Source organism: Bufo gargarizans, chromosome 2 (assembly GCF_014858855.1).
Source record: "Bufo gargarizans isolate SCDJY-AF-19 chromosome 2, ASM1485885v1, whole genome shotgun sequence".
In the NCBI taxonomy this organism is placed as follows: domain Eukaryota; kingdom Metazoa; phylum Chordata; class Amphibia; order Anura; family Bufonidae; genus Bufo; species Bufo gargarizans.
Genome location: NC_058081.1, coordinates 318,194,106 through 318,338,284, shown reverse-complemented (window position 1 = coordinate 318,338,284; position 144,179 = coordinate 318,194,106).

The window sequence follows — 144,179 nt, the reverse complement described above, 5'->3', positions numbered from 1 at the left end:
ATGTGATATTTTTATAGAGCCGGTCGATACGGACGTGGCGATACCTAATATGTATACTTTTTTTTTATTTATGTAAGTTTTACACAATGATTTCATTTTTGAAACCAAAAAAATGATGTTTTAGTGTTTCCATAGTCTAAGAGCCATAGTTTTTTCAGTTTTTGGGCGATTATCTTAAGTAGGGTCTCATTTTTTGCGGGATGAGATGACGGTTTGATTGTTACAATTTTGGCGTACATGCGACTTTTTTGATCACTTTTATTACCTTTTTTTGGGAAGTAAGGTGGACAAAATTTCAATTTCATCATAGTTTTTTATTTTTTATTTTTATGGCGTTCACCGTTCAGGTAAAGTAACATGACCGTTTTATAGATCAGGTCGTTACGGACGCGGCGATACCAAACATGTGTAGGGAATTTTATTTTTTTAATTTTTAATCAGTGATAAATGTGTTTTTTGATTTTTACCTTTTTTTCACTTTTTTTTTGACCCAGACCCACTTGGTTCTTGAAGATCCAGTGGGTCTGATGTCTGCATAATACAGTACAGTACAATATATATTGCACTGTACTATATTTTACTTACACTGAACAGATCTATGCTTTCAGCACAGATCTGTTCAGCACCATGGACAGCAGGACGCCTGAGAGGCGTCCTGTTGCCATGGGAACCTTCCCCGTCTGCTCAGTTATGGTCAGAACTGCGCAGACGGGGAAGGGTAAGGACGGGGCTCTGGGGGGGCTGTCTGGGGGCTCTCTCCCTCTCCATCGGGGGGCTGCAAAGGCACTGCAGCCCCCCGATCGGAGAGGGAGGGAGCTCCCTCTTACGGTTAACTTTTTCCATACAGCGGTCCGTACGGACCGCTGTATGGAAAGGGTTAAACGGCTGACATCGCATCACAGATGTCAGCCGTTTATACCAGGGTGCCAGCAATGTGCTGGCACCCTGGTATACCCACTGTACACCAACGATTACGCAATAGGAGGCAGGCGGGGGATCGCGATCCCGCCTGCCGCACCGCCCGCCTCCCGCACCGCCCCCACCGCCCGCAACACCCCCCCTGCACCTCCCACCGGGCTAAAATCATTCAGAGGTGCAGGGGGGGTGATAAATATATATTTTCGCCACACTAAAGTTTCTGATCGCCGCGGTCAGGGACCGCGGCGATCAGAAACTGCAGAAAGCGCAACAAACCGCAGGTCTGAATTGACCTGCGGTTTGTTGCGATCGCGGACATGGGGGCGTCACGGGACCCCCCCGCGCATTTAGCCGAGGTGCCTGCTCAATGATTTGAGCAGGCACCTTGTTCCGATCACAGCCGGCCGCACGGCAGTGATCGGAACAACACATGACGTACCGGTACGTCATGTGTCCTTAAGGACTCGGGAAACATGCCGTACCGATACGTCATGTGTCCTTAAGGGGTTAATTGAATTTGCATAATAAAAATATATTGTAATACTAGAAAAGCTACCATTTCTGGGGAAATTATGTGAAGTGTTCTTGCCTCCACCAGTAGTCTACAACTGGAGTGGGCGGAGCAACTGGGTAGAGTGGCTTGAGTAACTGTTGTGTGGTTGGAGTAACTGTGGAAAGCTTGGACTGGGCAGAGTAACTTTATGGAGTGGGCAGAGTGACTATGAGGAGTGTTTGGAGGGAGTAAAGATAGTAAATATTACACTAACCAACTCACTCTGGCAACTCACTCTACAGCAAGGGCAGAGAAGAGCGGTTAAAAACAAACTGCTCCAACTTGCTCACTTCACTGGCAGTTGCCATCTTCAAACGGTTGTAGTTTAAAAATATAAATCCTACAGCCAAGAGCTTTATATTGTGAGAATCGCAAGACCCAATAAAAATAAAGGCACAGTCCCAGTTTAGAGATTGCCCTTCAAATTTAGGTGGCTAGACTGGAGTTTCAATGAATGTCAATGGGAAGCGTGAGTTGCAAAAAAAAATTCATATTGTGAAAACTATTAGGACTATGGCTTAGCCGTGGATAGCTGAACGTTTTGATATAAGATTTCTGTAGGTGGGATTGAAAATGAGGAAGTGGTGGCAGTTTAGAAATTATGTCCTGATTTTTCAGCTCACACTCTAGCTTTTGTCAGCTCCTACTCTAGTTTTGAACATTCCACCATTCATTTCTATGGGACCAATTTCACCACAAAAACGCTGATATTTCGCGAACCATTCAGTGAAACGTTCCGCAAAGTAATAGCACACCAATCGGGAACAATCAGCACTTTTCGGTATATTACTGTCTATGTAGTGTAAAAACTGTGGAAGGAGTTAAGGTGGTAAATTTGGCTATGATAATAAGAATATATATGTCAGAAAACAGCAAGTGGCCTTGCCATGCAAGTTTTGAAAAATTCGATTTGGCAGCTTCATCAAGAAATTTGATTCATTACGAATTACTTTGTCACAAATAGCTTTTTATTGTATGGAGTGGGCTCAATGACGGGAAACGGTGCAGCATTCAACACTGATCGCGGCATCTGAGACTAGCATTTATGTGCTCAGGGGGTTAATTTGGGATTATATATACATATGTGTATATATAGTGATGAAAGACGGACAGCACTCCAGGTAAAAAGCAATGGTGTTTATTCACCCATGTGGATGGCAACGTTTCAGCTCATACAAGAACCCTATATAATTATCGATACCCAATCGATACTTTTGTACTAGTATCGATTTGATATCAGGATTTTATATTTACAGATACTAGTATAGAACATGCCGCACGCTGCTCTGCGCGCACCATTCTCCCTCAGCAGTACAGGAGAAAAGCAGTCTCTCCCCCCCCCCCCCCCCCCCCCCCGTGCCGCTGCTGCCAATAAGAAGAGAGAGGGGCTGTGGCCACTGAGCCACCAATGATGATAACTCACTCATTAATGCAAATATAGCCAGCGCGTGCCGGCGGCAGAATCACATAGCCGGCACCTGACCTCTATGACAGGGTGCGGCACCTGAGGAGTTAACTGTCATAGAGGTCAGGTGCCGGCTATGTGATTCTGCCGCCGGCAGGTGCCGGCTATTTTTGCAGGCAATGGTTAACTATAGATATGTTTGATCCAGCACTGAGCAGCCTGTACTTATGATCATAGCAGGCTGGAGGCTGGAGGCAGGAGGCAGGGCGGGCGTAACTTTCTACGTCATGTGCCTGCTCCGCCCACTTTATGAATGAAGCAGGCGGCGCAGGTATGTGACGTAGGAAGTTACGCTGTCAGTGCCCGCCCGCCCAGCCTCCTGCCTCCAGCCTGCTATGATCATAAGTACAGGCTGCTTAGTGCTGGATCGAACATATCTATAGTTAACCATTGCCTGCCTGCAGTTACAGTAGACACCATTAGTACAGTGAGCGGGGCCCAGTGCAATGGAATACAATGACTGCACTGGGCCCCTGCTGCCATTTAAAAACTAGTGTAGATGCCAGCCCCCACCTCCTGTATTGGGGGTCATTCACAGTGGCTGACACTGTTATGGGGGGATCTATGGATGTTAAATAGCATAAGATGCTATTTATCTGTCTTCCACAGATCCCCCCCATAGCAGTGTCATGCCATCCACAGATGCCCCCATAACAGTGCCATCCACAGATGCCCCCATAACAGTGTCTGCCACAGACCCCCATAACAGTGTCCACCAGAGACCCCATAACAGTGTCAGCCACAGACCCCCATAACAGTGCTATCCACAGACCCCCATAACAGTGCTATCCACAGACCCCCATAACAGTGCCATCCACAGACCCCCATAATAATGTCATTCACAGGCTACCATTAGTTCAAAGCCCACCAAAAGCCCACCTTTTGGTTTCCCACATTTTTTTTCTTATTTTCCTCCTCAAAAATCTAGGTGCGTCTTATGGGTCGGTGCGTCTTTTAGGGCGAAAAATACGGTACATATTGCCACACCTAAAAAAGTGAGAACTATTAAAATATTAAAATATATCTCGTTGATGTACTCAAATGTTGTTTACATTTCTTGTTTGAATGAGGACAATATCAATATGTAAAGATAGAATTTATTTGAAAATGGAAAAAAACAGTGATGGCTGTCAGTATAAAGACAGCCCAGTGGACATCTAAGCTCCTGAGCTGTTTTCCTCCCCCATCCCTAAATATTTTGCTCACTATGACATATTATTCTTAGATCTATAGTTAATAATACCTTATATGACTAAGTTAAAAAGTCATACTGTGATTGAATATGAGTAAAACACAGAGGGAATAAAAACATCATAAAATGATTGAATAATGTCATACAGTGAGTGAATAATATCCTCACCCAGTGATTGAATAAAGGTGCACAATACTAATCAAGCAAATTTAGACTAGAAATTATTTGGACTGATTCCAATAATTTGCCTTCCCTTTGTTCTCCATATGGCCCAGATCATCATAAAATATTTTTTCAACTACAAAAAAAAATATATATATATCTCCTATGCGGTGAACGCCGTAACAGGAAAAAAAATACAATAAAAACCGCGCGATTCGCCATTTTTTTGCCACCTTGTCCCCCCCAAAAAAGGATCGTACTATTCGATTATGGGCCGGACGTTCCATAAAATGCAGAATGCACACTGCTTTTTTGGTGTTTTATCTTTTTCGCATGGTATCGATAGGTATCAAGTATCGCAATACTTTTTTATGGTATCGAAATCGAATCAAAATTTTAGTATCACAACAACTTACACACACATATACATACATACACATATATATATACTCACCTCATCCACTTGCTCGCAGAGATCTGCTCCCATCTTGATTAAAGAAAACCCACCAAAGGTGTTGATGTCACCACGTGATTTCGCTGGCCACGTGCGGAGACGTGATCATGCTCGCCGCAGTTCCTTTGGCAGGTTTTCTTTAATCAAGATGGAGCAGATGGTCACTTAATGATCAAGTGGATAAACTGAGTATAATTTTTTATTTATTTTCAGCCACCATTTTAGGAAAAATCGTTTCGTACCACGAAGTGCAAGGAAATTCAGCTTCGAGGCGAATCGACTTTTTCCAAAACTTCAGATCGAATTCTGCTCCGTATGTTTCAATTCGCTCAACGAATCATCATATACATCAAAGCTGCTGAAGAACATAATTATTTACCAACCATATAATTTTGGAGATCTTAGGAACATCATAAACTTCTGATAGGAGACCATAGCTACAATTCTTGTCCCTTTCAAAATGTGGTAAGTAACACTTTTAGCCCAAATTTGTCCCACATTACTACCTGCAACTATTTATGCCTAGTTACCGTAAAGATTTGAATAAGTTGCTTTGAAAATGTGCTTTGGGGCCTTGTGTGGCAATATTACACGTGGCTTCTATTTCTTATACTGGTGTGGAACAATGAAAGCATGCTGTCCCTGCCCTTCTGTGACTCAAGGCCATGAGTGGCAGGTTTCTTTCCTGTCATTCAAAGGAAAGCAACCTGCCTGTCATCGTCAGGAGGTGAGAGAGGGCGAGAACAGTGAGACTCATTGGATTTATCATCTCCCTCGCAACACTGGCACACGCTGCAGGGTTAAAAGTACTGTAAAAGTACTGAATGCCATCACAGAAGTTAAAGCAAACACTCTGCAAACATAGAATATATGAACAAATTATTTATTCTCTATATAAAATGAATATGAGGTACTTAGCAAATACATTTTGATTAAAAAAAATCCCCATACACCTCGGCAAGGTGACCACCTTATGTATGGGAACCTACTCTAATTAATACCTGTCTCTGTGCCAACTGGCCTCATTTTCATTCAGTAAAAGCAGGCTCATATATATACTGAATCTGCTATATATGACTCCTCTCTTTGTGCCAGCAGTCCTCTGAATTCAAGGAGAGCAGACTACAGCTATATATTACACTACTGTACTTAAAAACAGCACATGGAAAGGATGGGTTAGTTTGGAGATCATGACGAAAATGGAGACAGCCTCACCTCCAAATGCATACTACAAAAATATAAGACAAAGTAAGTCAGCGCATCCTGTAAAATGAAGTGAATGAGAAGGTGCCCATTGCAATGGCTGAAACTGCCAGCAAAGACAATGCAATACAAAACACTGAATACAAACCGGATTCCCAAAAAGTTGGGACACTAAACAAATTGTGAATAAAAACTGAATGCAATGATGTGGAGATGGCAAATGTCAATATTTTATTTGTAATAGAACGTAGATGACAGATCAAACGTTTAATCTGAGTAAATGTATAATTTTAAAGGAAAAATACGTTGATTCAAATTTTCACGGTGTCAACAAATCCCAAAAAAGTTGGGACAAGTAGCAATAAGAGGCTGGAAAAAGTAAATTTGAGCATAACGAAGAGCTGGAAGACCAATTAACACTAATTAGGTCAATTGGCAACATGATTGGGTATAAAAAGAGCTTCTCAGAGTGGCAGTGTCTCTCAGAAGCCAAGATGGGTAGAGGATCACCAATACCCACAATGTTGCGCAGAAAGATAGTGGAGTAATAACAAAAAGGTGTTACCCAGTGAAAAATTTCATCTATCATCATCAACTGTGCATAACATCATCCGAAGATTCAGAGAATCTGAAACAATTTCTGTGCGTATGGGTCAAGGCCGTAAAACCATACTGGATGCCCACGATCTCTGAGCCCTTAAACGACACTGCACCACAAACAGGAATGCTACTGTAAAGGAAATCACAGAATGGGCTCAGGAATACTTCCAGAAACCATTGTCAGTGAACACAATCCACTGTGCCATCCGCCGTTGCCAGTTGAAACTCTACAGTGCAAAGAAGAAGCCATTTCTAAGCAAGATCCACAAGCTCAGGCGTTTTCACTGGGCCAGGGATCATTTAAAATAGAGTGTGGCAAAATGGAAGACTGTTCTGTGGTCAGACGAGTCACGATTCAAAGTTCTTTTTGGAAATCTGGGACGCCATGTCATCCGGACCAAAGAGGACAAGGACAACCCAAGTTGTTATCAACGCTCAGTTCAGAAGCCTGCATCTCTGATGGTATGGGGTTGCATCAGTGCGTGTGGCATGGGCAGCTTGCATGTCTGGAAAGGCACCATCAATGCAGAAAAATATATTCAGGTTCTAGAACAACATATGCTCCCATCCAGATGTCATCTCTTTCAGGGAAGACCCTGCATTTTTCAACAAGATAATGCCAGACCACATTTTGCATCAATCACAACATCATGGCTGCGTAGGAGAAGGATCCGGGTACTGAAATGGCCAGTCTGCAGTCCAGATCTTTCACCTATAGAGAACATTTGGCGCATCATAAAGAGGAAGGTGCAACAAAGAAGGCCCAAGACGATTGAACAGTTAGAGGCCTGTATTAGACAAGAATGGGAGAGCATTCCTATTTCTAAACTTGAGAAACTGGTCTCCTCGGTCCCCAGATGTCTGTTGAGTGTTGTAAGAAGAAGGGGAGATGCCACACAGTGGTGAAAATGGCCTTGTCCCAACTTTTTGCGGATTTGTTGATACCATGAAATTCTGATTCAACATATTTTTCCCTTAAAATGGTACATTTTCTCAGTTTAAACTTTTGTTCCGTGATTTATATTCTATTCTGAATAAAATATTAGAAGTTGGCACCTCCACATCATTGCATTCAGTTTTTATTCACGATTTGTATAGTGTCCCAACTTTTTGGAATCCGGTTTGTATATAAACTAATGTTATATTCATTATAAAAAATATATTAGGTTCCTATCCAGAAGGAGTCCACCTTGCCTTGGTGAATGAACATAATTAATTTTGATAAGTACCTCAGATTCATGCTATGAATATAGCAATAGTTCATATATTCTGTGTTTATTATTTTGTAGTTTCAGCCAAGGCGATGCAAACCTGCATATTCAATTCATTTTATAGGTTGTGCTGACTTTATCCTTTGTTTTTGCCATCCCAGAGGTGACAAGTTCTAAATCTTCAGTGTTATGGTCTTCTTCTGTAGGCATTACTATGACATCTAGCGATGACTCAGTAGTGTCTGCTGACCTCAATATGCCAGAACTGTCTTCCAAGTTTCCAATGCAGTGCCAGATGATGATAATGATTAGAGATCGAGCGAATTTCCCAAAATTCGTTTTGGGTCTGATTCACAGTATGGACCATGATGACATAGATTACCTCAAATTAACTGTAAAGGAGAAGGAGCAGAGGAATGCACTGAACCCTGGCTCAAAAAAGAATGGTTGTGATTGGCACTCTGACTTGAGGTGTTGTCTGTTGCTCTACGGTAGGGAAAATAATTCCATAGACAACAAGTCACCACAGCAGAAAAATTTGCAATTCAGTATATTTTTTTTGATCCATCCAGCAAGTTAATAGAAATTGTGGCCAACATTTCGGTCCAGTCCCAGGACCTCGTTCACGGCCTGTATGAGAACTGATATACGTATGCATGATATATGCAAATAAATGTCGTGCAGGACATAATAATGAAAAAATAATAATGTGAAAAATAAACAAAAACTTTATGAAAAATAAATTCTGAAATAAAGAATAAAAATTTTGATGGATTGATGTGGTTTTTGTCATATAGTAAGATATAAGAAAGTCACCAGATGAAATAATTTATGTCACATCATAGAGGAAGAGATTGCTCTCAAGAATATTGCTCAAAACCAACATGTAGAGTTTAATGTATATATAAGTCTAAGTGAGATATAAGGCACAAAATAGATAATATTGGAGCGTAGAATTTGATCAGTACAGTACAGGTGAGAATGTTATAATAAAAAGTATAGAGCGAGGCAGAGTGGGTCATAACTCAAGTTGAAAGAGAACCCTGGTGTAAAGTGGAACTGACTTAGTTGCCCTTCAATAAGATTCCACCGTTCATTTTCCAATGGAGCTCTGAAAAATTAAAAGTGGTTGCTATGAGCAACTAAGTCAGTTCTACTTTACACCAGTTTGATAAATCTCCCCCAAAGTGTCAGACTCAGTGGTAATAGAGGTATCAACATCATCCTAGTGTTACTCAGATGATGGGTAAGACAGTGGCATAGCGTGGGTTGCCAGAAACCAGGGCAATTGCATCACCCCGTTAACCCCAACCTGTGGACATGCCCCTTTTACAGATAATGTAGTAGATGTCACCTGCAGTCCTATGTAAGACCATCGATAAGAATACAGATAATGTAGGAGATGGGTGGGGGGCCCTAGAATTCAGAATACGCACAGTGTGACTTGATGTCTGGTGCTGGCCTGCAGCAGCGTGGGCCACATTTTCTATTCAACCCCCCGCCCCAACCCTACCGTGAAATAGATATTTGGGTGCACTTTACATACATCGCTACAATATATACAGGAGAATACAGTACCACATACCTCTTACATCCAGTGATATTTCCTCTGAGGTACACTCTTTCCTCAATGTCTTTATTTGGACATAAAACCACCATAAAACTGCCATGTTTAGTCATGTTTCATCCCTGCAGAGTTTATAAAAAATTTTTTTTTGTAGATTCCTCCCTATCATCCTCTCCCTCCTGGTGCCTCAACATTGTCATCCTGCCACTATCTCCAATACTTTGCTAGTGACATACAGATAGTCCCCCATGATAATATGCTTCTAAACTGCCCTCAATGGTAACAGTGTTACCTACAGTACCTCCACTAGCAACCCCATTAGTAGTAATGCCCTCCATATTGTGCTCAATAATAATGCCCACTGTGGGGATTCGCTCTGGTAGTTAGAATTAGCGGGTGCAGCACAGAGGCAAAGTACAAGTTCTTGGTTCAAAACATCAGTGTTTATTCACATGTGAAAGCAAAAGAAAAACGCAAGTTGCTTGGTGATCGTTCACACACATGAAAAAGTCTGTGAAGGTTCTCATTTATCCAGGTCATGGTATATGTGTGAAGTAACACCCAGGAGAAAAGGTGACTGTTTTGTATATGAACTTTTCATGTGTGTATCTGTAAAAAATAAATCAAGGCAACTGGACTTACTGTAGATTTCTTGAAAACGTTTCAATCGCTCTTCCTTAGAATTGAGAAAGGTACCCCTATACAGTCCATAGTAGTAATAAAGTCCCCTACTATATTATTAGTATATATAATGGCCTCATGTCTCTCTATATATAATAGCCCCCTCCGTATTATTAAAATATATAATGCCCTCCTCCATATTATTAGACCATATAATGGCTACACCTCTGTATTATTGGACTATATCATTCCCCCCCCCCCCCCCCCCCCCTGTACAGGTCCTTCTAAAAAAATTAGCATATTGTGATAAAGTTCATTATTTTCTGTAATGTACTGATAAACATTAGACTTTCATATACTTTAGATTCATTACACACCAACTGAAGTAGTTCAAGCCTTTTATTGTTTTAATATTGATGATTTTGGCATACAGCTCATGAAAACCCAAAATTCCTATCTAAAAAAATTAGCATATCATGAAAAGGTTCTCTAAACTAGCTATTAACCTAATCATCTGAATCAACTAATTAACTCTAAACACCTGCAAAAGATTCCTGAGGCTTTTAAAAACTCCCAGCCTGGTTCATTACTCAAAACCGCAATCATGGGTAAGACTGCCGACCTGACCGCTGTCCAGAAGGCCATCATTGACACCCTCAAGCAAGAGGGTAAGACACAGAAAGAAATTTCTGAACGAATAGGCTGTTCCCAGAGTGCTGTATCAAGGCACCTCAGTGGGAAGTCTGTGGGAAGGAAAAAGTGTGGCAGAAAACGCTGCACAACGAGAAGAGGTGACCGGACCCTGAGGAAGATTGTGGAGAAGGACCGATTCCAGACCTTGGGGGACCTGCGGAAGCAGTGGACTGAGTCTGAAGTAGAAACATCCAGAGCCACCGTGTACAGGCGTGTGCAGGAAATGGGCTACAGGTGCCGCATTCCCCAGGTCAAGCCACTTTTGAACCAGAAACAGCGGCAGAAGCGCCTGACCTGGGCTACAGAGAAGCAGCACTGGACTGTTGCATGTCATTCGGAAATCAAGGTGCCAGAGTCTGGAGGAAGACTGGGGAGAGGGAAATGCCAAAATGCCTGAAGTCCAGTGTCAAGTACCCACAGTCAGTGATGGTCTGGGGTGCCATGTCAGCTGCTGGTGTTGGTCCACTGTGTTTTATCAAGGGCAGGGTCAATGCAGCTAGCTATCAGGAGATTTTGGAGCACTTCATGCTTCCATCTGCTGAAAAGCTTTATGGAGATGAAGATTTCATTTTTCAGCATGACCTGGCACCTGCTCACAGTGCCAAAACCACTGGTAAATGGTTTACTGACCATGGTATTACTGTGCTCAATTGGCCTGCCAACTCTCCTGACCTAAACCCCATAGAGAATCTGTGGGATATTGGGAAGAGAAAGTTGAGAGACGCAAGACCCAACACTCTGGATGAGCTTAAGGCCGCTATCGAAGCATCCTGGGCCTCCATAACACCTCAGCAGTGCCACAGGCTGATTGCCTCCATGCCACGCCGCATTGAAGCAGTCATTTCTGCAAAAGGATTCCCAACCAAGTATTGAGTGCATAACTGAACATAATTATTTGAAGGTTGACATTTTTTGTATTAAAAACACTTTTCTTTTATTGGTCGGATGAAATATGCTAATTTTTTGAGATAGGAAATTTGGGTTTTCATGAGCTGTATGCCAAAATCATCAATATTAAAACAATAAAAGGCTTGAACTACTTCAGTTGGTGTGTAATGAATCTAAAATATATGAAAGTCTAATGTTTATCAGTACATTACAGAAAATAATGAACTTTATCACAATATGCTAATTTTTTTAGAAGGACCTGTATTATTAGAAAATATAATAGCCCCTATGTATTATCAGAATATACAGTATAATGACCTTCTCCTTATTATTAAAACGTATAATGGCCCCCTCTGTATTATTGGATTATATAATGCCCCCCTCTGTATTATTAAAATATAAAATGCCCCCTCATATTATTAGAATATATAATGGATTCTATGTATTATTAGGTGATATAATGCCCCCCTCTGTATTATTAGAATATACAGTATAATGGACCCTCTGTATTATTAGAATATATGATGGCCTCTTCTGTATTAGTAGTTTATATGATGGCCTCCTCTGTATTATTACAATACATAATGGTCCCCTCTGTATTATTAAAATAAATAATGGCTCCCTCTATATATGCAGTGCTGCCCATAATTATTCATACCCCTGGCAAATTTTGACTTAAAGTTACTTTTATTGAACCAGCAAGTAATTTTTTGATGGGAAATGACATACCGGTAGGTGTCTCCCAAAAGATAATAAGACGATGTACAAGAGGCATTATTGTGGGGAAAAAAAAAACATTTCTCAGCGTTTATTTACATTTGAGCAAAAAGTGTCTAGTCCAAAATTATTCATACCCTTCACAAACTGTCACAGTCTGTGGGAAAATCTAAAGTTCTATACCATTCCAAATAGTCCAAGCTGTTCTAAATCATCCTAATTACCCTGATTAATTGGGAACAGCTGTTTTAATCAACTCAACAGGTGAAAAACAGCAGCTCTCTGCAGTTGGATTGTGGACAGTCATGGCTAAGACAAAGGAGCTCAGTGAGGACCTGCGGCTGCGCATTGTGGCTGCTCACAAGTCAGGAAAGGGCTACAAGGCCATTTCTAAATGTTTTCAAGTTCCAGTGGCTACAGTGCAAAGTATTATAAAAAAATACAAGATGTTCCGCACTGTGGACGTGGTCGGAAGCCAAAAGTGACACCTGTGCTGGCCAGGAGAATAGTTAGACAGGTGAAAAAGAATCCAAGGATCACCACCAAGGCCATCCTGGTGAATCTGGGCTCTGCTGGCGGCAATGTCTCAAGGCAGACAATCCAACGGACACTGCACACTTCTGGGTTCCACGGATGCCGACCAAGGAGGACGCCAGTTCTCCAGATAAGGTACACAAAAGCTCGCTTGGCCTTTGCAAAAGCTGATCTGGACAAAGAAGAAGACTTCTGGTCTTCTGTGTTATGGTCAGATGAAACAAAAATGGAATTGTTTGGTCACAATGATGTTTCCTTCCTTTGGCATAAAAAAGGAGAAGCCTTCAACCCAAAGAACACCATCCACACTGTCAAACATGGTGGTGGGAACCTAATGCTTTGGGGGTGTTTTTCAGCCAATGGACCAGGAAATCTAATCACAGTAAACGCCACCATGAAAAAAGAGCAATACATGAGGATTCTCAATGACAACATCAGGCAGTCTGCAGAGAAACTTGGCCTTCGGCACCAGTGGACATTTTAGCATGACAATGACCCAAAACACACAGCAAAAGTGGTGAAGAAATGGTTAGCAGACAACAACATTAACATTTTGGAGTGGCCCAGCCAGAGTCCAGACTTGAATCCAATTGAAAATCTGTGGAGGGAGCTAAAGATCAGGGTGATGGCAAGAAGACCCTCCAACCTGAAAGATTTGGCGCTCATTGCTAAAGATGAATGGTAAAAAATACCTGTGGAGACATGCAAAAAGGTGGTCTGCAATTATAGGAAGCGTTTGATTGCTGTAATAGCCAATTAAGGCTTTTCTATTGATTATTGAGAAGGGTATAAATAATTTTGGACTGGATACTTTTTGCTCAAATGTAAATAAAAGCTAAGAAATGATTTTTTTTTTCTACAATAATGCCTCTTGTACATAGTCTTATTATATTTTGGGAGACACCTATGTCATTTCCCGTCAAAAAATTACTTGCTGGCTGAATAAAAGTAACTTTAAGTCAAAATTTGCCAGGGGTATGAATAATTATGGGCAGCACTGTATAATGGCCCCCTCTGTATTATTAGTATATATACTGGCCCTATCTCTATGTATAATGGCCCCCTTTGCATTAGTGTATGTATTTGAACTATTATTTATAGTGCCCTCAGCACTGTCTGCATTAGGGTACATACATTAAGAAAATAAATAAATACTCACCTCTCTTCTGCTCTCCATCGCCGCTTGTTGCGTGAGTGTGGCACCCCATGGGCATAAAGACATCACTGTGCCATCCTGTGCTGCATCATCACGTCATCTCGTGAGAACCACCACAGGAGGTTGCGGTGATGTCATCACGATCTCCTGTGCCATTCTACTGCCTCATAGGCTTCAGGCCTAGTGGTCTGAGGCCTATGAGGCAGAACAGAGGGGACGGGAGCCATAGACTCCCATGGCCCTCCTTCAACTGCCTGCTGCCTGCTGGTAAACAATCTAATTTACAATGTTATTTGCTTCCTCCACAAAAATATGTTGTCACCTACTAAGCTGTATACCATGCAGGGAGCATATGCAATATTCCCCCTGTCCATTGGTACTCTGTCTTTTTCAATATTCTATTCCAGAGGGCTACTGAGCAGAGTATATACAGTATATAGTTCATTCCTACACCGCTTCTAACATTGTAGTCTTAGGTTAGGTCCAGGAGAGGCAGTTCTGTTAGTGTTAAATACCCATCTGCAGAAGCCACCAACATTAGTAGATGGGCCCGACAGATGTTTGATCAAAAATGTGGGTAAAGAGCTTCCATTTTTCATGTATAGTAGCAATAGAATCACTGTAATCCAAAATAATCTCAAATCCCTAGTTCTTCTATTTGCATGTTTAGGTATTTTACTTGCTGTCTGCATGTTAGCTTTGTGGATGAGCACCTGTGACTTTGGATGTTCTAGTCTAAATTTTCTTGCAGTTTTTCCAGATCCTGCATGCTGTGTGCTTGCCCTCATGTAACCACTGTTCCCAATACTTTCTAACAGCTATGTCAGAACAGCCTAGATGGCAGGCAATTCATTGAAACGACCATCCTGCTTCTTTCAGTCCTGTGCCTCCTCTCAAAGTCTGACAACTGGACAAAATGTCTTGTACACTACCCAAAAGGAGCCTCTGAAAGCCTTTTTATAGGGAAGTGGGGATTGCTCTGGCCTGCCTTCTGGTCAGATGGTGGGTGACGACTTTGTCGCTGCTGCTGCTACTTGAGCTACAGCTACCCACATTTTCACTGGTGGATGACATGGCATCTAAAATTACCCTGTCTATTGCCATTGTCTTTTTCCAGACATTTTATATTTAAGCCTATAGATAGAAAGAAAACCAAGCCTACAGTTATAAAGAAAACCAATCAGAAGTCACTTAGTGTATCTACAAAAAGTTCAATGCATTCTTTGTTGCTGTCATTGTTAGAGTCTGACACAGAACAATATGCCAGTTCGGGTAGCACTATACACTATAAGATAGCATGCAAATAACTGACTTGAAAAAAGTGTGCCACTTGGACAGAATCAAGTATAATATCACTGTATAGATGCTTGACAGAAAAGTATACCAATTTTTGGTGGCTCTATGCACTATTATATATCATTGCAAGACAATGAGTGATGTCACGTCCCTCATGCATGCATCGGAACACAGTGGCACACTACCAGCACCCGGATTCATATACACTCATTGACAAAAATAAATAAATAAATAACACACCAAGAAGGAGTTGTTGGACTTGAAAGAAAATTTCTATATGTGAATGTTATGATGTATGTAAGTAATTACAATATTAGAGGAAAGGATACGTTTATTGGGGAAAACTGTACAATTGAAAGGAGGCTCAAGTACTTTGTTGGGCCGCCTCTAGCCTGGATACAAGATAGTTTCCATATCATATCCTGCGGCACATTTGCCCACAGATATTGCAGCTGACCCTGTATATCCTGCAGACTCATAGGTTCCTGAAGTTGCGTCCCAGTTGATCCCATAAATGCTTGATTGGTGATAAATCTGGAGACTGGGCAGCTAAGGAAGTGCTGCAATCTTGTGGAGACATTCCTGAGAATGAATGTGGGGGTGACTGACGTATATGATGGCCTTCCAACAGTTGGGGCACCACAGCAAAGGCACGATTGAAGCGCTCACCATGAGGCCTCCATACTATAACTTGACCATCACTAAAGACAATAGGGTTCCAGTCCATAGTAATCCAGGTTTCTCATTCACAACACCACTACAAGCAAAAGCAACAGTAACAGTGACTGGCTGTCAATAACATAAAATGGGAACAGTGACACCAAATTTCCATCTGCTAAGCACCTGGAAATGGTTCGGACAGAGACAGGGGTGTGTAATGAAGGTGCTACCTCTGGATGTTTAACCCCCAAACTGTGGGAGCTGCTTGTAATTGTTGGCAGATCAAACAATCCTCTTTACTGGTGGTCTGTCTGGGCTGTCCGGATCCTGTTTGCTGTGTGAGTGCCCTCATGTAACCACTGCTCCCAACATTGTTCCTAACAGCTGTGTTAGAACTCCCCAGATGGCGGCAATTTATCAAAATGACCATCCTGTTTCTCTCAATCCAGTGACGTGCCCCCTCTCACAGTCTGTCAACTTGGCAAAATGTCTTCAAGAGTGTCATAGAAGCAGGTCTAGCAGTCAATAATCTCCCAAGAAATACACAAAAGAAAAGTAGCCTCTGAGAGCTTTTTTATAGGGCATTGGGAGGGAAGCCCTTTTATACCCTCTTGTGGCAAGACCCAATGTCTAATCAGATCGCTCCTGTAATCACTTACACATCTGCCTGAGACATAACAGCAAGGCAGGTTTTGCTGCAATCAGACATATTTATTTGGTTGCATTATTTATTTATTTTTGTCAATTAGTGTATTATTTTGCAACAAATTACTTCCACGATTGTGACTTCTTACTTATTACGCTATTGCGCCACTCCCTGGTATTGTACCCTCAAATGCCACATTCATACATTATCGCAGCAACTGATATAAATAATAGAGAGTAAAATTTTTAAAATATATAAAAATACTTACCTAATCCATTTGCTCGTGACGGGCCAGCCACCGCCATCTTGCCTGATGAATCTCACGCGGTCCGAGATGACGTCATCTTCAAGCAAGATGGCGGCTGGCCCGTCACCAGCAAATGGATCAGGTAAGTATGATTTTTTTTGTTTTTTACATTATTTCAAGTGAAATTGATTCGCTACCATGAAGCACAAGAAAATTCGCCTTCACGGCGAATCGAATTTATCCTGAAGTTTGGATTGAAGTCCACTTTGTGGACTTCGATTCGCTCAACACTGGTATGAATGATGTGATATAGTTTGAGGTCACTCACGTTAATAAGAAATTGAGTTACATAGCATTAGCTGCAGTGGCACACGCTCAGAGAAATGGCTGTCAGCCTGCCCTTGCGTGGCTAAGTAAGGCTATAGCCTTACAAGCCTCCGGCAGTGCCGGAATGCTGACCGGCCAGATCGCCACCACTAGTGTGAAACAGGCCTTACAATGACATTGACTAACTGAGTCTGACTTCTTTCTTTCTCCAAAATCTCTCTATTAATGAATTGTAAACTATCTATTGTCTTCTCATCACTGTCAAACACACGATGAAGATTGAGGTGATTGAATTGTATAGCAGAAGCTGCACAGCACTTAGGCACAGAAATAGCTGTCAGGCTGCCTCTGCCAACCTACTGTAAGTAACACTATGACACTGACTAATTCTGACGCCTCTCTCTAAAATCTATTTCTCTACCAAATAATTGTAGATCACACTACCTATTGTCTCACTGTAAAATCACACTCACTAGCAATAAACTAATTGTGTTCTCTGCTTTACTATCTTTCTTTGTCAGACGTCCTATCTATTCTGTGTATTAAGCACACAAAACACCAGCATTTCTTGGTTGGGATGTTATATAATGTCTATGTCGATAGTGACAGACATCTAGAGTTCCTCATTATTAGGCTAGGCTGCCTGCATGGCATTTTGGACAAGTCCACCGTCTGAGGTTCTTCTTCATATTCTCTGTCTTCTGATCTGTAAAATGGTGATTCATGCATGATGAAGCCTACAACTTTCAGATTATTTGAAAACTGAATTTTTTTGGAAAATTTGTAGCAAAGTCAGTTTGTATAGAATTGTTTCCATCATGATAATAAGGATGATGATAAAGCCCTAATTGTTACATGGTAATCCAAGATGCTGAAGCCCAAATTTTTACATCATCATGTCCTAATACATATACGTCCTAATATTGATGTTTCATCAAATTTAAAGTAATGAACCAGCCATTGTCATAGAAAAGCACAGTTCTGCCACTGTGGCACACCACGTATATTCTTTTCACCAGCGCATGTAATTAATAATATCTGCACAATTACATACTGGGGTTTTCTTTTATTTTGATAGTTTAAACAACAATTGTATCTAGTACAATGTCTATAAAGGTATCTTCCATCTAGTACAGTTCACAAAAAATGTAAAAAGTCATGTCAACTTGGGTACTGCACAGCTTGCTCATCCAGATCTGTCATCATGTGTTTATAAAAACTGAATCTATAATGGCTTATATATGAAATGAACCATATAGTTACCTAAGTTGACATGACTTTAGATACTACTGATTGTAAAAACATGCAGATTATCATTTTTTCTATTTTTCCATGAACTAGGACAGTGAAGGGCATTATTATTATATATCCGGTTGTGTAATATCCTTGGTGCGCTAGGGTAGTGAAGGGGTTAATAAAAGCCCTGGTAGTTTAGTCATTGATGGGGTTTATAATAACATCCCTGGTGGTCTAGAGCAGTGATGGGTTAAATTCCTGTGAAGAGGTTAAAGGGAACCTGTCACCAGTTTTATGGTGTCCTAACTAAGGGCAACATAAATGAGTGACTGATTCTCTTAGCAAAATGCTGGGTCACTTTCTTTAATTGACCCAGTCAATCTGCCAACATCTTGTATTGAAAAGCTCCAGCTGATAATGATGCGTCATGAATATTCATGAGCTCCTGACTTTCCCCGCCCACCTGCTGCTGAATGACAGTTTTTTTCCATATGAATCAGCAGCAGGTGGGCAGAGGAGTGGCTATAGCTCTGAATTAAATATACGCTGGACTCAATGACATCACGCCGGACTCAAATCAGCTCATTAGCATGCGGCATCTTTATATTAGGAGGTAACCATCTGTCACACCAGTAAGTGAATACATCTAAGGTACTTTTTAGTAGTTAATGATTGTATATAATTAGTTAGATTATAATCAAATATCCACATGACAGGTTCCCTTTAATAACCTGTAGTGAAGGCTGCAGGACTCCCTCCTTTTACTGCTACTTCTATAGCTGTCTATTGCTCAGACAGAAACTGCATCATCATAGGCTGCACAGGCTATATGTCTGCCATACCTATAAGGCTTAAAGGGAACCTGTCAGGCTAAACATGGTGTTTGAGATGCAGAGAGCATGTTATAGAGCAGGAGAAGCTGAGCAGATTGATGTGTAGTTTTATAGGAAAACATTCAGTAAAACTTGCATTTTATTCATTTAAAGCAGCTCTGTCACCAGGATCAGCTCTATTAAGCCAGACTGGCCTGAATAGGGCTCATCGTGTTGATTAAAACAAAACTTTTTTTTTGCCTGTATGTTAAATAGCTGCTGAGATATCTTATGCAAATGAGCAAATTCAAGCACCAAGAGGTAGGGCTGAATGATGTGAGCACTGCTTTGTAATACCCCCTGTGCTCTGCACACTTCCCCCTCCCCTTGACATCAGCATGCTGAGGGCAGAGCTGTGTCCTAGCATCTACATATCATATACTCTATGTACTATAGCTTCACCACACTGAGATCTGCTCAGAAAGCTAATCTACATATTACTGCTTTATTCACAGGTACCTAGTTTCTAAGCATAGAAAAAACTACTTTCTCCATGTGGTAATCCTATAATTTAGTGCTGAGTGTTTGGCTTTACATGTAAAGATCCCAGGTTGGAATCCTGGGGGTGATGTCCAGGTTTTTTTCTTCAGATATTTTTTTTCTTCCATACTTAACCCATAATAAAAATCTATATTCTTAATTTTCCATATCCTATCATTTTTAAAATTATGTTTTTAGGCTTAAAAAGCTAATAAATATTGCTGTTTTTTTATAATCATAATTTATGCTGTGAAAAAAAACAGTAAAAGGTTTTATGTTTCTGAGCACAGAAAACAGTATTCTCAATATAGGCCTTTTATTGTTATTATATAATTATATATTATTTATTATAATATAGCCTTTTATTATGAGTTAAATTACAGAGATTAAAAATAACAGAAAAAAGGATTATGTAAGTCTCTCCTGGGACTTGAGTTTAGGATTTCTGCATGCATGGTAGACCACTTACTACAAAGCTATAGGATTACCACATATAGGATAACGTTTTTTCTATGCTTAGAAGCTAACACATATTACTGGTGTCTTTATAATCATATAGTGTGCTGGTAAATAAAGAAGTAAATATGTAGATTAGCTTTCTGATCAGATGTGGTAAAACTATATGTGTATAGAGTATATGGTAGGTAGATGCTGAGACACACCTCTGCCCTCAGCATGTTTAGCCCTGTCAATCAAGGGTATGAGGCGTGTGTAGGGAACAGGGGGTGTTACAAAGTAGTTCTCCAAGTATTCAGCCCCACCTCCTGGTGCTCAAATGTGCTCATTTTCATATACATAAAAAAGGAGATATCTCTGTAGCTGATTAGCATGTCAGAGAGCTCCTTGCTATATTGTCAAATTTGGTACATATTTTGCTGTTCTAGTGAGAATTGAATTTCTTCATTTGCTATAATGTTTCTATGCTGGCTTCATTTCTGATATCTCTCCGATATGTACAGCATTTGTAAATTTACATGAGATGCTTTGTAGGCAGTGATCTTCTAGTCCTTGATGTTTTCTTAGATAGCATGCACTAATTGACCATAACTATGCCTCTTGTCAATAAAAGTGAGACATGGCTATCTAAGAGTAAGGTAACTGAGGAATCGGCTTGTGTCCCAAGACATGAAAGGTGCTAATTATTTGGATATATTTAACCTCTATCCATTTTCGCGATGCGTACAATTCAGGCTTTCATTATAACACCATATGATCTTGAGTTATTAAATATTGGGTTTTGTTTTCTCGTTTAGAAGATGTTTGAGGGAGGTAAGACCTATAAATGGGTAGGTTAATCGGCTTGTTATATAACTGTCCCAAGAGTACATGTGTCTGAACAAAACAAGTTACATTGTGAGCTCTGCTACAAGCAGGGACTATGGATGAAAAATTCAACTTTTATTTTCAGGATTTCTTTCTGTTACTAAATTTTTTGTTTAGCTTACCGTATCTGATCTCAGGATTAACTTGCATTCAGAATGTTTGGATGTTTTATTAATGTTACAGCCTCAGATTGGGTCATAGTCACCAGTGGGGTGCCACAGGGGTCAATATTTGCAGATGGCACTGTACTAAGCTCTATAAAGTAATCAGCACAAAAGAGGATAATAGAATATTACAGAGGGTTTTGGTGAAGCTGGACGCTTAACCAATACGCCTTTTTACTGACGTAAACAAAGGGGGGTTTAAGCTTGACAGCTGGCTTTAATCAATGATTACATATACCCAAAATGGTGCATTAAAAACTATAACTTGTCCTGCAGAAAATAACCCCTTAAACAGGTACATTGATGAAAAAACAAAAAAGATATAGCTCTTGGGATGCGATTATGGAAAAAATGTGAGTGGTCCCTGGCTGTGACGCTCTGCACTGCGATTGGACAGCGTTACAGCCACAGGAGAATGAGACGCCTACAGAGAAAGACTGCGTCTCTCCCTCCATTGCTCTGATGCTCAGTATTAGCATACTGAGCAGGGAAAATACTGGGAGGCACAGCGCGACGTAGGAGCGTTATTTTAACAAAACAGGCAGGGTGGCAGCATCAGGTACCCCGCAAGTACAGGTACTTATCTCAATTAATAAAATCCGGTGACAGGTCCTCTTTAAATGGAGAAATGGCTAGTGGAGTCTAATGTAGATGAATGTAAGGTCATGCACCTGGGCAGAGGAAACAGAATGAGCAATTACGTAATAAATGGTAAAACACCACATAAAACTACTAATGAAAAAGACCTGGGGATAATGGTGAACAATAAATTTAACTTCAGCAATCGGTGTTTTGCATGGATGCGGACCTATTCACTTCAATGGGGCCGCAAAAGATGCGGACAGCACTCCGTGTGATGTCTGCATCCGTTGCTCCGTTCCGTGGTACGCAAAAAAATATAACCTGTCCTATCAGACAGTTATATCAATGGCTGTCCGTGCCGTTCCGCAAATTGCGGAACGCACACGGACACCATCCGTGTTTTGCGGATCCGCAATTTGTGGACCGCAAAACACACAATGATCGTGTGCATGAGGCTTAAGGCAGAGTTGCCAAGGCAAATAAAACCATAGGATGCATCAAAAGAGTAATAGATGTTCAGGACATTAACATAAGAGAAGATTTATCAAGTGGGCACTTTTCAAAGTCAGCTTTGAAAGAGTCTGCTTTGGGGTAATTGGTGCCAGATTTATCAAATGAGGCACGTTGATAAATTTGGTGCATCTTTAAACTTGACACTTTCACATGACACCCCTGCTGGAGTTTGCCTTTTTTATGACTTTTCTAAAAGTTGCATTGGCAAATCTGGTATGAAACATTAACATTGCTGTGTTTTGTGTGTACAAATGCACAATGTTGCAGAATATTTGCTTGAGTGATCACAAAAAGTTGCAAAGCCCTATATTGTGACTTTATGAAGCCAGCCCTTCACATATACGCACACATACACAGTATAAAAATCACTTGTCAGACCTTACATTATTATTAGGCCTCCTGCACACAAACGTGTGCTGCCCGTTGCTGTATTGCGGACCGCATTTGCAGATCCACATAACACGGGCGCCGGAGATACGGAATGGAGCGGAGTGGAAGCACAGAACGGAACCCTATGGAAACACTATGGAGTACTTCAGTGAGGTTTCGTCCCGTACTTCCGTTCTGCAAAAAGATAGAACATGTCCTATCTTTTTGCAGAACGGCCGGATCGCGAACCCATTGAAGTGAAGTGATCCGCTGCAACTGCCCCGCGGTCGGTGTTCGTGCATTGCAGCACGGCCATGGAGCTCACACTTTCCGGTGCAGGAGGCCTTGCAGTTGCATTCAGTTTTGTTCTTTGTGATGTATAAACTCTTTATTTTTTTATCCTCACTTTCTAAGGCCTCTTTCACACTTTTACCTCTTTCACGCCGGAATTACACGCCGGATCCGGAAAAACGCAAGTGTACTGAAAGCATTTAAAGACGGATCCGTCTTCAAAATGCGTTCAGTGTTACTATGGCAGCCAGGACGCTACTAAAGTCCTGGTTGCCATAGTAGGAGCGAGGAGCGGGGGAGCGGTATACTTACAGTCCGTGCGGCTCCCGGGGCGCTCCAGAATGACGTCAGAGCGCCCCATGCGCATGGATGACGTGCCATGCGATCACGTCATCATGCGCTTGGGGTGCCCTGACGTCACTCTGGAGCGCCCCGGGAGCCGCACGGATGGTAAGTATGCTGCTCCCCCGCTCCCCACTACACTTTACCATGGCTGCCAGGACTTTAGCGTCCCGGCAGCCATGGTAACCATTGAGAAAAAGCTAAACGTCGGATCCGGCAATGCGCCGAAACGACGTTTAGCTTAAGGTCGGATCCGGATTAATGCCTTTCAATGGGCATTCATTCCGGATCCGGCCTTGCGACAAGTCTTCAGGATTTTTGGCTGGAGCAAAAAGTGCAGCATGCTGCGGTATTTTCTCCGGCCAAAAAACTTTCCGTTCCTGAACTGAAGACATCCTGATGCATCCTGAACGGATTTCTCTCCATTCAGAATGCATTAGGGTAAAACTGATCAGGATTCTTCCCGCATAGAGCCCCGACGACGGAACTCTATGCCGGAAGAAAAGAACGCAGGTGTGAAAGAGCCCTTAGCGAAGTAACTTTTGAAATGTTTCTGTTTTACCATATGAGGGCTTGTTTTTTAATGCAATAATTTGGGAGTACATAGAACTTTTATTAATTCTTTCTGGAAGAATTTAAAAAAATGGAAATAATTTTTCCATTTGTATGATTTAGTACAATTATGGCGATATCAGATACGGCAATACAGAAGATTGTATTGAGCTCTCCTGTCACTGTGATATATCCATTTCTATGTGCACCAACTGTTTTTCTGTTTTCTGTGTGATAATTATTTATCTTATTGCACTTATATAGCGCTGCAATATTCTGCAGCAATTTACAGACATTAGCATAAAGCTGACCCCAATGGAGCTCACAAACTATGTTTCCTGTCAGGATATCTTTGGAGTGTGGGAGGAAACCTACGCAAACAGGGGGAGAACATACAAACTCATGCAGATGTTGTCCTTGGACCCGAACACTGCAAGGCACCAGTGCTAACCACTGACCCACCGGGCTCCCCATATCAGTTCCCTTTTATGTTCTACTACTTTTGCATAATAAAAGGCACATTTCATGTGGAAAACATTGTATGTCACTGCATTCCAAGTGCCAAAATGTATTTCTTTTCCATAAATATAGCCATATGAGGGACCGTTTCTTGAGGCACAGATTATATTATTTTAAGGGTTACAGAAAGAAAATTGATTAACATAAGTTCATCTATCACTTTTGCTAAATGAAACCACATATTATTGTGAAAAATGCCTTTTATAATGCAAAAAAATGCAAATGTATATGTACAGCCAAATGTGCAAAGTCCTTCACTACAAGCCATACTATTAATGTTTTATGGAGATTGCACAGTTGCGTGCTTCATATACTGTATCTCTCTGCAATGGGCGTACCTGAATATTTTCTGTACTCAATAACTTGGGTTTATATACATAAACACTCAGATATGTATGGAAATATGTAGTCTACCCTAACATGTTTTACCCTAGATGACACTGACATATTATTATGCATCATCGAAGACATTCTAGTCATACCACCTGCATGGAAAATGAGAAAAAATGACAATGTGCATTTTTTACAACCCGTAGTGTCCAAAATCATGTTATCCTGGGTAAAGATATGGGTCATTCAGTCTGCAATCTATTATAGATTCCGTTTCCAGGGACACATGGTGACAGCTCTGGGTGAGCATGGTCTGCAGTACTTTTTATTGCTAGAATAAAACTTGATATCCTATATTTTATAGTATAGGATATAAATGTGACATTTTTGTTGTACTAGATAGAAGATATTATATAAACACTGTACCAGATACAACATGTTTAATTTATCAATATAAAAAGGACCTTCCAGGGTCCATGCACAAATTCATTTAGAGGAAAATCAGTGATCAAGTAGATGCTAGCTTTATTTTCTAACATGAAGAAGAAAATTGCAGCTAAATGTACTGTATCTTCTGACATTTCAGTTCATTACACCTGTGAACTGGGTGCTACATGATCTGTCCTGGTCATGTCATGGCAGGTGCTTTTCTCATTATATGTGAGAAATCAGATAACTGTATATTAACTGTAAGGACCATGCACTTATCCGTGTTCTGGAAAATAAACATGGATGTTTTTTAAATGGACCACACATGCATGGCTTTCTCTTTTTAAGACAAACCAATTCCCTTCAGGAGCAGGATGGTACATGTTGGGATTTCCTTATGCAGAAAATCACTGACCCACTGACATTAAAGGGAACCTGTCACTAGTTTTATGCTGCCAGGTTCTAACAGACACATTAAACTGTCAGCCAAACCCACCCTTCTCGGCAAGTTCAGCCAACTATACATTATTGTGTATAGGGGCCTATATAGAAAAAAAACCCACTAGTTTTAGATTAAAAAACGAATTTTAAAATGGTGAATGTTTTCTTAACCTCTCTAATTGGACCAAAGACAATAATGAGTATTTCTACTTATGCAATAACATTCAAAAACATTTGTATAGATAGATCTACACCTAGGAAACGCCGGGTATGTACGCTAGTTTATCTCATAAGTGAAATTGGTACGAAAGTTTGCAAGGTTTTGGTTCTGTCCCCAGACCTTATCTGCAAATTGTAAGGAATAGGTTCTGGGGGAAAAATGTAGCATGTCAAAGAAGAGAACAATGACCTAAGAGAAAAAATTATTCAGAATTTACAAACAGATAAAAAAAAAGGGCATATAACCACACTAACAACCCAGACCGCCCTCTAACAGGTCATAAAACAATTAATACTAGTATTAAGGTCTGGACGTATTTCTGGAGTGTAATAATATTACAGGCTATAGCTACTAGAGAGGTGTCGTTGATCCAGGGAGTTATTCTGATTGCCTGATTAGGAGTCGGGAAGGAATATTTTATTCCCCTAAAGTGGAGAAAATTGGCTTCTACCTCACAGTTTTTTTTTTTTGCCTTCCTCTGGATCAACTTGCAGGATGACAGGCCAAACTGGATGGACAAATGTCTTTTTTCGGCCTTATGTACTATGTTACTGTTGAGGAAGGGTTGAGACGTATGCATATATATCCATGCATGCCTGCAAACACGTGCGGGCATGTATGATATATATGTGCATACATTAACCACAGCATCATGGGACGATGTGCGCAGATGTGCCCAGCATCTGCGCACGTCTGCCCATGGTGATCCCCAGGGGCTCATGGTGGCCCCTGTGGGAAATATGTGGTCCCTGGAAGCTGTGCCCCCTTATAATCCCCCTTATATTAGTATATATGTGTCCCCTTATAGTTAGTATATATTTCCTGTATGACCGTGTATATATTGGCCCTGTAAGGCAAGTGGGGACATATGCATGTCCCCTGTATGTGATGCCCCAGATATATGCGAGGGTGTGTGTATATATAGATATGTGTGTATGTATTTGCACACGTGTCTATGTATATACACTTATGTCAGTATGACAGTATGTATGTGGGCTTATTGCTGCCCATTCATACCCCCGGTTCAATTCCAACTGTTATCAACAGAGTTGTTTATAGCCTGTAGGATAACAGCTGATTAGCATCTAGTCCCCTTTTGTTCAGGCCTAAAGCAATCACCATTTGTGAGGGGACCTTCTAACCAGAGACATCAAAAACCACACTATGATGTCACATGCCTGAGGAAGGAGGAGGGGGCTGTTTTGGGGCTATAATAACCCAAACCGAACAGAGGCTCGGCCCTTGCAACCAGACTGGATTCAGAAACACATGAGGACTGCTGCCTGAAGGAAGAGAGGCCCATTTTGGCCCTGGAGATGGCTGAGTATACTCTGGCATGGCATTGTACCTCCCTTGCAGTGCCAACCATATTCACCCCTTCCCTGCCTATCCCTTTAACCCTGTTCCCCTGATTTACCCTGTGCATTCTGTTACCCTGTTATTAACCCCTGCTACGCCAGTCCCCTCTTAACCGCCTTCTCCTACTCTGCACACCTTCTCCTACTCTGCCCTGCTGTGTCCCTGGACCCTTGAACCCCGTAGGGACAGTATAGAGCTAGGCGGGTGGGTTGTTTATGTGTGTATTGTATAGTTAGTTTAAGGGTGGAATTGGGAACTTGTAGCGTAGTTTGAGTATTGTATATGTGTAGTGCTGTGTATTGTTAGTGTATTGCGTGCTTAGTGTGTTAAATAAATACCGTTATATTTGTACCCTTTGTGTAGCGTGTACTTGTTAGCGGTAGCGAGTTAGTAAGGCGCATGCAGCTAGCATTAGTGATTAGTGTAAGGCATAGCGAAAGTATTGTGTTGTTATTATATAAAGGTATAAATAGGCGGAGTCATCACTAGACGGCTCCTCCTATTTAGGAATATTAATTATCGATATTCGCATAATATTGGTGATTAATATTCCCCCTTTACATTGGTGAGTCAGGCCCACTGCTTAGATTTTGAAATCTGTGTTTGGTTTTGAGGTTAGAGGTCGGCCATCCTGTGAATTGTCAGGCAAGAGAGACGTGGTCAGCGGTCTGAGCGTCTAGGAGAGACGTGGTCAGCAGTCTGAGCGTCTAGGACCTGATAATTCGGACAGGTAACGCGACTCTTCCTCACAACACCAAACGCAGATCAAAATCTTTAGCAGAGAATCTATGTTCTATCTGTGAATTAATATTTTGCTATTTGCTTTGCACGGTCACTACACCGCTCGAGTGATTGCGAGGGAGAAGAGGATACGTCACTGGAAGAGATCCATCTTCGTGGGAGCAGCGTACAAAGTCAGGCTGGTCGGGAAGAGGCGTTCCGGGAAAATGGACTTCTTCCAAGCAGCTGCGAGGAGGTACGGCCCCAAGGAGAAGATGGATGCTCAAACGGTGAGTATGGACTTCCCCACACTGCAACACTTGAGCAAACACAGTACATTCAATCCCATCCTCCCCACCACATACAAGTCAGCAGAGATGCTGTGGTCCGATTTGTTGGCACAGGCTTGTAGTTATGACAAGCTTTGTGTCAACAAACGGACGGTGTTGAATAAGGCCACTAAACGGCTTCGGATGCTGGCCAAACTCGTTCATACGTTTGAGGCTAGCATCTGTAAGCCAAAGGAAGTGGCGCTGGTGTCTCAGTCAACAGAGACAATTCCTCCGGCTGTTCACTGCCAGTGCTGTGCCAATAGTTCCGACCAGGTTTCGGCATTGCGGGCACAGCTGGCGGAGAATGTGCAGTCTACTGTTGACCGAGATGCGCAGGTGGCTCGAATACAGTCACAATTAGTGGAAATGCAGAAGCAGAAGGAGGAAATTGAGGCTCAGTTGACTCAGTCTTATACTGAGGTCAAGGCCTTCAAGGAACGCACTGCCTCTACTAGTGTGACGGTAGCCAAATTGAAGGCTCACGTTGTTGTAAGCTCCCAGATAATTTCGGGCATGCAACAGGTCATCACCAAGTTGGTGCCGGCCCTTTCTTTTCCCATAAAGTCAGGGTCGGAATATCCCAAAACTTTGCCCTATACAGGGCAAATAGGGGGGAGAGTAGTCTGTGACAGGCCAAATCACCAGACCAAGCCTGTCCAGACTAACAGAGATTTCTCCCTGACTTTGGGGAAAAGAAACATCGTGAAAAGTGCCTCCCTGAAGATGGAACAATTCAGGGAGCGCGGTTGCAGTGTGGACGGACCTAGGCCACACCAGGCAAACATAAAATGCTTTTCTTGTGGTGGCTTGGGTCATATAGCGAAGCACTGCAAAGCACACAGGACAGAAAGCCCAATCAGGTGCTTCAGGTGTGGGAACAAAGGACACATTGCAAGGAATTGCCCTTGTGCAAGTAATTGCAATGTGTCCAGTGATGGGATTCAGGTAGCAAATCGTGCAGCGGGGTCTAGTCAGCTTGGCCATAAAGGGGTAACCTCTTGGCAGCATCATCAGCTGCTGAGGAGCCAGAGTGGCCAAGCTAGGCTAGGCAACATTTGACACCCCTGTACTATTTGTTACACCGTTTGTTCCCTGTACATGTCCATGTTGTGGGTTTTTGTTGTCTGTTGTAACGTTCTCTTTGATGTTGATGGTGGTCCTTGTCTATGAGTGTGTTCCACCAGGCTGATTTATGTAGTGTTGTAATGTCCCGTCTGCTGTCTTGTTTCATTCTGTGTCCCCTTGGAGTGGAGCAGTGTTATACTGTGGATCGAGAACGTATAGGGTCGCGAGCAGATAATATCACACGGGAAATCCTGCTGGTCGGGAGAAGGCATAAGGACCTTCTTCATGCAGCACACAAAGGATGATGTGATATTATTCTGGGCAACCAGGGTCTCGGATCGATACGGATAACACTGTTGTGCTCAAGGTTTTCGGTAGGGCTGTGTTGCGCTGGGGACTGGGGCGGACAGACAACATTGGTGTAATGTTGTGCTGCGCACTTAATTCTAGTCCGAGCAGGTAGCACAGCTCTGACAGGGATTGGACGCAGAGTGTTTGGCAGCAGAGTGTGGACTGTGTTCTTGTGTTGTGGGGTCCTGAGGAGCCGGGGCATGCCTATGCCGTTGGTTCTGCGGGCCTCCACAAGATGGGATCACAGGGGGAAGTCAGCCTGGGTACACATGAGTGGACAGGGATGCGGTGCCATCAAGATGGTGCTTTGTCCACAGAACTCCAGTTATCCTAACCTAGTAGGGAGGCCATCCTTATCTGTTGGTGCAGAGGGATGTGTAGCAAAGGACATGCTCCTCTGAAGGTAGGGTGTTCAGACACCAGTGTTGGGATAATGAGGAGTCCTGTGAGACAAAGGGCAGCCCAATACCTTTCTCTACCCATGGGTCAAAGGTATTGGTGCTGGGAATTTTTGTACATTTAACTGCACCGTTAGGGGAGAAATTCCCCTGGGAGCACCTGGTATTTTCTTCTGCCATAGGTTTTATATGGAGCGGAAGAAAAACCCAGGAGAGGCCACGGAAGAGGCCAGCTATTCCCCCTGACGCTCTTGGGAGACTCCAGAGGATCCCACTGGATTTTGGCAACCAAGCGACCTCTGCCTAGAGGTGTTTTAGAGATGGAGGACTGTGCCACAATCCAGCGGGAGCATTATTTAAGGCTCTGGAGGAAGATTTGGAGACGTTCGGGTGGAAGAGCATATCACTTGTTTCACCCAGTGAAACTTCTTCTGGTTCTGGTGATCGTCATCTACAGTCGGAGGGTCAAGGGACTTATTGACCAAAATACACCAGAACCAGACAGAACTGTACAGAACTATCCGGAGGAGGAGGCTCAGGACATAACCAAACATGGTTCCTGTAGCCAAATATTATTGTATGGACACGTTTTGTTTTCAATGGGGGTTCGGGACGTATAACTTGTACTACCCTGAAACCCCATACCACATTGTATTGTACATATACTGATTATGTTTGTCGGTCGATGGTGTACCCATAGACACTCTAGGTACAAATGTGTGACAGCCCAAAACTCGCCCAACGCACAGCGGTGAGCTATCATTTGACTGTACACATTTGTATCCTATAGTCGTTTCCCATTGACACAGGGGTCTACGACCTACCTGTGTCTTTGGAGGTAGAGAGGAATGCCAGGTTGCATGAGTCTCTATGGGTACACACATGTAATGGAATTTGGTGGTGTTGGGAGGGATGTAACATGTATTTTGTGTGAATGGGGATAAGGTTAGGTCACGATAGGGACAGGATCATTCATTTGCCACCTTGAACCCTGGAACGGTGAAGTTCTTAAGGGAAGGGCTGGATGTGTAGTGTGGCGGAGGTGTTCTCCGCAGTAGAATTTAGGTACTGTGACATCGCCGCTTAAGAGTCTGACCTGCCTTGTAAAGACCTATTAATCTGTCCACGGGAGAACCGCACCCATCAAGATGGAAACAGACGTTGGGACTGAGACTGTGAGGGTGAACCCGCTCCAGATGCCTTGGAGGCGGGCCATACCTGAAGATCGGCAGAACGACCGAGAGACTGTGGGGGTGTGGTCACTCCAAAGTGGGGGTGGCCGACACCAAGAGACTGTTAAAGAAAGGCCAGTTAAAGACTGTAAGGGTGAACCCGCTCCAGAATTGGGGGGGACGAATTACCGAGAGACTGTGGGGGTGTGGTCACTCCATAGTGGGGGTGGCCGACACTAAAAGACTGTTAAAGAGATTGTGGGTGTGTGGTATCCTAAAGATGTCAAGAAGAAGACTGTGTATCCTGTGGACGGAGTGGTAGGTTACGGTGAAGGGCAGGTCGGAGGAAAATGGATTAGGGATGTCTAAGTACCTAAAGAACAGTGTACACTACAGTTCTTCCTGAACTTCCACCTAGGATGGGGTTGAGGGGGGGGGCAAATATATCTCAACCCGTTCCCCCAATATATTGTCGTATTATATAGTCCGACAACAGGGGGATTGTTGAGGAAGGGTTGAGACGTATGCATATATATCCATGCATGCCTGCAAACACGTGCGGGCATGTATGATATATATGTGCATACATTAACCACAGCATCATGGGACGATGTGCGCAGATGTGCCCAGCATCTGCGCACGTCTGCCCATGGTGATCCCCAGGGGCTCATGGTGGCCCCTGTGGGAAATATGTGGTCCCTGGAAGCTGTGCCCCCTTATAATCCCCCTTATATTAGTATATATGTGTCCCCTTATAGTTAGTATATATTTCCTGTATGACCGTGTATATATTGGCCCTGTAAGGCAAGTGGGGACATATGCATGTCCCCTGTATGTGATGCCCCAGATATATGCGAGGGTGTGTGTATATATAGATATGTGTGTATGTATTTGCACACGTGTCTATGTATATACACTTATGTAAAAAAGAAATATGGATGGGCACTCGTATGTGGAATTAAAGGACAGGATTTATTGAAACATACAAAAAAAGACAGCAATAAAACAATAATAAAAGTTATATAAAATATAGAAATTATTCTCTAAGCAGAGGCTATCCAATCCAGTTGATCTCACTGGAATATGTTCCAGTACTAGGTATATAAGAGGTCACACTGGATAGGCGGCCTCTACCAGAAAAAACAGCTTATTCAATCTTCTATACCCTTAAAAATGCATTAAACATTGTAATCCTATGTCCAAATAAAATACATTTGAGTATTCTACATTGATGTATTAACCTAAGTGAATAGACTATTATGAAAGCACAGATATATCAACTATGTTTCCTATTATGAATACACAATAACACTGTGTGTGTCAATTTGTATCCTGTTAAATAAGCGCAGGTATCGCTAATGTCCCGGTAACTTCTCCTGTGAGACTGGCAATCTTTGTAAAGAGTGTGAGTCTCTATATATTTCCAATGCAGTTCCAGCGGAGGGTTTAAGATGAAATGGCCAAATATAGATCGTCAGTTTCTTCGGTCTTATTAACCTACTGCCTCTTGATTCTTTACCCACTATGTGGGCTTACCTTTTGCCTGATTTTCTACTTTCCTGGGAGTAAAAAGACGGTCTCTGCTCCGTGCTGTAAGCCGGCGTCCCGGCTATAGAGTCCGTCACGTCCCACGTGTGTTGCGCAGCTACTTCCAACAGCTGACTTGGTATAGGAGCTGCGTGCTTGTGATCTCAGGCGCAGGTTAGATGACGTATTGGAGATCTTTTCCAAAATAGTGGCAGTTATTCCTCTTTAAAGTGCACTTTTCTTTCATGAAGAGCGGGGTATTCTTCTAATTAATCACCAAGGTGGTGATTAATTAGAAGAATACCCCGCTCTTCATGAAAGAAAAGTGCACTTTAAAGAGGAATAACTGCCACTATTTTGGAAAAGATCTCCAATACGTCATCTAACCTGCGCCTGAGATCACAAGCACGCAGCTCCTATACCAAGTCAGCTGTTGGAAGTAGCTGCGCAACACACGTGGGACGTGACGGACTCTATAGCCGGGACGCCGGCTTACAGCACGGAGCAGAGACCGTCTTTTTACTCCCAGGAAAGTAGAAAATCAGGCAAAAGGTAAGCCCACATAGTGGGTAAAGAATCAAGAGGCAGTAGGTTAATAAGACCGAAGAAACTGACGATCTATATTTGGCCATTTCATCTTAAACCCTCCGCTGGAACTGCATTGGAAATATATAGAGACTCACACTCTTTACAAAGATTGCCAGTCTCACAGGAGAAGTTACCGGGACATTAGCGATACCTGCGCTTATTTAACAGGATACAAATTGACACACACAGTGTTATTGTGTATTCATAATAGGAAACATAGTTGATATATCTGTGCTTTCATAATAGTCTATTCACTTAGGTTAATACATCAATGTAGAATACTCAAATGTATTTTATTTGGACATAGGATTACAATGTTTAATGCATTTTTAAGGGTATAGAAGATTGAATAAGCTGTTTTTTCTGGTAGAGGCCGCCTATCCAGTGTGACCTCTTATATACCTAGTACTGGAACATATTCCAGTGAGATCAACTGGATTGGATAGCCTCTGCTTAGAGAATAATTTCTATATTTTATATAACTTTTATTATTGTTTTATTGCTGTCTTTTTTTGTATGTTTCAATAAATCCTGTCCTTTAATTCCACATACGAGTGCCCATCCATATTTCTTTTTTACATTTAATCCAATTTTGAGGGGTGTCTCAAATTTGGTTGGTGCACCTACCTTGAGAGAGCAGGGGTGAGCGGATCTCTTTAATAATATATATACACTTATGTCAGTATGACAGTATGTATGTGGGCTTATTGCTGCCCATTCATACCCCCGGTTCAATTCCAACTGTTATCAACAGAGTTGTTTATAGCCTGTAGGATAACAGCTGATTAGCATCTAGTCCCCTTTTGTTCAGGCCTAAAGCAATCACCATTTGTGAGGGGACCTTCTAACCAGAGACATCAAAAACCACACTATGATGTCACATGCCTGAGGAAGGAGGAGGGGGCTGTTTTGGGGCTATAATAACCCAAACCGAACAGAGGCTCGGCCCTTGCAACCAGACTGGATTCAGAAACACATGAGGACTGCTGCCTGAAGGAAGAGAGGCCCATTTTGGCCCTGGAGATGGCTGAGTATACTCTGGCATGGCATTGTACCTCCCTTGCAGTGCCAACCATATTCACCCCTTCCCTGCCTATCCCTTTAACCCTGTTCCCCTGATTTACCCTGTGCATTCTGTTACCCTGTTATTAACCCCTGCTACGCCAGTCCCCTCTTAACCGCCTTCTCCTACTCTGCACACCTTCTCCTACTCTGCCCTGCTGTGTCCCTGGACCCTTGAACCCCGTAGGGACAGTATAGAGCTAGGCGGGTGGGTTGTTTATGTGTGTATTGTATAGTTAGTTTAAGGGTGGAATTGGGAACTTGTAGCGTAGTTTGAGTATTGTATATGTGTAGTGCTGTGTATTGTTAGTGTATTGCGTGCTTAGTGTGTTAAATAAATACCGTTATATTTGTACCCTTTGTGTAGCGTGTACTTGTTAGCGGTAGCGAGTTAGTAAGGCGCATGCAGCTAGCATTAGTGATTAGTGTAAGGCATAGCGAAAGTATTGTGTTGTTATTATATAAAGGTATAAATAGGCGGAGTCATCACTAGACGGCTCCTCCTATTTAGGAATATTAATTATCGATATTCGCATAATATTGGTGATTAATATTCCCCCTTTACATTTGGCGACCACGAAGGGACACTATAGAGCTAGGCGGGTGGGTTGTTATACTTGTATGTGTGTATTGTATAGTTAGTTTGTGGGTGGAATTTGGGAACGTGTAGTGTAGTGGAGTACTGTGTATTTAGTGTTGTGTAATTACTGTATTGCGTGCTTGGTGTATTAAATACCGTTATATTTGTACCCTTTGTGTAGCGTGTACTTGTTAGCGGTAGCGAGTTAGTAAGGCGCATGCAGCTAGCATTAGTGATTAGTGTAAAGCATAGCGAAAGTATTGTGTATTTATTATATAAAGGCATAAATAGGCGGAGTCATCACCAGGTGGTTCCTCCTATTTAGGAATATTAATTATCGATATTCGCATAATATTGGTCATTAATATTCCCCCTTTACAGTTACTATGTTACTAGTATATACCTATACGGTATACAGTGAACAAAAATATATACGCAACACTTTCGGTTTTGCTCCCATTTTGCATGAGCTGAACTCAAAGCTCTTAATCATTTTCTGCATACACAAAAGACCCATTACTCTCAAATATTATTCACAAATCTTGGTTAGTGAGCACTTCTCCTTTGCCAAGATAATCCATCTCACCTCACAGGTGTGGCATATCAAGGTGCTGATTAGATAGCTTGAATATTGCATAGGTGTGCCTTAGACTGCCCACAATAACTCTGAAATGTGCCCAGTTTTGCCTTACTGGGGAGGGTCATAAAAACAGTCAGTATCTGGTGTAGCCTCCATTTGCCTCACCCAGTGCAAGACATCTCCATCGCATAGAGTTGATCACGTTGTTGATTTTGGCCTGTGGAATGTTGGTCCACTGCTCTTCAATAGCTGTGCGAAGTTACAGAATATTGGCAGGAACTGGAACACACTGTCGTATACGCCGAACCAGAACATCCCAAACATGCTCAATGGGCGACATGTTCAGTGAGTATGCTGGCCATGCAAGAAATGGGATGTTTTCAGCTTCCAGGAATTGTGTACAGATCCTTGCAATATGGGGCCGTGCATTATCATGCTGCAACATGAGGTGATGGTCGTGGATGAATGGCACAACAATGGGCCTCAGGATCTCGTCACGGTATCTCTGTGCATTTAAAATGCCATCAATAAAATGCACCTGTGTTCGTTGTCCATAGCATACTTCTGCTCTTACCATAAACCCATCACCACCATGGGCCACTCGATCCACAACGTTGACGTCAGCAAACCACTTACCCACACGACGCCACACACGCTGTCTGCCATCTGCCCTGAACAGTGAAAACCAGGACTCATCCATGAACAGAACACCTCTCCAACGTCCCAGACGCCATCGAATGTGAGCACTTGCCCACTCAAGTCGGTTACAACGACAAACTGCAGTCAGGTCCAGACCCCGATGCGGATGACGAGCATGCAGATGAGCTTCCCTGAGACGGTTTCTGACGGTTTGTGCAGAAATTATTTGGTTGTGCAAACCGATTGTTGCTGCAGCTGTCTGGGTGGCTGGTCTCAGACGATCATGGAGGTGAACATGCTGGATGTGGAGGTCCTGGGCTGTTGCGGTTACACGTGGTCTGCGGTTGTGAAGCCGGTTGGATGTACTTCCAAATTCTCTGAAACGCCTTTGGAGACGGCTTATGGTAGAGAAATGAACATTCATTGCACGGACAACAGCTCTGGTAGACATTCCTGCAGTCAGCATGCAAATTGCACGCTCCCTCACTGTGGCATTATGCTGTGTAATCAAACTGCACATTACAGAGTGGCCTTTTATTGTGGGCAGTCTAAGGCACACCTGTGCAATATTCATGCTGTCTAATCAGCACCTTGATATGCCACACCTGTGCGGTTGGATGGATTGTCTCAGCAAAGGAGAAGTGCTCACTAACACAGATTTAGACAGATTTGTGAACAATATTTGAGCGTAATGGGTCTTTTGTGTATGTAGAAAATGTTTCAGATCTTTGAGTTCAGCTCATGCAAAATGGGAGCAAAACCAAAAGTGTTGTGTTTATATTTTTGTTCAGTGTGTATATATATATATATATATATATATATATATAGTAAGGAATTGCTCTTTCTCATGGGGTCGCAATCATAGACTTCTCCTCTGACAACGGGGTTAAAGTTCAAATGGTGCTTTATTGTGGCACTTCAGCACCATCATAAACATAAAACAAAAATAAACACCTGCCCATCTGGGCTCTACCTAATACTCGTGTTGTCTCTACCTTACCTATAGAGCACCATTCACACACAGGATTAGATCCGGCTTACTCAGCCATATACGGTCCAACAGGCTCCAGGCTGTGACCACAGCTGCACCCTTGGGGGATTATGGTCCAGAAGTCCTCCAGACTCTGACAGTGCGACCCTCTTTCCGCAGGCGTCACTGGACCCCCAAAATTCAGGCTTTCACACAGCCTCGTGGCCCCTCAGCCCTCCTGGCTGAGACCACACCAGGCCTCTGCAGACTTCTTTTCCAAAATCTCTCTCTCAGTCATACACAGAGGGTTGTTTTATCCATCCTTGATTAAAGCAGCAGGCCTCACCTGCGATCTCCTCAGCTAAAGGCAACACATGTACTGGAAGGGTGTGGACTGGCAGATCTCACTACCAAACCTATCCAATAGTCTAAATCAGGCATGTCCAAACTGCGGCCCTCCAGCTGTTGCAAAACTACAACTCCCAGCATGCCCTAAAAGCTGTAAGCTATCCAGGCATGCTGGGAGTTGTAGTTTTGCAACAGCTGGAGGGCCGCAGTTTGGACATGCCTGGTCTAAATAAACTCCAGCCCAGAACAAATTGTAGACAAAATTGTCTCAGTAAACTACACTTTGCTGAAACCACAGCAGATTTCTGGATTCTATTTATCTCACCCAGCTGAGGAATTTTGGTGGGATATACATGCCTACAAGCACTGTACACATTACCACTATATATATATATATATATATATATATATATATATATATATAGTGAGACAGTGACAGGTCTCAGGCAGGTTGGAGGCAAGGAAGGGGTGGATAGTGTGGTCCACACCCCTGTTTCACCACAGGTGAGACAAGCTGGAGGTAATCAGCCTGGCATAAGGCACCCCCCCAGAGTGTCAGAAAGGGGGAGTGTGTTGCCTGTAGACAGAGGCCTGGAGGCTCTGTCTTTGTGGCCTCAGCTGGGCTAGGCTGAGGGACCACGAGGCTAAGTGACAGCCTGGAATTTGGGGGACACAGTGACGCCTGCGGTACAAGGGCCACGACATTGGAGTCGGGAGGACTGCTGGACCACAATCCCCCAAAGGGACTTGCATTTGCTACAGCCTGGAAGCTGCTGGGCTAGCTGAGAAAGCTGCATGTTATAACCGTGTCTGAACAACAATTTATAGGTGAGTCAGGGATTCTGCACTATGTTTAGTTAGAGTCCAGCCGGGCAGGTATGCAGGTATTTGTTTTGTATTATGTTTGGTTTGCTGAGGTGCCAAATAAAGCGATGTTTGGACCTGAAACTTGGTGTCTGGCGACGATACTTGTGTGAATGACCCCCGTAGAAGAGCTAACCCCCCACAATATATATATATATGTATATATATATATATATATATATATATAACATTAACATCTAAGTGAATAGGTCAAACTGAAGTGCAAAAAAAGTTTACTTGGGGCCTAATACTAATCACTGTGTTATTATTACTGTATAATGACTGTTTTTCTGACCCTGAGGAGGGGCTGGATCATTAGTGAGTATATGCACCCTTTCAGTATCTATTTGCAAATTGCTTATAAAGGGTGTATTAGGCACCACGATCTTATACACTTATATAGCAATGCTATATTTTGCAGCAATTTACAGACATTAGCATAAACTTGTCCACAATGGAGCTCACAATCTATGTTTCCTGTCAGGATATCTTTGGAGTGTGGGAGGAAACCTACGCAAACAGGGGGAGAACATACAAACTCATGCAGATGTTGTCCTTGGACCCGAACACTGCAAGGCACCAGTGCTAACCACTGACCCACCGGGCTCCCCATATCAGTTCCTTTTTATGTTCTACCACTTTTGCATAATAAAAGGCACATTTCATGTGGAAAACATTGTATGTCACTGCATTCCAAGTGCCAAAATGTATTTCTTTTCCATAAATATAGCCATATTAGGGACCGTTTCTTGAGGCACAGATAATATTATTTTATAGTGTTCATCTTTCACTTATCACGTTTGCAAAATGAAACCACATATTATTGTGAAAAATGCCTTTTATAATGCAAAATTGTATATGTACATTGTATATGTACAGCCAAATGTGGAAAGGGATTAAAGTCCTTCACTACAAGCCATACTATTAATGTTTTATGGAGATTGCACAGTTGCGTGCTTCATATACTGTATCTCTCTGCAATGGGTGTACCTGAATATTTTCTGAACTCAATAAGGCTACTTTCACACTAGCGTTCGGGCGGATCCGTTCTGAACGGATCCGTTCTGAACGGATCCGCTCATAATAATGCAGACGGAGGCTCCGTTCAGAACGGATCCGTCTGCATTAAAATGGCAAAAAAAAACATTGTGGCATCTTCAAACGGATCCGTCCCCATTGACTTACATTGTAAGTCTGGACGGATCCGCACGGATCCGCACGCCTCCGCACGGCCAGGCGGACACCCGAACGCTGCAAGCAGCGTTCAGCTGTCCGCCTGTCCGTGCGGAGGCGAGCGGAGCGGAGGCTGAACGCCGCCAGACTGATGCAGTCTGAGCGGATCCGCTCCATTCAGACTGCATCAGGGCTGGACGGCTGCGTTCGGGTCCGCTCGTGAGCCCCTTCAAACGGAGCTCACGAGCGGACACCCGAACGCTAGTGTGAAAGTAGCCTAACTTGGGTTTATATACATAAACATTCAGATATGTATGGAAATATGTAGTCTACCCTAACATTTGTTACTCTAGATGACACTGACATATCATTATGCATCATTGAAGACATTCTAGTTCACACCACCTGCATGGAAAAAGAGATGACAATGTGCATTTTTTACAACCCGTAGTGTTATCCTGGGTAAAGATATGGTTCATTCAGTCTGCAATCCATTACATGGTGACTAGAGATAAGCAAATTTTTTTTAAATTAGATTCGGCCATTTTGCAGAATTTTGATCTGTATTTATTTTTGGCAAATCGTGTTACAAAACGGCTATTTATTGGCTGCAGAGAGCCTTTATAGTGGTGTAGAACACTGTGCCTTGCAGTAACACGGATAGGAAGTCTGCTATGGTAGTGTAAAAATACTGTGAGTCCGTATGACATGCAGATGAATCACTGCCCACTTCGCTTATTTGGGCAGTCACAGGGCAAAAACTGACCAAATAACTCAAGTATGAACTCCACATAGATGCCTACAGAACCTGTTCTATTAAACTCTTATACAAGTAGAGCCCCCCCCAACAGAGTGGAGAGGTTGTCAGCAGTAAGTTTGTGTCAACGTCACAGATTATTTTGCCCTTCCTATAATCCATCAGAACAATAACCCCAAAAAAACGGATCCTGTCTGTTTAGCATCCGCCTTCACTTGGTCAGCATTTGGTCAGTAATCCATCAGTATTGCTAATGCCAAAAAAACAGGAGTGGATCCAAAACAGAGATGACACGTGAATGGAATATTTGCATGTCTTCTGTGTTTTGTACCCACTCCTGCTCTTGGCTACCAAATCATAAGCCAATTGTGATGGGACGATACAGGCCTTAAGGCTGCTATACAGGAAGGCTGAAAAGCAAAATAGTGGCCCAGTCATGAAGTAGGGAGGGTATGAACAGCATGAGAAGTCCACAGAGTGGCCCTATGACATAGTAGTCAGGTGAAAGCAGCATGAGGAGGCCACAGAGTGGCACAATGACAGAGTGGAGGTGGCGGCAGCATCATCAGGAGGCCACAGAGTGGTAAGATGACATAATTTGGAGGTGGCAGCAGAATCAGGAGGCCACAGAGTGGCACAATGACAGTGTGGAGGTGGCAGCAGCATGAGGAGATCACAGATTGGCAAGGTGACATAGTGTGGAGATGGTGGCAGCATCAGAAGGCCACAGAGTGGCAAGGTGACATATTATGGAGGTGGCAGCAGCATCGTGGCAAGGTGACTTAGTATGGAGGTGGCAGCAGCATGAGGAGACCACAGAGTGGCAAAGTGACATAGTGTGGAGGTGACAGCAACATCAAGAGACCACAGAGTGGCAAGGTGACAGTGTGGAGGTAGCAGCAGCATGAGGAGACCACAGTGACAAGGTTACATTGTGTGGAGGTGGGTAGCAATACCAGTACCAGCTGACGATGGTGGGTGAAAGAAGGAGCTTTTGGCATCAGATGTGTGGCATCAGTCGGGTGGCAGCATCAGAATAGTAACTGAGGCAGGTAGCCAGAAGAAACTGGTCTCTTTTGTCAAAATGTTGGTGTGGCACCATGGACGATCTAGTCTGATGCATCAGGCATTGGTGAGAAATCATGGTGGATCTATGCTCGATTCATCTTGACAAAGGTCAGTCTCTCCACATTTTGAGTGGACAGGCGAGTTCTTCTTCGGGTAACTATAGCCCCCGACGCACTGAACACCCGCTTTGATGCCACACTACTGGCCAGGCAGGACAGCTTTTCCCGGGCAGACTCTGTCAGTTGCGGCCACAAATCCAGTTTGGCTGCCCAGTAGTCTAGCGGATCTTCAATGTGGGGTGGCAGGGTGCTGTCCAAGTATGCCACCACCTGCAGGTCCTGCTCTATGTCTAGCTGCTGGTGAGTAGTTTCTTCACTATGCAGGTGAAAAAAGCTGCTCATCAGCGACTCTAGACTCAGGCTGCTGCTAATGGAGCTGGTACTGCTCCTGCCATACCACCCCTCCCCAGCAGCAATGGCAGTGGAACGTGAGCGCAGAGGGACACCCCAGTCAGACCTGCGAGAGGGTGGACGATGGCGCTCTCTATAGTAGTGCAGTTTCTCCTCCCTCTCAGCGGGTGTAAAAAAGGCCCCATTTTGGACTGGTAGCGCGGTTCCAACAAGGTGGAGAGCCAGAAGTCATCCCTCTGCCGAATGGTGAAAATTTGGCTGTCACTAAGCAAGCAAGTGAGCATTCAGTGGGCCATTTGTGCAAGTAACTCGGAGAGACTCCCTGCCTCCATCTCCACTGCATACTGCCATGGTATGTCTGGGTCCTCCTCTTCCTCATTGCCCTGTAGCTCTGGCTGCTCCTGCTACTCCTCCCCTGTCACCTGTGTATGAAAAACACCCATTTCGCTACACATTGCTTGTGCTCCAATGTTCTCCAGTTCATCCCCCACAGGGCTCATCTGGCCGTGAGATCTAGGCGCCACGTCTCCACTCCCCTGACCAGCCAGATTTACCAGCATCTGTTCCAGGACATAAAGCAGTGGAATGATATTGTTCATTCCATAGTCCTGACAAATAACGTGGCCTTCTCAAAGGGCCTGAGCAAATGCCACTGGCTGACATCAAAGTTACGCACTGTGAATTGTCCCTGCAGTGGAAGCTGAGGACACGGTGGAGGATGAGGAGGCAGAGGCGAACATTGTCACAGGAACAACAGCGTCAAAACGTGGAGGCGGCAGCGGCGTCACCTGGCCAAGTTGCTGGTGTGGCTGGGCAGGAACCACATTTACCCTGTGGGACGTAAAGGAGACATATTGTTCTTGACCACAGTTATAGCTACAGACCAATTTTTCCAAAAAAAAGGCTGTTTCACAAAAAAATGGCACCACTGAATGGCTAATCGACGTAATTTGGTCCATACAGCAAAAGGAAGTTTAAAATCACCCATCAATTTTCCCACAAAAGGCTGTTTCACAAATAAATTTCACCACTGAATGGCTAATACATGTGGTATGCTGGAGGGACATTGTGAATTGTCCCTGCATTGAGGACAAGGTGGAGGATGAGGAGGCAGAGGCAGACATTGTCAGATATGCTGGTGTGGCTAGGCAGGAACCACATTTACCCTGTGGGCCGTAAAGGAGACATATTGTCCATGACCACAGTTATAGCTACAGACCAATTTTTCCCAAAAAGACTCTTTCACAAAAAAATGTCACCACTAAATGGCTAATTGACGTAATTCGGTCCTTACAGCAAAAGGAAGTTTACAATCACTCATCAATTTTTCTAATAAAGGCTGTATCACAAACAAATTTCACCACTGAATGTCAATGTAAATTCACCGCAGAACAGCTAATAACACATACTTATTTTTGCTATTAATACACCTCAACAATGGCAGTATAACAATGTAGGTTCACTGCAGACCGGCTAATAAGATTTTTTTTTCTCCTATTAATACACACCAAAAATATAAATATAACAATTACAATTCCCCGCAGAACGGCAACTAACTCAAAAGTATCTATCCTAATATTACACCCTTTTTAATGGCTGTAGTACAATGGAACTTCACCGCTAAACGGCAAATATGTTATTTTTTGCCACTAATACTCACTTCACCACACGATGGCTAATAAGCCCTTTTTCTTTTTCCCCACTAATACACGCCAAAAAGGGCTTTAAAACATATAACTGCACCACTGAGCGGCAAATACTTTTTTGTACCACTAATACATGCAAGAAAGGGCTTTACAACATATAACTGCACCGCTGAATGACAAATATATTTTTTCTTTTTCCACTATTACATTCCACAAAAGGCTTTAGAACATATAACTGCAAAGAGGAATGGAAAAAATATTTTTATTTTGCCACTATTAAACGACAAAAAGGGCTTTAGAATATATAACTGCACTGCTGAACAGCAAATATATATATATATTTTCCACTAATACACGCCACAAAAGACTTTGAACATATAACTGCACCTCTGAACGACAAATATATTTTATCTTTTTCCACTAATACATGCCACAAAAGGCTTTAGAACATATAACTGCATCGCTGAAAGGCAAATATATATATTTTTACCACTAATGCATGCCATAAAAGGCTTTAGAACATATAACTGCATTGCTGAACGTGAAATATATTTTTCTTTTGCCACTAATACACGCCACAGAACGCTTTAGAACATATAACTACACAGCTAAACGGCAAATATATTTTTATTTTGCCACTAATACACGCCAATAAGGGCTTTAGAACATATAACTACACCGCTGAAAGGCAATTTTTTTTTAATTTTGCCACTATTACACAACAAAAAGAGCTTTAGAACATATAACTGCACTGCTGAAAGGCAAATATATTTTTATTTTGCCACTATTACACGACAAAAAGGGCTTTAGAAAATATAACCGCACCGCTGAAAGGCAAATATATTTTTATTTTGACACTATTACACGTCACAAATGGCTTTAGAACATATAACTGCACCACTGAACGGCAAATATAGTTTTTCTTTTTCCACTAATACATGCCACAAAAGTCTGTAGAACATATAACTGCATAGCTGAATGGCAAATATATTTTATTTTTCCACTAATACACGCCACAAAAGGCTTTAGAACATATAAGTGCACCGCTAAACGGCAAATATATTTTTATTTTGCCACTATTACCCAACAAAAAGGGCTTTAGAACATATAACTGCACCGCTGAACGGCAAATATATTTTTTCTTTTTCCACTAATACACGACAGAAAATGCTTTAGAACATATAACTGCACTGCTGAACGGCAAATATATTTTTCTTTAGCCACTAATACACGCCACAAAAGGCTTTAGAACATATAACTGCACCACTGAATGGCAAATCTATTTGTGCCAGATTTATCAAATGAGGCACATTGTTTGATAAATTTGGTGCATCTTTAAACTTGACACTTACACATGACACCCCCTGCTGGAGTTTGCCTTTTTTATGACTTTTCTAAAAGTTACATTTGCAAATCTGGTATGAAACATTAACATTGCTGTGTTTTGTGTGTAAAAATGCACAATGTTGCAGAATATTTGCTCGAGTGATCACAGAAAGTTGCAATGCCCTATATTGTGAGTGAGTTTGTGACTTTATGAAGCCAGCCCTTCACATATACGCACACATACACAGTATAAAAATCACTTGTCAGACCTTACATTATTATTAGGCCTCCTGCACACAAATGTGTGCTGCCCATTGCCGTATTGCGGACCGCATTTGTGGAACCGCAATACACGGGCGCCGTTCCGTGGGCATCCATTCACTTGAATGGGTCCGCAAATCCAGAGATGCGGAATAGAGCGGAGCGGAAGCACGGAACGGAATCCTACGGAGCACTATGGAGTACTTCCGTGAGATTTCGTCCCGTACTTCCGTTCCGCAAAAAGATAGAACATGTCCTATATTTTTGCGGAACGGCCAGATCGCAGACCTATTGAAGTGAAGTGATCCGCTGCAACTGCCCCGCGGTCGCTGTTCGTGCATTGCAGCACGGCCATGGAGCTCACACTTTCCGGTGCAGGAGGCCTTACAGTTGCATTCAGTTTTGTTCTTTGTGATGTATAAACTCTTTTTTTATTATCCTCACTTTCCAAGCGAAGTAATAGAAATGTTTCTGTTTTACCATATGAGGGCTTGTTTTTTAATGCAATAATTTGGGGGGTACATAGAACTTTTATTAATTCTTTCTGGAGGAATTTTAAAAAATACAGCAATTTTGCCATTTGTATGATTTAGTACAATTATGGCGATATCAGATACGGGCAATACAGAAGATTGTATTGACCTCTCCTGTCATTGTGATATATCCATTTTTATGTGCACCTTTTACAGTATGCAGCACCAACAGTTTTTCTGTTTTCTGTGTGATAATTATTTATCTTATTGCACTTATATAGCGCTGCAATATTCTGCAGCAATTTACAGACATTAGCATAAAGCTGACCCCAATGGATATAGCTATATGAGGAACCGTTTCTTGAGGCACAGATAATATTATTTTATAGTGTTCATCTTTCACTTATCACGTTTGCAAAATGAAACCACATATTATTGTGAAAAATGCCTTTCATAATGCAAAATTGTATATGTACATTGTATATGTACAGCCAAATGTGGAAAGGGATTAAAGTCCTTCACTACAAGCCATACTATTAATGTTGCGTGCTTCATATACTGTATCTCTCTGCAATGGGTGTACCTGAATATTTTCTGAACTTAATAACTTGGGTTTATATACATAAACATTCAGATATGTATGCAAATATGTAGTCTACCCTAACCGTAAGTTCCCACCTGAGCGTTTTACAGCGCGTTCGAACGCGCTGTAAAACACATAACCGATGCAAACCAATGCTTCCCTATGGGACTGGTTCACATTTTCGCGTTTTACAGCAGGTTCGAATGAGCTGAAAAACGCCCGACGCATAAACAAGTTCTTGAACTTTTTTGGGGGCGTTTGTCGTGCGTTTTGGCCCATAGACTTCAATGGGAACGCGCAACGCTTGAATTTAGCGCGTTTTTGACACAGAAAACGCGCGTTCGAACACGCGTTTTGGATTTTGCAACATGCTGGAAAAGGCCCAACACCAGGTGCAAAGCACAGTTTTGGAGAGAATCCAGCATGGAGGAGTCTGTGTGTGACACCGAGACCCTGATCAGGCTGGTGCAAGGCAAACGCTGCCTGTATGATACGCAGGATGCCAAGTACAAAAATAGGAGGAGCAGGCAGCAGGCCTGGGAGGATATTGGCAAAAGCATCTGGCCAGATTGGACAACTTTCAGCAAGACAGTGAAACAGGGAAAAGGTATTTCCATGTGTGTTCTAATGTGAAAAGTAAACTCCTTGTGTGCAGTGGTGTACCAACTATATGTAATAGCCCTGGCCAGCTCTACCTGCAGCCCTCCAGCTGTTGTCAAACCCCACCTCCACAAATGCTGGGCTGTATTTTACTTGCTGGAGCCTGTGCAGGCATGCATGGACTTGGAATTTAGCAACAGCTAGAGGGACGCAGCATCACCATCCCTGTTCTTGTATATGGGCACTCAGTGGCCTTAGTTTACAAAGAATGATGTGCACATTACATGTTGTATAGTGTCCCCTCACCCCTTTAGTTTTTAGTACTGTCCTGGTTCACCCTCCCCCACATTCTGGTACAATGCATTGGCCCAGTATGTTCAATTTGCAGTGTTTCCACTGTCTTGTGCCAGACTGTGCTCTTTCAATCCGCAAATGTAGTGGCATTTTGAAATGTAGGCCTAATTTTGGGTTGAGGGATTTGAATCCTAAGTTGTTATTGATATTGTGTACTTTTTCATATTAGACTGTTTGTGGGCTATGGGTGGCCAGGCATATGTTAGGTGCTTCTCTTTCTAACGTGCCAATATTGGGCACCTTGATGGTATCCATTATTTCACCCTCCTTGGCTTTTATTCTACTGGCCGAGTATTGGGTACTTAAATGGGACACATGATTTCGCCCACATTTTTAACCATTGTTAATGGGCGACTATTGATGGTCACTATAGGGGCATCCTCAAGGGGCACTATATAGGTGAAAAAACCGAAATGCACAAAAGATCATTTAAAATTTTGTAATTTAGCCCTAGTAATAAACAACCAAATTAGAAAATAAAATAATATTGAAACACTCTTTTCAGAAGAAAAATATAAATTATAATAAACTTAGATGGCTTCCAATTGCCAGGGTAACACTCCATGTGGTGACAAAAAATATGCGGTGAAGTGGTCCCGGACAGCCGCACCGTGTCTGGTCCCACGCACACCGCTCGGATTAGGACTCTCCAAGGAATGGCTGAGGGAATCTTCAAAATTAAAGCCATCCCGTACACGGACAAAATTATGCAGAGCACACGGCCAAGATGGCGGTCTCCAATTTTAAATGAATGGGAGAATGGAGAAAGCGCCATTTGTTAGCTAAAATGCCAAAGGCGCACTCCACCACCCTGCGTGCCCTTGTCAGCCGGTAATTAAATACCCGCCTGGCAATGGAGAGTCCCCGGCTGGAGTACGCCTCATGAGATGCTCCCCCAGCGCAAAGGCCTCATCCCCCACAAAAACAAAGGGCATAGGCGGAAAAGTGGTCCCAGGCAGTGTGGTGTTCCCCGGGAGGTCCAGCTCATTATTATTGAGCATTTGCCCAAAGGCAGAATGCCCCAAAACAGCTGAGTCTGAGCTGCTGCCGTAGGACCCCACGTCAATGTACCTGAAGCAATAGTTTGCATCACACACTGTAAAAAGAACAAACAAAAAATATTTCTTATAATTAAAAAATTGACTCCCGATTCTTAACGCGGATATGCTTGCCGTCTATTGCGCCGACACAGTTTGGGAAATTGCAGGATTGTAAAAAATGATCTGCAATTTGCAGCCAGTCCTCCTTCTGTGGTTGGGCCATCACAGCAGGACGTCCCAAATTGCCACACAGGTTTCCCCGATGATCATACTGGCTGTGGACTTCCCGATGAGAAAGGCTAAGTGTAGACTGGCCAATGACTGTCCGGTAGCTAAATACCTGAAACAAATGTAAGAAAATAAAGAGACATTAACGGATGTTTTTTATTTCTTTTTTCATAGTCAACACTATCAAAGGCAAATGGAAAAGACTGAAAGACGCCTTTATCCGCCATAGGCGCAAAGAAAGGGAGCAGAGGAGCGGATCGTCCCCAGGCGCACGCTCCAGTTATGTGCATGCCCAACAGATGGCATTTTTGATACCGTGCACGGAAATGCGGAGGTGAGTCAAGGGCATACACATTGAGGAGAGGATGTGGTATGACATAACATACATTCAATTTCATATGGGGAACATACTTACCTATATTTTCCACTTCACAGCACCGATAGTAGCTGGGAACGCAGCCAGGCGCAAGATGACGAGGAAGAGGACGAGGGTACAACCATGGACAGTGAGGCCGGACCATCTATGGGACCAATGAGTCCTCCAGGCCCCCCACCCACTCCGAGTTTCGTGAGCCCCATGCAGACTGTCCAAGCCGTCCCAGAGGCAAGTCGGCAGCCCCGACATAAAAGGAGGAGAACAGAGAGGCATGAGGACAGGCTAATAGGCTGCCTGGATGCCCTGGCACATCCTGTGCCAAAACTTTCCAGTGATGCCCATTTTCTCCTCAGTCTAGAGGAGAAAATGCTACATGTGCCCAGAAATCTGGTCACAAAAGTAAGGGATGAGGTGTCTAAGACCATTGATAAGTATTGCATCCATTATGAGATCCCAACGTCTATCAGTGCCCCACAGCAGGCCCACAGCAGGCCCCACAGCAGCCAGCACAATATGGGCAACAATATTTCCCCCAATATGGGCCACAATATGGCCCACAATATGGGCCACTACATCCCCAACATGCACAACAACACCCTCACACATACCCAGCACACACATACACACAAAGTAACATACAACACCCTCTTGACACATGGCAGACACAACACACATCATACCCATATCCCTCTACAAGCACGGGCCCAAGCACCTCCACCACCACCACCACTGAAATGCCACCCACCAATCAGTCTTGCGATGCCAGAGAGACACGACGGGATCCCGAGGCAGAGTTTTCAGTGCCGCAATATGAAACCCTTTGAAAATTATAAGAGGGAAATTCTCAGGCTCAAGGGTTTTGGAGCCAAAAAGGTCACATATATAGGAAAAGGTTTCTAATATTTTTATGTTATTTTAAAAAAATGGCTCCTATGTTTGTTAAACAGAGTTAACACATTTTACTTGGAAATGTATGATGTTAATACATTCACCAAAGATAAAAAATTTGAAGCAAATGTTTGGACTATTTTTGGAAAGTGAGGGGTAAAACATGGCCAAATGTGGATACATGATGCATGTATGGGATATCTATGCCACACGTTGACAACATACACATCACATACCCCCCGCACAAACACTCATACGTCACAAACAACAAGAGAAACACGGCGAAACTCAGATCCTGGCACAACACACTGCAAATGGTTTAAATGTCCACAATAATAGGCTACTTACCGCAAAGTAATGACCAGTCTTTCCACTGGTGGGATGCAGTCCCGCATGAAGGTGTCCTGACGCTGCAAATGAGGGGACAACAGCACCAGGAGCTCGTCAAAGCTGGGAAACAATAAAATGTTCATGGTTAACAATACAAAAAGCACAAAACACTTAGCTTAACCATTGAAAAAACATTGCAACCACGTATACGTACTAACCTGTGGATGGACATCCTGGTGTAGTCAAAAAACTTGTCCTCATGGGCACGGAGGTTCGCATACAGTGCCCAGAACTGGCCCCTCTCCTGTCTATTGGCAATCACAGGATGGACCCAGAAACGTCGCCCACTGTCCCGCTTTCTCCTCAAGCATTCCAGGTCGATAGCTGCAACAAGTGCCGCAACACGTCGCCGTCTATAGCATTCCATGATGACTCCAAACCACACACTCTACCAACACACATGGAATTTCACACCTACAATGCCCTATGATTGGCCAAACTTCAAATAGACAGGGATATTTGCTAATTGGACAACACTGCAGTCAATCACACAAACGCGCGTCAAACGCGTGTTTACTATTGCAAAAAACGCGCATAAAAATGTGCGTAAAAAGCGCGACAAATACCCGCGCTAAACGCGCGTCTCAGAAATGCTCAGGTCTGAACCAAGGGTAACAGTTTTTACTCTAGATGACATTGACATATTATTATGCATCATTGAAGACATTCTAGTTCACACCACCTGCATGGAAAAAAGATAAAGAATGACAATGTGCATTTTTTACAACCCGTAGTGTTATCCTGGGTAAAGATATGGTTCATTCAGTCTGCAATCCATTATAAATTCAGTTTCCAGGCACACATGGTGACTAGAGATGAGCGAATCTTTCAAAAATTTGATTTGGCCGGTTTGCCGAATTTTCTGAAAAAATTTGGTTTGATCCGTATTTATTTTCAGCAAATCGTGTTACAAAACAGCTATTTCTTGGCTGCAGAGAGCCTTTATAGTGGTGTAGAACACTGTGCCTTGCAGTAACATGGATAGGAAGTCTGCTATGGTAGTGAAAAAATACTCCGCATGACATGCAGATGAATCACTGCCCACTTCGCATATTTGGGCAGTCACAGGGCAAAAACTGACCAAATAACTCAAGTATGAACTTCACATAGATGCCTACAGAACCTGTAATATTATACAAGTAGAGCCCCCTGACAGAGTGGAGAGGTTGTCAGCAGTAAGTTTGTGTCAACGTCACTGATTATTTTGCCTTTCCTCTAATCCGTCAGAACAATAACCCCAAAAAAACGGATCCTGTCTGTTTAGCATCCGCCTTCACTTGGTCAGCATTTGGTCAGTAATCCATCTGTATTGCTAATGCCAGAAAAAAAACAGGAGTGGATCCAAAACAGAGATGACATGTGAATGGAATATTTGCTTGTCTTCTAAGTTTTGTATCCACACCTGCTCTTGGCTACCAAATCACAAGCCAATTCTGATGGGACCATACAGGCCTTACAGCTGCTATACAGCCAGGACGAAAGGCAAAATAGTGGCCCAGTCATGAACAGTGGCATACACACAATTCATGGGGCCCCGGTGCGAAACTGATCTATGGGGCCCCCTCCCCGTCGCTCCCCCCAACCTGCCTCCAAGCCCCCCCCCCCCACTACCTCCCCTACCAACAGATTTTCTTACTAAGGGCTCTTTCCGTGCGGGTAATCCGCTGCGTGATTCAAGCCCCATTCTGGACAGCAGAGACACGGAGCAGTAACATGATTGACTGTGATCTTTTTACTACAAAATCACGGTGACAACTTTATGTCTCTGTGATTTTGTAGTAAAGAGATCACAGAGAGGCACAGAGCATTGCCAATTATATTAATGCTCCGTGTCTCTGCTGTCCAGTACAGGGCTTGGCTCTCTTTCACGCAGTGGATTACCCGCACGGGATCCGCTCGTGTTAAAGAGCCCTAAGCCCAATGCATGGCTACACTCACCCAGTCCTAATAAAATCTGGTCTTACCTCATCCAGGGTGTCTCTGGTATCGGCGTGATGTCCGCTGGATCCAGAACAAGGTCCCTGTGGTGAGAAAAAAAGAATAATCACATAAGGAAGGGATGGTGACTGCCCCTGTGAAATCACCAGCTGGCCTGTAAGACTGAGCCATGCCAATGTATAGCAGGGTAATCTAGGACATTTCCCCTAAGTGCAACCACACAGTACTAATGCCCACCTTGTGGCCCCTCACAGTAGTTATGCCCACCTTTGTTCCTGTCACAGTAATTATGCCCAGATATGTGCCCCCTCATAGTAGTTATGCCAAATATGTGTCCCCTTACAGTAGTTATGCCCAGATATGTGTCCCCTCATAGTAGTAATGCCAGATTATGTGCCCCCTCACAGTAGTAATGCCAGACTATGTGCCCCTCACCTAGTAATGCCAGATTATATGCCCCTCACAGTAGTAATGCCAGATTATGTGCCCCTCACAGTATTTATGCCCAGTTATGTGCCCTCTCAAAGTAGATATGCCCAGATATGTGCCCCCTCAGAGTGGTTATGCCAGATTATGTGTCCCCTCACAGTAGTAATTCCAGATTATGTGCCCCTTCACAGTATTTATGCCCGGTTATGTGCCCCCTCAAAGTAAATATGCCCACATATGTGCCCCCTCGGAGTGGTTATGCCAGATTATGTGTCCTCTCACAGTAATAATGCCAGATTATGTGCCCCTTCACAGTATTTATGCCTGGTTATGTGACCCCCCAAAATAAATATGCCCAGATATGTGTCCCCTCAGAGCTGTTATGCCAGATTATGTGCCCCTCACATTAGATATGCCCACATATGTGCCCCTCACATTGGTTATGCCAGATTACATCCCCCGTCACAGTAGTTATGCCTTCATATGTGCCCCCCTCATAGTTTTGCCTTTATATGTGCCCCCCTCACAGTAGTTATGCCACATTAGGTGCCCCCTCAAATTAGTTATGGCAGATTAGGTGCCTCCCTCAAATTAGTTATGGCAGATTAGGTTCCCCTCAGTAGAGATGCCAACTTTTGTGCACCCTCACTCTAGTTGTTCCCATCAAACCCCCCTGCCCCCTCTGCCCCCTCTGCCCCCAGTCTGCAGCGTTAGAAAAAAAAATACACATACTTACCTTCTTCCCTGATGAAAGGAGGCAGATTGCCGGGCATTCAGGTCTCCTCCCACAGCCAGCAGCGTGATCTGGGGACAGCAGGGGGAGCTCCTGAGCTCTGAAGATCAGTGAAGCAGGGAGCAGACAGGTTTCCCTGCTTCACTATAGAAACGGAACTCCTGGCCGTGTGTGTGTGAGTGCGCGCTCCACCCCGCCCCCCTCTTACTTGACCCTCCACCCCCCCTCCCCCATATTATACATGTAATGGTGGCATGGAGCGCTCTGATGGGGCCCGAAATTGCCACTGTACTTCATACCGGGCCCCATCAGAGCGCTCCATTACATGTGAGTACAGCGGGGGCCCTGCCAGCGGCCTGGGGGGGTCCACAGGCGGCCGGGCCCCCTGGAGTGCCGGGCCCGGTCACAACTGCGACCCCTGCGACCCTGGTATGTACGCCACTGGTCATGAAGTAGGGAGGGTATGAACAGCATGAGAAGTCCACAGAGTGGCCCTATGACATAGTAGTGAGGTGGAAGCAGCATCAGGAGGCCACAGAGTGGCACAATGAGTGTGGAGGTGGTGGAAGCATCAGGAGGCCACAGAGTGGCAATGTGACATAATTTGGAGGTGGCAGCAGAATCAGGAGGCCACAGAGTGGCGCATTGACAGTGTGGAGGTGGCAGCAGGATGAGGAGACCACAGATTGGCAAGGTGACATAGTGTGGAGATGGTGGCAGCATCAGAAGGCCACAGAGTGGCAAGGTGACATATTATGGAGGTGGCAGCAGCATCAGAAGGCCACAGAGTGGCAAGGTGACACAGTATGGAGGTGGCAGCAGCATCAGGAGACCACAGATTGTCAAGGTGACATAGTGTGGAGGTGACAGCAACATCAAGAGACCACAGAGTGGCAAGGTGACATAGTGTGGAGGTAGCAGCAACATGAGGAGACCACAGAGTGACAAGGTGACATTGTGTGGAGGTGGGTAGCAATACCAGTACCAGCTGAAGATGGTGCGTGAAAGAAGGAGATTTTGGCATCAGATGTGTGGCATCAGGTGGATGGCAGCATCAGAATAGTAACTGAGGCAGGTAGCCAGAAGAAACTGGTCTCTTTTGTCAAAGTGTTGGTGTGGCACCATGGACGATCTAGTCTGATGCATCAGGCATTGGTGAGTGGAAATCATGGCGGATCCATGCTCTATTCATCTTGACAAAGGTCAGTCTCTCCACATTTTGGGTGGACAGGCGAGTTCTTCTTCTGGCAACTATGGCCCCCGCCACACTAAACACCCGTTTTGATGCCAAACTACTGGCCAGACAGGACAGCTTTTCCAGGGCAGACTCTGTCAGTTGCGGCCACAAATCCAGTTTGGCTGCCCAGTAGTCTAGCGGATCTTCAATGTGGGGTGGCAGGGTGCTGTCCAAGTATGCCACCACCTGCTGGTTCAGGTCCTACACTATGTATAGCTGAAAAAAGCTGCTCATCAGCGACTCTAGACTCAGGCTGCTGCTGATGGAGCTGGTACTGCTTCTGACACTCCATCCCTCCCCAGAAGCAATGGCAGTGGAACGTGAGCACAGACCTGCAAGAGGGTGGACAATGGCGCAGATAGGCAGAGGCCAACTGACTACAAAGGATGTCTCTATAGTAGTTCCGTTTCTCCTCCCTCTCAGCGGGTGTAAAAAAGGCCCCATTTTGGACTGATAGCGAGGTTCCAACAAGGTGGAGAGCCAGAAGTCATCCCTCTGCCGAATGGTGACAATTTGGCTGTCACTACGCAAGCAAGTGAGCATTCAGTGGGCCATTTGTGGAAGTAACTCGGAGAGACTCCCTGCCTCCATCCCCACTGCATACTGCTGCGGTGTGTCTGGGTTCTCTGCCTCCTCTTCCTCATCGCCCTGTAGCTTTGGCTGCTCCTGCTACTCCTCTCCTATCACTTGTGTATAAAAACCACCCATTTCGCTACACATTGCTTGTGCTCCAATGTCCTCCTTCTCCATTTCATCCCCCACAGGGCTCATCTGTCCATGAGATCTGAGCGCCACGTCTCCACTCCACTGACCAAACAGATTTACCAGCGTCTGTTCCAGGACATGAAGCAGTGGAATGACATTGTTCATCCCAAAGTCCTGACAAATAAGGTGGCCTCCTCAAAGGGCCTGAGCAAATGGCTGGTCTTATGCATGAGCTGCCACTGGCTGACATCAAAGTTACACAGTGGAGTACTCCTGTCTGCTTGGATCATCAAGAAATCATTTATGGCCTTTCTCTGTTCGTATAGTCGGTCCAACATTTGGAGGGTGGAAACGTCCCATATCAGCCTATGTTGGGGGATGCCATCCTGCCACTGCAACTCAAGGAGGGTGCGCTTTGCAGTGTACGAGTGGCTGAAATGCATGCAAAGTTTCCTGGCCATTTTTAGGATGTCTTGCAGATGGGTGGAAGATTTCAGGAACCTCTTCATAACCAGATTGAACACGTGTGCCATGCAGGGCGCATGGCTCAGCCCTCCTTGACGCAGCACAGACACATGTCCTTCCCATTGTCGGTCACTATGGTTCCGATTTTCAGTTGTCGTGGATAAAGCCAGGATTCGATTTCTAATCGGCAAATATATTACTGGAGACTGAAGGAAGAGCGAGCATCGGACGTCACTGGGCTCGGCGCATGCCCAGTGACGACGATGAAGCTCCTGCCCTCAGTCTCCAGCAAATCGCACTGGCGCAGTCATTGGGTAATGCGTCTGCGCAAGACTTTGCTAGGCCATCAGGGAGGGGGAGGAGAGGGATGAGACGCTGTGGGCGGTTAGGGATTCAGGAGGAAGGCGTTTTGGGCACTGCAGGGGGGCGTTACTGGGCACACAAAATGGAACATAACGCCCCTCTGAGCACCTTCAGGATTAATTAGCATAATTATAAAAGTCGTTTTTCAGCAAAACTACTGGACGGATTACAGTATAGAACAGCAAAGCCGATTCAAGGTAATCTGTGGAGCATGACTGGTTTAAAATCTGAATTTGTGTTATGAGAGGTGACAGAATCCCTTTAAGGCCATCTGTCCACCAGCTGAAGCTCAACAGAAGATGGGGGTTGCAACAGAACAACGACCCAAAGCATAGAAGTAAATCAACAACAGAATGGCTTAAACAGAAGAAAATATGCCTTCTGGAGTGGCCCAGTCAGAGTCCTGTCCTCAACCCGATTGAGATGCTGTGGCATGACCTCAAGAAAGCGATTTACACCAGACATCCCAAAAATATTGCTGAACTGAAACAGTTCTGTAAAGAGGAATGGTCAAGAATTACTCCTGACCATTGTGCACGTCTGATCTGCAACTACAGGAAATGTTTGGTTGAAGTTATTGCTGCCAAAGGAGGTTCAACCAGTTATTAAATCCTAAGGTTCACATACTTTTTCCACATGCACTGTGAATGTTTACATGGTGTGTTCAATAAAAACATGGAGACATTTAATTATTTGTGCGTTATTAGTTTAAGCAGACTGTGATTGTCTATTGTTGTGACTTAGATGAAGACCAGATCACATTTTATGACCAATTTCTGCAGAAATCCATATAATTCCAAAGGGTTCACATACTTTTTCTTACAACTGTAACTGCACTGCCGGATGGCAAATATATATATATATTTTTTTTTCACTAATACACGCCGCAAAAGGCTTTAGAACATATAACTGCACCGCTAAATGGCAAATATATTTTTTCTTTTTCCACTAATACTCACCACAAAAGGCTTCAGAACATATAACTGCACTGCTGAACAACAAATATATTTTTATTTTGCCACCAATACATGACAAAAAGGGCTGTAATTTTAGCACTTAACCAAACAATGGCTAATAAGCCATTTTTTTCCCACTAATACAAGCCAAAAAATGATATGGAACATATAACTGCACCACAAATAAGACGTATAAATATTTCCTTGTAATAAACCCTCTTAATGGCTGTATCAAACAGCACTTGCACCCTAATAAGAACGGTTTGCTGGAATTACAGAGCTGTATAATGGCAATTTGGATCCCCTGTCAGTGCAGCAAGGTGTAATAGGATTGTCCTATTGACCAGGCTGTAACTTCCCTTACTGAACCCTGTTCAATATATGCTGTGGAATGATTCCTCCCTATTCTTTCCCTACACCTTGAATAATATTTCCCTGCATTTATAAATCGTTTTTTTTTAGCACAATGAAGTTTTTTTTAGCACTGTCCCTAGCACCTGCTGACATCCCTCCCTGCACTAAGTACACTGGAAAAGGGCAGAATCCAAGATGGCTGAGGCTATTTATAGGGCTGTGACATCACAGGGCTTGCTGGCTGCTGATTAGCTGCATGCATGGCATTATGGGTTATTCCGCCTTCCCAGAGTTCCTTGCTCCATGTCCTCACATGTGCAGCAGCCATTTTAGAAAAAAATGCGATTCGTTACCACTAATCACGAGGAAATTCTGAATCGGTGCAAATCGAATAAAACCTGAAATTCGGATCGAAATCCACTTTGTCAGTTTCGATTCGCTCATCTCTAATGGTGACAGTTCTGGGTGAGCATGGTCTGCAGTACTTTTAACTTTTTATTTTCAGAATAAAACTTTATATCCTATATTTTAAATTATAGGATATCAATTTCACATTTTTGTTGTACTAGATAGAAGAAATTATATAGACACTGTACTAGATACAACATGTTTAATTTATCAATATAAAACATGTAGCATGTCAAAGAAGAGAACAATGACCTAGGAGGAAAAATGATTCAGAATATACAAACAGATAAAAAAAAAAGGGCATATAACCACACTAACAACCCAGCCCCCCTCTAACAGGGTATAAAACAATGAATTGTAGTATATACATTTACAGGTCCTTCTAAAAAAATTAGCATATTGTGATAAAGTTCATTATTTTCTGTAATGTACTGATAAACATTAGACTTTCATATATTTTAGATTCATTACACACCAACTGAAGTAGTTCAAGCCTTTTATTGTTTTAATATTGATGATTTTGGCATACAGCTCATGAAAACCCAAAATTCCTATCTAAAAAAATTAGCATATAATGAAAAGGTTCTCTAAACGAGCTATTAACCTAATCATCTGAATCAACTAATTAACTCTAAACACCTGCAAAAGATTCCTGAGGCTTTTAAAAACTCCCAGCCTGGTTCATTACTCAAAACCGCAATCATGGGTAAGACTGCCGACCTGACTGCTGTCCAGAAGGCCATCATTGACACCCTCAAGCAAGAGGGTAAGACACAGAAAGAAATTTCTGAATGAATAGGCTGTTCCCAGAGTGCTGTATCAAGGCACCTCAGTGGGAAGTCTGTGAGAAGGAAAAAGTGTGGCAGAAAACGCTGCACAACGAGAAGAGGTGACCGGACCCTGAGGAATATTGTGGAGAAGGACCGATTCCAGACCTTGGGGGACCTGCGGAAGCAGTGGACTGAGTCTGGAGTAGAAACATCCAGAGCCACCGTGTACAGGCGTGTGCAGGAAATGGGCTACAGGTGCCGCATTCCCCAGGTCAAGCCACTTTTGAACCAGAAACAGCGGCAGAAGCGCCTGACCTGGGCTACAGAGAAGCAGCACTGGACTGTTGCATGTCATTCGGAAATCAAGGTGCCAGAGTCTGGAGGAAGACTGGGGAGAGGGAAATGCCAAAATGCCTGAAGTCCAGTGTCAAGTACCCACAGTCAGTGATGGTCTGGGGTGCCATGTCAGCTGCTGGTGTTGGTCCACTGTGTTTTATCAAGGGCAGGGTCAATGCAGCTAGCTATCAGGAGATTTTGGAGCACTTCATGCTTCCATCTGCTGAAAAGCTTTATGGAGATGAAGATTTCATTTTTCAGCACGACCTGGCACCTGCTCACAGTGCCAAAACCACTGGTAAATGGTTTACTGACCATGGTATTACTATGCTCAATTGGCCTGCCAACTCTCCTGACCTGAACCCCATAGAGAATCTGTGGGATATTGGGAAGAGAAAGTTGAGAGACGCAAGACCCAACACTCTGGATGAGCTTAAGGCTGCTATCGAAGCATCCTGGGCCTCCATAACACCTCAGCAGTGCCACAGGCTGAATGCCTCCATGCCACGCCGTATTGAAGCAGTCATTTCTGCAAAAGGATTCCCGACCAAGTATTGAGTGCACAACTGAACATAATTATTTGAAGGTTGACTTTTTTGTATTAAAAACACTTTTCTTTTATTGGTTGGATGAAATATGCTAATTTTTTTAGATAGGAAATTTGGGTTTTCATGAGCTGTATGCCAAAATCATCAATATTAAAACAATAAAAGGCTTGAACTACTTCAGTTGGTGTGTAATGAATTTAAAATATATGAAAGTCTAATGTTTATCAGTACATTACAGAAAATAATGAACTTTATCACAATATGCTACTTTTTTTAGAAGGACCTGAATATATATATATATATATATATATATATATATATATATATATATACATATATATATACAGTACAGACCAAAAGTTTGGACACACCTTCTCATTCAAAGAGTTTTCTTTATTTTCATGACTATGAAAATTGTAGATTCACACTGAAGGCATCAAAACTATGAATTAACACATGTGGAATTATATACATAACAAAAAAGTGTGAAACAACTGAAAATATGTCATATTCTAGGTTCTTCAAAGTAGCCACCTTTGATTACTGCTTTGCACACTCTTGGCATTCTCTTGATGAGCTTCAAGAGGTAGTCACCTGAAATGGTTTTCACTTCACAGGTGTGCCCTGTCAGGTTTAATAAGTGGGATTTCTTGCCTTATAAATGGGGTTGGGACCATCAGTTGCGTTGTGGTGTAGTCAGGTGGATACACAGCTGATAGTCCTACTGAATAGACTGTTAGAATTTGTATTATGGCAAGAAAAAAGCAGCTAAGTAAAGAAAAACTAGTCGCCATCATTACTTTAACCACCTCAGCCCCCCTAGCTTAAACCCCCTTAATGACCAGACCACTTTTTACAATTCTGCACTACACTACTTTCACGGTTTATTGCTCGGTCATACAACTTACCACCCAAATGAATTTTACATCCTTTTCTTCTCACTAATAGAGCTTTCATTTGGTGGTATGTCATTGCTGCTGACATTTTGACATTTTTTTATATTAATCAAAATTTACCGAAATTTTAGCAAAAAAATGACATTTTTCACTTTCGGTTGTAAATTTTTTCAAATAAAACTACATTTCTATATAATTTTTTCTCTAGATTTATTGTTCTACATGTCTTTGATAAAAAAAATGCAATAAGTGTATATTTATTGGTTTGGGTAAAAGTTATAGCGTTTACAAACTATGGTACAAAACACGGTAGAAACACCCCACAAATGACCCCATTTCGGAAAGTAGACACCCTAAGGTATTCGCTGATGGGCATAGTGAGTTCATTGAAGTTTTTATTTTTTGTCACAAGTTAGCGGAAAATGATTTATTTATTTTTTAATTTTTTTTTCTTACATTCTTTTTCATTCCTTACAAAGTCTCATATTCCACTAACTTGTGACAAAAAATAAAATTTTACATGAACTCACCATACCCCTCACGGAATACCTTGGGTTGTCTTCTTTCCAAAATGGGGTCACTTGTGGGGTAGTTATACTGCCCTGGCATTTTAGGGGACCTAAAGCTTGAGAAGTAGTTTGGAATCCAAATGCGTAAAAAATGCCCTGTGAAATCCTAAAGATACTCTTTAGAATTTAGGCCCCTTTGCCCACCTAGGCTGCAAAAAAGTGTCACACATGTGGTATCGTCGTACTCAGAAGAAGTAGGACAATGTGTTTTGGGGTATATTTTTACATATACCCAGGCTCGGACTGGCCCACAGGGGTACAGGGGAATCCCCCGGTGGGCCCTTGAGCAATGTGGGCCCCTAGTCTCCCACTCTCTACACAAGTGGCACATAACACAGTAGACTTACTGCACTACATACATATATTCAATGTTCAACACCTCAACCGGTCTATGTTCATATAAAAAACTTGTTAAATTATTTATTATATTTGAATTTATAATATGGTTGGCCCCCCAAATTAATTTTACTGGTGGGCCCTAGGTACCCCAGTCCGACACTGCATATACCCATGCTGGGTGAGAGAAATATCTCTCTAAAAGACAACTTTTCCCATTTTTTTAATACAAAGTTGTCATTTGACAGAGATATTTCTCACACAAAGTTTGGGTATATGTAAAAATACACCCCAATAGCAATTTTGCACTGCTATTGGCAGGGGCAAAGGATAATCATAGCGTTTATATACATTCCGCCCCCCTTTACTACTACTCTACTATGTAAATTGATGGAATACATTGCAGCACGAGAGGAGTGCCCGGTGCTGGTGATGGGCGATTTCAACTCGGTCATGGACACTAAAAAAGATAGGATTTCCACCATAACTAACTACGAATCAAATCTGGGATCAAGTACAGTGCTATCCAGAATCTGTACGGAGATGGCACTGGTCGATATCTGGCGATCTCTTTACGGAAATAAGCAGGTATTTTCTTGCTTTAGTAACACATATAGGTCCATGTCTCGAGTTGATCTGGCTCTCGCCAGCCCCGGGCTCATTAATAGGGTTAAAAAAATGAATTACGAATGTCATGGCATCTCTGACCATAGCCCGGTCATGGTAATACTGGACAGCCCTAAGAAACCAAACCAAAATAGAATTTTTAAACTCAACCCCCATTGGATGACATTGATAAGGGATCTAGATAAGATTAATGAAGAAATAAAACTCTTTTGGAGGGATAATGTTAATTCAACACATATCCATATGGTTTGGGACTCGCTTAAGGCATACCTCCGGGGTATATATTCTCATGAAATCAGGAAACAGAAAAATCTTTTCGCCCAAACCCAAAAAGAAATAGAAGGGAGGCTCAACCAGATAACGAATGAGATTATCTCTGTAAATACCATAGAAAAACAACTCCAACTTAAAAAGGCACAGGAGGAATATAAACAAAATTTATACAAAAAAGCACAAAACAAAATGTTTTTTTCAGGGTTGAGGAGTTTTAGCGAGTCCGGCAAGCCAAGCAGATTATTATCTATGATAGTAAAAAATCAAAGGGGAGGTTCCAATATTACTGGAATTAGGACAGAGGCAGGGAACATCTTACGAGACCCTGATGTCATCCTAAAGGAATTCACTAGGTATTTTTCTATATTATATCAAGCCGGGTCCCAAAATCAGGGAGGAAAAATAGATCAATATCTGGATAACATCGATATCCCTGAATTTGACCAACAAGACATTGACTGGTTAAATAGACCTATACAACTGACCGAGCTACAGACCACGTTGCACTCCATCAAGGGCAATACATCCCCAGGGGCGGACGGTTTCCCATTCGAAGTATATCGGCAACATGAGGGAACGATCCTTCCCCCAATGTTGGAGGTACTAAATCAATCTTGGACAATGGGTTCCCTACCCCCCTCATGGATGGAAGCCACCATCACATTGATCCCCAAAAAGGGGAAGGATCCGCTGTTAGCTGCTTCCTACCGCCCTATCTCTCTGTTGAATACAGATTATAAAATTCTTGCCAAATTGTTAGCCAACAGATTAAAAACTGTCATACATAAAGTTGTCCATGTAGATCAAACCGGGTTTATTCCCAAAATAAATATACAGGACAATATAAGGCGGGCGCTCTTGAACATCCAGACGGGGGACGGGGGGGACTGCTCCATCCTGTCCCTTGATGCCGCTAAGGCCTTTGACAGGGTGGAGTGGCTCTTCCTTTGGAAAGTATTATCACGGGTGAGGATGGGCGAGTATTTCTCCAGATGGGTTCGCATTCTGTACCAAAACCCGGTATCGAGGGTCCGAATTAATGGTGAGTACTCTGCCCCCTTTCCCCTGACCCGAGGAACACGCCAGGGCTGCCCCCTTTCCCCTTTGCTCTTCTCGCTATTCCTGGAGCCAATTGCATGCAAAATCAGAACAGATGAGGAAATATCTGGCTTCGGGTGCGAGGGGGAAGCTGACAAAATCAGTTTATATGCGGACGATATGCTGCTATTTCTGGGAAAGGGGTATATAAACTTGCCCAGGGTTATGGATAGTCTGGATGAGTTTGGATCACTATCTGGATACGACATAAATTGGGAAAAATCTAAATTTCTTCCATTGAGACGCCCGGTTCCACGGGGCCACAATTTTCGGGTTAGTATATTGACCCCAGCAGACTCCCTACTGTACCTGGGTATTCAGATAGGGACCAAATTGGAACACTATTTGAAACTGAATATAATCCCAATAATAGATAAAGTTAGGGAAAAAATTAGAACATGGCTAAAGCTCCCTCTGTCACAAATTAACCGAATAGCGCTTATTAAAATGACATTATTACCAATGTTAATATGTTCTCAACGCCAGTCCAATCACGATAGAAGACAAGTTTTTCAACAAGCTAGAGACCCTCTTTAATGAACTGATTTGGGGCCGCAAACGAGTCAGAATTAAGATTCAGTATCTGTATAAAGAAGAGGGTGGAATGTCCATCCCTTTTTTAAAAGGATATTATTTAGCTGCCCAACTGAGATGGTGTGTTAGGAATCGGAGGAATAAATGCATCTGTCTTCTTTTTGGGGAGCATTGTAGACCATGGTCGGATCTTTTTCATATTCTTGAAACCGGTATTTTTAAGAAGAAAACAATAACAAATCCGTTTTGCAGAATGCTCGGGTATATCTGGCAACAAATTAGAGATATGGCAGGCGTATCTGAAGCAGTTCAGTACACCCCACTGTGGGGGAACGCACACTTACCACAAGTTATGCAACTAGGTCACGTTGAATATTGGGAAAAAAATGGGATATATTTCATTGCACAATTTTTTCATCAGGGACTGATTAAGCCCTTAAATGAAATATTACCAGACATTACATTAGGATTTACTGATAAATTTCGATATGAACAATTACGTCACGCTATACAATACACGGAGAATAAGAATTATTTGAAGATAGTAAGGAATACTTTTTTAGATTTTTGTCTAGATATGACATTTAACACTTCTATATCACATATATACGCTAAGTTAAAATATGAACACACAAAAACGATCACATTTAGGGGTGAAGCTAAATGGGAAAGAGACTTACATAAAGGGGAACCTATTATCTGGAATACCGTGTACAGAAACATTAAAAGATCGACCGTCTCACCCGCTCATGCATGGATTCTCTTGAAAATCATACACCGTCTCTATTATACACCAGCATTATTGCATACCATTTATAAAGATAGGAAACAGAACTGCTATAAATGTAACAAAGACAGAGGAGATTATAAACATCTGCTGTGGGAATGCCCAGGGATAAATGAATATTGGATAAAAATATTTCGGAAACTGCAGGACCACTCCCCAATGAAATACCAGGCATGCATTGATTATGTCATCCTGGGTACACTCCCAGAGACAGACGAAAATAAAACAGAGCAGATACTGTGGTTTCGGGGCATTGCACTAGCCAAAATAATAATTGTGAAACATTGGGGCACCATGAAATACCCCAGTTTTCAGGAGTGGTTGGAGTGGATGAACAGAGTTAGGCAGTATGAACACACCCTAGCCCAAACAGCACGGAAAAAGGCAACCTGGCTGCGGATCTGGGGTAACTGGAAATAATGACAGTCTATGTGGGCACGGCGGTTTTGTGGAGGAGAAGGGGGGGTCACTGGCAACTGGAAACAATAACAATGTTAAAGATGCAGACACGGCAGCCCCGCGGAAAGAAAAAGGGGGGGGGGTGGAGGGAGGGATAGGGGGGGTTTATAAATAATTAAAATGGAAACTTAGTACAGGTTTAGATGAAACCATTACTGCACTCTCACTTTATCGCTTTTATATTGAAATAGAAGACTGTTGTACATTAATTTTTGGAAAATAAAATATATAATTAAAAAAATAAAATAAAAATACACCCCAAAACACATTGCCCTACTTCTCCCGAGTACGGCGATACCACATGTGTGACACTTTTTTGCAGCCAAGATGTGCAAAGGGGCCCAAATTCCAATGAGTACCTTTTAGGAGGGCATTTTTAGGCATTTGGATTCCAGACTTCTTCTCACGCTTTAGGGCCCCTAAAATGCCAGGGCAGTATAAATACCCCACATGTGACCCCATTTTGGAAAGAAGACACCACAAGGTATTCCGTGAGGGGCATGGCGCGTTCCTAAAATATATTTTTTTTTGGGCACAGGTTAGCGGAAAATGATTTTTTAAGAGAAAAAAATAATAATATTCTAGGAACTCGCCATGCCCCTCACGGAATACCTTGGGGTGACTGTGTGAATCAGGCCTTCATGGTAGAATATTTGCTAGGAAACCACTGCTAAGGACAGGCAACAAGCAGAAGTGACTTGTTTGGGCTAAAGAACACAAGGAATTGACATTAGACCAGTGGAAATCTTTGCTTTGGTCTGATGAGTCCAAACTTGAGATCTTTGGTTCCAACCACCGTGTCTTTGTGCGACGCAGAAAAGGTGAACGGATGGACTCTACATGCCTGGTTCCCACCGTGAAGCATGGAGGAGGAGGTGTGATGGTGTGGGGGTGCTTTGCTGGTGACACTGTTGGGGATTTATTCAAAATTGAAGGCATACTGAACCAGCATGGCTACCACAGCTTCTTGCAGTGACATGCTATTCCATCCGGTTTGCGTTTAGTTGGACCATCATTTATATTTCAACAGGACAATGACCCCAAACACACCTCCAGGCTGTGTAAGGGCTATTTGACCATAAAGAAGAGTGATGGGGTGCTGTGCCAGATGACCTGGCTTCCACAGTCACCGGACCTGAACCCAATCGAGATGGTTTGGGGTGAGCTGGACCGCAGAGTGAAGGCAAAAGGGCCAACAAGTGCTAAGCATCTCTGGGAACTCCTTCAAGACTGTTGGGAGACCATTTCAGGTGACTACCTCTTGAAGCTCATCAAAAAAATGCCAAGAGTGTGCAAAGCAGTAATCGAAGAAAAAGGTGGCTATTTTGAAGAACCTAGAATATGACATATTTTCAGTTGTTTCACACTTTTTTGTTATGTATATAATTCCACATGTGTTAATTCATAGTTTTGATGCCTTCAGTGTGAATCTATAATTTTAATAGTCATAAAAATAAAGAAAACTCTTTGAATGAGAAGGTGTGTCCAAACTTTTGGTCTGTACTGTATATAGTAAGAGATCGCTCCCTCTCAAGGGGTCACAATCACAGACTTCTCCTCTGACAATGGGGTTAAAGTCCAAATGGTGCTTTATTATGGCACTTCAGCACCATCACAAACATAAACATAAAACAAAAATAAACTGCCGTCTGGGCTCTACCTAATACTCTTGTTGTCTCTACGTCACCTATAGAGCGCCATTCACACATGAGATTGGATCCGGCTTCCTCAGCCATAGACGGTCCAGCAGCCTCCAGGCTGTGACCACACCAGCACCCTTGGGGGATTATGGTCCAGAAGTCCTCCCGACTCTGACCATGTGACCCTCTTTCCGCAGGCCTCGATTTGCCCCCAACTTCAGGCTTTCACACAGCCTCGTGGCCCTTCAGCCCTCTGGCTGAGACCACACAGAGCCTTTGCAGGCTTCTTTTCCAAAATCTCTCTCTTTCAGTCATACACAGAGGGTTATTTTATCTCTCTGTGATTATATCACTGTTATTATTTCTGTATAATGACTGTTTTCATGACCCTGAGGAGGGGCTGGATCATTAGTGAGTATATGCACCCTTTCAGGATCTATTTGGAAATTGCTTATAAATTGGGTATTAGACACCACGATGCCACAGATATCTAGCAGAGGACACAACTGCTATTACAGGCAGCAATGTCCTCCATGGCATTGAGAGGGGCGAATGCTATGTCATCACTCGTCCTCATGCAGGGCAGCAGTATGCCAGTGGCAGATAACTATTAAACAGTGCAATCTGCCGCCAGCACCATTGTGATTTTTAAGCATGCTTACAAACCACAATTGCCAGATGAACGAGCATTTACTTGTTCATCGGGCATTTGGATGCAGTATTAGACTGCCAGATGACCACTAACGGACGTTCATAGCAAAGCTCATTAGCGATCATCTGCCAGAAAATCTGGAAATCTAATATACCCTTTAGAGACAATTTGCAGTGCAAGTTTTGTTTCCTAATGATCTGCAAATGATTAGTTACCGTATTCACATACTCCAACTTGACAGTGGAACATCTCTTGGCTTCCCAACATATCCGTCCCTTCTAAGCTACAGCCAAATAAAACAAACTTAAAAGGGATGTTAGCTTTATGACCATTCAAGAGTACCATGCTATTTTTTGCTATAGATCATTAGGAAGGAGAGAGAGGGGTTACAGAAAAAGGACTGATGTGTATAAAAGTATTATAGGAGTGATACCTTTATTGGCTAACTGCAATATACAAAGTTGAGTCACATTATTGTTACCACCAGCTGTAACTGCTGTGTGCTGCAAGGACAGCAGCTAGACGAGCTGTGAGTCGCTCAATAAATTCCTAGTAGGTTTTCACAGGTATCTGGAGCCATGCGGACTGCAATGCATCCGGACTGCAATGCATCCCACAGCTGCTGGAGGGTGCATGGCAAAGGATCCATTGAGCAAACGCATCAATCAAGGTGGTACATTAGGTTAAAGTCAGGGAATTAGATGGCCAGGGTAGTACTTGAAAGTCTTGGTCATGCTCTTCCTACCAATGATGGACATTTCAAGCCGTGTGACATATAGCATGGTCCTGCTGGAAGATCCCATCCGGCCCAAGGAAGACAATAAGGCCCCTTTCACATGAGCGAGTATTCTGCGCGGGTGCAATGCATGGTGCGAACGCATTGCTCCGGCACAGAATCCGGACCCATTCATTTCAATGGGTCTGTGTACATCGCACATTTTTCACTGAACGCATTCGCAACGCATCCGGACCTAATCCAGACATGCTCGTCTGCAAGGGGCCTAAGCATGTATGGGTGTATGTGATATGAAAGGATGGATTCATACCCATATCAGTTGAGAGTGCCTTTCACATGGATGAGTGAATTCAGAGGATGCTACATTTATCAAAACATAATGCTGCCACCGCTAGTTTGTGTTCTTCCAGCAATGGTTGCAGGGAATTTGTTCTCTGATGTTTCTCGCCTCACTTGTCAACATCCATCCATTCAGTGAAGCAGAAAACACGACTCATCGGAGAAGGCAACCTTTTAACAAACCGCAGAGGTCCAATTCCTATACTGCCTTGAACATTGAAGCTTTTTTTTGCCGATGCAACTTAATTTGCTAAGGTGCAGTGGCCATCGTCTGCTTCACAGCGCCATACACAGTAGGGTTCATTGAGTTGTTGTTTTAGACACACCTCTTGTAGCCCCTTGGTTCCTTTTGTTGGTGAGCTGCTCCACTGTAGCGAGTTGGTCCACCCTTGCGCACTTTCATAGCCGACATTTACCAACACATTAATGGTATGTGGTGCTCTGCAGTTTCCATGTTGCTTATTCGCAATGGTGCCATTAGTCCACTCATGATACACTTTCGCCCCAGCAGCATGCGAATAGTTCACAAACTGCACAGTTTCAGAAATACTGCAATCCTTGGCCCAAAAGCCAATAATCATTATTTTCTGTAACTCTGATAAATCATCCCTTTTACCCATGACAGCAATGAGGGACATGTGTGCAGGCAACCTATCACACACCTTATATACCCACCAAGCCAGCTCATGATATGTGCTGCCAACGTTGCAAGTAGTAAATGGCCATAATAATGTGACTCAACTACTGAAATGATTCATCTATTTTAGAAAATATCTCAATGTGTTCCAAGCCTTTAGGTTACCAATTTAAAATAAAAATGCACTGTATTAAAAAACACACAAAAAATTTAAAATCTGCACTATATTTTACTTGCTCAACACTCTACAGTTCCCCTTTCAGCCTTCTTCTCCACAAAAGTACACAAACTCTTCTGGCACAGATGAGCAACTTGCTCAGGTTAGAAGGATGTAGGACCAAACATAAAAATCGAACTGATAAGAATTTAGCTTGAATACGTGTTTATGAGCTGTCAGGAGACTAGGGATAAGAGCTACATATCTGTCAGAGCATCTTTCTGACGGATTTCAATGAAAAGCAGAAAGAACATTCTGCAGAGTCACAGAAACGTTAAGGCTGTAGAAGACAAGGGGGGGGGGGTGAGAATTTATTTGTTTAAAATTCTTAATAAAGACCAATTGGAGAAAAAAAAATCAGCCCAAGATAAGTAGAAAATAGATACATTCCCTCCACTGAGTCTTACAGAATGCTATTCCCAAAGAAATCAGTACATCATTTGATCCAGCCATCATTAGTACCAGCCTGCTTATATCACCAAACACTATTGTTTTCTATTGATGTTTACATCAGAGTTTGAAAGAGGACTGCCATCTTAGTGCTGAGATACACAGGACCAACATTACGTGGGGCGGCGTTAGCTACCATGGCCGTTTTCATCGGCTGTTCATAGAGGAAACATTGACCAGCCTTCAGTATGTCCAAGACATCATGGATCAAGCCTTAATACATTTTTTTTGACTCAGGGGACAAGGCGGTGCAACAAAATAATGCCCACACTACAGAATGTGTTCTTCAGGATATCCAGCAACACCTTTACCCAGTTTGATTATTAGATCTCTCCCCCATCGGGAATGTCTGAGACTGGATAGGGCGATAGATCTCCCATGCACAGCAGCCAACAATCACCTTGGCTGAACTACAGGTCCAAGTTGAAACAGCTTGGAATGATATACCACAGGAGGACATCCAGCATCAGTATAACCGTTACCATGCCAGAGTGGCAGACTGTATCACAGCAAGAGCAGATGCCATACAGTATTAATGCAACCCTCAACATTTGCCCTGCTGCAAAACCCAAAGAAAAGAGTTCAGCGCCTTGGTTGTGTGATAATTGACCGAATCTTCTCAGCTCAATCAGATTAGGTTTTCCCAGTGTTCTTTTTTTCTAATGGAATCACAACAATTGTCCTATATCGAGACATTAATCCACCTACACTTTGCCATGAGACAGCATAGCTGGAGAGGACTCCTAATGCAGTTTTTAGTTATACATAATGCATGTCTTTTTCTCTCCTCTGTGGTAAATGGATTGTATCACAGTAAAGTGTGTTATTTCTATACTAAATTCATTGTCGGTAGCTTGCATCCTTAAGACGTCACTCTGCTCTCGCTTGCTTTCTGCAGTGTGGGATGCATCTCAATGACACAGTCAGGAGTCACAAAGTCAAGGCTGGCACACTCAGTAAGCCTAAATGTGAGTCAGTGACTACAGTATGATTTGCATTTGCAGAGTTGCACATAAGCACAAAAATAACATCGTTACATCATGGAATCGTTTTAGAATAATTATCTTGTGTATTCTAGCCCTGCTCTGGGAAAACCTCACATGGTCTGCTTTTGATATTTTAAGCATTAATCTTTCAAATGTTTCTGTACTAGTGGAGCTGATGCTGCGTATTACTGAACCAATGATAAATGCACACTATTAGAATATAAATATGTTTAACGACAACTTTCTGGCACAAGGTTATTATGCTGATCTCAAGGACTCACAGATCATTAACTGTGCATTCTTAAATGTGTATGGAGAAGGACATTTCTGAATATAATTGATATCTATCCATTTTAGGTGACTGACAACAATTAAACATGTTAAATAATGTGCCTTTAATGGTCTTGGCTGGGGAGGAAACAGAAATTGAAATGGAAACCATGGCTGCCAGGTGATTGACTATCTGGCAAGCTAAGAGCAGTGAACCATGACACTGATGGATCAAGTACATACTCCTTATGAAACATAGCAATTCAGCCTATAAGGTGCCGCTCCCAGAAAGTCGGCAGGTGGACGCGCTAAAACCTCCTTCCATTGTTCTCAATGGGAGACTGCACTGCCTGTTATGGCATGCAGCTGAAGTTTATAGCATGTCCTTTCTGGGTGCAGTTGTGACTGGACACCATGCCCTCGACTTGAAAACATGGGGAGCCAAACTCGACAAATGGCATGGAATCCAGGCCAAACTGTCAAAAAAACGCTGAACATTCCCTACTATTAGAGTAATGTTCTAAACAAAAGGCAAAGCAACCCCTATAAAGCAGTAGCCAAATTTCTCATTAGGGTAAATTCCTAAGTTGAGTCATATCCTTTAATCTAATACATAATATATAATTTAATTTCAAGGAATATATCCAGGCTTCTTTTAAACCTTTTGAATGAATGCACCTTCCTCTGGCAGAGAGTTTAATAGTCTCACTGCTCTTACAGTAAAGAACCCTTTCTATCTTGGTGTAGAAAGCTTCTATCCTCTAGAAATGGAGAATACCCCCTTATTACTATTACAGTCCTGGGCATAAATACATCATGGGTGAGATTGCTGTTTTGACCTTTGTTATATTTAAATATAGGCACTAGGCCTCTGTCTATGCAAAGGTTCTCCCAAATCGAATCACCTAAGATTCTGATTCTATAGAATCAGATTTTTTGCAAAAATCCAGACCAATTCACTTATCTCTAATCACTTGCTGTTTTCTTAAGGCTGCATTAGTCAGGCAGATTGTCAGGCAGATGATCGTTAATGAGCGTTCATAGTAACTCTTGTTAGCGATGATCTGGCAGTGTAATACTTCCGGCGATTACCCGATCATCAGGCAATCCAAATCTTTTAACAGGTTTAAAAATCATAATTTCTAGAAAACAATGATTCAGTATAGGGAAGAGCAATGACATAACAATCGCTCCTCGCTATACTGGGTAGGAGATCATTGCATGTAATAGCAGCGGTCTCCTCTGCTGATGAGCAGGTGATTGTTGTGAAAGAACGCTTCCCTTCCGACAATCGACTGCCTGGTCTGGCTGTCTAATACAGCCTTAAGGTTGCACCAATTTCAATTTTGGTATCGGGATTGACTTCTGTTATGTTCATTTCAAAATTATAATGGCTTTTAAGACACCTGAAATAAATTCTGATAATTTCACCACTGGTGAGGCCATGATCTGGTTGGTAAGAGCCAGTGTGCAAAAAATAATGTGTTTGTTTTACAGTATAGGTTATTTTAAAAAAAAATGATTCGCCGATTCACCGAATTTTGGGGGAAAAATTTGGTTTGATCCAAATTTATTCGAGGCAAATTACGTTTAAAAACTGCTATTTCCTGGCTGCTTAAAGCCTTTATCGTGGTGTAGAACACTGTGCCTTGCAGTAACACGCATAGGGAGTATGCTTTGGTAGTGAAATAATACTGTGAGTCCGTATGACATGCAGATGACAGGCATCGCTCTTAGAGTCACTACACACTTCACTTATTTGGGCAGTCACAGGGCCAAAACTGACCAAATAACTCAAGTGTGAACTCGGCCTTACAGGTCAATGTTAGCGTCAAGAAGGAGCACACTCCTTTTACACCGTCGGCAGCTGATTCCACATAGATGTCTACGGAACCTGTTCTATTAAAGGCTTATACAAGTAGAGTCCCCCAACAGAGTGGAGAGGGTGTCAGCAGTAAGTTTGTGTTGACAACTCTTATTATTTTGCCCTTCCTCTGATACATCAGAACAATAACCCCCCAAAAAACTGATCCTGTCTGTGAAGAAAAGAGGTGCAGGACAGCTTGACACCGCCATGCCCTGCACATGTGGTATGCTGGAGGGGCACTGTGAATTGTCCCTGCAGTGGAGGCTGAGGACAAGGTGGAGGATGAGGAGGCAGAGGCGGACATTGTCGAAGGACCAACGGCATGAGAACATTGAGGCAGAAGCGGCGTCATCTGGCTAAGTTGCTGGTGTGGCTTTGCAGGAACCACATTCACCCTGTGGGCCATAAAGGACATGTATTGTCCCTGACCGTAGTTACAGCTCCACACGTCGGCGCTGCCGTGCACTTTGGCAGACACTGACAGGCTCAAGGACTAGCCCACATTCTGTTCTACATACGTGTGCAGGGCTGGTACTGCCTTTTTGGCAAAGAAATGACGGCTTGGGACTCTCCACCTCGGCTCGGCACAAGCCATCAGTTCTCTGAAAGGTGCAGAGTCCACCACTTGGAAAGGGAGGGACTGCAGCACCAGCCACTTGGCCAGGAGCACGTTCAGCTTCGAATCCGTTGGAAGAGTGCATGCATACTGTTGTCTCTTGGCAATCGCTTCTGTGATCGATTGCTGATGGAATGAGTGACGAGGAGTAGGAGAAAGAGGAGCAGGAGCATCAGGACCGTAAGATGATGGGAAGGACAGACAGCTCCCTTCGGCTGAGGTGGTGGAGCCTTGACTGCCTGAAATCGGCTGCGTGACACTGGGTGATGCAGCGGTGACTGTGGCAGACTGGACCACTACATCGGAGCCACGGTTCTCCCAGGCCACTTTATGGTGACGCTGCATATGTTGACACAGGGCCATGGTGCCAACATTGGCACCCTGGCCACGCTTCACCTTCTGCCCACAGATTCAACATATGGCCATGTTCACCTCCTCCGGCGGCTTAACAAAAAACTGCCACACCGCCGAGTAGGTGATTTTAACCCCAACACTATGCACTGATTGACTGCTACCGCTGCTGCCTCCGTGAACCTGTGCACTGCTACTTCCCATGACTACTTCCCATGAAGAGGGTGGTCTACCCCAGGCACATTTGGCTACCAACCTTGCACTGCTGCCGCCCTGCTGACTCCCAGCCACACTAACGACTTGCTGGCTCCACCACTGCCTCCTTTGCAAGCTGCCAGCCTCTTCTCTCAATGATGAAGCCCCTTCATCAGAGGGGGTGAAGACATGATGACATAGGTTTGCTACATCGCTCCTCCCTCCAACTGTTCTATCCCGCCACACTATGCAATACACGAGCCTCTCTATCCGAACCGCGGGACACCCCCACCTCTGGGCCCTCTCAGCGGAACGCCTGCATTTGTCCGCCTTGTCTGACGGTGTCTGCTTGCTGCCTTGCTCGCAGACGGGGCCGTCGCCGTCCTTCTGATGTTTCGGTCTCTGCTGCTTACTGTCGCGCCCATCCTTGGATCTTCGGTGTCAACTGGGACCTGGTTACAGGTTTGGTTTGTGTAATCATTTTCTTGATCTCCCCGCTTTGTCTATTCATTTAATGGGAATATGGGACAGAAGGTTAAAATTTCTCAACTTTATAAAGTATTGCTTAAAACATGATTTAATAATACACGTTCTCCAGGACAAATGGCTTAGAAAATTTATTGTCCGGGAATTTCCCTAGAAGATTGGGATAATATATGGGTGAATAAACCCAATAGACAGGTAGGTGGCTGTTTTGGGAATAAACCAGCCATGTTTTTCTGATCATGGACAACCTCTTTAAGTGTCTAATGTAAGGAGCAAACAATTGTATTTGCCCCTAGATCTGTAGGAATTAAATGCAAACAATAATGTTTCACCTACTGACTGCAAACATCTTGAAAATTTGGCTTTTTCTTTATGCGTAGAAATGTCATGTAGATTATCGAGAAGTATAAAAGCCCAACAGGTCTTCGCCAGGGTGTATTTTATAGTAAACGGAATGGATTTGACCATGCAATCCATAAATAGCATACCTAAGGTTACGGTGTTCCTTACTCTTGACTACTGAAATAAGCGATAAGCAAATACTACTAGTAGAGACCAGGGATGGGCTGTTAACTTAAAGTGGTCCTGGAAAAAAAACTTAAAGTGGCCCCAAACTTACATTAGGCTGGGCAACACAAGTAGGGAGGGATATCACATGTAGGCAGGGACAACAGAAATTGGTGGGGCCAGCAATACCATAGTGCAAACAAAATGCCTCCTCAACAGCAGTGCAGAACAAAATACTACCGCCCACCCCACAGTTTGAAACAGTTTTATTCTCCTGAGGCCAGCAATACAGTTGAACTCAGGAGGGCACCTGTGGCTGCTGGCCAAGTACAGATGTACCTGGCTCTCCTGCATTAATTAATGCCAAGAACATCATTTCTGTATGTACCTGGCTGGTGGCCAAAAGGAGGCCTTTGGTGACCCCCTGGGCATCAGCCTACTGGGAAATTTCCCTGTAGAGTCTGTGGCCAGTCCGCCCTTGGTAGAGACACAAAATGGAAGATGTACTACTACTGTCTAAAAGTAAGACATAGTGGCCGATTGTAGATCTGTCGTACCCTTAGAGTGTCTAGTCTAAGTTTACAGCACCTACTGTATAAGTTGGCTTAGCTTTCTCCCAAACTTTTGCTGCTTTTTTTGGCACAAGGAGGCACATTTAAGCCTCAGCCCTCCCCAGTGAAGCCATGCCCCTTTTCCTAAGACTTACCTTTTGTCAACAAAAAGAAAAAAGGTTAGAAAAGTGTCTAAAACACTTGATAAATGCAGCGCATAGAATAATATCTGACTTTCATTCCTTGTTCAGTTGGGTTCTCTTGGGTTCATCTAACTTAATTTTGCCTCAAAATGAGATTATTGAGGCAGATTTACTATTGAAAGTGTACCAGTGTTTTGGCACAAGTTACGCCCAAAAACTGTCGTGCATGTTTTGCAATGTATTTATTAAGTATTTTAGATACTTTTCTAACCCTTTAACTCATTTTCAACAAGGGGTGTGGCCTTATTATGTGGCATTATTGTATGAATTATCTTTTAGCTTAACACCTTAAGGACCTTGCCATTTTTTACCTTAAGGACCGGGCGTTTTTTTTTGGAAACTTAACATGTGTCATTTTATGTGGTAATGCTTTTGCTTATCCAAGCCATTCTGAGACATTCTGTTTTTCTAGTAATACATTCTATTTCATGACAGTGAAAAATTTTAGTCAATATAATTCACCTTTAATTAGAAAAATAATCCCACACTTACAGAAAATTGGGAAAAATTAGCAATTTTAAAAATTAGAATTTATCTGCTTTTAACTCCTTAAGGACAGGGATCATTTTCACCTTAAGGACCAGGCGATTTTTTGCAAATCTGACCAATGTCACTTTATGCAGTGATAACTTTAAAACGCTTTGACTTATCCAGGCCATTATGAGATAGTTTTTTCGTCACATATTGTATTTCATGACACTGGTAAAATGGAGTAAAAAAAAAATCATTTTTATTTATAAAAAAAATACCAAATTTGCCCAAAAATTTGAAAAATTAGTTTCAATTTCTCTACTTCTATAATACATAGTAATACCTACAAAAATAGTTATTACTTTACATTCTTCATATGTCTACTTCATGTTTGGATCATTTTGGGAATGACATTTTATTTTTTGGGGATGTTACAAGGCTTAGAAGTTTAGAAGCAAATCATGCAATTTTTCAGAAATTTTCAAAAACCCACTTTTCAAGGACCAGTTCAGATCTGAACTCACTTTGTGAGGCTTACATAATATAAACCACCCAAAAATTACCCCATTCTAGAAACTACATCCCTCATGGTATTCAAAATTGATTTTACAGACTTTGTTAACCCTTTAGGTGTTCCACAATAATTAATGGAAAATAGAGATACAATTTCAAAATTTCACTTTTTTGGGCAGATTTTCCATTTTAATCATTTTTTTCCAGTTACAAAGCAAGGGTTAACAGCCAAACAAAACTCAATATTTATGGCTCTGATTCTGTAGTTTACATAAACACCCCATATGTGGTCGTAAACCGCTGTATGAGCACACGGCAGGGCGCAGAAGGAAAGGAATGCCATACGTTTTTTGGAAGGCAGATTTTGCTGGACTGTTTTTTTTACACCATGTCCCATTTGAAGCCCCCCTGATGCACCCCTAGAGTAGAATCTCCAAAAAAGTGACCCCATTATAGAAAAGGCACCTCTCAAGGTATTCAAAACTAATTTTACAAACTTTGTTAAACCTTTAGGTGTTCCACAAGAATTAATGGAAAATAGAGATACAATTTCAAAATTTTACTTTTTTAGCAGATTTTCCATTTTAATAATTTTTTCAAGTTACAAAGCAAGGGTTAACAGCCAAACAAAACTCAATATTTATGGCTCTGATTCTGTAGTTTACGTATGTGGTCGTAAACCGCTGTACGGGCACAAGGCAGGGCACAGAAGGAAAGGAATGCCATGCGGTTTTTGGAAGGCGGATTTTGCTGGACTGGTTTTTTGACACTATGTCCCATTTGAAGCCCACCTGATGCACCCCTAGAGTAGAAACTCCAAAAAAGTGACCCCATTTTGGAAACTACGGGATAGGGTGGCAGTTTTGTTGGTAATATTTTAGGGTACATATGATTTTTGTTTGCTCTATATTACACTTTTTGTGGTAACAAGAAATAGTGTTTTGGCACCGTTTTTATTTTTTGTTATTTACAACATTCATCTGACTGGTTAGATCATGTGGTATTTTTATACCTAATATGTACACTTTTTTTATTTATATAAGTTTTACACAATAATATCATTTTTGAAACAAACAAAAAAAATCATGTTTTAGTGTCTCCATATTCTGAGAGCCATAGTTTTTTCAGTTTTTTTTTCGCTTTCTATTACACTTTTTGTGATGTAAGGTGACAAAAAATAGTTTATTTAGCACAGTTTTTATTTTTTACGGTGTTCACCTGAGGGGTTAGTTCATGTGATATTTTTATAGAGTCGGTCGATACGGACGCAGCGATATCTAATATGTTTTCATTTATGTAAGTTTTACACAATAACAGCTTTTTAAAAAAAAAAGATGTTTTAGTGTCTCCATATTCTGAGCCATATATTTTTTTTTGCGTGATTGTCTAAGGTAGGCGCTCATTTTTTGCGGGATAAGGTAACCGTTATATTGGTACTATTTTGGTGGGCATATGCCTTTTTGATCGCTTGCTGTTGTACTTTTTGTGATGTAAGGTGACAATTTTTTTTTATTTAGCACAGTTTTTATATTTTATTTTTTACAGTGTTTATCTGAGGGGTTAGGTCATGTGATATGTTTATAGAGCAAAAGAAATAGTGCATGTCCTATTTTTTTCTAGTTTGTGGACAAGGATAGGCATTATTACAATGGATCCGCAAAAAAAACGTCATCCGTTTTTTTTTGCGGATCTGCAATTTGCAGACCGCAAAACACATACGGTCGTGTGCATGAGGCCTGATTCTGTAGTTTACAGAAACACCCCATATGTTGTCGTAAACTGTTGTATGGGCACACACAGGGTGCAGAAGGAAAGAAGAGCCATATGGATTTTGGAGGGCAGATTTTACTGGGAAAAGTTGCCATATGACAAATAAGACTCCTTTATGCACCCCTATAGTAGAAACTCCAAAAAAGTGGCCCCATTTTGGAAATTATAAGATAAGGTGACATTTTTATTGGTACTACTTTGTGGTATATACAGTCCTGATCAAAAGTTTAAGACCACTTGAAAAATGGCAAAAAAACATATTTAGCATGGCTGGATCTTAACAAGGTTCTAAGTAGAGCTTCAACATGCAACGTGAGAAAAAACTTTTTTTGAGCATTCAATTAATTGAAAATAACGATTAAACTGAAACATTCTGTTTTTCCGCTGATCCAAATTTTAGGATTTAATGCCTTTAAAATGCCAAATCTGTGCAAAGATTTGGATTGTAATGGCAAAGGCAAAAAAAACTCTCCCTTTTTGAACGTGGTCGGGTTGTTGAGTAGCTCCGCCCTTACAACACTATTTATTATGTAAAACTGAAACAAAAGAAAAATAAAAGTAGACATTTGATATTATCACCTCCATAACAACATTCTCTATAAAAATAGCACATGATCTAACCTGTCAGCTACGTTTTGGTTACCTTGCTCACTCAATAAATAGTGTTGAGTGAGCATGCTCGGCCGAACACCACGTGTGCTCGAGCGCGATGCTCGAGTCAGTGTATTTAAATCTAATTTAACCTCTATTTCAATGCAGAAGATCACTGTACAGTGAGGGAATCCCTCAGTGTGAGTCTGCGGCTTAACAGTCCCTGCTCTGACTCCATATATAGTTATGTCCATATATGGAGTCAGTGCTTGGGGATACCCCAGTATATTTAAATCTAATTTAGCCTATATTTCAGAAAAGTTTCTGCTGGGATTTGAACTCACAACTTTTTGCATTATTTGCATTAGAGGTAAGGTACTCAACCACTCAGCTATAATAGCTGCATAGCCAGTTACAGTAAAAAAAAAAAAAAAAAAAAAAAGACTTCTACTGTACTCTACTTCTACTGAGTAAAAATACAGTAGAAGTCTCATATTTTTTACATGACTGGTTATGCAGCTATATAGTGCAGTGGTTAAAGTTCTGGGCTATGAAGCCCAAGTTCTGGGCTATGAAGCCCAGAACTTATATGATGAATATTCTACAAAATATTAGCAAAATTCTAATTCAAATATTGCCCCTGTGGCTCATCACTAATAATATATTTTTTAATTCAAAAATGCTTTATTGTTTAAAGCTACATACACACATATATGTTTAAATTAAGTTTAGCATCTATTTATGAAAAAGTTTGGGACAGGATTTGAATTCACAGCTTCTGCACCACAGGCCAGAACTTTAACCTCTACTTTATATAGCTGCATAGCCAGTCACAATTAAAAAAAAAAGAGATTTCTATTATATAGGTCTCAGTAGAAGTACAGTACAGTAGAAGTCAATATTTTTTTTTATTATTATATATATATATTATTATTTTTTTGTAACTGGCTATGCAGCTATTATAGCTCGTGAGTTTGAATCCTGGCAGAAACATTTCTGAAATATAGGCTAAATTAGATTTAAATACACTGGGGTGTCCCCAAGCACTGACTCCGTATATGGATATAACTATATATAGAGTCAGAGCAGGGACTCCTAAGCCAAACTACAGTCCCGACACCCCTGCCTGGGGTTCTCCCATTGACTTCCATTGTGCTCGGGTGCTCGCTAGAACATCCGTGCATCGCAAAGTGTTCTACAGAAGCATTTTGGTGCTCGCTCAACACTAATAATAAAGCATTTTTGAAAAAAAAATCATGTTTATGTGTCTCCTTTTTCTGAAAGCCATATTGTTTTTATTTTTCAGGCGATTATCCTATGTACGAGCTCAGCTTTCGTGGTTTGATTGACATAATGTGTCTATTTTTTATATTTAGTTTTGTTTTACACAATAGAAGCATTTTTGAAAGAAAAACAATCATGTTTTTATATCTCCATTTTCTGAAAGCCATAGCTTTTTTATTTTTTGGGAGATTGTCTTAGGGTCTCAGTTTTTGCGGGATGAGATGACGGTTTGATTGGTACTATTTTAGGGTACATGCTACTTTTTGATCGTTTGGTATTACACTTTTTGTGATGTATGGTGACAAAAAAATATATATTTTTTACACAGTTTTTATTTTATTTTTTTATGGTGTTCATCAGACGGTCATGTGATATTTTTATATAGCAGATTGTTACGTATGCACAAAACCTAAAATGTCAGTTTTTTTTATATATTTTGGTTTTAAACAATAAAAGCATTTTTTTTAATTATGTTTTTATGTCTCCATTTTCTGAAAGCTATATCTTTTTTATTTTTTGGATGATTGTCTTATGTAGAATAAAAATTTTTGCGAGATGCGGTTTGATTGGTATCATTTTTGGGTACATATAGCTTTTTTATCGCTTGCTATTACACAATTTGTGATGTAAGGTGATACAAAATTGATTTTTTTGGCACAGTAAAAAAAAAAAAAGATAAGTTAACTGTCATACAAAGCACAGAGCACAGCAATGACACTGCTTTCTCTTTCATAACTGCAATAAACTATAGAATATAGCTGCTGGGGAGGTTCTTATATACTAAGGGGTAGGCAACTTTTCTATTTGTTGCTAGGGATGTTGCTAAGCTGTGACAAAGCCTTCTCATTGGTCCACAAGCTAGAAGACGGGAGGGATGATCACCTGATGTGTACTGTATTAAAAAACAAAATAGCCACATCTTTTTTATTTTTTGGCCGATTCTCTTATGTAGGGTCTCATCTTTTGAAGAATGAGATGACGGTTTGATTGGTATGTAATTTGTGGTACATATGACTTTTTTATCGCTTGGTATTACACTTTTTGTGATGTAAGTTGATAAAAAATTGCTTTTTTTAACAGTTTTTCCTATTTTTTTTATGGTGTTCACCAGACACGGTTTTTATGTAAAAAAATTTTTATGGTGTTCACCAGACGGGTTAGTTCATGTGATATTTTTATTGATCAGATTGTTATGGATGTGGCGACACCTAATATTTTTGTTTTAAACAATAAAAGCATTTTTGAATTTATCTCCATTCTGTCTCCATTTTATGAAAGCCATATATTTTTTATTTTTTGGGTGATTGTCTTGGTTAGGGTCTTATTTTTTTTCAGAATGAGATTACGGTTTTTATTGATATTAATTTTGGGTATGACTATTTGATCACTTGGTATTACACTTTATGCGATGAAAGGTGATTAAAAAATTGCTTTTTTAACAGTTTTTATTTTAAAAAAATTACGGTGTTGACCAGTCGGGGTGGATCATGTGATAGTTTTATAGAGAAGGTTGTTATGCATGCGGTGATACCTAATATTTCAGTTTTTTTGTTTTTTTTTTACAATTTTATATGTCTTTTTTCATGGGAAAAAATATTTAATGGGGCTTATATTAATTGAAACTATATATTTTTTATTGTTAACCACTTCCCGACCACCCACTGACCATAAACGTCCTTGGGCGGTCGGTTAATCTCTGAATGGACGTTCTGGAACGTCCATTCAGCGAACGCAGCTGCACGCTAATCGTGCAGCTGCAGATCGGGTTGCCCGAAAAAACAGTTCAGCAAAATCTGCCTTCCAAAAATCATGCAGCGCTCCTTTTCTTCTGTTCCCTGCCGTGCGCCCTTACATCAGTTTACGACCACATGTGGGCTGTTTCTGTAAACCGCAGAAACAGGGTAATAAATATTGAGTTTTGTTTGGCTGTTAACCCTCAATGTGTTAAAGAAAAAAATGGATTAAAATTGAAAATCTGCCAAAAAAGTGAAATTTTAAAATTTGATCTCCATTTTCCTTTAATTCTTGTGGAACGCCTAAAGGGTTAACAAAGTTTGTAAAATCAGCTTTAAGTAATTTGAGGGTGTAGTTTCTGCAATGGGATCATTTATGGGGGTATCCACTATGTAAGCCCCACAAAGTGACTTTAGACCTGAACTGATCCTTAAAAAGTGGGTTTTGGCAATTTTCTTAAAAATTTCAAGAATTGCTTCTAAAATTCTAAGCCTTCTTACGTCCCCAAAAAATAAAATGACATTTCCAAAATGATGCCAACATAAAGTAGACATATGGGGAATGTTAAGTAATAAATATTTTATGAGGTATCACTTTCTGTTTTAAGAGCAGAGAAATTAAAATTTAGAAAATTGCAAATTTTTAAAAATTTTGGGCAAATTTGGGATTTTTTCATAAATAAAGGTGAAATTTGAAGTCATGAAGTACAATGTGTCACGAGAAAACAATCTCTGAATGCCTTGGATAAGTAAAAGCGTTCCAAAATTATTACCACATAAAGTGAGATATGTCAGATTTACAAAATTAGGCATGTGAAGTGGTTAAAAACTTGCTTTTTTTATTTTTATTTTTTGTCCCACTAGGGGACTTCGCCATTACAGAATCTGATCCCTTTTTCAAAGCAGCAAAATACATCTGTATTGTACTGCATTGACTATCAGTCTATTACACAGTTTAATACACTGCTAGTTTGCCTATGAGGCCCAGCCTCGGGGCTGGGCTTCATAGGGCTCCGTAGCTGCCAGGCCCCAAGGTCTTTTAAAAGCTTGGGGCTGGCATGGCAGCCATCGGGTCCCCGCCGCCACAGTGCAGTGACCCGATGGCTAAGTAGAGGGAACTTAAACCTCCGATATGCCGCGATCAGAGCTGACCGCGGCATATGAGGGGTTAATCCACTGGCATCTGCGTTATCACTGATGCTGGTGGATGCAGCAGGGATCTGGCTGTCGTTAACAGGGGGAGGGGGAAGGGCCGCAGGACAGGAATTCTTGTCCTGGGACGCAAAGTACCGTCCATTTAGAACGAGTGGGTCCTTAAGGGGTTAATCACAATGGGACATATTTACCAATCGAGTTTTGTAGTCATCCCCTATACATAAAAACTGACCCTGTAAATCAAGAAGGAAGGGAGGGACTGATAGAGGAAGCAAGAGGAACAAGGGTGCACAGAGTGGCTTGGGCACATCCTTGGTCAACTTAACTGCACCTTTGCATATAGTTCAAAAGTATTTTTCTTCAGAGTGAATTTCCTGGTGACAGACTTTAGATGGTCAGATAAAATATATTATAGAGGAAAACAGAAAGCTGCTCATCAAAAAATGTAAATTAAAGTGAATGTGCATATCTATCAATGCAATGGTGTGCCTTCTGTCATATTTGAATTGAAGTGCAGCAGTCCCATGTTGCAGGTGGCAGTATGTAGATGAAAACCATGCAGTTATAAATGTGGTTATATTGTTAATTTACATCATGATGTCATCTGTTATATTTCAGCTATACCCACACAGTTTTGTAGTTAAACCTCTGGTACTACCAGAAAAAATTGTGCAGTGAAGGAACAATCTTTTTAAATATCCCAGTTGGATGTAGCTACCAGGAACATGGGACCATACCCTATTTATCAGGCTCCCTGTTACTTTTTCTAATACATATGGTGGCACATTCAATAAGACCTGTGTTTCAGACGCTAAACTGTAGGTGGATCTGCCGAAGTTATGAAGAGGTGCACCTTCTGAGTTGTCTTACATTTAGACCATTTTCTACGCCTAAAACAGCCATAGAAAATGGTGAATGAGACAGGACTGCTGGCAGCACCCTTTGCCCGCCCATGCCACGCCCACAATTTTAGACCTGGCGTGAGCAGGGCGAAGTCGCAGATATCGGCACAACAAAACATTGCGCTAATATCTGCGCCTGAAATACGCCTAATTTTGGTGTATTTCAGCATACTTAACCACTTAAGTACTTAGGGCGTACCGGTACACCGTATTTCCTGAGTCCTTAAGGACTCAGGGCGTACCGGTACGTCCTAAGTTTATATAGCGATTGCGGCGTGATCCCCCGTATCGGCAATTCAGACCTGCGGTTTGCTGCACTTTCTGCAGTTTCTGATCCCCGCGGTCCCTGACCGCGATCCCCCGCCCGCCTCCTCTTGAAAATTCGTTGGTGGCCAGTGGTTATACCACATTGCTGACACTCTGGTATAAAAGGCTGCCATCTGTGCAGATGTCAGCCGTTTAACCCTTTCCATACCGTGGTCCGTACGGACCGCGGTATGGAAATGGTTAACTGTCAGGGTCAGGGATCTCCCTCCTTCTCCCATCGGGGGGCTGCTGTGCCTTTGCAGCCCCCAGACAGGATCGGGTCACAGAGGTAGGGAGCCCCCCTCCTTACCCTTCCCCGTCTGCGAAGTCGTGGCCACAACTGAGCAGACGGGGAAGGTTCCCATGGCAACAGGACGCCGTCTCAGGCATCCTGCTGTCCATGGTGCTGAACAGATCTGTGCTAAAGGCATAGATCTGTTCAGACAAAGTGTAAGTAAAATACAGTACTGTACCCTATATAGTGTACTGTACTGTATTATACAGATATCAGACGCACTGGATCTTCAAGAACCAAGTGGGTCTGGGTTAAAAAAAAAGTTAAAAAAAAGTGAAAAAAGTTAAGATAAAAAAAACACATTTATCACTGAATAAAAATAAAAAAAATTAAATTCACTACACATATTAGGTATTGCCGCGTCTGTAACGACCTGATCTATAAAACGGTCATGTTACTTTCTCTGCACGGTGAACGCCATAAAAACATAAAAACTATGAGAAAATTCAAACATGAAGTAGACATATGGGGAATGTTAAGTCATTACAATTTTTGGGGGTATTACTATGTATTACAGAAGTAGAGAAACTGAAACTTTGAAATTTGCAAATTTTTCCAAATTTTGGGTAAATTAGGTATTTTATTATGCAAAAAAAAATTTTTTTTTTACTTCATTTTACCAGTGTCATGAAGTACAATATGTGACGAAAAAACAATCTCAGAATGGCCTGGATAAGTTAAAGTGTTTTAAAGTTATCAGCACATAAAGTGACACTGGTCAGATTTGCAAAAAATGGCCAAGTCCTTAAGGTGAAATAGGGCTGAGTCCTTAAGGGGTTAATGACTCCCATATTTTTTATTTAGTATTCATACACACAACCATATTTTTCATCTGTGAGCTATCTGCATTTTTTACAGATAGTACACTCACCTATTCGTTTTTATGGTGCCATGCACGTATTCCTATTTTTTTGCGGATCTACAAATTATAAAACATGTCCTATTCTTGATGCATATTGCAGACAAGAATAGTCCTTTCTATGGATGGGAGTGAGGTTAATTGTGAGTGCACATGGAAGCTATACGTATTTTTTAGATCTGTTGCTTGTGGATCAAAATACAGACACAGCTGTGTGCATGAAGCCTTATCTGTAAAAAAGGTATGTTGATATTTTTTCCGTGCAGAAAAGTGGTAGTGAGCTATGGCACCTATAACTAAATATAGGTCAGTAGCTGTATTATAAAAGTTCAGCTAACCTGGGGAGGAATAGAGCACATGTAATGACTTGCTGACATAATACTCAGATGCACCAAAATTAGTAATACATACTAATAAATTATGATTTGTCACATAAAAGTTTACATAAAAATGCATTTTATAAATATATATATATATATATATATATATATAATTTTAGGTATGTAATAGCCTACATTATCACACTAAGTTTGTAAACAGCACATATAAAACTCATAAAGCTGACATTACATATTAACAGTAACATAACTTGTGTCACTACATAAATAAAAGGAAAAGAAGTATAAATGCTACTCGATCTTCAAATTGAATGTGCTATTTTTATCTCTTTATGTGGCATCTTGAAGACAGACAAGGATTCTATTAGTGATCTTTTAAGCAGTCGTCACATGATGGTTTTATGTATTAACAAGGGTCCATTACTAATTTGGCTACAGAGGGCTTGTTGTGAACTTTGTGTTATTTTGCATGCATTATATGTATATCTACTAGTTAACACTTATTCATTTTCAATTTAGAATAAAATTGTAGCACTATTAAATACTAAACTGAGTGTACCTTGTATGAAAAACAAGACGTCACTTTTATTTTTCTCTTATTAAAATAAGTGAGACAGTATAAATTAATGTACACACTTCCTTCATGGAAGGGAAGGAGAAGGGACTATATCATAGTTGGCCCTATTCAGTTCTCCTGTATTTGCAGGGGGATCACTTAGCAGGACTCTCTCTCTTTCATTGGAGTGCTTCCCAAACCTCAGCCTAAGGCCTCCTGCACACGAACGTTTTTTTACACGGTCCGCAAAAACGGGGTCCGTAGGTCCGTGATCCGTGCCCGTTTTTTCTTCCGTGGGTCTTCCGTGATTTTTGGAGGATCCACGGACATGAAAAATGAAAAAAAAATCTAAGTCAAGTTTGCCATTGAAATGATAGGAAAAAACGGACACGGATCACGGACACGGATCACGGACACGGATGACAATCTTGTGTGCATCCGTGATTTTCACGGACCCATTGACTTGAATGGGCCCGTGAACCGTTGGCCGTGAAAAAAATAGGACAGGTCATATTTTTTTCACGGCCAGGAAACACGGCTCACGGATGCGGCTGCCAAACGGTGCAGTTTCCGATTTTTCCACGGACCCATTGAAAGTCAATGGGTCCGCAAAAAAAACGGAAAACGGCACAACGGCCACGGGTGCACACAACGGTCGTGTGCAGGAGGCCTTAGTCACACAGCTTGCCGACCCCATCAATTGGTCTATAATGCGGAAAGGCTAACAGGCTGTAGTCGGAGCACTCGCCCTCCGACTACAGCCTGTTAGCCTTTCCGCATTATAGACCAATTGATAGGGGTCAGCAAGCCGTATGACTTAGGCTGAGGTTTTTGGGAGCACTCCAATGAAAGAGAGTCCTGTTAGGTGATCCCCCCGCAAATACAAGAGAACTCAATAGGGCCAACTATGACATAGTCCATTCTCCTTCCCTTCTATGAAGGAAGTGTGTACATTAATTTATACTGTCTCACTTATTTTAATAAGAGAAAAATAAAAGTTACATCTTATTTTTCATACAAGGTACACTCAGTTTAGCATTTTATATTGAGACCACTGATTCACTAGAGGAGAGGTCAGTTTAGACCATCTACCTCATATCGTGTAAAACAAAATTCTAGCACTACAGTGAGTCTCTTTATGAAGTAGTCAACTCATAGGAAAAAAAAATCTAGAATTATCCATAAATAGATCAGTTTATTGAATTTTTTCCAGCACGGAAAAATAATTTTTCTTTGCAATGGAAAATTGCGAAATGTGCTGCCTACTCAAAATAAAAAAAGAAAGAGTAGTATACAGCAACTAGAAGTGTACAGAGTTTATATTCTCCTGCAAACAAGCTAAAATTGTTGCTCCTGTATGGTCACAGTGACTTACAGTGGTAAATTCCATTGACATCTCCAAGTCAAACAAACCCAGCCCAGTCTTTTCAGGTTGTTATTGCTGCTGATCTGCAGCAATATTCTACATTGCATTTCTCACAAAATCTATTTAAAGTAGAACTAAAACCAGCATAGGAAAATATGAATACTAAACCCTTGTGTATTTATATCTGGATATGAATGGTAAAAATTATATCTACATCAGTTCTATCAAGTCTAATATACCATATGCCATTGTGACCTCTTCCCAGGGCAAAAATAATCTTCTTTATAGTTTAGAGCATGTAAGGAGAAAAAAAATATTGTGACCATTTAAGACAGTTGTTTGGTAAGAGGGTATTCTTTTTACATTTCTGAAGATTTAAATGAAAGGAAATAGGTTTTATCTCTCTGGAAGACTAGGTACTCCATGCATTTCCCGTTAATTTTACTGAAAATATATAATAGGCAGGACACCATGTGATTGCCTTATTTTACGTACAATATATTCAAAATTTTGTATTCCCATTGATTTGGGTGAAAACTAGTGATGAGCGGGGCTATATATACGAATTTGCGATATTTCACGAATATTTGGGTGAATATTTGTCAAATATTAGCAAATTTTATTTTATTTTTTTTTATTGCGAAAAGTCGGCAAAGTAATATTCATGTAATGCACACGAAATACAGGCGTGGGTCATTTTTGCTTCATTTTCCAAGCTGCTAGATGTTTCCTGGGATTGGATAAAATAATTGTCATAGCAGAACATTAAAAATGGTTTTATATGCAGTTAGCATGTTCCAATATATTTTGGCGCAATACGTGAAACTTCGCATTTTAGCCAATCTGCATGTATGTATGGACAGCAGAACCTATCACACTACCTAACACCCTGCACTGCAACAGCTACACTATATGACTAGATCCCACTAACTATCTGTAAAACTGCAGAAAATGGCTGCTGGGGAGGTTCTTATATAGTAAGGGGTAGGCAGCTTTCCTATTGGTTGCTAGGGATGTTGCTAAGCTCAGACAAAGACATTGCAGCCTTCTCATTGGCCAACAAGCAAGAAGGAAGGTTACTGATGGAAAAAAATCTAGAATATTCAAAATTGCGAATATATATCACTATTCTAAATATTAGCGAATTCTCAAAGTGATGATATTCACGATTAATATTCGCAATTGGAATATTCGCGCCCAACACTAGTGAAAACATGCACAGACCTCAATAAGCCATATACAGTATATCATATACAGTCATGCTGTATACCCCCATTTACAATGATGTTCCAAGGTATAAGCGCTATATTAATAATCACATATACCGTATACAGTAGTAAGGTAGCTATGAGTAGTAGATTTACATGGTACAGGGTGGTCAGTCAATATTTAATATTATCTGGTGGTCAATGGCACATTCAGAGATTCTGGTAATTTATTTAAATATTAATGGAATAGTTAATAGAACAGTTTTGAATTTGAATATAGTACTTCATGGCTGGATCACCATGTAATTTGGAACTAATATATTCTACTATTAATTTTAAAATATTTCACAACTCCGTATAAAAATAGTAACTGGCTCTAAAGCCCTAAAATGTTAACCCAAAACTAAACTAAAAAAAATAAAGATTAAAGAAATATTAGTAGAAATATTATATGCAGGAACTTGTTTTAACTATATAACAGTCAAAAAGAGCTGCTGGACGCTGGCAACAGTTCCATACAGTACTGTACTCGCGCCGGTGTCCAATTGAGCAGCTTACCCTAGCACTTAAGTATACTTAAAGTGGCACTGTACTTTGAAAAAACTTTTGATATGTTGTAGGGACTATACAAGTCCTATTCTTTTTAATAGATAACAGGTCGGCACTACCATATTTTGGAGTTGCGGTGCATGTGTCAGTGGATTGGCGTCCAGAGAAACAATGTAACAAGAAGACCGACACTTCGCATGTGTTCCTGGTCTTCTTGTTACAATGTCCTATTCTTGTTCGCAATTGCGGACAAGAATAGGCAGTTCTATGGGGGTGCCAGCTGGGTGTATTGTATTGATCCACAATGCACTATGGACATCTGAATGGACCCTTAGAATGAGGGGAGAGAAGCATGCGCATAGCTCTCTCTCCTTGGTGCATGAAACAGGAGTGAGACAGGCCTATAAACTTTCTATTGAGTCTGTCTCGCTTCCGTGTCAGGCATCGAGGAGAGAGAGAGCGTGATATGCGCACACTTCTCTCCCCTCAGTCTAGATATTGTGGGGGTTTCAATGCTCAGACTCCCACCAATCTAAACTTTTGATATGTCCCTATAACATCAAGAGTTTGTTGAAAGTACAGTGTCACCTTAAGTAATACCATAACAGCTGATTTCCTGTTTTTGCCCCTAGCCATTCCAATGAGTTATGGTGACTGTTTACTGTGCTTAATCACAGGCCTTTTACCACATTTTACCAATTTTACACACTTGTCAGCCAAATCAGTCAATGGCACTGTCAGTTAAAAGTGTTTTTACTTTACGATAGCCCCATGGCCACTACCCAGTGTACAGAGCTCTGCTGCTGCGGTGCCTTTTCCAGACTGAAGCTCAACAGCTGATATGTGGAGGAGTTGGGAGCTTGATCTGATATTGATGACTTCATCAATAAGACAAGTCTCAAAAATCCCTTTAAAGGGTGGCATCAAGGAGAATAAAAAAGTTCCGATATTTTTTTTTAGAAACAAAAGTATCGTGCTATGCCTGTTATCTGGCTTTGCCATATAAGTCTCCACACACCTACTATAACTCTTCACTTAGAACCAGTACGCCTCTAAACTCTAAACCATATTCACCTAAAAGGTTATTAACTGTAATATTAGACACAGCCCCTGGACAAAGTCGTTTCATTTCTGTAAAAAAAAATAAACAGATCTACTTTTCTACTCTCATGCAACATATTTAATATAGTTACAGTAGTATACCATATATAAAAATTGCAAAGCTACGAGGCTTCTTTCCAATTTAATTAAAGAGCCGCATACAGACACCTCTGGTGGCAGCTCTTCACATGCAAGAACAGAAGGATTAGGTGTTGGAATTGAACGTGCCCTATCCTTCTTACCCTCAGCATCATTTGTCGAGGGAAAGTCAGTAGGCCCCTGTACACATTAGAAAGCCAGCAATAATCTAATATGGGTACGGGCCTTAATGATACATGAGAACTTGGACAGTTTAAATAAATATTCAGCAGAAGATACATCATGTGTGAACTTACCTAGAGGGACATTTCTCCCATCTCAGTGGCTGGTTAAAAGGCCTCAGCTGTCTGTCCATTGTCTATTTAAATAGTGTAGATTCACTGTGGCAGATTCACATTCTTTATGCCTAGTGGAAAAATGCCCTTACTGTTCACAGTGTCATATCTTGCAGTTTAGGAGCATTTATGAAATATCGTAAAGAAGTGGCTGTCACAGCAGTGGGTGTGGAACCACTGTGTCAACCAAAGATTTGGGTTAGTGCAAATCCTAAGGATGTTATCCTGGTAGTGCCCTGGTATTTAACCTTTAACCCCTACACAGAGATCTGGAATTTGCCACGTGTGACTTGTTGGTGGCCAACAGCCACTGTGGGTGAGCTGTTGGTGTCAGAGACACTAGTGCAGGACACTGAGGAGTCAGGCAGTGTTACATCGGTGACCCATGTCTGTTGCTGCTACATTACTTCTATTATGAATATTATTCAATGAACTGCTACTCCCATTGTTGCCATCACCACCACTCTCCTCCACTCCTTGTTCTGTGTACAGTTGCCCAGCTGCTTCTGTTTGTTAGGCTACTTTCACACTCTCGTTTTGTGCGGATTGTTAGCCGCTTCCCTTAAAAAGTATGAAAACTCAAACAAAAAAATAAATTAAATAAATAAATAAAGCAAAAGCATCAGGTATTAAAACTATATAAGGTCAAAACAATATAAAAATTTTTTAACTGCTTTTCAAAAGTTACTAGAATGAAAATACAACTTTTGCGAGAGAGAACAAGTTAGCAATAAAACGTCTGAAACCAAATATGAAAATACTGTATGCAGGCATTATTGACCTAGTTACACATTCCATTTATGTGTCTAATAACCTACTAGACCTCAGGGATGATACTGTATGTTCTCTCTGTGCAATCATAGCAATACATATTAAAAACTAAATTAAAACCGGATGTGCACATGTTCTGTATAGATGGAAAATGACCCTCAGAAATATCTCATAATGTGAGCCATATTTCTCAGAAAAACCAAGGACCAAGCAGGTTGAAATCCAAGATTTCAGATCCTTTTTCTCACAGACATGTATCACTGGTGTATAATCCGTAGACTGACAGTGGCTCCCACCTACAATTTCATGTTTATGGGAAGATTTTGTAAAAGGAGAGGTAAAAAAAAATCTAAAATGTCTATGCAGCAGAATATGCAAAGATGGAGCTATCAATATTGTCTTCATCTTTACATCTTTGTTCAAACTTCAATAAATTAGAAAAATACCCTATAACAGGCTCTCAGATATCTAGCAACTTACAAGTAAAACCTCATTTGTTGTGAATAATGCTGATTTATCTTCCAGCGATAAAGTAAGCCCTTTCATCTTCACATTCTGTTTGAAATTTCACAGTCACTGAAAGTGATAAAGTTGACATCTGGAAAGTTAAAATCTGGTTTTGATTAGTTAATTTTCCCATATTAGCAAGTGATAATCTTTTTTTTATTATTTTAGATTTTGGCAATGAATTCAGTATGAAAGGAAATGAAGGCTCATTGAAAATTCTTTCTTACTGTATGTCATTCCATGAATGGTGAGATGGAGTTGAAGTCAATAACTATGGAGCTCCATTTGCCAATAGATATAGTAGAGTGTGTTTTGCCACTACACTATTGGAGTCATTTGACATTATAAAGACATGTTTTACATTTTTGTAAATTATAAAGCTGGAATGTATGACCTAAAAATGAGCTTACAGTTCTGTTGTGGGACTTCATTTGGGTTGTATAGATTGCTCAGCTGAGTTTTACCACCTTGAAAATGTATCACCTGTCAATATACATGCCCCCTGTAATCTGTAATCAGGCTGTAAGGCCGCGGATGCATACTATGCATACCGAGATCATTCTATTATGTCCATTATGTCCAGACTAGCAATAAACCTTGCTGTGTGAAAAAATACAACAGGCTCTAAAAAACTGTGCCCCTAATATGCAATCACTCTGCCACCACTCTTTACCCTGTATGCCATCACTGTCCATTGAGTAATGCACCACCATGTCCCTTGTGTGCCATCACTGTCCCCGTCCCCTGTGTGTCATTAACCTCTATGTCTATTGTATAAAAAATACAATGGGCTAAGGAAAACTCTTTTCTCACTTTTATTGACACATCGATGGATGTTGTTACCAAGGTGTATTTGTCCACCTAAGGTTGTATTGAGGAACCTATCTAACCTTTTGAAATGCACTCTTTATTGTTTGCTTGTTTTCATTGTGGTGGGTGAAATCATGTGATTCAATTTTTAGTCAGAAAGCATACAATACATCTATAATACCTATACAATATGTGAATAAATTGGCTGTAAAACTATGGTACTATGTGTGTTATCCACCTGTCCTTGCCCCCTGATAACATAGAGAATACTCAGAATTTTTTTTTGATATAGATTAAGAGACCTTGTTGTAGATATCACTAATATAAAGGATACCCCTGATCTTGAGACATAAGAACAGAGTTCGCAAAGGACGATGGCAGCTGCTCTAATTTTAGGACATCCCTATGGCATATATTGGGGCATATTTTAGGACATCCCATATGGCAGGGTAATTGTATGATCCTTCAAAAATATGTGAGTAGTATTTGCGGAAGGGATTATGTACACCTGAAGGGTCTTAATGAAACGCTAATATACACCTGTTTTATCTGAAGAAAAATATAATCCTTCCATCAATTTAAAAAGGTTCTATTTGTTGTATATTTTGGCTGCTTTTGCGTTTGTGGCCATACATATCAGTCTAAAGTTAATTTAAACTACAATTTAAACCAAGATGATCCTTCATTGGGTGGAGTTTAACAACCAAAGAGGATTTGGGCTGACTGATGATAGACATCATCTTATGGAAAGAAGTTGACCATGTTTAAGCATTTCCTATACTAGTCCACAGATGATCTTTCTGTGAAAGAACATTCCCAGAAAGATAATTTGTCCATTTTGAATGACTATAGCTACTACTATGGACTAAAATACAGTATTGGCTAGATGACCCTCCCTTCAATGATTGTCCAACCATCGATCTACTTCTGTCAAATGTGTATGGCCATAAGTCGTTAGCACTTGAGTACAAGTACATTTTTAAGATGTTCTCATTTTTCACAGAGATGTTTTAGGTTTAAAAAAAAAATAATCAAATATACCCAGCCTAGCATGCAGGTGTATCTCAATGAGGAGAGGAAAATAAACCACTTCAAACAAGTGGTTTATCTAACCTGCAGGTACAAATATTCTAGTATGTTGAAAATGAATATTTCCAATCCCTTTGTATGGTCAGCTTAACTCATGGCATCTCACAGCATATAGAACCCCCTTTCTAGATCTTATCTGTAAACTATATTGGCTTCATTCACCAAAACTGGAGATTTCTGCAAAGTGCAAACCTTCTGTTATAGCAGAGGTTATGAGATTTGTGCTCCCCTCTGTATGTATTACAAAAAATCTGATTAGATACCATCAAGTGGTTGATTTTTATCTGTTGTTACTGTCTGGGAAACATCCCTATTTTTGAAACAGATTTGTAAATAGAGATGGCCTTGCAGTTCGCCCGGCGGTTGTTTCGCGGCAAACTTTGCTCGTTCGCGGTTCATGCGTCCATATGGCGATATTCGCATGCGCCATTTTTTTGCATAGTGCCGAACTTTGACCCATGACGCATCCATCAGCTGGGACAGGACAGCCAATTGAGATGTTTCAGTATATGGACACACACCCTACCCTATAAATAAACCCGATCTGGCAGCCATTTTACATTCAGTTTTTTGCCAGTGTAAGGAGAGGTTGCTGTGTGGAGCAGGGACAGATTATTAACCCCTTAAGGACACGGCCATATTTTACCTTAAGGACCAGGCCATTTTTTGCAAATCTGACCAGTGTCACTTTACGTGGTAATAACTTTAAAACGCTTTTACTTATCCAGGCCATTCTGAAATTGGTTTTTCGTCACATATTGTACTTCATGAAACTGGTAAAATGGAGTAAAAAAAATAACATTTTTATTTATAAAATTTTTTACAAATTAAAAAAAAAATTGAAAAATTAGCAAATTTCCAAGTTTCCATTTCTCTACTTCTATAATACATAGTAATACCTAAAAAAATAGTTATTAATTTACATTCACCATATGTCTACTTTATGTTTGGATCATTTTGGGAATGCTATTTTATTTTTGGGGGACGTTACATGGCTTAGAAGTTTAGAAGCAAATCTTGAAATTTTTTAGAAAAATTCTAAAACCCACTTTTTCAGGACCAGTTCAGGTCTGAAGTCACTTTGTGAGGCTTACATAATAGAAACTGTAACGTTTCTCCTGGCACAGGTACAGGAACAGCTCTTACAAGAGCTAGGGGTTATAGCCAGGGAAGTATACAGCGTATAGCAATCCCCACACACATAAGACGAGGCTCTATGTTGAATGTAAAACATGAACTCACTTTATTGAAGACCAACTCAATATATATACAGTTCAAGAAGTCTAACAACATAACGCAATCAACCATGAACAACATGCATCTCCCCCCCCCCCCCCAACTCCATAATAAATGAATAGGGAGAGAGGAGACACATGTGATGGGATTATTTCCTGAGTGTATCATAGGGTGATCTACTCATCTAGGAGCTATCTTAATCCCATCACTAACACAATCAGTGGGAGTCTCAGTGCAGAGTTAACCCCTTTTTGTGTTGCTGAATTCACACCCTGCACCTTTAATGGGCAATAGGAAATATGTGTCATATACATTCCACACATAAATCAGGGTTCATAGTTTCTTGTAACACCAAAAGGTCTGAGAGGGTCTCCATAGGAGGCTGGCCCTCAGGCTTCTCCAGCAGCCCCAGTGACGGTTTAGTCTATCACATTTCTCCCCTCCCAACAGTAGACTAACCAGGTATCTGACCTCCTGTCTGTCGGTGCCTGAGTTAGTCGAGTAGCCCACCCATAAACAAACACTGGTCCTGTTGAACTCTGGGGCCTGGCTCTGTTCTGTATGTCCCCAGCTGTTGAGTGGGCGTATGCTACTCCTTGCTTCATTGTTGTTCTCTAGCTTGGAGCTGTGGGTACTTGGTGGGCAGAGGTCAACTGCGCTCTGCCAAGATGCTAGCTCTTCCGCTGGGGTAGCCTGTGGGTAATCAGCCTCTGGACAAGAGGATAGGGGAGGGCAGAGGCCAACTACACTCTGCCCAGATGCCAGCTCTTCCGCTGGGGTAGCCTGTGGGGAGTCAGGCTCTAGACAAAAGGAAAGGGGAGGGCAGAGGCCGACTGCGCTATTCCCAGATGTCAGATCTTCCGCTGGGGTAGCCTGTGGGGAGTCAGGCTCTGGACAAGAGGATAGGGGAGGGCAAAGGCCGACTGTGCTCTGCCCAGATGCCAGCTCTTCCACTGGGAAGTGATCAGGGAATCCTACCCCTAGGACCTTGTTGTGGTTCGGCTGTGGAAAGGAGGAATCGCTTACCTGAAATTCCTGCGGGGTTGGTTGGGGATCTGTACCGGCCATCCAGCATCCCTGTAGGTCTGGTGCAGAGACCGCAGTCCCATCTGCACCATCGGAGTTAGGGGTGCTGTCCCCCTGTGGTTGGGGAGAGAGACCGGTTGTCTCCTCTCCCTGCAAGATACACTGCCGCTGGGGAATGGAGACGCTGCTCTCCTCTCCCTGCAAAACATACTGCCACTGGTTGTAGGATGGCAGATCTGGCTCTGCTTGTCAGGTAGATTGGGGCTGAACGGAGCTGAGCAGGTGTTGGTAGGTCTTCTCCAGCTCCCACTCCATTGCTACCAGGTGGGTCATGTATTTGCTCACCTTCCATCCATCAGCATAAACATGCATGTCCATTCGGTAGTCGTAGATGTCCCAAAACCTAGACTCCTCCGTGCTGCCAAAATCAATGTCCCCCTCCAAGGCCTTCCATAGTAACCCAGGTCCATCATAATCCTTCCCTTCAGGTAAGTCGTGCTCGGCCGTCCAGGGGGAATGTTGAATGACATGTCACCTTAGGGCCCAGTAAGTGTCCTTGAGACAAAGCTCCTTACATAGCAGGCTCTGGAGCTATGTTAGCCACTCGTCCAGGGGCTGTTCTCCCAAGAGACCCATCCGCATCGCCACATGCTTCTGTAGCCGCTGCTCGTAACTGGGAATTTTCCAGGGCATCATACCAAACTTCCTTTCTGTCTGCATCCCAGTAGTCTGCGGCTGCCTCCTCCTCGTCGTCATGGAACACTGTCTGAAGACTAGTTGATTCCATCCTGCTGTATCCAGGGGTGCTGTATGGGGACAAGCGTTGCCCTCAATTTTGTAAATTCACGAACGGTGTCTCCAAGCTGCTTCTCCTCTCACTAGGATGCCATCCCACTGCTTGCCGCCAATGTAATGGATCTCCTGGCACCCCGACTGGGTACCTCCATTGATGGATGCTCCTAGTGCTTCCCGAGGACTCCAAGCACTCCGCTCGACACCGTAACCACCACAGGAACAAGGAACAGGAACAGCTCTTACAAGAGATAGGGGTTATAGACAGGGGAGTATACAGCGTTTAGCAATCCCCACACACATGAGATGAGGCTCTATGTGAAATGTAAAACAGGAACTCACTTTATTGAAGACCAACTCAATATATATATACAGTTCAAGAAGTCTAACAACATAACACAATCAACCATGAACAACATGCAAACAGACATCTCCCTTCCCCCCACTCCATAATGAATGAATAGGGAGAGAGGAGACACATGTGATGGGATTATCTCCTGAGTGTATCATAGGGTGATCTACTCATCTAGGAGTCAGCTGCTCCTAGAGTCAGCTATCTTAATCCCATCACTAACACAATCAGTGGGAGTCTCAGTGCAGAGTTAACCCCTTTTTGTGTTGCTGAATTCACACCCTGCACCTTTAATGGGCAATATGAAATATGTGTCATATAAATTCCACACATAAATCAGAGTTAATAGTTCCTTTTAACCCCAAAAGGTCAGAGGGGGTCTCCATAGTTCTGGGTCCAATGTGCTGACAATCTGCTTGCTAACCGCTCGGCCATCCTGAAAATGAGAGGGGGCGGGCGGGATGATCGCGCGCCCGGCCGCCCGCCCCCCCAGCACTGCCCGCACCTACCCCCCTGCCCACCGGAAACTAATAATGAGGGCTTCAGGGGGGGGGTAAAAATTAAAATGTAGGTAATTTTTAAGTTTCTGATCCCCGTCACGGACCGCGGAGGTCAGAAACTTCCGACAGCTCTGCAAACCGCAGGTCTGAATTGACCTACGGTTTGCAGCGATCGCCAATACGGGGGGCTCACAGAAGCATTGTCCCAGGGTGCCTGCTGATTGATTTCAGCATGCACCCAGTTCCGGTCACCGCCTGCCGTACGGCGGTGATCGGAAATACACATGACGTACTGGTACGTCATGTGTCCTTAAGTACCGGGACATCATGACGTACCGGTACGTCATGTGTCCCCAACAGGTTAAAGACACCAAATGCTAGCTAATAGGGCCACAAAAGTCTTTTTAAGCACTGGCATAGGTGTGCTATCGATAGGTGTGACATACAGAGGGGTGTGATATATTTATAATATACTTTCTAAGTATAATATAGTGCATTTGTATTGTGCAGCAGTTGTGTGCGGTTCTGCTGCGATACTGCAGCTATACAGAGTGACAAACGCTATTGGAATAACTAATTGCAACTGGTGTGATATACCTGTTGCCCCCCCAAAAAACGGATGGAGGGGTGAGATATACCTATAATATACCTTCTAACATAGAAAGTATATTATAGTGCATTTGTATTGTGCAGCAGTTATGTGCGGTTCTGCTGAAATACCGCAGCCAGATAGAGGGACAAACGCTATTGGAAAAAGTAATTGCAACAGGTGTGATATACCTGTTGCCCTCCCAAAAAAAACTGATAGGGGGTGTGATATACCTATATATACGCTACAGTGTCTGGGTTTGAAGCATTTTCACCCGTTTAGGCCACTTTTTTCAGTGAGTTTTTTGTCTTTATGTGTATGGAATGTGCCACTTTAATTTGTTGGTAACATTCTTTTGCACCTGGTAACTTCTGTGTCGCATGGTATGTTGTGGGTGTGGCTCACAGCTTTATCCTACCTCACAGTGCATTGGTGATACCACTATGGACGCATGAGAGACTCTGGCTGTGAGTTGATTTCTAGCACTGATTCAGACCCTGTTCACACACCACGGGCAGTTGAGTGGTAGGGCCCCATGCGTGCTGAGACACCGTGACGTGGTGCATGAGGGGCTCCGATATGTTCCTGACTGGAAGATATTGGCAAAGTTCTCCGCTTTTAACATCAGCCTGAGGAATTAGCTAGTATTGTCAGTTGCGTATCATTTTGGTACATTTTTTGCAGTGATTTTTATACCTATAATATACCTTCTAACATGTTCTAACTGTGCAGCAGTTGTGTGCTGTTCTTCTGAGATACCGCAGCTATAAAGAGGGACAAACGCTATTTGAATAACTAATTGCAACTGGTGGGATATACACATACCTGTTGCCCCCAAAAAACGATATACCTGCTTCCACAAAATACTAATTGAGGGGTGTGATACTCCGGCTTCCACAAAATATTGATTGTTGATTGAGGGGTGTGATACATCGGCTTCCACCAAATATTGTTTGAGGCCTGCGATACACCGGCTTCCACCAAATATTGATTAAGGGGTTTGATTTTCCAGCTTCCAGCAAATACTCATTATTGGGTTCTATATACCTGTTTCCACAAAACACTGATAAAGGGTATTGATATACCGGCTTCCACCAAATATTGATTGAGGCCTGCGATACACAAGCTTCCACCAAATATTGATTAAGGGGTTTGATTTATCGGCTTCCAGCAAATACTCATTATAGGGTTCTATATAGCTGTTTCCACAAAATACTGATAGAGAGTATAGATATACTGGCTTCCACCAAATATTGATTGAGGCCTGCGATACACAGGCTTCCACCAAATATTGATTAAGGGGTTTGATTTATCAGCTTCCAGCAAATGCTCATTATAGGGTTCTATATAGCTGTTTCCACAAAATACTGATAGAGAGTATAGATATACCGGCATCCACCAAATAATGATTGAGGCCTGTGATATACCTGCTTCCACAAATACTGCTCTTCTATAGGGACTTTGTCACAGGGTCATTTTGAAAATGACAGGCAGAGGAAGACGCAGGCCGTTCCGCAGATGTGGTAGGGGTTGGGCAGGTGCAACAGGCCGGAGCCTTAATGGGAAGTTGGAGAAAGGTGCGTGTGATTACGTCAAAGGACGCACCAGAGTTGGTTGAGTGGCTCACTCAGCCTTCCGCTTCTGCACTATTCTCATCCTCTGTATCAGCACCCTCCTCACTCTCTGATATGTGTACCCCCAAAGACACCACCACCACCCCCATAGCCCCTCCACTCGAGTCCGAGTAATTATTTTCCAATCAATTCCCATTCCGATGTGCAGCCATTCTTTGCATCGGATGAGGAAGAGGAGGCAGCAATGGCCGCCGCCCAGCGGTCCGATGACAGTACCCAGATGTCCAGGAATCAGTGACAAAGCTGAAGCTGCGCCGGGGCTGGATCTTTCAACAAGACAACGACCCTAAACACTGCTTAAAATCCACTAAGGCATTTATGCAGAGGAACAATTACAACGTTCTGGCATGGCCATCTCAGTCCCCAGACCTGAATATAATTGAAAATCTGTGGTGTGACTTAAAGAGAGCTGTCCATGCTCGGAAGCCATCAAACCTGAATGAACTAAAGATGTTTTGTAAAGAGGAATGGTCCAAAATACCTTCAACCAGAATCCAGACTCTCATTGGAACCTACAGGAAGCGTTTAGAGGGTGTAATTTCTGCAAAAGGAGGATCTACTAAATATTGATTTAATTTCTTTTTTGTGGTGCCCAAATTTATGCACCTGCCTAATTTTGTTTAAACAATTATAGCACACTTTATGTAAATCCAATAAACTTCATTTCACTTCTCAAATATCACTGTGTGTGTCTCCTATATGATATATTTAACTGACATTTTTTATCGTAACAACCAACGATTTATACAGGAAAATCATGACGATTAACAAGGTTGCCCAAACTTTCGCATTCCACTGTAAGTATCCATTGAACTTCATCAAGGTACAGCAGAATGTTTTGAGACGTGTTTGTATATTCATAGGAGAGAGTGGCAGCTTTGTAGATTTGCCCATAATCCAGCGGTGTTGCTATATAAAATATAAAAAGCAGTACTGCAAAACTAAAATAGCTCCTGAATATTAAATTAACTAACAGAAATATCAAAGTAGACAAGGATAGCATTTCCTTTCTTTGTACAAAAAACTCAGCAAAAAATAAGCTTCCTACAGCTCATCTAACATTTGTATAAATACGTTATGTAACACTGTGCATAGTTTCTGCAGAACTAAGGGATGATTCACATGACCGTGTTTGGTCCAGGAATCAGTCTCTCGAACAAACCGCAGCTCCACTGACCTCTTCATCATCATGTGAGTACAGTACAATAGTACCGCCATCTGATAGGAACTGACTGTATCATAAAACAATATAATGCAGTCAGTGCGGGTCAGGGAAACCATGTTGGGTCTGGATGGTGCAGTCGATATATTGACGGTGTTTCCCAGACCGAATGTGGTTGTGCTGTATCAAGCAGTCCTAAATATGCTCATTGTGAATGAAAGTACTATAATATACCATATAAGAACCTGCAAAAACATACCAGTAAATATTAATGTGAGAAACTAAATTGAATTGATTTTCAATTGCAGGGAGGGTGATAATACCCAGCATTTAAATCTGATACTGCAATCATAATACTGTATATACATGCAGCCATATTGTGGTCACATTAGAATGAATCAGGGGAAATGGTGATTATCTGGATATTTTGCTAAATTCCATTAAACAAGGAAAGAAAAAGATTTTACTCCGTGATCAAAGGATATTTATCACCTATATGTTTTTTTTATGAACACCAGACAGTAAAGTATATTCCTTTTTTTACTTTATTTGTTTTTATGTTTGTTTTTTATTTTCTGGGAAAGATTATGGGGACTTCCATCTTGCCAAAGCTGCTCCTGGGAGACATGCTTTACAGCAGTCCAATGGGCCATAGACACAATAGACTGGAGATGTGTATTAACTTCTATAGGAGAGTTTTCTAGACATGTTCTGTGACCTTCATGTATATTTACAACAATCAGTATTTGTTAAATTACTTGTGGTTTAAAATCAATCTACTGAAAATAACTGTAAAAAAATGTGAGTACACTGATCCACATTGTAAAGGATGGGAGAGGGATACAGAAGCAGCCGGAGCCTCTGAAAACAATGGTAAGATTGTCTCCCAAAAAGTCAATGGAGCAGATTTACTAAACTCTGGCAGTCTTAAGAAACACTAAATTCACCACTGTGGCTCTTGCTGTCTAAAACATTAGGTGACGTGCATGGCTAGACACTTTTGTCTACACTAACTATTGGTTGGCTTACCTTATTTGCAGGTGGACATTGTAGAAATTGTAGAATTTTAAGCCATGCCCCTTCCAATAAGTCACACCCCCGCCAAGCTGGAAAACCAAAAAAGCTGAACTAAAAGATTATTTTGTTGTATTTGCTTTATAAATAATTCTAAAACTCAAAAATATGGAAAATTTCAACACATTTTACAACAAGGCGTAGGAGAGATCTAAAGAGAGACAAAATTTGACCTAAAATAGATAAACTTCCATTAGTGATTGAAGCTGTGGCCTAAAGAAGTAAAGATTCAAAATCAACTAAGTTGTCAGAATTGAGCAATAAATATCAGGTAACCAAAAGGTTAAAAAAAATCTAAAAAGTTTTAGATGAAAAGACTTCCCACATCTTATGAGATGTCTCTTCGTGATAAAACGGATGCAATACATTTTACTTTAGAAAACATAAATATTACATGTGAACTTCAATTTTTACTAGTTCTGCACAGATGCAGCCAACTGAAACACTTGTAAGGATATTAATAAATTATTTGACCCCATTTTCAACTTTTAATGTCAGTATTAACCATTTATACTATTTAAAGAGTCTCCACCTATGTCAGTAATGCTCAGATCTAATATTACAAGCTAGTTACAATTAAAAGGATTAGGCAAGTTCCACATCTGCGTTGTGAATGCCGGCAGGCTGTTCCGGCAGATGCCAACATGGGGTCAGGCGGAGATCCAGCAGCATTCCGGGAGGATCAGCTGAACACAGAGGGAATATGCCTTGGGACCTGTGCACCTGATCCTTTAGGATCCTTGGAACAATTCTGCAATACTGTAGGTAACAGGTACAGCCAATAAAAACATAGAGCCAGCATAGAACCAAACATAGAACCAATCTAATAATTTGCAAAATATTTTATGAAGTATTAGCCCCTGTCAGAGAAATCGGTGCCCTATTACTTGTAAGCGAGCCAACAAGAGAGTGGTTGGGTAGGGACAGAGCAGGCCATGTATAGGCATTCTTCATTATGTTAAATGGTAGATAAAGGAATAGATTATAGATGGCTGTGCCTGGTAATGCAGCTCCAGTACCAGCCACGCTCAGACCTTACACAGGAATAATACAAGTCATAGGAAACAGTTCACCTCCACCCCATGAAGCCAACTGCTAGCACGCAGTTCAGCAGCCGGCCAACACAGCAATGTGGTATCACAGTGAAACGCTTGCATTGTGCAATAGTAATTCACTGCAGTTTGTGGGAGAAGCAATCCTATGACTGCATCTTTAAGTCCCCTAAAGGGACTTCAAAAAAGTGAAAACATTTCAAAAAAAGTTTTATTAAAATATAGGAAATATAGAAAACATATAAAAATTCTAATCACCCTCTTTCCACATTGTAAAAATGTATTTGCACCGCAAAATCCCAAAATGCCCATACTATTAAAATATAAATGTATTTATTACCAATCAGCCTTTTGTCATCGCTTTACCTCACACCCAAAAAAGTGATCAAAAAGTCATATACACTCCAAAATGGTGTAAAAAAAAACTATAGACCCCCCTGCAAAAAATGAGCCCTCACATAACTCCATAGATGTAAATATAAAAAAGTTATAGGGGTCAGAATAAGGTGATGCAAATAACTATTTTTTTCAAACTCTCACTCCTCTCTCTTAGTTTTAATTCAGGTAGAATAATCTCATACCTGAAAAAATTTCAAGAAATTCGCTCACCTCTACCAACGATGCCTGATTGTCAGGGATCCAATTGCTGTATCTCGCTCCAATAACTAGAACAAAATGTCAGTGGAGCCAGGAAAGCAGTGTGCTCTTCTGGTGGATCCACATCTATAGTCAATGTTTGTGCATCAAGTGTTTCAAATTAGAGTAGTAATAAATTATCCTCTCACATATCATAGGTGGAGTTTGTGACCTCAAAAGATTCATGGAATGAATCATCTGTGAACTCTAAAAAAAATCACATTCGTACCTTTTCTTGGAAATTTATTTTCTACTTTTTAAATGTTTAAATGTCCCACTGGAAACATAAAAAAAGAAAAAAGTAAAAAGGGCTTAGAAAAGATGTTACACTCATCGATCCTCAGATTGTGCACTTTCTGGATCCTCGCTGTTCTCTAATTCCTGGTCCCTGTTGACACACAAAAAATAGCCTACTTCACTGAGTGACTAACTGAGCCGTTATTTCCTGTGTATCAAGACACACCAGCAGTTCAGAACAAGGAAGCAGAGGAATAGGAGAATTGGGGGATCAGTGAGGTATTAGTTCTTTAGGGGGGAATTTATTTTATGCCATAATTACACTTTTAAAATAAATAAATAAATAAACAGGACAACTCTTTAAGGTACAACACTAAAAATGTTGCCTAACTAACGTCTTGGTGGAAATGCACAATAAAGCCTTTTAAGCCTACCATAATTTCTTTTGTCAATTTTGGCTTCAACTCAAGGAACTAAAACAGACCTAATACCAATGACTTGGTCTTCCCATCCATTAGGAGAGGGCTAGTGCAAGACAAATAAAATCTATTGGGGTCATTTATCAAACTGGTGTAAAGTATAGCAGGCTTAGTTGTCTATAGCAACCAACAAGATTCTTTCATTTCCCAAAGGAGCTGTCAAAAATGAAAAGTGGCATTTGACTGGTTCTACTTTACACCAGTTTGATAAATGACCCCATATGTTCTTAGCATTTCTGTCTGGTGTTAGCGCCAGCAAATTAATATTCCTTTTGGTATTTGCTTATAAAAAATAAAAAATGTATTCCTCACAAGATACATAAATATCAAATATTTTAAAGGGCCTTTTCCAATAAGTAGATGCCTACATCTTTTACATTATCACATGCATTGTTTCTCCTGAGAGAAAGGATGTGATGTGACACTGACATGGGACCCTGTCACAGTTATCTGTTTTACAAAGCTTTCTGTTTGGCAACTGATGATATCTTCTTGTATAGTGTCTACAATATTCCCATGAAAAAGAGGATGAAATAGAAAACTCAATGGCTAACTTCAAGGAAAAGGACAACTATAGCACAGCAGTAAAGCCTGTATTACACTGGTTGATTGTCAACCAGTTGGTTAACGATGATCTGGCAGTCTAATACTGCCGCGATTACCCAATGAACGATCAAACGCTCACTGGGCAATCCAGATTTTTAAGCTTGCTTAAAAATAATTTTTCGATGGTAGATCATGCTGTGTAATCACAATCTGCTGCGGGCAAACAACTAGACAGCATGGCGACAAGCGAAGGCATAATAATTGCTCCTCCCCATACTTTGGAGGAGATCGCTGCATGTAATAGCAGCGGACTCCTCCACCATTGAGCAGGGGATTGCCGGGAAGGAAGACTTCCCTCTAGACAATTGCCTGCTATATTGTATAATCTAATACAGCTCTAAGGCTACTTTAACACTAGCATTTTAGTTTTCTGGTATTGAGTTCCGTCATAGGGGCTCAATAAAAAATGCTTTAGTTTTGTCCCAATTCGTTGAAAATGGGGACAAAACTGAACAGAACGGAATGCTCCAAAATGCAGGCTGTTGTATTATCAGTGACGGAAGCATTTTTGCTTAAATCCAGATGCCGGATCCAGTAAAAACGCTGGTGTGAAAGTAGCCTAAGGCCTCTTTCACACTTGCGTTGTCTGGATCCGGCGTGTACTCCACTTGCCGGAATTACACGCCGGATCCGGAAAAACGCAAGTGTACTGAAAGCATTTGAAGACGGATCCGTCTTCAAAATGCTTTCAGTGTTACTATGGCACCCAGGACGCTATTAAAGTCCTGGTTGCCATAGTAGGAGCGGGGAGTGGCATACTTACAGTCCGCGCGGCTCCCGGGGCGCTCCAGAGTGACGTCAGAGCGCCCCATGCGCATGGATGACGTGCCATGCGATCACGTGATCCATGCGCTTGGGGCGCCCTGACGTCACTCTGGAGCGCCCCGGGAGCCGCACGGACGGTAAGTATGCTGCTCCCCCGCTACACTTTACCATGGCTGCCAGGACTTTAGCGTCATGGCAGCCATGGTAACCACTCTAAAAAAGCTAAACGTCGTATCCGGCAATGCGCCGAAACGACGTTTAGCTTAAGGCCGGATCCGGATTAATGCCTTTCAATGGGCATTAATTCCGGATCCGGCCTTGCGGCAAGTCTTCAGGATTTTTGGCCGGAGCAAAAAGCGCAGCATGCTGCAGTATTTTCTCCGGCCAAAAAACGTTCCGCTCCGGAACTGAAGACATCCTGATGCATCCTGAACGGATTTCACTCCATTCAGAATGCATTAGGATAAAACTGATCAGGATTCTTCCGGCATAGAGCCCCGACGACGGAACTCTATGCCGGAAGACAATAACGCAGGTGTGAAAGAGCCCTTAGTCAGTTCAAGTACATGAGACATGACATTGAGAAAGACTTTTATTTAATATGTTTTAATAGACTTTGGAACTTAACCTCTTCAGTACTGAGCTACTTTTCACCTTGAGTCCCAGGCCAATTTTTGCTAATCTGACTTGTGTCACTTTATGTGGTAATAACTCTGGAACACTTTTACTTATCCAAGCTATTCTGAGAGTGTTTTCTTGGGGTACATTGTACTTCCTATTAGTGATAAATTTGAGTCAATATTCTTCACCTTTATTTATAAAAAAAAAAAAAATTACCGAAATTTGGAAAACGTTGACATTTTCGCAATTTGAATTTCTTTGTTTTTAAGGTAGATAGGGATACCTCATAAAATAGTTGTTATTTTACATTTCCCATATGTTAGGATGTTAAAAAGCTTAGAATTTTTGAATCAATTCTTAAAATTTTTAAGAAAATTTATAAAACCCCCTTTTCTAAGGACCAGTATAAAACAGATTTTATAAACTTTGTTAACCCTTTAATTGTTCCACAACAATGAAAGGAAAATGGAAGTGAAATTTCTAAATAAATTTTTTTTTGGAGATTTTCCTGTAATACAGCAAGGGTTAACAGCCAAACAAAACTCAATATGTATTACCCTGATACCGTAGTTTACCAAAACACACCCCATATGTGGGCATAAACTGCTGTATGCGCAAATGACAAAGCACAGAAGGGAAGGTGCAACATATGGATTTTGGAGAGAAGATGTCACTGGAATAATTTTAAGTTGTCATGTCGCTTTAGAAGACCCCTTGATGCACCCCTACAGTAGAAACTCCCAAAACGTAACCCCATTTTGGAAACTACATGAAAGGTGACAGTTTTATTGGTACCATTTTGGGGTACATATGATTTTTTTTATTGCTTAATATTAAACTTTTTGTGAGACAAGATAACCAAAAATGTTATTTATATATTTTTTTTACAGGGTTCAACTGGCAGGATAGGTAACGTAATTTTTATAAAACACGTTATTATAGACACGATGATATCAAATATGTGTATTTTTACTTTTTGTTTCAGTTTTAAATAATAAAGCATTTTTGAAGAGAAATCATGTTTTTTGTGTCTCCATTTTCTGAAAGCCATATTTTTTTTTTTTTCTGCCAATCGTCTTGTGTAGGGGCTCGTTTTTTTTACAGAAAGAGTGGACATTTTCATTGGTACTATTTTTGGATACATATGATTTTTTTATCATTTAATATTATACTTTTTGGGACAAGATGCCCAAAAATGTCTGTTTTAGCAGTTTTTAGTTTTCTTGTTATTTTTTTGCAAAAAAGACAAACAAAAATTGTGTCTACAGTACATTTTCTAAAAGCCATATTTTTTTATTTTTCCAATGATTGTCTTATGTAGAAGCTTGTTTTTTTTTTTGGGGGGGGGGAGAGTTGACATTTTTATTGGTACCATTTTTGGGTACATATGATTTTTTGATCATTAAATATTACACTTTTTGGGGCAAGCTGACCACAAAATATGGTAGTTTTGGGAAAGTTTTTTTAATTTTTATGGAATTCTCCTAAAGGGGTAGATCATGTAATATTTTTATAGAGCAGGTCATTATGGACACTGCAATATCTAAAATATTTTTTTTGTTTACTTTTACAAACTAAAAGAGTAGAAAAAACTAAGAGAGAAGAAAATAAAAAATTATACTTTTATTTTTTTATTATGTAATACACTTTTCTTTAAACTTTTTTTTGTCCCACTATGGGTTGGATCCCTGTTTCAATGCAGTACAATACATGCTGTATTGAACTATCCGTGTAGTAAACTGACAGTTGCCTAGGAGACCTAGCCCAGAGTCTGGATCTCCTAGGCTTTCTTAGAAGGCAAGCCCCGATGCCTCTGCAAGGCATCGGGCTGCCTTCTCTGCCATCAGGTCCCCGTCACCGCAGCACAGGAAGGAGCCCGTACCCTCCACAATCCCTGTGTATGCTACAGTCAGCATACAAGAGGTTAATACGCCGGCATTGGTGTATTCACTGATGCTGGCGTATACAGCAGGGGCTTGGCCTGTGCTTCTGATCGAATGCACATCATATCTGTACAGCCCTTGGACTCAAGTCACACCCTGCAGCCATGTACAGATACAGCGCTGGTATCCTATGGGTTAAATATATGTTGTTTTTATTAGATTGTACACTGCAATATATACAACATTGAGGAACACTTTTAGTTAATAAGTTTGAATAGACTTTGGAACTTAAATATATGTTGTTTTTATTTGAGTTGAACTCCCATAGCTAAAACAGGTCTCCTCCTAAGATATAATGAAAATCAAAGAGCTTGCTGTGGGGCCCTTTAAAGTGTTTAACAGTTGTTTAAATTTATTTTTAATATAGTGTAGGGACAGAGGTGTTAAACATTTCTGTAATATACTTTATTAGGAAAAGATGTACCTTTGTACTAGAAAACAGGGTGTAAAGAGTGTTCTTACCACAGCTCTGAATGTTACTAAGGATAGTCTGTCTTTAGTCTCCAGCATTTTACTGAGCATCTAACAGGTCAGATAGGCAAGGTGATGGCCAGTGATAGGGCACCTGTACATGCTCAGCGACTGGAGTAGTGACAAGGGGCAGCCAGCCTCTGTATGTTACACATAGGTGTCTTCAGTGCTCAGTAGAACTGAAGACTGAAGACAGACTGTCCTTAGCAATGTTAAGTTAGAGCTTTGCTAAGGAGACTCTTTACACCATGTTTTCTAGTAAAAGTAATCATCTTTCTGTAATAAAGTATACTACAGAAATGCTTGACATCCCTGTCCCTACATCAATGGCGTAGCTCTGATCTGAGGATCTGATATGGGGGTGTGATGTGGCAGTTTATTTCTGAGAGGCACGAGGGTATATTTTGTACTGGTGTACATTATAAGGGAGTATTTTTTGTACTGGCACACATTATAAGTATGTATTTTTTGTACTGGCATACATTATAAGGGAGTATTTTTTGTGCAGGCACACATTATAAAGGGGTATTTGTTTGTATCCATACACATTATAAGGGGCATTTTTCTACTAGCACACATTATAAGGAAAAGCATTACTACTGGGGGACTATAGGGAACATGATTACTAGCACAATCAGGGAATTATTACTGTTGGGGGTACTGAGCACACTAAGTACAATCTGGCAGATAATTATTTATATTAGTAGAACTTTGGGGAGCACTAATATTGTAGGGTACCCTGGCACAGTATCAGCTTATCACAATTATTTTGGGGGGACATTATGTTTTTAACACTATTAGTGCCAGGGACTCTATTTGCTGTAAGCAATTATTTTCTATGGCATTGAAGGGGCCACTATATGTGTGGTACTAGAATTTTCAGGGGGACTGTTTCTGCAGTATAGTATTGGGGAGCACAGTGGGCACAGTATTGGGGGTGGCAGAATGGGGTGTTGAGAAGGTGGGAGGAGGATAGAAAAGTAGGAAACTAAGATGTTTGTCAAACTATTCAGAGACAAGAGATGCCTGAAATAAATCATCATGGTGGTCTTGTATGAAGATGAGGAAAGAGAGCGTCTACATCAAAGGAGACATCACTGGATATAAGAGGTGTGTGGTGCTTTATTACCCTGTATGTTTTGTAGCACTGTATATAATTTTTTCCAAGTATGTCTTTAACAGTAGGGCTGGAGGGAAGGGGTTAGGTTGAGAATTTGGCATGGGGGGGTGCCATTTCAATTTTTGCCTCAGGCAGCAGAAAGGCTAGGTGTAGCCCTGCCCCTTGTCACAAACCACTGAGGGAAAGGGAGCCCAGGCCCATGAGACTTTAGCTTCGCCCCTGCCCTACAGCATAACAAAAAACAAATAGAAACAACAGTTACACTTTTTAAGAATGCAAATGCCATTTTCCCATAAGCCAATTACAGGTCGGGCACATCAATAGGTTAAACATGGGTGCAGTATAACTGATTAACAGTAGGTGAGACTCCTCAACTATATAGTAAAAATGGACAAGAAGAATTCACTATACAGGTAGAGTGGCAGTTGTGGTACAGATCATGTAAGTATCCGCTGTATCCTGTAGCAGGGGTAGAATTGTAACTCACTCACTTATATTCATGGCTAGGACAACCATCACAGTTAGGTACAGGAAAACCTAGTGCTGCTTTTTTATTTTTTGGGGAAACACTGGAAATAACAGTTTGGCAGGCCACATAGATATTACAATAAATGAATGTATAGTGCACTTTACATAATGTATTACAGCCATAGCCGTATTCACAATTCTGCAGAAACTATACCAGTATGCCTTACTTATTTAGTGTATATACAGAATGTTTCATCTATATTTGTAGTAATTAAAACCACATGGTGATAAATATTCATTTTTCCAATCTGTTTTTATTTTCTGATTGTAGATGTTTTTATTCTATTTTATGACTATGAATATGGGAGAGCCATGTTGCCTGAGATAAAGGGAATGTGTCATCAGAAAATTATATTTGTATGTCAAACATTTTATTTTATTTTTTGGTGAGTTTTTCCATTTTTCCATTTCACTATCTATAATAATGTATATAATCCTGCAGTTTTCACAATAGCCACTAGGTCTCATAATAGGTCAGGAATTCCTATTCAGTATAGGTAACTTTCCAATAGCTGTTCTCCTTATCATCACAGGCAGAATTACAATGACAAGTAACACCTCTATATAGATAACACTGGATGCACCAGGATCCACCATTTACAATAGATGATATAACTTATCTACTCCCTCCTGACCTCTGCACAGGTCACATAGCATTCCTAAAAAACTTTACCATAAAAGTCAATGGTTTAGCTCCTGTCCATTGTGTCTATGGCCCATGTAGCTAAGTCTTAATATATTTTAGGCCTAGTGGCCATTGTGAATATTGTAAGATTATATAATTAAAAAAAAATATTGAAAAAATTGAAACATTTTTTAAAAATACATTTAATATAAAAACGTGGTTTAAAATAATAGGTAATTTTCTGATGATACATTCCTTTTAAAAAAAGGATTTAGAGATATGCTTCATAGCAGTAAGCACAGGATATGACTCATTATATGGGAGAGCTTCTAGATGTGACCTGTGCAGAGGTCATTGTGTAAGCAAGGAGTAGATAAGATGTGACCATGATCTACTGTAAATGGTGGATCCTATGTTATTTACAAGATTTTTTTGATAAATGACCCTATATATTTAATGCATTAAACAAGTCAAATTCGATAGCATCCAGGGGTCAACACCCTGACTTGTGAAACAACATAACTGAATTAGTAATGCAGTGGCTGGGTTTAGAGTGGCCCCAATGCTATGCTGGGTCCCCCATACACCGTTGAGGTGTCACCGCGTGTTGCTGCTCTCCAGAAGGGGTGATAAGGTATGGTACACCCAATGGGAAATAAGTCCAGAGAGTCAGTAAACCAGTGTGTTTCTTTACTGGGAATTCAGGTGCAAAACAATACAGGTGAGGCTTAGGGCTGGCTTTTTCAGTCTCCTTCGAGGCAGAAGAAGGCTTTAATGCTGAGAAAAGGCCTGAGCTTGCCGTCCCTATCTCTCTCTCTCTCTCTCTCTCTCTCTCTCTCACTCTCTTGCTCTCTTTTAAAAGAGTCTCCTCTTCTAAGCACTGTTCCATAACTGCAGAACACTAGGGGATCAGACTTATATACAATAATAATCAACTGGCGCTACACCATATAGGATCGCAGCAGTGTAATAGCAGTCCCGTACTTGCTATGGAGGATACTGTGCAGGCTAGCTGTACGGATCCCAAATGTGTATATAAAAAATATAAATGTAACACTGCGCGCTACCGATAGATATGTTGGATGTATTAAAATATATTTATATTTAAAATGAGCAGCTGACAATTTGCAGAACCATTTACCGCTCGAACATATAATACCACAGACGCGCTACAAGGTGTCCAAGTCCTGCCTTAACGCACGTGTATGTGTAGAGGTGCGACGTTCTGCAGCGATCCTCCTCCGTTTCTTTTTCTGCGCTATACAGAGAAATACAAGAGGAGGATCGCTGCAGAACGTCGCACCTCTACACATACACGTGCGTTAAGGTAGGACTTGGACACCTTGTAGCGCGTCTGTGGTATTATATGTTCGAGCGGTAAATGGTTCTGCAAATTGTCAGCTGCTCATTTTAAATATAAATATATTTTAATACATCCAACATATCTATCGGTAGCGCGCAGTGTTACATTTATATTTTTTATATACAGACTTATATACAGTTTCTGGCTAAACTAGAACCTTCTAGTGGGAGGGGTGGAGAGGAGAAACTCAGCACAAACAAATACAATGTTACAACTCACTCTTCTCGTAGACTTGTATTAGAGCTTCAATGATACTCAAAGGCAATGACACTGCTGTTTTTACAAGCAAAAATAACAGGTTTTCAGACAGAAAAACAGAGTTAAATCAGACATTCAAGAGGTCAGTCTGTCTGTGTTTAGTGGTAACAAGTCTGGCTTTTTCCATCCAAAACATTCTCTTACCTATGGTAGCTGTGTAAGAAGACTAGTTTCTCATTATTAACTAGAAAGTCCTCAGAGTCTCTCAGTTTTTGTTAATCCTTTCCACAGTGCTGTGCAAACACAGTGCAAATAAACAGGATATATATATCACAACATACATATAAAAGGCTGCTATACAGTGTTAAACACTATAAATCAATGCAAGTGAACCCTTTAAAGTGAAATTAAGTTAAGTAAGGAGTTGATGACTTTGCATAGGGGAAACAGGCAAATGTTCATAAATGTCCAGAATTCAAAGTATTCTTGTTCTAGGGCACTAAACTAGCTGTTGGTCCTCACAGCATACCAAGCACGGTGCCATACATTGTTTAGCAGCTGTGCTTGATATTCCAGCCAAGATTCATTCACTTGAATGAGATTGAGCTGCGGACAGGCCATGTAACAGATGGTCTAGGAAGAGGTGGTGCCACTCAGCAGAATGCTTTAGCCTTTTCAAACAGCTAATTAGGAGGGGTACCAGAAGTTAGACCACACAGATATTAATGACCTATCCTGAAGAAAGGTCATCAATAACAAACTCCCGGAAAACCTCTTTAAGCTCGATTAGCTGCTTAGTAAGTGGATATTTACAACCTAACACCACCAATGCTTGTTCATTATAATTATCCAAATAGTCCAGTTGGGTAGTAGATATTACTAGTAGATGCTATTGCTAGTTATTAGGAAGACATTGTTAAAGTGAAAGTGGTACATTTGGAGAAAATCTTACCCACTTAAAGGGGTTATTCAAGAATATAAAATGCACCCCCATATGCCAGGCCCCTCACAATAAATATACTTAAATGGCTCCCTGCAGCTTCTCCCCGTGCACAGATGAAAACATCCGGTGTTGTGGGTCCCGCGCCTGCCATTGGCTGCCCCCCCCCCCCCCAACAGATGATTTATTTGCGCAAGAGGAGAAGCAGCGGCAGTGCGGGGACCAGGAGCTGTGCAGGGAGCCAGGTAAGTATTTTCATTGTGAGGGGCCCGGCATATGGGGGAGTATTTTATAGTCTTGGATAACCCCTTTACCAATTAATCAATAACATTAAAGGGGTATTCCGGTTGTTTGAAGTTATCCCCTAATCACAGGGGGAGAAATATTAGATTGGTGGGTGTCCTACCGCTGGCTATCTATGGAATAAAAATCAAAGGATTGGCTGCAGCTGCATGCATGCCCGAGCAGTGCTCCTTTCATTTCAGGGGGTTGCAGGGGATACGGGCCCCCGTTCTAGTGATCGTGGGCATCCCAGCAATTTGAAGTTATAACTCCAAACAACCAGAATAACTGTTAATCACCACATTCATTTTTAAATATCTTATGATGTATAGATTTAAAAAATTGTAACATTCTGCACGTGTTACTTGATATTTTAGCTTGTAACTTGTAAACCATTTACTGACCATGCAGTAAGCCATAAATAAGTGAAATGACCCTGCCAGTTTTAAGGGCAGCTAACAGCCTTCCAGTGTTATATAAACTTAATGGTTAATTAATTACACCATTATGAGGTCAGGTTCAGATCAACAGAACACAACTTGCTTTTTTCCATCTGGTCGATTTCCTCATGTCTGGCTGACCAGTGTAAGTCATTATTTTAGACATGGCTTTGCAAAATATTGAATATGATTTTACAGTGTACAGGAAATCAATAACTAGGATAGTATGACAGTTTTACTTAAGACGTAAAATGAAATATTGAAAGCACTCATGCATAATTCATCTGTATTAATTAGTTTTTTGTGCTGTCTCCAAATCATCTAGGTTAACTGTTTCACCTTTGATAAAGGCTGATATTCTTACTGTGTGTGATGATTCTATATGTTTTCATATATTGTTATCAAAGTAATCTGTCCCACATTGGTTTTATAGGAGTCTGGTGCAGCACTGTTCAGTGGTATAAACGCAATACAAGTGATAGGCACCTATGACACATGATAGAACCTAGAAGTCCATTTCATCTACCCTAGGGTTTTTGTGAGCTCGATACATACAGTTTGGTGAAATGTCTTCTCTTACTTTAGAATAGTGATACAGACAGGTCTAATCACAGCAATTCATGGTTCAGTAATATAGATGTTTCATAGCAATGAATATAGCCTACAACGAACTAGCTATCTTTAGATTTAGATTGAAATATATACAATTTAATTTTAAAGATGCACACTCATCTTCAACATTTATGGCATATCTGCAGGTGTTAGTTCCATCACTCCCCTATCAGGAGACTTGGGGTTAATTGGTTCCAGTTCTTCAAATCAAACAGAGAGTTTTCCCAATAGAAGTGAATTAAGTTGCTGTCCTTGTGTGAATCAGGTAAAACAATGGATTCACTCCATAGTTAAGTCATTTGAGGTGTGACTTGCACCTTTTAGGTATCTATGACATCTTCAGGGGATATGCCATGGATGTTGAAGATGAAAGTACTAATTAATTTATAGACGCTCATGACATGTATATTATGTAGAAAGAATAGGGGAGATATACTAAGTTAAAAGCGCCAGAAGTCTGGACCCAAATAAAATGGCATACATGCTCATACTAGATTTATAATTTATATTAGACGCTTTTGTGCCACAGTAGACAGTTTTGAAGCATCTAGAAAAAGAAATCATGGCTTAGAAAGAGGGATTAACTTAAATGTCCCAACATTAGTCTAAAGCAAGCCAACCATGTTCATTTAATTTTCAAATACATTGGGGGAGATTTATCAGAACTGGTGTAGAAGAAAACTGGTTTTGTTGTCCATAACAACCAGATTCCAACTTTCATTTTTCAAAGGAACTTTGAAAAATGAATGGTTGAATCTGATTGGTTGTTATTGGCAACTAAGCCAGTTTTTCTTTACACCACTTTAACTAAATCTCCCCCATTGTGTTAAATAGTACAGATCCAAAGTTAACCCCTTACAGACACAGCCCCATTTTTCAAATTTGACACTTATCACTTTATGGGGCAATAACTTTAGAATGCTTTTACATATCCAACCAATTCTGAGTTTGGTATCTTTTGACACATTGTACTTTAGTTAGTGGTAAATTTTGGTCGATGCAGTTTGTCTATATTTATAAAAACCCAAAACTTAATTAAAATGTATCAAAATGTGCAGTTTTCCAAATTTGAATTTCATTGCTTTTAGAAGAGTCATGGGAAGAAAGGGATGCAAATGAGCTCATCCCTTTCCAAAATTCCACTGGAGTGTATATGGCCTATAAGTCTCCTCACGCTGATTAGGGCACTCTATCAAGGACAGATAGTACCCCCCAAAAAAAAATATATTAAAGAGTCATAACTCACATTAATAAATAATTCATATTTACTATATTTACTAATATAACAATATAGTATTATAGTAAATATAGTAATATAATATGGTAATATAATGGGAGACAACCTGCAGACAATTCTCATTTTCTGTTATGCAGTACATTATTGACTTTAATGCCACTAGTATTTTAACTTTGGAGAAAGAAAATGGGTTCTTTAGAAACACAATTGAATCAGTCTCTGTCTATATTCGAGAGGGGACTTTTTACTTTTTAAGGATATGAAAGAGCTGGTGTACACAAGGGGGAAACAGATAAAGGATGTGAAAGTAAAGAAATTTCACAGGGACGTTAAGGATTTCAAGACTAACCATATATACAATTGGCGCACCTGAAAAATCAAGTTTCTCTCCAGGATTGGCTCAGTTTCCTCTACAGCGTCTACTGGGAGTGATTCATCCTCTTCAGTAGCCCATGGCAATCGATATATGACTAGGAAGGGGAAAAGGAATAATGAACATTTCAACCCTCCTGAGAATAGAAAACAACCTATGGAGGGATCGTCCCAGGGACACAACACGCTGAAGGTAATTAATCTTTCCAGTCGTGTCTTAACTCCTACTCAGGTTGATGTTTTTAGTCTTGGACTTACTTTTGTTCCCACTAGTAATTTGACCCTTTCAGGACTATCAAAGATGACAAAGGAACACCTGCGATGACAAACCTGAATGATGAAGAACAAGAGGCCCTTTGGAATTTGCAGGACCTGTTGGACGAACAATGTGGTATCTCTGGAAGTAAGTTTCCTAAAAGCATTATATCAAAGTCATCTAAAGTCCCTTCACTGTTCATGTATTCAAACATTGATTTGTTTGTACAGCTGGACAGTAAGGAATTTGAAAGGATCCCACAAATGTGCCCTCAGGATAATTGAACTCCTACCATGAGGAGGGTGATCCAGGAATTGGGCCAAATGATTCATGTAAACTGCAAAGAAAAATTGGGGGTCAGTCAGCACATCGAGTGCACAGGTGCGCGTTGCCATGGCTGAAAGCACAAAAGCATAAAAATATACAATGCAACAGCACTCTGCAAACCAAATAAAGTACAATAATGCCATAGAAAGTATTCTGGTGCTAATGCTACGCTTATAAATTTGAGATGCTTGGCAAATATATTTTGTACAAAATTATTTGGGCCCGTCAGCCAAACGTCAAGGCGATCTCAGTAAGATGGGAACCGAACACTAAATACCACATTAACTGGTGCCATACTGGCCTCCATTACATTCAGTAACCTGCATTCCCTGAATGTAATGGAGGCCAGTATGGCACCAGTTAATGTGGTATTTAGTGTTAGGTTCCCGTATTACTGAGATTGCCTTGACGTTTGGCAGACAGGCCCAAATCATTTTGTACAAAATATATTTGCCAAGCATCTCAAATTTATAAGCGTAGCATTAGCCCTAGAATACTTTCTATTACTTTGGCGAAATGAATAAAATAGTAATAAAACCGTCCGACAAAGACGGCAATGTGGTAATATGGCCAAAAACCATGTATGAAAAGGAAGCCCTCAGACAATTGTGCAATCTGACAACTTACAAACAACTTACATTTAACCCACTATATAAGTTTAAAGGTGAGTTGGCTCAGATTTTAGAACATGCATTTGACAATGGCATCATCACGTGGAAACAAATGGAGGACCTTCTACCTGCATATACTACAATAGTATCCTTTTACATGATACAGGATACTAACGACATCCTTTGGAAAATGGATGGAATTCACCTGGAAAAAGGTACATTTCTGGTTACTTGTGATGTCGAATCACTCTATCTTACATCAAACATGAGGATGGGCTGGAGGATTCCTGGTATTTCCTATCGATGTCAGACCTCTAAAATGATTTCTGTGAGTTTCTTATGTAAATTCTTGAGTTTACTTTAACACAAACTTTTTTTGAATTTGGCAATCGTTTCTTTTTACAGCTCCATGGAGTGGTAATGGCGGCAGCTTGTATGCCAACCTCTTCCTGGGGCTGTGGGAGAGACGGATCTTCCTTACTGAGTCTGTACCCGTGATCCATAGGGTGCAGCTGTGGTGTCGTTATATATTGATGAAATTTTGCTAATTTGGAACAGATCTTTGGAGGAATGACATCAATTTATGGAAGATTTAAATCAAAATGAGTTTAATATCAAACTTACCTGTATGGTAGGAACAAGGACCATTAAGTTTTTGGATGTGGAATTTCTGGTTGGGTGTATTTCTTCGGACCTCTTTAGAAAGGAAACCTCTGTTAGGGCTGTTTCACACAAGCGGATGCCATGCGTGACATCCGCTCCGTGAATGACAGCCAAGACCCGATGCGGACTGCAGAAGCACGGAGCATTAACATGATTGATAATGCTCCGTGCCTCTCTGTGACCTCTTTACTACGAAATCACTCTGCACACCTAAAGTCTCTGATTTTCAAGCATTCTGGTTGGCCAATTTTTAAGAGCCCGGGGAATCTGTTTTATCAAAGCCTTTTTTGAGAAACAGGCACTTGATTTACAACAGCAATTTTGGGCATGTGGCTACGATAAGAGATGTGTATTGAGTGATTTTAGAAGGGCAAAACAAGCAAAGAGGGAGCCATTACTTAATCCCAAGACTAGAAACAAATAAAATCTGGTCAGGAGGTGGTCCATTTTATATCCACCTATAATTCCCGGTTGAGAGAAATGATGGAGGCTCTCTCTAAATACTGGGCAATTTTACGACTTGATACAATTCTCTGGAAGTCCTTGCCGGTTGAACACATTTTTGGATCAGGTAAATCAGCATGGTGATGCAAACAGTGCAACAGGTGTGTAGCCTGTATAGATGTTGAACATGCAACACACTTTGTAAATTCTGGTGCTATAAGCAAGATTAAAATTTGTCATTGATTGTTGTACCTCAGGTGTAAATTACCAAGCCAAATGTCCATGCAATCTTACCTACATTGGACTTACCACACGGGAGTTCAAGAGATGCAACAGAGAACATGTCCTTGGGAATGAGGCAGCAAAAGATACGGAAGATGTGATGGGACTCAAGACGACACCTAGGTGAGTACCACAATTGTGAAAGTAGATTATTAACATTTGCAGGAATTGCTCTCCCAAAAAGAAACTTACTAGATATATACTTTGAACACGATGGCCCCTTCTGGGCTTAATAAGAAATTCCCCATCCTTCATTCTGTTTAGTGTGTATTGGCCAATTTATCATTTTTTTATTTTTTTTTACTGTCCTGTGAGTTAACATCATTTGCGATCTTTGATAAGTGGTGCACACCCGATGTTTTCATTTATGTTTTTAACGGTTGCTTGTAATCTTGTCTTATATGTTTTCATTTCTTATATGTTTTCTCTTATGCCTTTTCAGCTGCTGACCTTTATTATCTTTGTGAATTCTACTAGTATATGATGCTCACTGCCAACCAAGTACAGCCTGGGAGCCTCCAGATTTTGGATTGTATAGGAAGCCAGACATTATCATTTTAGTCTTACCGGTTAGTGGGGGCAGGAGTCTTCATGGTGTGTTCTTTTGGAGATGGTTGGCTTAATTTTCTTTATACAGTCAGGTCCATAAATATTGGGACATCGACACAATTCTAACATTTTTGGCTCTATACAACACCACAATGGATTTGAAATGAAACAAACAAGATGTACTTTAACTGCAGACTGTCAATTTTAATTTGAGGGTATTTACAACCAAATCAAGTGAACGGTGTAGAAATTGCAACAGTTTGCATATGTGCCTCCCACTTGTTAAGGGGCCGAAAGTAATAGGACAATTGGCTTCTCAGCTGTTCCATGGCCAGGTGTGTGTTATTCCCTCATTATCCCAATTACAATGAGCAGATAAAAGGTCCAGAGTTAATTTCAAGTGTGCTATTTGCATTTGAAATCTGTTGCTGTCAACTATCAAGATGAGCTCCAAAGAGCTGTTACTATCAGTGAAGCAAGCTATCATTAGGCTGAAAAAACTAAACAAAACCATCAGAGACATAGCAAAAACATTAGGCGTGGCCAAAACAACTGTTTGGAACATTCTTAAAAAGAAGGAATGCACCGGTGAGCTCAGCAACACCAAAAGACCCGGAAGACCACGGAAAACAACTGTGGTGGATGACCGAAGAATTCTTTCCCTGGTGAAAAAAAACACCCTTCACAACAGTTGGCCAGATCAAGAACACTCTCCAGGAGGTAGGTGTATGTGTGTCAAAGTCAAAAATCAAGAGAAGACTTCACCAGAGTGAATACAGAGGGTTCCCCACAAGATGTAAACCATTGGGGAGCCTCAAAAACAGGAAGGCCAGATTAGAGTTTGCCAAACGACATCTAAAAAAGCCTTCACAGTTCTGGAACAACATCCAATGGACAGATGAGACCAAGATCAACTTGTACCAGAGTGATGGAAAGACAAGAGTATGGAGAAGGAAAGGAACTGCTCATGATCCTAAGCATACCACCTCATCAGTGAAGTATGGTGGTGGTAGTGTCATGGAGTGGGCATGTATGGCTGCCAATGGAACTGGTTCTCTTGTATTTATTGATGATGTGACTGCTGACAAAAGCAGTAGGATACATTCTGAAGTGTTTCGGGCAATATTATCTGCTCATATTAAGCCAAATGCTTCAGAACTCATTGAACGGCGCTTCACAGTGCAGATGGACAATGACCTAAAGCATACTGCAAAAGCAACCAAATAGTTTTTTAAGGGAAAGAAATGGAATGTTATGCAATGGCCAAGTCAATCACCTGACCTGAATCCGATTGAGCATGCATTTCACTTGCTGAAGACAAAACTGAAGGGAAAATGCCCCAAGAACAAGCAGGAACTGAAGACAGTTGCAGTAGAGGCCTGGCAGAGCATCACCAGGGATGAAACCCAGCGTATGGTGATGTCTATGCGTTCCAGACTTCAGGCTGTAAATGACTGTAAATGACTGACTGCAAAGGATTTGCAAACAAGTATTAAAAAGTGAAAGTTTGATTCATGATTATTAGGTCCCATTACTTTTGGTCCCTTAACAAGTGGGAGGCAAACTGTTGTAATTCCTACACCGTTCACCTGATTTGGATGTAAATACACACAAATTAAAGCTGTCAGTCAGTTAAAGCACATCTTTGTTTCATTTCAAATCCATTGTGGTAGTGTATAGAGGCAAAAATGTTAGAATGGTGTCAATGTCCCAATAATATGGACCTGACTGTATATGCATTGCTTTCTCGGCCAACCCTATGGGTTGTCATATACATATTATTTTTTTTTAGCACAATTGCATTTTTACCCAGGTTTCTTGGTTGAACACTTCACCATCTTTTTATAACAGGTTGTGAGTGAATGTTTTTTAGTTTTTTATATATCAGGAGTTAATTTCTTTATCATAATACATTTTATATGCTCAATCATGTAATTTCATATTGAAATAGGTATTCTAGGCACGCTGTGCTATCTTGTTGGGGGTTTTAGTAATCGTATATACTATGGTATACTCAGGCATGGCATTCAGCCACTTCCCTCAGGTTCACCAGATCCAGTTGTTAAAATTACAACGGCAGCTGGAGATGAGTGCTTCCATTTCACGTGATGGGCTGATGTGGGGCGACTGACAGTGCCATCATTGCAGACATACTGGTGGGTGCCCCTCTCCTGTTTCAATTTATTTATTTAGAGCAATCATTTTACACAGGTGATAGAGTAGGTTATTGGACAGCTGGGGGTATAAGAGGCATGTGTCTTTCTACCTGTTTCTCTGTCCCTGTGAGGAAGCAACGCGAAACACATGTTGGGGCTGGGCTTGTGGAGTCTTACTGGGTCAGTACACACTTTATTCATTGCTATGACTTTGTATTTTGTACTTATTTTTACTTTCTATACATCAAATGGTCTAATTATATGTACCTTGTGACCCCAGCAGGCGCCTTATCTTCTGTGGTGTAACTTGTCAATACCTTTATTTGTGTCTTTTAATTTGATGGATTTACAAGTTGATATGTTTTACATATAATTCCAAGAAGTGTGACTTTTTGCTATCAGTGTTATCAGTTTTTTGTTTACACCTGAAAGTGTCAGTGTTGGGCCCTATATCTATAGGTGTACTGTATGTAAAAGACCTAAAGTACTTTGATGTGGCCTATAATGCATATTGGTGGGACACAAAGAGTCAATGACTCCTGACCAGTTTTCAAATTTATCTGCACCTGAAAACACAGATAAAACTGAATGTGGTGGCAAAACTACTAGGGACCCATCAATGATCAACTGAAGGGTTGCTGACCCCTTGTCTAGTTAATAAAGACTCACACATTGCACAAACAAAGACTACATAATACTTAAATACTTTGACATTAAACAAATATATATTTTATAGAGATTGGTTTAGAAACAGAAAGCATCTATAGATCAGACTATACTGTTTGAAAAGAACTAGCATGGAAGCCCAAATGAAGACAACATGTACTGACTAGGAGCAACAACCTACTCGACTGAAGCAACTGACTAAGGAACAAACCATAGAATACGTAAGCAGTTGGTAGACCTGAGGATCACAACTGACTGGAAGGGGGGATTCGATTGGGATTAAATGACAATGACTGTATTATAAGAGCCCTAATAATAAATTTCAGTAAATCTTTGCTAACCTTGAAGATATTTGTTTGTAGGTAACAAGGTACAGTACTTGATTACTGGTATTAAATTATATCTATTGGCCATTTATTGCATTGTTTGTTATAAACAAAAGAGAATGGGTTAAAGGGAATGTGTAATCAGAAAATAACCTATTATTTAAATGACATTTTATTTAATTTTTTTAAATATTTTTGGTGATATTTTTTATTTTTTTATTTTCACTATCAATATTTAAAAATTGATATTATCCTGCAATTTTCACACAGGCCACTAGGTCTAATAATGGTCATGAGTTACTGTCCTGAACAGGTACCTTTTCAGTAGCTATTATCATTGTCACAACAGGCAGGACTACAGGTAATATCACAGTTTATAAGCTTACTGCTGACCTCTGGTCACAACGTATGCCTAGAAAACTCTCCCATAAAAGTCAACAGGGTCAGCTCCTGTCCATAGTGTCTGTGGCCCATGTAGCTGCTGTCAAAAGACAGGAAGTTTTCAGGCTAGTGAGCAGTGTAAAAATTGCAGGATCATATATTTTTTTTTAAATATACATACATTAGAGGCATGGAAAATAAAATAAAAAATCATCAAAAATTCAAAAAAAAAATATGTTTAACATACAACATGATTTAAACCATAAGTCATTTTCTGATGACACATTCCTTTTAAGAAGTAAGCTTACCAACGTTGGTTCTTGAGCCTACAGTTCAATGTCAGGCAGTATAGTTTTAGAGGACTCTTTCTATAGCTACTGCTTGTGATTGGAAGCTAACAACCGTGGATTCACATACAGGGGGAACAAGAATAAAATGTACTTAGAAAGCCTCTAGTTGGGCCGACGTGATGACGTGAATTTGTCGCGTCTCATTCTCCCCCTCCGCTGGCCTCCTCCCTCCAAGCTCCCGGCTCTATCCGAACAGCTGATGCTGAACAGCTGATGGTTTGTGCCGCGACGCTGCACTGTATCTGGTCGGGCCGCTGGGCTATCTTGCTCGCGGCTAGAAGACGCTAGGCTGCTGCTGTGGGTGTTCTCTCTCCTCGCTTGGCCCTGGACTGCTCCTCTCTCCGTTGCTGGTTTTGCTCTCTTGTCTCCGGATCCGGCTGCCTTGCTGTCCCGCCTCTCGCCCTCCATCAGCTGATGCGCGGTGGGTCCTCCCGCTCCTCTGCCTGCTGCCTGCTGTGCCTCTCCACCGGTCCTGACTGTTTGGCTCTGGCCTGGATGTGGGGATCTCATCAGGACTGCTTGTTACCAGGCTGCCCCACCACCCTGCCGCTTTGCCTGCTACGGACTCCTGCTACCCTGGTTTCCATCCTGCCGCTACCTCCTATTTGAACTGCTGTCTTCCCTCCCTCCGGCTCCGATTTTTTGCCACAGCTGTAGCGTGCATCGGGACTAGGATTCCTTCCTCCGGACACGTGAGAATACAGTCAATATGGTATGGGACGCTTTGAAAGCATACCTGAGGGGGGTTTTCATAAGTGAGATTGCTACAGCAAAGAGAACATTTAAGAGGAAGGAGGAGGAATTGGCTAAGATTGCGGCATCTGCAACTGAGCGATTCACCAGGCAACCTACTGAGTATAACAGGGAAGAGATGCAGAAGGCTAGCTGCTTCTTGGAGAATTATGCAACAGAGAAGGCAAATCACAGGGTATTCTTTAAGGGGCTCAATTATTTTTCCAAGTCTGGACGACCGGGTAAGCTCTTAGCTAGAATAATTTCACAACAAGACAAGAAAAATCAATCTATTATCTCGATCCGGAACGCAGAGGGGGAAACTATAACAGATCCAGAAGGAATTAGGAATACCGTTTTGCACTACTTTGCTCAGACATATAGCTCCTCTTCTGGTTTGTCATCTGAACTGGCGATGCGGTTCCTGGAGAAAATTCCACTCTGCACCTTAAATGAAGCCCAAATAGAATATCTGGAAGAGGAATTGTCTCTCTCGGAGCTGCAGGAGGCCCTTGGGTCCATCTTGGGGAACTCATCGCCAGGACTGGATGGCCTGCCATATGAGGTTTACCGTAAGTATAGCGATGTGATTCTCCCTCAGCTGTTAGAGGTTTTCTCCCAAGCAATACAGGGAGGGGGATTACCATACTCTATGATGGAGGCTCTCATTGTTTTAATTTAAAAAAAGGATAAAGACCCGGCAGAATTAAGCTCCTAAAGACCAATCTCCTTATTAAACACCGATGCTAAGTTACTATCAAAAGTTCTGGCTAGGAGGCTTTCGCGGGTTATATCCACCATTATCCACCCAGATCAAAATGGCTTTATGCCAAAAAGGGGTACCCAGCATAACTTGCACAGATTATTTATGAATATTCAGTCCCCGGGAGGTGGTGCTCGCTCCATCCTGTCGCTGGACGCTACCAAAGCCTTCGACAGGGTGGAGTGGACTTTTCTCTGGGAGGTAATGAAAAAAATGGGCTTTGGCCCAAAATTTATGGCAATGACTCAGTTGCTATACAACTCCCCAGTTGCCAGGGTCAGGATTAACGGGACTACGACAGAGAGATTCACCTTAGGAAGAGGCACCCGTCAAGGCTGTCCCCTTTCCCCCCTGTTATTCAATATTTACATTGAGCCTTTAGCGGCTAGCATAAGGCAGGAGCCGAAGGTGGCTGGTTTTGGCATAAAGGGGAAGTATGATCGTGTATCACTTTACGCAGATGATATCCTGGTTTTCATTCATCAAACAGACACCACTCTCCCTTGTATAATGGACCTGGTTGGGTTCTTCTCCGATCCTTCTGGCTTGGAGATCAACTGGGATAAGACCGTTCTCCTTCCTATAGACGAGTTGCGTGGTGAATGGGATAACCAGTTAACGATCTCTGACTCAATAAAGTACCTGGGGATAACAGTTTCTGCCAAACCGCAGGAATATTTACAACTAAATCTGATTCCTCTGTTGATGAAGTTGAGGGCCAAAATTAAGATATGGCAAAAAATTCTGCTTTCTAGAGCGGACAGAATTTCATTAATAAAAATGGTAGTGCTGCCCCAGGTTCTTTACGTCCTGCGCAACTCGCCTGTATGGATCGCAGATAAGTATTTTAGATTGATAGAGCGGATGCTCAATGATTTAATATGGGGGAGGAAGCGCGTGAGACTGAAGGCACTCTATTTTTCTATGCCCTACAATCGGGGAGGTCTTAACCTCCCCTATTTTAGGGGCTACTTTGTGGCCTCCCAACTCTGTCTTTTTAACGACTGGGAAAATAGTCCTTTCTGCAGCAGAGTGGTGAAAAACTCAGGTTTCTCTGATTTCTTTACCGTACTGGAGTCTGATTACTTATCAAACACCCTGAGTGGGTACACACTTTTCTGCAGAATGGCTACAAAGACTTGGCTGGCCATAAGGAGTTGGTGCGGAGTTAAGGCATCACTCATCTGCACCCCACTATGGCATAACTCAAAGCTCCTTAATTTAAATGATTTAAGTTGCTGCCAGTATTGGAGGACCAAAAATGTTCAGTACCTACACCAAGTGGTCAGTGATGGACAAATACTGCCCCTCACGGAAGTAAAGCAAAGGGCAAATTTAGGGGAGGTGGCTTGGTATGCATATTTTCAACTGAGGTCAGCACTATCTTGCACTTCGAATAGTCACTTTTTTATTGATACTCCTGCATTTTTACACAATTTAATTTGTAAGAAAATTGACACGAGAATTAAAGTATCACATTGCTATAGGCACTTAATGAATAATTTTTTCTCAGATGTTTTCTCTCCAGGACAGAGAGCCTGGTCCTCTCTACTATCAGAGGTGGGCTCTCCAAACTGGGAGAGCATAGGGGAAAGTTTAAAGTTGGTTTCACATAATTTTAATCACATTGTTGTACAATTTAATATTTTGCACAAAATTTATGTGACACCCGTATGGTTACATAAAAGAGGATTCAGGGCCTCCTCTGACTGCCCACGTTGCGGCGATCCCGAGGCAGATCATTTACATCTGTTCTGGGACTGCCCAATGGTGAGTAGATACTGGAGTTTGGTCCAAAATAACCTGGCTCGTAAACTTAACATTGTTGTCCCTTTGTCCCCCAGGATATGGGTCCTGGGAGATCTATTGGAGGTTAATTATCAGCCTACAAAACGCCGACTGTTGATCAAGGTTATGTTCTTGGCTAGGCTCCTTATCACTAGATTATGGTTTTCCTCTTCCGCTCCAGACTGCAACAACTGGTTGGGCCTGGTTGAGAAAGTGAAAAGCTACGAAAAGATTTTGTACAAACAAAGAGGAGCCTACCTAAAGTGGAATAAATTGTGGAAAGACTGGGACACGGTTAATTAATCAGGACCCCTCTCCTCCCCTTTTTTTTTTTTTTTCCTGCCAGGTGGGGGGGGAGGGTGGGTGGGGGTGGGTTGGTGAAGATCCTATGAGTCTGGTCTCTTCTATGTGTATTGTACTGGAGTAGAATATGAAGTCATACTGGAGTATCAGAGTATCTCTAGGGATGCTGGAGGATGGCAGGATCCTCCGGCATTAAATAACGGGAAAAAAAAAAAGTTTTTTTTTTTGTCTTTTTTTTTTTTTGTGACTTACTCATAATACTGAGCAGTATAGGGGCGGGGGTCCGGGGCGCGGGGCTTTGGGTCGTCCGGGTATCGGGCGGGACTCGTGGTGCGGCTCTTTCTGTCAGACATGAGTTTTGACTGTGGGTAGCGATATGACATATGTGCGCTATGGGTCCTATTACGTGTTCTTTCAATGGGACAGAATCGGCTTTGGGCTGTGTTTTTTGTCTGCATCTTCTTTAATTGTCAGCGATTGCCGAACTATACTCAATCCGGTCCTTTGGCACAGGAGACCCCAAGGGAATACATGTGAGTTACGGTTAAGCATGGCATTAATATTTAACTTAATTACATGGGGATGAGGCAGTAAAATTTCTGAGTGGGTTTTTCTACCACTGTTATAGAAGACTGCTGGACCCCCTATTTTTGCCTTACGAAATGTATGCGATTAAAGATTGCCGTAGGCCCACCCCGTATGGTGCACATGAGCACCAGGGAATTGGCCACAAGAGTGTTAATTTGGCCGCTCGCGCTCACTCATGCACGGGGGAGGGCGTACGCGATGCACGCTCGCTGCCCGGCGGCTCCCTGCGTTGCGGGCCTCAGATCTCTGCCCCTTATAGGTAATACTACGTTAAATGAGATGCTTTGCCCATCCGCTTTATTACGTTTTGGATGCCGGGCGAATCCTGCTACTCTTTCCAGCAAGAGATCTCCACTTGATTTTTAATGTTTACATAATTTTGGACATTTTTATGAAACCATTGTCATTCATGTTCATAAATTAGAATTGACGGACTTATGGATTTTATAATATTATAAATGTAATATGGATATAAATTTTTGTATTATAACAATAAAATATAAAAAAAAAAAAGAAAGAAAGCCTCTAGTTGGCCAACACTACATAAACTCATTGGACTTCAGGCACTAAAGGGCCTTTTACATGGGCCGAGAATTGAAAAGATCATCACTAACAAACGTTCATAGTGACGCTCGTTAGCAATTATCTGGCAGTGTAAATATACCGAAACGCTCATTCATTGGGTATTAGGATCATTAGTGCAGTACAAAAATCCTTTTTTTCTGACAGCAGATTGTGCAGTGTAAATACGATCTGCTGCCAGGAAACAACGAGTCTGTATAAGGAAGAGCGATTACATTCGCTATCGCTCCTCACTATACTCTGGAGGAGCTGGAGGAGATCGGTGCATGTAAATGCACTGGTCTCCTCCACTTGCGATCAGCAGATTGTTGGGAAGGAACACTTCTGTACATCGTCTGGTGTAAAGGGACCTTAAAAGACATAAACATCTAAAAAATTACCTTTCATGTCTTAGTCACCAAAGAAGCTCTAAGGGTAGAGATGGCCTTGCGGTTCGCCCAGTGGTCATTTCACGGTGAACCTTGCTTGTTCGCTGTTCACCGAACAGGCGAAAATATGGCAATGTCCGCCAGCGCCATATTCTTTGTATTGTGCATAACTTTGACCCATAACACATCCATCAGATGGGACAGGACAGCCAATTGAGACGTTGCAGCATATGGGCACACCCCCTACCCTATAAATAAACCCGATCTGGCCGCCATTTTACATTCAGTCTTTTGCCAGTGTAGGGAGAGGTTTCTGTGTGGAGCAGGGACAGACTGTTAGAGACACCAAACTCTAGCTAACAGGGCCACAAAAATTCTTTTAAGGACTGATATAGGTGTGCTATCCATAGGTGTGACATACTAAGGGGTGTAATATACTTATAATATACTTTTTAACATAGAAAGTATATTATAGTGCATTTGTATTGTGCAGCAGTTGTGTGCGGTTCTGCTGTGATACCGCAGCTATACAGAGGGACAAACGCTATTGGAACAACTAATTGCAACTGGTGTGCTATACCAGTTGCCCGCAAAAAAATCTGATTGAGGCAGGGGTGTGATATACCTATAATATAATTTTTATATAGTGCATTTGTATTGTGCTGCTTTTGTGTGCGGTTCTGCTGAGATACTGCAGCTATACAGAGGGACAAACGTCATTGGAACAACTAATTGCAATTGGTGTGCTATACCAGTTGCCCGCAAAAAAATCTGATTGAGGCAGGGGTGTGATATACCTATAATATAATTTTTATATAGTGCATTTGTATTGTGCTGCTTTTGTGTGCGGTTCTGCTGAGATACCGCAGCTATACAGAGGGACAAACGTCATTGGAACAACTAATTGCAATTGGTGTGATATACCAGTTGCTCCCCAAAAAATCTGATTGAGGCAGGGGTGTGATATACCTAGAATATAATTTCTATATAGTGCATTTGTATTATGCAGCATTTGTGTGCGGTTCTGCTGAGATACCGCAGTTATACAGAGGGACAAACGTCATTGGAACAACTAATTGCAACTGGTGTGATATAACAGTTGCCCCCCAAAACATCTGATTGAGGCAGGGGTGTGATATACCTATAATATAATTTCTATATAGTGCATTTGTATAGTGCAGCATTTGCGTGCGGTTCTGCTGAGATACCGCAGCTATACAGAGGGACAAACGCCATTGGAATAACTAATTGCAACTGGTGTGATATAACAGTTGCCCCCCAAAATATCTGATTGAGGCAGGGGTGGAATATACCTAGAAAATAATTTCCATATAGTGCATTTGTATAATGCAGCATTTGTGTGCGGTTCAGCTGAGATACTACAGCTATACAGAGGGACAAACGCTATTGGAACAACTAATTGCAACTGGTGTGATATAACAGTTGCCCCCCAAAATATCTGATTGAGGCATGGGTGGAATATACCTAGAAAATAATTTCCATATAGTGCATTTGTATAATGCAGCATTTGTGTGCGGTTCAGCTAAGATACTACAGCTATACAGAGAGACAAACGCTATTGGAACAACTAATTGCAACTGGTGTGATATACCAGTTGCCCCCCAAAAAACTGATTAAGGGGTTCTATATACCTGCTTCCACAAATACTGCTCTTCCATAGGGACTTTGTCAAAGGGTCATTTTCAAAATGACATGCAGAGGAAGAGGCAGGCCATTCCGTAGGGGTGGTAGGGGTCCAGCAGGTGCACCAGGTCAGAGAATAAGTGGGAAGTTGGAGAAGGTGCGTGCGATTATGTCAAAGGATGCACCAGAGTTGGTTGAGTGGCTCACTCAGCCTTCCGCTTCTGCACCTTCCTCATCCTCTGTATCTGCACCCTCCTCACTCTCTGCTGTGTGCACCCCCAAAGAAACCACCACCACCACCATAGCCCCTCCACTCGAGTCAGAGTAAATATTTTACCATCAATTCCCAGACCTTACCAATGCGCAGATATTCTTGGCAACGGATGAGGAAGAGGAGGTAGCAAACGGCGCCACCCAGTGGTCTGACGACAGTTATCAGATCAGCCCAAGGAGGGTGGTCCCCGCTGTTGCTGCCTACTCCGAGATCTCTAATGTCAGTGGTAGTAAAGGTGGCGATGATGATGTGTCGGTGGACGTCACATGGGTGCACACAAGAGAGGAAAAGGAGGGAGGGAGAGACGGAGCAGCAGATAGGGAGGAGAAGCAGGCAGAACTCAAGGTGCACAGGAGGCAAAAAGTAGACTGCAAATGTATCTGGAGCAAGCCATTCACCATGCACAGTCAAATCTTGTGCTCCCAGGATGCCGGCACATGGCTTCGCAGTGTAGACTTTTTTTTTACTTGTCAGTGTTTTAGTGTTGCCATCTGCAGCCTGTGCTGTCAACGCATAAGTCGCAGTAAGCCCAAAACTCACCTAGGGACGACCACCTTAAGAAGGCACCTGGCCTCCCGTCACCGAGCCCAATGAGAGCAATGCCGTCAGAACCCACAAAGCCACACTCCTGGTGCTCCACGTCCTGCCCCTTCTCCTTTTCCTTCTCCTCTCACCTCCATTTGTCCTCCACTCCACCTTCCACCGTGCCGTTGTCGCATTCATCTGGCACAAGGCAGGCTTCCGTGGCCCAAATGTTTCAGCTTAAAAAAATGATGACCCCGGATAATCCTCTCGCCCAACGGCTGACCGCTGGCTTGTCGGAACTGCTAGCCCGCCAACTACTGCCATATAAATTGGTGGACTCGGAGACCTTTAGAAAATTTGTGGCCATTAGCACACCGCAATGGAAGGTCCCCAGAAGGAAATATTTCTCCCAGAAGTGCATCCCGGAGCTATATGGCCACGTTCAGTGGCAAGTGACTGTATCTCTGACACACAGTGTCGGCGCCAAGATACATCTGACCACAGACACGTGGTCTAGCAAACACAGGCAGGGAAGGGACATAACTTTTACTGCCCACTGGGTGAACCTTCTAACGGCCGTCAAGCATGTAACCCGTGGCACCCGTGTGGATTTGGTGTTACCGCCACGGATTGCATGCAGGCCTGCCTCTTCTTCTCCTCCTCCTACTCAATCCTCCGTCTCCTCCTCAGCTTACGCCTCCTTTTCCACTGCGACCGCCTCTTCCACCTCACTCCTCAAGCTCCCCAGAACCTATTCGACGTGCCAGGTGAGACATTGCCATGCTGTGTTGCGGCTGTTGTGCCTGGAAGCCAAGAGCCACACCGGTCCTGCACTTCTTTCAGCTCTGCGGTCACAGGCCAATCAGTGGCTAACCCCGCTCAGTTTTTCTGGCAGAGGAATTTCCACCCACAGAAAAACAGTTGTGATTACCAATCTTACAATCTTACAGTGCATGCAAGAAGAGGGCGGTTTGAAGACGTGTTGGTCACTTTGGATATGAGATCATTCTTGCAGACAACCCATTAACAGCCGCCCTCCGAATCCAGCCTCAGGGAACGCCTAGACCGCCAGGTGTCTGACTACATCAGGTTAACGGCCGATATGGACGCTCTGAGAAGCGAGGAACCCCTGAACTACTGGATGTTTGGGCTTGACCTGTAGCCAGAACTGGCACAATTTGCCATAGAACTCTTGGCGTGCCCCTCATCGATTGTCCTGTCCGAAAGGACGTTCAGCGCAGCAGGGGGGATCATGACTGATTAGTGCACTTGCCTAGCTCACAACAGTGTGGACTACCTCACATTTCTAAAAATGAACAAGGCATGGATCTCAGAGAAATTCAACATCTGTGACGACCACGTTTAATTGAATTTCCTCATGACAGCCCACAAATATCCGCCACCACCCAGAACAAATAATGGTCCCTGTCTTAGGTAAATACAGCAGCATAAAACACCTGTGATGAACACGTGTTATCCTATTTGAACTATTATAATTTGGGTTTTTTCAAGAGGGGGGATTTCGTTAGCCATGTTTTTAATCCAATTTTATATTTTTTGTTCTTTTAAACAAATGTATTTGACTTCTATTTGTACTGGCCTGCAGTAAAATTGATATCTAATGACTGTCTAATATACCTCTAGCCACATAATTACTTGTTCTTTTTTGTCAGGTGAATGCCTAATGTTTGGGCCTGTACTACACAGGCCTACAGTAAAATTGATATTGAATGGCCGTCTAATATACCTCCAGCCACATAATCACTTGATCATTTATGTATGGTGAATGCATCATTTGTGGGGCTTGTAATCTAACTGGCAAACAGTAAAATTGTTATACGGTGACATACCTCCAGCCACATTATCAATTGTGCTTTTCTGTACGGTGATTGAATAATTTTTGGGGCCTGTAGTCCACAGGCCTGCTGTAAATTTGATATCCATTGATCGTCTAATATACCTTCGGCCATATAATCACTTGATCTTTTATGTACGTTGAATGCATAATTTTTGGGGCCTGTAATCTAACTGGGCAACAGTAAAATTGTTATACGCTGACCGCCTAATTTACCTCCAGCCACATAATCAATTGTGCTTTTTTGTACAGTGATTGAATAATTTTTGGAGCCTGTAGTCCACTGGACAACCACGTGTTATCGAATTTCAACTATTATCATTTGTGTTTTTTTCAAGAGAAGGGATTTTGTTAGCCATGTTTTTAATCCAATGTTATATTTTTGTTCTTCTAAACATATGTATTTGACATCTATTTGTACTGACCTGCAGTAAAATTGACAGCCAATGAATGTCTAATATAAATCCAGTCACATAATCACTTGATATTTTCTGTCAGGTGAATGCCTAATTTTTGGGGCCTGTTCTCCCGTGGCCTAAAATAAAACATTTCTAGGCTCCAGTAGGCCACATTTTTGTCAGTTTCCCTTTTAGAAGCATAAAAATGGCCCCATATTTTTTGTGGGAATTTTTGCCATTGATCCCCCTCTGATATCTCACTGTCCATGTCGTGGGATGATTTGTGCACTTCTTGTAAGTATTTGGTGGCTGCAATAATGACCTGAAGGTTTTTCAGGTTCGCCTGCCATTAAAGTGAATGGGGCCCGCCGCAAACTTACAGCTTGCGATCGTGTTCGCGAATTGTCCCGGCCGATGTTCGTCAATCACTATCTAAGGGTACGGCTACACATTCAGGTATGCAATCAGGAGTGGAACATAAACGGAGAGAAAGTATAAATGACAGACAAGATTTCTCCTCTTTGTTGACTTCACTCCTGCTTTGGCTTCCAAAACTGAATTTAAGAAACCTGACCGTGTCGCCATACTCTAATACTGGCCATTGTACCTTTGTCATCAATTTATCAGGTATGATCTTTCATGCATGTGAATAATTGCTAACAGACATCTCTTCAAGATTTTAATCTGCCTTGCTAGTCAGTCATGACCTGAAGTTTATGGTACAAACGGATAGTTAATAGTGGATTTTCCTTCTCCACCGACCTTTTGCATCCGTCGATCTTTGTGCATGGCCATAAATGTTTATAGTGGTATTGGAAAAATTCTCTTGGATGAACGACAGGTTAAAATATGTTAATAGCTAATTTAGCAAAGTCAATTTTAGGTATAAAACTGTTTTTTTAAACAATATAGCAGTTCAAAAGATATTTTATTATAAGCTAAACTGCTGTTAACCAAGAATTCAGTAGCTCATGTTTTTTGTTTTAACATTATTGATTAGATTCAGAACTTTCCACTATGTAGTACAGTTGATTTTCTCATAGTTCTGACCTATTGTTTAAATCATGTTTTTATGTTAGGTATTTTTTAAAATACTTTTTGGCAATATTATTTTTGATTTTCCATGCTAGTGTCTATATATTGTGGGGATTCGCTCTGGTAGGCAGGTTAGTGGACGCAGTATAGAGGCAATAACAAAGTCTTTAATTAAGGCCTCATGCACACGGCCATTGTTTTAGTCCGCATCCGAGCCGCCGTTTTGGCGGCTCAGATGCGGACCCATTCACTTCAATGGGGCCGCAAAAGATGCGGACAGCACTCCATGTGCTGTCCACATCCGTTGCTCTGTTCCGTGGCCCCGCTAAAAAAATATAACATGTCCTATTCTTGTCCGCGCCTTGCGGACAAGAATAGGCATTTATATTGAAGGCTGTCCTTGCCGTTCCGCAAATTGCGGAACGCGCGCGTATGCCATCCGTACTTTGCGGATCCGCAATTTGCGGACCACAAAACACACCACAGTCGTGTACATGAGGCCTAAGTAAGTGACAAAAAAAATCAGTTTCCAGAAAAAACTGTCACCTTGATTCTGGTGTTCGTTCACACCAGGCAGTAACACAGAAGTCCTTGTATAAAGCAGAATCCATGTCCTTTACACAAACAAGGTAGCAGGCCTTAATCTCGGCCCAAACTCCTAGGCCCCAACACAGAGACTGGCAGCGCTCCACTGTCAGAGAGGAGTAATCCACCCCACCTGACAGTTCTGCCTCTGTTTTATATCCCAAACCAAGACCCGGCCTGGAACGTGGGGAGCAGCCACCCATCCATCACTTTGACTACTCCCAATACAGTGGATATAAAAAGTCTACACACCCCTGTTAAAATGTTTGGCGCAAAAACAACACTGCACATCACCAAAAGAATACCATACCCACAGTGAAGCATGGTGGTGGCAACTTCATGCTTTGGGGCTGTTTTTCTTCAGCTGGAACTGGGGCCTTAGTTAATTAGAGGGAATTATGAACAGTTCCAAATACCAGTCAATACTGGCACAAAACCTTCAGGCTTCTGCTAGAAAGCTGAACATGAAGAGGAACTTCATCTTTCAGCATGACAACGACCCAAAGCATACATCCAAATCAACAAAGGAATGGCTTCACCATAAGATTAAAGTTTTGGAATGGCCCAGCCAGAGCCCAGACCTGAATCCGATTGAAAATCTGTGGGGTGATGTGAAGAGGGCTGTGCACAGGAGATGCCCTCGCAATCTGACAGATTTGGAGTGTTTTTGCAAAGAAGAGTGGGCGAATCTTGCCAAGTCAAAATGTGCCATGCTGATAGACTCATACCCAAGAAGACTGAGTGCTGTAATAAAATCAAAAGGTGCTTCAACAAAGTATTAATTTAAGGGTGTGCACACTTATCCAACCATATTATTTTATTTTTATATTTTTTCTTCCCTCTACCTAAAAGATTTCAGTTTGTTTTTAAATTAAGTTGTACAGTTTATAGGTCACATTAAAGGTGGAAAAAGTTCTGAAATGATTTATCTTTGTCTTATTTTTTTACATCACAGAAACCTGAAATTTTAAAAGGGGTGTAGGGGTGTGTAGACTTTTTATATCCACTGTAAGAGCCGTCCCGGGTTAGCTTTGCAGCCATACTAAAACAGCTGAAGTGTCAGACTGCAATCTGCAAAACTGACACTTTGAGGAACCTCTGTGACACGAACCAACCTTCAATGACGGCCCCTTGTTCCTTCCTACAATATTTAAAAAAATCCTGCAGTTTTCGCACTGGCCACTAAGCCTAATAATAGGTATCACTTTTTGTACAGATCACTTTGCTGCAGGTTTCTGCAATATATAGATACACAGTACAGTATCTCACAAAAGTGAGTACATCCCTCACATTTATGTAAGTATTTTATGATATCTTTTCATGAGACAACACTGAAGATATAATATAAAGTAGTCAGTGTATAGCTTGTATAGCAGTGTAAATTTGGAGTGCCCTCAAAATAACTCAACACACAGCCTTTAATCTCTAAACGGCTGGCAACAAAAGTGAGTTCACCCCTAGGTGAAAATGGCCAAATTGTGCTCAAATTTCACCATTATTTTCTAGCACTGCCTTAACTCTCATGGGCATGGAGTTCAATAGAGCTTCACAGGTTGCCACTGGAATCCTCTTCTACTCCTCCATGACTACATCACGGAGTTGGTGATGTTAGAGACTTTGCACTCCTGATTCCATTTGAGGATGCCCCACAGATGCTCAAAAGGCATTCTTGGCCAGTCCAGCACCTTTACCAGTTTCTTTAGCAAGGCAGTGGTCATCTTAGAGGTGTGTTTGGGGCCATTATCATGTTGAAATACTGCCTTGTGGCCCAGTTTCCAAAGGAGGGGATCATGCTCTGCTTCAGTATATCACGGTACATGTTGGCATTCATGGTTCCCTTAATGAACTGTAGCTGCCCACAGCCGGCAGCACTCGTGCAGCCCCAAACCATGACACTCCCACCACCATGCTTGACTGGAGGCAATACACACTTGTCTTTGCACGCCTCACCTGGTTGCCACCACACACACCAGACACGATCTGAGCCAAATACGTTTATCTTGGTCTCATAAGACCACAGACATTGTTCCAGTAAACCATGTCCTTAATCTGCTTGACTTTAGCAAACAGTTTGCAGCCTTTCTTGTGCATTATCTTTAGAAGAGGATTCCTTCTGGGAAGATAGCCATGCAGACCAATTTGATGCAGTGTGCGAAGTATGGTCTGAGCACTGACAGGCTGACCCCCCACCCCTTTAACCTCTGCAGTAATGCTGGCAGCACTCATATATCTATTTTGAAAAGACGACCTCTGGATATAACGCTGAGCACATGCACCCAACTTCTTTGGTCGACCATGGAGAGGCCTGTTCTGAGTGGAACCTGTCTTGTTAAACCGCTGTATGGTCTTAGCCACCATGCTGCAGCTCTGTTTCAGGGTCTTGGCAATCTTCTTATAGCCGAGGCCATCTTTATATAGAGCAACAATTCTTTTTTCCAGAGAGAGTTCTTTGCCATGAGGTGCCGTGTTGAACTTCCAGTGACCAGTATGAGAGAGTGTGTGAGCGATAACACTAATTTTAATACACCTGCTGCCCATTCACACCTGAGACCTTGTAACACTAGCAAGTCACATGACACCGGGGAGAGAAAATGACAAATTGGGCACAATTTGGCCATTTTCACTTAGGGGTGTACTCACTTTTGTTGCCAGTGCTTTAGACATTAATGGCTGTGTGTTAAGTTATTTTGAGGGCACACCAAATTTACACTGTTATACAAGCTGTACACTGACTACTTTACATTGTATCAACGTGTCAGATCTCCAGTGTTGTCCCATGAAAAGATATAATAAAATATTTGCAAAAATGTGGGGGGTGTACTCACTTTTGTGAGATACTGTATAGACAACACAGGATCCATTATTCACAATAGGAGACTGTCAAAGATTCTCAACTCCTTCTTGGAACAATGACCTCTGCTCAGGTCACAGAACATGCCTAGAAAATTCTCCCAGTAAAGCAAGTCACAATCTGGTTTTTACTGGCATGAAAAAAATGTAGGTGACACATACCCTTTAATAGATGTTGTAAGTGTGATTGTCTTTGTAGAAATGCTGGTTTTCCAGAGTGTATCACATCTTCAGGCTTGAACAACCTGATAAATGGCTTCAACCATTGATAGTCACACTTCACAGGAGAAGAGTTTGAATGCCAATAGATACCTAAGTACCTTATCAGAGTTGGGTATTGACTTACTATCTACACATTTAATCAGCCCTCTTGGATAATTGCTACATGGTTTCCTGCTTTGTTTGAGGATTCTTTTGATCTAAAATGGGCTTGTTGAAAACAGAAGGTTTTATAGTGCTTAGCTGGACCAGACTGAAACTGGAATTTCCATTATCTGAGGAACCACATACATATGTAACTTTTTGTAATTGAAAGCATAAAACAAGTAAAACATGATACCATATTGACATAGAAAATAGCTATTTTTTTTTCTAAACACATAGATGGAAGGAAGATGTGACCTAGCGGTCTGCTATCAAGATTTGTACCTGTATCCTGCTAGACTGTGTCACTAGAATTCATATGCACACAGATACATGTGCATGCATAAACACATAAGAATGTATTGCATGTATGTACAGACCAATATGCTCTCACACATAAAAAGCTATGTACAGCGATGCATTAACATATATACACAAACACATAAATTGATATACACATATAAACCTAAACAGATACTGTATATGTACAAATATCTATATAAAACTAATTTACCTTCTAAACTGAGAGGTTGTATCATATCCCGTATGCTATGGCAGGAATAGCTGAGTGGAGCGGGCACACCATTGTACACCAATCACTCCTATTGATATAGTGTTGTGATGGCGCTAACCTCTGGCACTCAAGCTGTGATAAAACTACAACTCCTATGTACACTTACTTGGCTGTTCGCAGAACTCTATAGAAATGAATGGAGCATGCTGTGAGTCGTAGTTTCACCACAGCTGGAGTGCCCGAGGTTAGCCATGACTGATACAGTGCAAGGAATCTGTACTCTGGTGAGAAGTCAGCAATGTGTGAATATAGTGAATTTAAAGCATACTAGAAATGGTGACTTTGGGTGCCAATTTCTTTAGTAAAAAAGCAAAATCCATGAATAAAGTACATTAGAAAAATATTAGAAATGTAGAAATATTTTTCATGGGACAACCCCGTTAAGCATAGGTGAGGCATATAATTTTAAAAAGCAAATTAGGTCTTTTTTTCCAGAACGTTTCATTATGTAGCCACATATTCCTTCCTACCTGAAGGAAAACAAGTACATTTTCCAATATTTAAATGGCCGCAAACTAAGTAAACAAATATTCATAACTATGTAGATAATATTATCACACAGTTATCTATTTAGTATTTTCTATTGCTTTACAGCTCTGTGTGTAAACATACACAGTCGAGTCAAATTATTATGACCACCAGCTAACAGCTGTGTGCATCAGGGACAGCAGTTAGACAGGCTGAGTGCAACTAAATAAGGCCCTGGTAGGTTGTCACAGGTATCGGGAGCCATGCAGACTGCAGGGCATCCCCCATAGAGTGAATGCGACGATCGAGGTGGTCCCACAGTTGCTCAAATGCGTTCAAGTCTGGGCAATTAGGGGCCAAGGTATTACTTGGAAGTCTTGGTCATGCTCTTTTAACCAGTGTCATACATTTCTAGCCATGTGACCAGTGGCGTACCTACCATATAGGCAGACCACGCAGCTGCTATGGGGCCCGTGAGGAAGAGGGGCCTGCAGTGGAGGAGAGGCCCCGCCCCCTAATTACTTCTGTCTATCTTTCTAAAGCTAATGGACCTTTGATGATGTCATCACAGGTCCTGTAAGGGAACTGCACAGTGTAAAGTGTAGTTCCAAGGTTAGAAAAGTGCATCTGCCAGGACCTGTGATGACATAATCTTCAACATCACAGGTCCTGCAGGATGTAGCAAAGAAACTGCACGAAAAATGGTGTAGTTCCTAGTTTTGAAAGGTACATCTGCCAGGACCTATGATTACATCATCACAGGTCCTTCAACCCCTAACAGCAAGTATTAAGTGCAGTACATCACATGTCATTCAACCCCTAACAGCAAGTATTAGAAGTTCACAATCAGCTCTGCATTGATCCATACAGACTGGAATGGAATGGTAAGTAAGAGGTCCTCCACTTCTCATCATTTACCCCCCCCCCCTTCCTCCATGCCCTGTTTTTACTCATTGCTCACTCATGTATAATACTTCAGACAGATACAGTGACCACTACCTCATGTACCTCACACACTGTGATCATAATGTATAACTGAGCACATATTTCTGTAAACAATGCATCTATAGTATTATACCTTCTATGTCTCACATCAATACACTGCTCTCTGTGTGTGTATATATATATATATATATATATATATATATATATATATATATATAATAAAAAATAAAATAAAAATAGATAAGCAGCACACAATTCCAGTAGGGGTAATTCCTTGTAAAGGACCGCGGACTTGATCCAATTAGGTATATGTAGAAAAAGAATCCAAGGCAGCACACAGGTATCCGTGAAAAACAAAGGGTATTTTATTCACCCATATGTGAACAGCAACGTTTCAGCTCTCTCTATGGAGCCTTTGTCAAGCCATAATGCTCAGTGCAAAATCAGGTGCTTATAAAGCATACAAAATTAATACAATGTGATTACATAATTACATTCCAATTAGTACATATACAATAAAAAATTGTGAATCTCAATTGTACATGATCATAATATAAAAGGTATAGCCATACAGTACAAATTTATCAAAAAAAGTGCCAAGTGTAATAAATAAGATCACTAATACATACAGTTATAGTGCATGAACATCATCAATTACGGTTGAGTAACTAAGTAATCAACAGTATAACAGGTCCGTCGCTATGCATGATTGTCAGGTGATTGGTCACATGATTGTTGTGCCTGCTAGTCTATGCCTGCCCAGTTTTGGGAGCGAGCATGCTCGGTCCGTGTGTGTTGCCGTGTGGCCATCTTGACTGTGGGCCGCTGGTTACTGCATGGTGTAGATAGTCTCGCAGGATGAAACATTCCCCGCGCATGCGCAGTGTCATGTTCCGGACACCGAGTGAGTCCTGCGGTCTTCAGAGACATATGAGATATCCACAAGTAAATTAATTTTTTTAATTAACACAATTATGGGCACCTGTAAGAGAATATTAATTGATGATGTTCATGCACTATAACTGTATGTAATATTATTTATTACACTTGGCACTTTTTTTGATAAATTTGTACTGTATGGCTATACCTTTTATATTATGATCATGTACAATCGAGATTCACTATTTTTTTTATTGTATATGTACTAATTGGAATGTAATTATGTAATCACATTGTATTAATTTTGTATGCTTTATAAGCACCTGATTTTGCACTGAGCATTATGGCTTGACAAAGGCTCCATAGAGAGAGCTGAAACATTGCTGTTCACATATGGGTGAATAAAATACCCTTTGTTTTTCACAGATACCTGTGTGCTGCCTTGGATTCTTTTTCTACATATATAAATACATACACTGCATATATTACACAGTATTATAGATGCAATATGTACAGATATATAGTATATCCAGCAGTGTACTGATATGTGAGGTACAAGGTATAATAGATGCAGTGTGTACAGATATATAGTATCTACAGCAGTGTACTGATATGTGAGGTAGGAGGTATAATAGATGCAGTCTGTACAGGTATATAGTATATACAGCAGTGTACTGATATGTGAGGTAGGAGGTATAATAGATGCAGTGTGTACAGGTATATAGTATATACAGCAGTATACTGATATGTGAGGTAGGAGGTATAATAGATGCAGTGTGTATAGATTTATAGTATATACAGCAGAGTACTGATATGTGAGGTACGAGGTATAATATATGCAGTGTGTACAGGTATATAGTATATACGGTAGTGTAATATGTGAGGTACAAGGTATAACAGATGCAGTGTGTACAGGTATAGAGTAAATACAGCAGTGTATTGACGTAAGGTATGAGGTATAAATTACAGGTTGTACCTCATATATCAGTCCACTGCTGTATATACTATATATCTGTACACACTGCATCTATTATACCTCGTACCTCACATATCAGTACACTACTGTATATACTATATACCTGTACACACTGCATATATTATACCCTGTACCTCACATATCAGTACACTGCTGTATATACTATATACCTGTACACACTGCATGTGTTATACCTCGTACCTCACATAACAGTACACTGCTGTATATACTATATACCTGTACACACTGCATGTGTTATACCTCGTACCTCACATATCAGTATACTACTGTATATACTATATACCTGTACACACTGCATATATTATACCCCGTACCTCACATATCAGTATACTACTGTATATACTATATACCTGTACACACTGCATATATTATACCCCGTACCTCACATATCAGTACACTACTGTATATACTATATACCTGTACACACTGCATATATTATACCCCGTACCTCACATATCAGTACACTGCTGTATATACTATATACCTGTACACACTGCATGTGTTATACCTCGTACCTCACATAACAGTACACTACTGTATATACTATATACCTGTACAGACTGCATCTATTATACCTCCTACCTTACATATCAGTATACTACTGTATATACTATATACCTGTACACACTGCATATATTATACCCCGTACCTCACATATCAGTACACTACTGTATATACTATATACCTGTACACACTGCATATATTATACCCCGTACCTCACATATCAGTACACTGCTGTATATACTATATACCTGTATAGAGGAAAAAGAGATTTTGTCCAGCTTGTACTTGTGGTAATCCAAGGCTTCTTTATTGAAAATTCAGTATAAAATCCAGGTACAGAAAGCAGAGTCTACATGTTTCGGGCACAATGCAATCTTAGCCCTGAGTCATGAGTAAGGGCTAAGATTGCATTGTGCCCGAAACATGTAGACTCTGCTTTCTGTACCTGGATTTTATACTGAATTTTCAATAAAGAAGCCTTGGATTACCACAAGTACAAGCTGGACAAAATCTCTTTTTCCTCTATACTTCAGTTTTTCTCCTGATTCGGGTGAAGGAGCTGTTCCGTGCTATACCAGTGGAATCCCTGGCAGGTGAGAGCTGCTCAATACTTCTGTTTTCTTCACTATATACCTGTACACACTGCATGTGTTATACCTCGTACCTGACATAACAGTACACTGCTGTATATAATATACATCTGTACACACTGCATCTATTATAGCTCTTTTGTGTGCCAGGGCTGTTTTGTAATCCCAATCCGGCCCTGATGGCATAAATTATAAAACGCAGCAGCAAGAATAGTTCATGGAACAAAGAGAGAGACCTGGAATGGGTAGTGGGAGGGGCTATGAAAGGGGAATGGAGGCCCAATTTCGATTCTTGCTATGGGGCCTAGTGATTTCTATGTACGCCCCTGCATGTGACATGCTGCATTGTCGTGCTGGAAGATCCCATCCACCCCAGGAAAGATAATCAGCATGTATGGGTGCATGTGATCTGCAAAGATGGATTTATACTCAAATCGATTGAGTGCCTTCCACATGGATGAGTGGTCCCAGAGGATGCTACAAAAACATTCCCCAGACCATAATGCTGCCACCAGCAGCTTGTGTTCTTCCAACAATGGTTGCAAAGTGTTTGTTTTCTGATGTTTCTTTCCTGCCAAGCTAATGTCCATCTGTTCGATAAGGCCAAAAATATGACCGGAGAAGACAACTCCT